At 47.7% G+C, this 102,710-nt stretch overlaps 2 protein-coding genes across 3 annotated transcripts; one reads left to right on the top strand and one right to left on the bottom strand.

Moving 5' to 3' along the window:
* Positions 1 to 5,991: 5,991 nt before the first annotated feature.
* On the top strand, positions 5,992 to 81,132 carry MCF2 (MCF.2 cell line derived transforming sequence). 2 transcript variants are annotated; one of them, XM_068151805.1, is made up of 30 exons: positions 5,992 to 6,148; positions 23,601 to 23,669; positions 24,245 to 24,359; positions 30,180 to 30,270; positions 39,102 to 39,221; positions 41,643 to 41,759; positions 43,487 to 43,636; positions 48,361 to 48,485; positions 48,944 to 49,058; positions 49,417 to 49,536; positions 50,696 to 50,887; positions 52,382 to 52,573; positions 52,724 to 52,895; positions 57,013 to 57,101; positions 58,682 to 58,770; positions 59,028 to 59,094; positions 60,872 to 60,987; positions 61,102 to 61,171; positions 61,538 to 61,630; positions 63,142 to 63,234; positions 64,225 to 64,350; positions 65,151 to 65,372; positions 68,302 to 68,394; positions 70,011 to 70,089; positions 70,627 to 70,690; positions 71,170 to 71,276; positions 71,357 to 71,469; positions 73,102 to 73,214; positions 74,723 to 74,823; positions 79,567 to 81,132. In XM_068151805.1, the coding sequence occupies exons 1-30, from the start codon at positions 6,022 to 6,024 to the stop codon at positions 79,605 to 79,607; spliced, it is 3,381 nt and encodes a 1,126-aa protein (XP_068007906.1). In that variant the 5' UTR covers positions 5,992 to 6,021; the 3' UTR covers positions 79,608 to 81,132. The 2 variants fall into 2 exon arrangements, with proteins under 2 accessions (XP_068007906.1, XP_068007907.1); XM_068151806.1 differs by lacking the exon at positions 74,723 to 74,823.
* Positions 81,133 to 83,708: 2,576 nt separating this feature from the next.
* Positions 83,709 to 102,504, bottom strand: F9 (coagulation factor IX). Its single transcript, XM_068151807.1, has 8 exons — positions 102,395 to 102,504; positions 99,302 to 99,465; positions 98,936 to 98,960; positions 96,807 to 96,920; positions 92,614 to 92,742; positions 90,328 to 90,566; positions 87,664 to 87,781; positions 83,709 to 84,449 (listed from the first exon to the last, which is right to left on the bottom strand). The coding sequence occupies exons 1-8, from the start codon at positions 102,459 to 102,461 to the stop codon at positions 83,902 to 83,904; spliced, it is 1,404 nt and encodes a 467-aa protein (XP_068007908.1). The 5' UTR covers positions 102,462 to 102,504; the 3' UTR covers positions 83,709 to 83,901.
* Positions 102,505 to 102,710: the final 206 nt, after the last annotated feature.

The following is a 102,710-nucleotide window of genomic DNA, read 5'->3' as shown; positions in this document are numbered from 1 at the left end:
TGGTCACACTGTTGCTGATCCAGGCCAGGATGTTGTTTGCTTTCTTGACCACCTGGGCACATACTGGCTCATGTTCAGCCAGATGTCAACCAACACCTCCAGGTCCTTTCCTGCCAGAACAACTTTCCAGCCACTCTGCCCTAAGCCTGTAGCTTTGCATGGGGTGGTTGTGACCCAAGTGCAGAACCCACTACTTGACTTTGGTACACCTCATATCAATGAGCAATTCCACGACACCTGCTTCGTGTAGCTGGCCTGGGTGCTCTGAATCTATTTTCATCCAAAATAATCTCAAATTAATAACATTAGTCCTGTAAATTAAGTGAATAAATTAACTTAATAGAAGAGTTGAACTCGGAGCTTTGGCTGACACTTAGGAAGTGAGTCAAACAAAAACAAGGCAGAACTGGGTTAAAAATGCAGGTCCACGTGCCTGACTTCTAAATGTGCATGGAGAGTGTGTTTTGAATGCTGTGTATTGGTTCTCCGTGTGGTGGCTACCTGCAGTTAAGGAACGTTTGTCAGTTCAAAGTCCAGCTAAGCACCCCAATGAGGATTTCTCTGTGGTTTGTGAAGTGCCTGGAACTGGTGAAATTGAGGCCAGATATTTGCATTGATGAAGTTCTGGGGAAGCAAGACTCACCAGGTTTACATAACACCCAAGAGGGAAAAAAAAATATCTATAGAGTTATTTTTTGTTTTAGGACGTGGGTCTAATTCAAAGCAAAATGTCTGTAATGAGAAACTGGCAGTTTGAACAATTCTGTTTTGGCTGCTTTGGATGCTTCAGCTCCCATCAGCCACTGGAGGACAGATGGCTGTGCTATTTAAAACAAACTATAACCTTTAAGAAGCAGCTTGTACTACTGGAAACCAGAGACACGCATTGAGAATCTTAATAGCCCAAGTGAGTGACAGCGAAGATCATCTGAGGAGCTGGAAAGGGTTTTACTCCAAGCTGCCTGCCTGGGCTGATGGGACAAATGTAGTAAATGTAAGCAATGAGAGATGGCAACAGGGCACTGGCTGTTTCTGAAATCATAGAATGGTGGGGGCTAGAAGGGACCTCCAGAGATCATCTAGTTCAGGTTCCACAGGATCACATCCAGGCAGGTCTGGAATCTCTCCAGAGGAGGAGGCTCCAGCGCCTCTCTGGGCAGACTGTTCCAGCACCCTCACAACAAAGCAGTTTCTCTTTAAGTGAAACTTCCTGCATTCTACATTTGCACCTGTTGCTCCTTGTCCTATCAGTTGGTACCACTGAAAAGAGCCCAGCCCCATCCTCTTGATGATCTTCACCCTTCAGCTGTTGATCAGCAGTGATAAGATCCTCTCTCAGTCCTCTCTGCCTCTTCTAAGAGAGAAGCTGAAGTCCCCTCAGCATCTTCATAGCCTTCGATTGGACTCTCCCCAAGAGTTCTTTGTCTTTCTTGAACTGGGGAGCCCAGAACTGGACATCGTACTCCAGGTGTGGCCTCACCAGGGCAGAGTAGAGGAGGAAAAGAACCTCTCTCAATCTACTGGCCACTCTCTTCTTAATGCACTCCAGAATGCTGTTTGTCTTGGCTGCAAGGGCACATTTCTGGCTCATGGGAAACTTGTCCACCAGCACTCCCAGGTCCTTCTCCACAGAGATTCTTTCCAGCAGGTCACCCCTCACCTGTATTGGTGCAGGAGGTTGCTCATCCCCAGGTGCAGGACTCTGCACTTGCTCTTGTTGAACTTTGTGAGGTTCACCTCTGTCCAAATTAGCATTTAAAACACTCTTGCAGTCTTTCATGGTAGGAAGGAGAAGCAATGTCACTTTGTAAGGTGGTTTTTATCAAGGAATTCCTTTAAATGCCAGGCTGCTGAGGTGTGTGTGGCTCTTGGGTTGTGGAGGGGCCACAACATCTCCATCCCTGCTCCTCATCCCTGCTCCCATGCAGCTCTTGCAGAAGGTGTGTCTGCAGTGTTCTCACTGCTGCCATCAGGGGTGGCTGTGTCAATGTTCCCAGGTCTGGGGATAACCTGCTGAGCTGGAAAACAGGTTGTGGCCTGGAGACAGGGTGTGTATGCACCTGTGTGCGTGTTCCCATCCCAGCCTGGACTTGGAACAATGAATGAGGCCGCTCTGACTGAAAAAGTGAGAGTGGGAAAGTGAAGTGGAGTCCTTTCTCACTGTTGACATAGCAGGTGTCATAAAGTCCTGGTTAAACTGGTGCAGGCTTCAGTGGGGCCAGGATTTCTGCCAGGCTGTGGAGGTTCTGCTCCTCCTGGACCAGCTTGGAAAGATCCTGCACTGGATGGTACACCAGGGATTAGGGTGCTGCTTCCTGGTGCACATGAAATCCTCCTAAACACCCTGGTTATGAAAACCAACCAGAGCTTAGCTACTCTCCCCCACAATACTTCAATGTCACTGTGCTTATGCCAGATGTGAGCAGCTCCCTTCAACATCAGTTTGACTCCAAACTACCTTTAGCCAGCTCTATTTTTCCAGTTCTCAGCACCAGCCTTAAAAAGTAAAATCAAACCTCTCTTGTCCTGCTTTGCTCATTGGAGTTTTGTCATGAAAGGCCAAGTGGCTGCTCCCCATTGCAGCTGGGGCTCAGGGACTGAGTAAGGGGCACAGAGAAGATGTGCAGGTGAGGAGAGGAACAGCAGAGAAGGCTGATAGGGTGAAGGTGAAGGGGTGGTCCGGTATTGGAACAGGCTGCCCAGGGAGGATCCCTGGAGGTGTAAAAAAAATGTGTAGACATAGTGTGGTGGATTGAAATGCCCTCCCCCCCCCCCCCCCCTTAAACTACCACACATGGTAATTCTGGATGTAGTTCAACGGCCATCATGGTCTTAGGTTAATGGTTGAACTCAATGATTTTGGAGGTCTTTTCCAACTGAAACAATTCTATGATTCTGTTGTGGCATGGGGCAGAGGTGTTTGCTGCAGCCTTCCATGTGGTGTAGCAGGAAAAATGGGATTTGGGCAAACCAGGGAAAAGCACTGCGACAACTAAGCTCTGGAGTGATGAGAGCGGGGCTGTGTCTCGGAAAAATCATCTGGCACCCGTGGGACCACGTGTGAAAGCTGGGACAGCAGGCTGGATTGAGGCTGACAAGCTAAATTACCTCAGTTAACCCAAAAACCTTTTCCCCAGCAACTGTCAGAGGAAGGGTATTTTTGAAGGAGAGACTAGGAGATGTGATGGTCTGAGCTGATGGTGATGGATGGGCATTTATCCAGGCACTTTCAGAAGCCTCTAACTGAGAGATATCTCCTGCAATGCAGTGGGGCTGGAGCAGCCACAGCCATGCTCACTGCTCAGCCCTTGTGCTCTGAAGTATTGAAGCAGCAGCTTTGTGAGGATGCAGAAATGAAACCTGTGCTTTCTCCAAATTGTGTGTGCTGGGGAAAATAGCTGATAAAATCATTCAGATCAGTCTCAAAAGGTGATTGCATCATTGTGAGGCCCCAGGTGCCTGTGCTTGCCTAAAATGAAGCATTCTTGTTTGACTAAACAGGTAAAAATAGCTGTCCAAAAATGATTTCCAAAACCCAAATAATGGCACTGCTCCCTACAAAACCTTCTAACCTTCGTCTGGAAAGCAAAACCCAACAAACCAAACAAACAACCCACCCCCCAAAACAATAAAAATAAGAGAAAGAGGAAAAAATGCAAAGGAAAGCAAGAAAAAAAAAAGGAAACATGAAAATAAAAATTAAGAAATAAAGAGAAATGAAAAGGGAAAGAAAAAAGGAAAAGGAAAAGAAAAAAGAAAAGGAAAAAGGAAAAATAAGGGAAAAAAGGAAAAGGAAAAAAGGAAAAGGAAAAAAGGAAAAGGAAGAAAGGAAAAGGAAATGGAAAAGGAAAAGGAAAAAAGGAAAATGAGAAAAGGAAAAGGAAAAAAGGAAAAGGAAAAAAGGAAAAGGAAAAAAGGAAAAGGAAAAAGGAAAAAAGGAAAAGGAAAAGAGGAAAAGGAAAAGGAAAAAAGGAAAAGGAAAAAAGGAAAAGGAAAAGGGAGTTTCAAATTTTACTTGAGGAATTTTTTTCCACCCTGGAATTAATGAAATTAGTAGTAATTCTTAATTAGGAGTAATTCATCTTCTCCCTAAGATTTAAAGACAAGGAATTGCACCCCCACAGACATGCTGAGTAGCTTCTGCTGGTGGAAAATAGCAGCTGGAGAGTGCCTCTGCTGAGTGCGTTGCTGGAAGAGCTGGGCATTTACCATGGAATGCCCAAAACCAGGGACTGTACACAGCCAGGTTTCCAAAGCAAGAATCTTTGCGGCCATACAGGCTCATAAGGGAATGTTGGTAAGGAAAAGCCATGACCAATTATCCCTCAGCCTGAGCAAACACAGCTTTTCCATGCTGGGAGCCGGCAGGTGTTGTCCTGTGCCAGCCGAACTGGCTGGAGGAGGTGCAGCGTTGGGATGTGCAGGATTCCTGCCGGCATCTGCCGCCGTGGTCCAGCCTGCCTAGGGCAGCACCTGGAGGTGTTCAAGAGGGCATTGGACGTGGCGCATGGTGCCATGGTTTAGTAGACATGAGGTGTTGGGTGACAGGTTGGACTTGATGATCTTTGAGGTTTTTTCCAGCCTTATTGATTCTGTGATTCTTGGCAAATGTGAGGCAAAGCACAGCCCTCCTACTGGCTAGCCCGACTTTTCCCAAACCTAGTGTCTGCAGGGGGTATGGCTTGCTCAGGTGTGGTGAACCCAGTTACAGCAGGAGAATCCAAAAGAGACTTCCAGCACTTGGATGGGCTTCATTTCTGCAGCAGCTGTTGGAATTCAAGGAAAATAGCATTCCTGTGATAAGAGTGGAAAAGGAATGTGGCGTGGCTGTCCCTCTGTGGGTGTAGCCTTGCAGGTGGCAATTTTCTAACCACATTTTATTGCTTTGCACCTGAGCTGGGTTTTGTGATGAGTAACTGCACATGTCACACAAAGAGATGCTTTATGATCAGGCAGAAAATTGACTTTGCAGAAAACTGACTCTTCAAACGGTTAAATCAGGGAGGATCTGTTGTGGTATGGACAAGGAGCACTCATGGAATGAGTAGCTTTTCCTGGAAAAATTCTGTTTCAGTGTAAGGAGAGACATGGTCCACCCAAAGCTGGTGTTTTTCATGCTGCCATTGCTAGACCTTGGGTCCTAAATTAATAGCTCTTACTGCTGAAGTGTTGGAAAAAGGCTGCTTATTATAGTAAGGAGCATAATTAAAAGGTTGTTTTGGAAAAACAGGAACATCCACTCCTCTGTGCTGCCTTCCTGGGCAGCTCAGGCTGCTGATGAGAATGAGCTGGCATCGTTTGAACCTCTGCAGCGGGGAACCGAGGCTGGAGATGTGCTTAGAGCTCTGGCCAGCTTTGGCTGTAAGATGGCTTGATGTAGCTTTCACACTACTCAAGGAATTTGCTGGAATGCTGCTTGCAGACCATAAAAACACTTTTTTTGTTTTCTTCCCTTCTTCTCAGAGAAGTGCTCTAGGCACTGAGGTGGGGAGCCACAGGGTGGTGTGCTGGGGGACACTGGAGTAGCAGAAGGTTGAAAACTGAATACATATAAAAGATTAAAAAGGAAAAACAGGGGAGAGGAAAAGAAACCCTGAAAACCTAGGTGAAAATAAACCCCAACAAACAAAACCAGGAAAAAAAAAGGAAAAGAAAAGGGAAGGGGGGAGAAAGGAAAAAAGGACACAGAGAGGAAAACAGGGAAAAAAAAAAAAAAAGGAAAAAAGGCAAAACCAGGGAAAAAAAGGAGAGAGAGAGGAGGAAAAAAAAAGAAATTAAAAGCAAGGAAGAAAAAAGGGGGGGGGGGCGAAGGGGGGGAAGGGAAAAGAGCTGCAAAAAGAGCAAAGGGCGGCGGGGGCAGGGGCGCGGTGGCGGCGGGGCGGTGCGGGCAGCAGGGCGGAGCGGTCGGGGGGCGGTCGGAGGCTGTGGCGGGGCCTCCCCCGCGTTCCCCGGCCCCGCCTGGGCGGCCGCGCGGGCCCGGGGCGGCGTTGGGCTGCCGGCGGCGGAGCGCTGCCGCGGGGCATGGCCCTGGCCCCGGCCCCCGCTCCGGCCCCGGCCGGGCCGCCGCCGGGGGGCACGTCGGCGGGGGAGATGGAGAGCTACTACTGTCTGCTGCGCGCCGCCGCGTTGCTGGAGGCCGCCGCCGCCGGTGAGTCCCGGGGCTGCCGGGCCCCCGCGGGGCCGGGAGGGGGTCACAGGTGTCCGGGGGTACCCCGCGGGCCGATAGGGCTGTCCCCGAACATCCCTGGCGCTGGGGGAAAGGCGCCTGGCTCCCGGCTCTGCTGAGAGCGGGGCGGGGGAGCTCTCGGAGCCCCGCTCGGCAGCCGCTGTCACTCGGGCAGGGGGGCAGACGGGGGCTCAGGGTGCAGAGGCAGGGCGGGCAGGGGTCGTGGCGCTCCGGTGCGGCTGCCTGGGGAGCTCCTGGGGGATTTCGTGGCACCAGGGCTTGCGGGGACTTCGGGCGTCACTGGTTTTGTGGACTGCAGAATCGCAGGATCGCTTCGGGTGGGAAGAACCTTTCGGATCATCGGTTAGAACAGGCTCAGGGGTTAGGGTGGGTTAGAGCTGTTTCACACTGTGCTTCCAACGTGTCCTCAGTGCAGCGTGTGGCTCCAAATGCGTTTGGAAGAAAGGCACCTGTTTGGTGAGCAGAAAGGTGCCTGCCAGTTCCAGTCCCCTTCTCAGACTCCTCGTAGCCAAAACTAAAGAAGTCTTCCCTGAGAAGCTGCCTCCTAGCCTGATGGCTATGATGTGCCCTTTCCCAGTTTCCAAAGTGGAACAGCAGTAGACGTGTCAAGCATGTGTCTCTGCCAGACCCCTCCTCACCTATTCTCTTCTTTCATTCTTGGTCTTCAAACATCGTCCAGCCTCAGGCTGTGCTGGGGAGGGCCGGGAGTTATGCTGGTGTTGCTGTGGTCCTGTGGCTGCACACCCTTAATGCGAGACGCAAATGCAATCTGATCCCCTGCCCTCAGCCTGTGAGCTGCTCTTGTGCCTCGGCTATGTTCCCTCTGATGGACAATGATCTGCTCATAAACCGTGTGGAGCCCTGATGCTTTTATACTTTTGTTTACATGTGGTCAGAAGAGGGCTTCTTTGCAGAGAGATCCTTGATAATGCAGGACAGGTAGTGGCATCTTGGGTGACTCCAGCCTCACTAGTGGATTCCTACCTTGTCAGGAGGCAAAGGCACTCATCCTTCCTTATTTGCTCACAGCTGGCAGAGAGCTTGGAGCCGTGCCAGGCACAGAAAATACATAAAAAAAGCTTCCAGTCTAATTCCAGCTTCCTTGGCCTCTTTGCAAAGCCCAGTTTGGGGCACAGGAGGAATTTACTGGGGAGTAAGTCATAAGTGAGGACTTTACCAGTGTGTCACCTGCCTTTGGGAGCTTCTTGTGTGCGTGCTCTCCTAGGATGGTGCCCACCACAGCACCTTCCGCTCTGCTGCAGGCTGTCCTGCCCACTGGACCTGTGCTTGCCTCTTTGCCTGCACCCTGACAGTGGGGTGGGAAGATGCAGACAGAGTGATGGTGGTCAGTTAGCAAAGGATGTTACTCAAATGGATGGACTAAAAAGAAGTCAGATACTCCATATAGAATCATAGAATTGTTTTGATAGGAAAAGACTTCTAAGATCATCAAATCCAACCATTGACTCAACACCACCAAGGCCTTTAAACCATGTCCCAAAGTGCTATGTCCACATATTTTGGAGCACCTCCAGGGATGGTGACTCCACTTCCCTGGGCAGCCTGTTCCAATTCCTGAGCACTCTTTCAGTGAAGACATTTTCCTTGTCTCCAACCTAAATTTGCCCTGGTGCAATTTCAGGCCATTTCCTCTCGTTCTACCACTTGCTACGAAGGAGAAGAGACTGACCTCTACCTGGCTTAAGTTTTCAGGTGGTTGTAGAGAGCCCTGAGGTCTCCCCTCAGGCTCTTTTTACTGGTGTCAGCAGTGAAACACCCACGCTGCTTGAACAGGAGCTAGGTGGCACAGGGATGGGGAATGTCTTCTGTGAGCAGCATTAATGGAAGCTGGGTGAAAAGGGGCAGCTGACTTCTCGTGAGCATGAGCCCTGTCTTCTAACCAGCCAAGAGGCAGATGACCTTTGCATAATGCTCATATGAAATCAAAATATCTCCACAAAGGCAGGCTTGTGTGGTTATAGCTGCAGGATCTGGACACGTGATGTGGCATTTACATAGATTCTTAAAATGTGATCCTGAAAAAGATAAGATTAAAAATAAAGCAGAAGTGGTGTGGGTTTCCTCCCCCCCCCCCCCCCCCCCCCTTGCTGATTTCTGAGCATTCATCCTTCTCTGAAGCCAGATTTTAATCATCTCCCTTCGCACTTCAGTACTGGGAACTTGTTGGGCATTTCTAGCGGAAGGTGTCTGGCTTACAATGAGATGTGAGCCTGTAAATCCCAAGCCTTTTACAGCCATTCTCATCTCTAAAATGATTTGGGCTCCCATGGATTGCTGCAGGAGTACAGGGCCAGCAGCCTCTGAAAGCTCTGACCCACTGTCAGTTGGACCCCTTTGGGTGGACCACAGGGAAGTAGTAGTTTGGTAGCAGCCAGTAGTATGTGGGATGTGCTTCCTCTCCCTGCATCACGTTTGCTACAACTGCTGTTTAATGGTTTATCATTCATTTACCAGGACAAAAGTGAAGTGACAGCAGGGCTGTGTGGGAGGAAAGCAACTGAGGTGTAAAATATGGTGAGGGAAAGAATGAGCCTTTCCAGAGTGCCATTTTTGCCACCAAACTCAAGGATGCTTGGGGACATGGAGTGTCTCCTGCGTGCCTGGAGATGAAGAGTCCAGAGCTTGGATGTTGCTGCTGGGTACACTTGTGGTGGGAGCCTTGTGTTAAAGTTGGTTTGGGCAGGTAGGTCTTGCAAGGAAACCCCAGAGCCACAAGCTGGGCAAGCACCCTCAGCCTCGTCCTGCAAACAGGCGGCTTCACGCTGACTGCCATGTGTCACCATGGTGGTGGTCATTTCACACATGCAGCAAGCACAGCTCAGGCCCTCAACTTCCTCCACTGCCAAAGCCTCAATCATTTCATCTGCCAGCTTCCCTAATGCAGTAAAATAGAAGGCTATTGCCAGATGAGGGGCAGAGGAGCAGGAGTGTGAGGAGCTGTGGTGGAAGTGGCTGGGTGTGCCTGCCCTTGTTTTCCTCCCAGGCGATGCTAGCCTGGGTTTGGCAGTGAGTCTGAGTCAGGAGTTCCTCAGGGGACCTGCAATTACCCATCTGCTGCTCTGTGGGTGTCTGTCCCACTGGGTGGTGTGAGGCAGACAGTGAGCACCAGTGATATCCACCCCTCCTTGCCTTCCATGCTACTGCCTTTCTCTTGAAGCAGGAAAGTGGTTAGCTGGAAGTGAAGATGTGCTTTGGCTTGGGAGAGGAATGCCAGGGTTGAGCATTTCCATTTTCAATTCAGGAAAAGTTTGGGTTAGTTTTTTTCACTTAGCAGCAGAGTTTCCAGGGGATGCCATTGTGGGAACCTGGCTGTACAAGTTAGTTTCCTGGCTATGAAAGCAAAGAAAGTGTTCCAGTGACGTCAGTGAACTCAGTCCCAGGTTCCTAGGCAGGTGATGGAGCTCAAGGATTTGCTGCCCCTATGTCTCCCAGGAGTTACTTTGTGCACAAAGCTGGAATTTGGCTCGGAAAAAAACCCAAGGCTTGCATGTTGTTGGATGATGGTGGGGAAAGTTGGTGATGTTTGTATGTCTTTGTTTGGCTTTGGATGTCTTTTGTGCTGAGTGGGCTCTGGACTGGAGGCTGGTTATGTTGGCTGGGCAGGTGTGTGCTGGTGGCAGATGCTAAATACACCCTCTCCTGCACAGCTGGGAAACGTGCATGGTGCGGGTGTGCAAACAGCTGTAAACTCTTTCCTCAGCTTCCCCTAAGGGAAGAGTGACTGAAATTGGGAACATGAGAGAAAGTGAGAAATACATTGAAGCTCCTAAGTATTAGAAATGCAAGCTTCTCGACTCCCACACCACGCTCGAATCCACCCGGGGTGGGTGTTGAGAAACTTTTGTTAACGTTTCTTGCAGTAGATGGAAAGTCGTGTATAGCTGAGCTGGCTTTCATCTTCCCAATTCTTGCTTAGTTTTGGGGTGGTATGAGAAAATAGTTTGTCTGATTGGGCATGAAAACATCAGAACATCCATTGTTTTGTTCTCTCATATTAGCAGATTAGCCACAGGAGTAACAGGGGATAACACATAACCCTCGTAGCTAGTTAACTTAATTTTGCTTTGCTTTTTCTGGCTAAAGCTTCCACAGTTTGCCAGCTGTTAAAGCTAGATTGGAAGAGATTACTCCCCCCAAATCCTCCATGATCCTCACATTCCCCCTGGATCTTTTAACCTCCCCAGGGCATCCTTCTCCTTGCTGTCATCACTACTCAGCCCTGACTCCTGGGAATCACAGCATTGTTAGGGTTGGAAGGGATCTCAAGGATCCTCTAGTTCCAACACCTCTGCTGTGGGCAGGGACACCTCACACTAGAGCAGGTTGCTCAGAGCCACATCCAGCCTGGCCTTGAGAACCCCCAGGGATGAGGCTTCCACCACCTCGCTGGGCAGCCTGTTCTAGTGTCTCCCCACCCTCATGGTGAAGAACTTCTTCCTAACATCCAATCTGAATCTACCAATTTCTAGCTTTTTTCCATTCCCCCTAGTCCTATTGCTACCTGAGACCATAAGAAGTCCCTCCACAGCTTTCTTGTAGCCCCATTCAGATACTGGAAGGCCACAATAAGGTCTCCATGGAGCCTTCTCTCCAGACTGAAAAACCCCAACTCCCTCAGTCTGTCCTCATAGCAGAGCAGCTCCAGCCCTCTGCTCATCCTCGTGGCCCTTCTCTGGACACCTTCCAGCACCTCCAGATCCCTCCTGTACTAGGGGCTCCAAAACTGGACACAGTATTCCAGGTGGAGTCTCACCAGAGCAGAGTAGAGGGGGAGAATCACCTGCTTTGACCTGCTGGCTCTGCTTCTCTTGATGCAGCCCAGGATGTGATTGGCTTTCTGGGCTGCAAGTGCGCACTGGAACTCTTCTGCTCACTTCAGCTCCCCACACTGTATCAGAGGATGACTTCCCTATGAATATGGGAGGAATGGCTGCACCTTGTCTGGGATCCTTCCCTGGCTGCACCTGGTCCTGCCAGCAGCGATGGCCCTTGGTCAGCAGGAATGAGGTTTTGCTGGTTCTGTGTGCTGGAGAGTGCCCATGGCGGTGCTGGTGCCCCGGGTGCTCCTGCTCTTTCCCAGCCAGTGCTTCCTTGCCAGCGGGAGGCTCCTGCTCTAGGGCTCAGAAGCTCAGCCACGGGGCCTGATCCAGCATGGCTCTGTGTACACCTGGACCCAGTGCCATCTGATCCCTCTTTAGCTGCCCCAACCAGCTCCTGTGTAAGGTGATGATTCAGCTGGTCCTGTGAGGAAGTCATTGTGCCCCTGTACTCAGCACTGGTTAGGCCACACCTTGAGTACTGTGTCCAGTTCTGGGCCCCTCAATTTAAGAAGGACATTGAGACCCTTGAATGTGTTCAGAGAAGGGCAACAAGGCTGGGGAGAGGCCTCAAGCACAAGCCCTGTGAGGAGAGGCTGAGGGAGCTGGGGTTGTTCAGCCTGGAGAAGAGGAGGCTCAGGGGAGACCTTATTGCTCTCTACAACTACCTGAAGGGAGGTTGTAGCCAGGTGGGGGTTGGTCTCTTCTCCCAGGCAACCAGCACCAGAACAAGAGGACACAGTCTCAAGCTGTGCCAGGGGAAATTTAGGCTGGAGGTGAGGAGAAAGTTCTTCCCAGAGAGAGTTGTTAGGCATTGGAATGTGCTGCCCAGGGAGGTGATGGAGCCATCATCCCTGGAGGGGTTCAAGAGGGGACTGGATGTGGCACTTGGTGCCATGGTTTAGTAGTCATGAGGTGTTGGGTGACAGGTTGGACTTGATGATCTTTGAGGTCTTTTCCAACCTTGTTGATTCTGTGGTTCTATGACATTACCCTGTGGGACAGGCACGCTGCCTCGATGGTGGTCCACACACCTGCACTGTGCTGAGTTAACATTTTCTCCCTATTGCTTTTCTTTTTTTTCTTCAAATCCACGTGGTTTTCCCTTGCATTTGTGCTCCTATCCTCAGTGTACATAAATCTAAGCCTCTTGAAAAGGTCATTCTAGTTTTTTCAGAAGCTTCACCTCTTTTGTTGCTGTATGGTTTCTTAACCAAGCACACTTCCACGCTTCTGTGGTGGAGATGCCTGCCTGTGCTGAAAGCATCAACTGCAGATAAGCCCTGGAAGGCCTCAGTGGAGAAGCAGAGCCTCTAGGTCAGAAGGAAGGACCATCTGGTGCCATATCCTGCCTCCTACGCTGTGCCGGAGCTGGTGCTTGGGAGGAAGTAAGAGAAAGAGCTTGCAAACAGAGTGAGCCTTTCCTTAAAATATCCTTCCCAGTCTGACAAAGGGTAATTAAAGCAGTTGTCAAACCAGGCATGGTGACCAACCCATCGTGCCTTGTGATGGACTAACCCTCCTGAGGCTTTTCACAACCCTTTTGGATTCCTTGAGTGGTTTTGCTGTTTCCTTGTCTGATGTGACTGCTTTGATTTCCTGTCTGTGGCATGAGGTGGTGCTCCTGGTCAAGTTTAAACCATGATTTTCACTGGGGCATGCTCACACCTGGGCATATACTGTGGCAGCTCAGGAACAGGGTCTGTATTTGTGCCCATGTGCCCATGGAGGGTGGTGGCTGCAGCAGGGAGCCAGTGCTGGCAGCTGACCTGAGCAGGGAATGGCTTTCCAGGGGCTGGGTCCCTTTGAAGTGGTGGTGTGGTGGCTGCTGCTGCTCCTTTGTCCTGTGTGGCTCCGAAGGAGGTGCTTCACTGCTCACCTGCCTCCAAAGGGAGCTCTCTAAGGGCCAGCCATGCCTGGCTGCCAGCATCACTGTGCTCCTGGCAGCTCCAGGGATGGCCCCACTGCCACCTGTAGCCTGGGAACCAGAGTGTGTTGGCAGCACCAGAACTACCAGCTCCCTCTAAATACACCCTGTCTGTCCACAGCACCCACCATGCTCCTGGGGTGCAGCTCTTCCCACAGCTCTGCCATCCTTTGTCCCTTCTGTTGTGCTGATACTCTTTCCAGGAGGGGTTTGAGGTGGCATCTCAGCTGCCCACTAGGAGTGGGTTTTGCAAACACCTCTGCCAAGCTGATGGTGTCCTGAAAGATTCTCTTGTGGCAGGTGGAGGTTTGACATCAGGCTGTTGACAGAACTGGCCGAGGAACCCCAAAAAGTCAACCACATCCTGGGCTGCATCAAAAGATGAATGGTCAGCAGGTCAAGGGAGGTGATTCTGCTCTTTTGAGACCCCCACCTGGAGTACCACATCCAGCCCTGGATCCCCTAACACAAGAAGGACTTGGATCTGTTTGAAAGTGTCCAGAGGAGGTTACAAAGATGATAAAAGGGCTGGAGCACCTCTTCTACAAGGATAGGATGAGGGAGCTGGGTCTGTTCAGCTTGAAGAAGAGAAGGCTTCAGGGAGACCTTATAGCAGCCCTCCAGTACCTGAAGGGTCCTCCTGGGGAGGGACTGTTTGTAAGGGTCTGTGGTGATAGGACAGAGAGCAGTGGTTTTAAACTAGAGCAGGGTAGATTTAGGAAAAAGGTCTTTATTATGAGGATGGTGAGACACTGGAATGGGTTGCCCAGAGAAGTTGTGGACTTCTCATCCCTGGAAGTGTCTAAGGCCAGGCTGAATGAGGCTTTGAGCACCCTGGTCTAGTGTGAGGTGTCCCTGCCCGTGGCAGGGGGATTGGAACTAGATGATTTTTTCAAGGTCCCTTCCAACCCAAGGCATTCTATGATCTTCCTCGGGACCAATCCACCATGTTTCCCACAAAATGAGGCATTTCTACACCTGAACTCGTGGCTGATCTTTCTCTCCAGATGAAAACCTGCCTTCAGCTGGCTGTAGTGACAAACCAAGTGCTGCAAGCTGAGCCCAGGGCTCAGGGGATGCAGATGCTCCTGTGCAGCCCGGGCACAATGAGGTGTGAGCTGTCCCCGTGGGCATGGAGCGGACAAAGGAGCTTGCAGCAGTCAAGGGTGTTGTTGAAGCTTTCTGCCATAAATATTTGATGGGTCTTTTGTGTCTCTGGCTTGGCACAGGGGATGGCTGCACCGCCTGGAATTACAAGCTGGTGAATGTGCCAGGTTTTAGTGCAGCTGCAGAAATTGTTGCTGTTACGCCTGAGGTGGCTAAAGGTTGGTTCTACTCCATGTAACTGCCCTGGACAGCAACAGGACCTCGTCTTTGCCACAGGTACCTCCACATACAGGGGTGCTTGTGTGTCAGGGATGGATACATGAGCAGCTGAACATGGTTTTGGTGCATACAAGGATGTGTGCAGCTCAGAGCTGCTGTTAGAAGTGGCTGATGACCACACATACCTCTTCTGCAGTGTACCTGAGATCACTTGCAAATGCAGAAGAGGATCACAGCTGTTTTTACACTTCACACCATCAAGTTATCTAAGTTTCTTCAGCAAGTGGAACTTCTTGGGCATGGAGAGGAGGTTGGTTTGATGCAGCGTATGCTTTACTGCAGAGTGTTCCTCCTATGGGGAAAAGGTCCCCACAGGTCTAAACTTGTTCCCAAGCTGTTACCTCAGCTATACAGGTTTAATTGCAGCATAAGGCTGTTAATCCTCAAGTCTTCTGCAGCTCTGAATGACTGGTGGAACTGAGTAGGAATGGCTCTTATTGGCAGGCTCCTTTGCTGGTTTGCCCTGTGAATCTTGAGAAGTCCCTGCTGTGGGGTCTGCATGCTGCTGTGAGCCAGTGTGCTGCAAACTCACTTGCAGGGAAAAAAGATCTCTTGGCCTCAGGGAGGAAGCCACCAAGTCCTAGCTGGTGTACTTTAGGGCTGATCCTGAGATCTTGTGGGGTGTGGAGACCTTTTCTTAGCCAGGGTTAGTTGAGCCTTTTGATGCCAGCTCTTGCACAACATGTACAAATGTGGACATCTCCATCAGCTTGATGAATGAGGGCTGCAGGGATCTTTTCTGCCCTTGTCACCAGACATGCTGGTGGTCCTTTGCTAACATTGTGCCCTGCTGGCACTTGTGCCTATTGCCATTTGCAAATAAGGAACTGGAGCCGTGGGAAGCACAATTTGCTCCTGGCTACTGAAGAGTTTAATCTTAAAGCCAGGAAGCAGCCTCAGGACCTTGGCTGTTGGTTCTCTGCTCAGACCAGGTCCTGTAAATAATGCTTTGGTGAATACAACAGGTCTTGTTGAAGAGCACAATGTCCTATTCTCAGCTACATGTTCTTTGATGATCATGCAATTTGGCATGGTGCCTTCATCAGCATTGTGCCTTTGGTCAGCCACCAGCCCCTCCTGGCTCTGGTTCCCATGAGCACTGTGCAAACACTTGCTCTGTGTGTACACAGCATTGTATCCTGCTCCTGGGCAGGTGTGGAACAGGATAGAGGTGGATCCAGTGAGGAAATGTCCTCAGATTGCACCAAGGGCATGGTTGGGTTGGATCTTAGAAGAAGCTTCTTCCCTGAAAGGATTCTCAAACAGTGCAACAGGCTGCCTATCCCAGGAGGTGTTTAGAAGAGACAGAGATGTTGGGCTGAGGGATGTGTTTTGGAACCAGCCTTGCTACAGTTAGTGAATGGTTGGACCTGATGACCTTACAGGTCTGTTCCAACCAAAACCATTCTGTGATTCTATGTGGAAATTAGGATCCTGCTCCAGGTATGAGCTTGTTGGTGAAGCCACCACATGGAGACTATGCAGCTGGAGCATGATCCCTGGAAGATACTGTGTGAAGTGGTGTATGGGCAGTAACAGCAGCTGCCTGTGTGCCTCCCTGCTCCTGCCCTGCTCCTTCTCTGCCAGGGACTGGCAGGCTTCGTGCAGACCTCATGCAAGCCTGCCCTTCACAGGAGGGCAGTTCTCCAGACAGTGTAAAGTGGCATATTTTTCTTTAATAACTATTTCTGTCTTGCTTTCTGGACTTGGTGTGCTGATAGGGAGAATGGTGAGGGCACACCTGGAGTATTTAACAAGGCCAAGCACTGGGTCCTGTGCTTGGGTCGCAACCACTCCATGCAAAGCTACAGCCTTAGGGCAGAGTGGCTGGAAAGTTGTTCTGGCAGAAAAAGACCTGGGGGTGTTGGTTGACAGCTGGCTGAACATGAGCCAGTGTGTGCCTAGGAGGCCAAAAAGGCCAACAACATCCTGGTCTGATTCAGCAACAGTGTGACCAGCAGGATCAGGAAGTGGTTGTTCCCCTGTGCTTAGCACTGGGGAACACACCTTGAGCACTGGGGTCAGTTTTGGGCTCCGCCACTCCAAGGAGGGCATTTTGGTGCTAGAGCATGTCTAGAGAGGGGAAAAGAAGCTGGTGAAGGGTCTGGAGAGCAAGGCTGATGAGGAATAGCTGGTTAGTCTGGAGAAAAGGAGGCTGAGAGGAGATGTCATTGCTCTCTACAACTCCCTGAAAGGAGGTTGGAGTGTGGTGGGTGTTGGTCTCTTCTCCCTAGTAACAAGTGATAGGACAAGAGAAGTTGCACCAGGGCAAGCTGCTCTAGGTGACCCTGCTTTATCAGGGTGGTTGGACTAGATGATCTTCAGAGGTCCCTTCCAGCCTTCACTGTTGAGTGATTCTCATTGTGTATTTGGGTTAAATCCAAAGTCTTTTAAAGTTGCTTAGTGAGAAAGTAGTGAGGCTCAGGCACTTGCTGATTGGGATCACACTGGGGTGAGGAGGACTCAGCTTTCCTGCAGCAAGCTGGGGCCCTGCCCACTGCTGTGGGATGGATTTCTGCTATTCTTTGTGGAGGAGCTCTTGGACTTTTGCAGATAATTAAATGTCAAGTGAAGCTGTTCTTAGCCAGTGAATGCCCTGAGCTATGGGCTTCAGGGTCCCTCCTTTAGAGTGTTTTGAGTGGGTGTAGCAATCTGGACTGAGTTGAGGGGACATATTGAAGCATGCTACATTGGTCTTTCTCCTCAGATACAGCATTGTGCTTCTGTTGTTTGCCCCAGTGAGTTTTTGATTTTGCAAAGTGGAGCAGCTTCAGGAGGAGAAGCCGAGCCGGCCACTCTCTGCTTTGGGCTGGGTTTGTGCTTGGGGCGTTCTGCTCTAAGGGATTTCTGTTCCCACTCCTATGCAGAGCTGATGAGACAGGATGTTTTAAACCTCATGCCCAGCCTAACTTGTGCTCCATCAGCTGTTCTGGGAGGCTTATACTAACACTGGCCTTGGACAGGGTGCTCTTGGCAGCTGGAAGAAACGCTCTTTACTGAAACTCCCTGAGCATCAGACCTTCCTGCAAACGCTGTTGGTTGGTGTAGGTCTGTGTTATGGGTGCTGTTAACCTCACAGAACCTTCCTGGGACAGGTGGACCTTCCTGGGACAGGTGGACCTTCCTGGGACAGGTGGACCTTCCTGGGACAGGTGGACCTTCCTGTGGTGGGGCAGCCTGAGACAGATAGTGGCTGATGACCATGGTTAGCCCAGAAACTCAGCAAGAGGAGTGGAAATAGGTTGTAAATGTGCTGATTTGCAGGGTGCCTTGACACCAAAAAAAATGCTGCTTTGCTGGGTGTAGATGTTCAAATGGACAAGCAACAGAGAACATGAAGATCACAGAGAAGCTCAATGTATTTACCCTTTTCGTCTGATTTCACTTCAGTTTTGTTTCCTAGAGTACAGCAGCAACCCTTATGTGAAAAGCTGTTCTTCATTCATGACAAAGCCATCTCCAACTGGGTTTGATAGCTGCAAACAGTATTTGGTCAGTGCTGTCAAGTGTAAGGCACTATTACATCTGCTTGGCAGATGTGTCACACAGCTGCTGTCTGACAGGCCTGCAAAGTTTGGAAGAGGAAAGAAAACAATAGTTGCCAAAGAGCAAAGCTCCTCAGAGTTTAACTGAGTTTTACGAGAAGAGTTTGGACTCAGACTGTTAGCTGTCCCCTCTCTGAATGTCACCACAGACATGGAAGTCCCACTGTGCTTGAGTCATTCTTACAACTGCAGTCCATGCCTTGGCCTTGAGATATGTTCCTATGGAGAGGACCCAGCAACGTGTTCTGGGCTGTGCAAACCAAATGATGGGCACAGAGCAGAGTCCGTGGGGCTCCCTGCTGAGCCACATCAGTTTTTCTCAGCAGGGCAGAAAGCTTTGTCTTTTCCATGCTTAGCTTCATGTATCCTCTAAAACTGTGTCATGGCAACAATCTCCTCTGTGGAGGAGTCTCTGAATGTGCTAATTGCAGCAGCGTTTTATAAATACTCAGTTTGGAGCCCCTATGAAAAACGTCACTATGCTATTGTGACAACTGATCATCCAGATGCTGCTTGTTTCCAGTAACACCCCGAAGCCTGAGGTCATACCAAGTCTGTGGGGATGGCAGAGTGCTTTGTCAAGTGCTCAGGGAGGCAGTAACACGGGGTTGGGGGCTCATGCTTGACTGTTGTAGCAGCACAGTTCTGTTCTCTAGTGATCACAAAGCTTCTTTTTTCATATGAGAAACAATTAGGCTTGAATGAAACCATGATTTCCTCCACCTTGTGCAAAAGGAGACACAAGCTGGCTGTGCTGTTCATAGCCAGTGCTGGGCAGTACCCCCAGGGTCTTTTCTGTCCTGTTCCAAGAGTGCCCTGCAAATAAGAAATCCCCAGCTTGCTAGTGAGCATCAACTGGAGCTTTGTTTGAGTGGCGGATGTCATTGGTACCCCACTGCTTTCTCTGCTCTTTTTCCAGAGGTTAGTGTTTGAGGACAGAGGTCATGCTTCAGTCCAGGATTCATAGCAGCATCCAACTGATGCGCCTCAGGCACAACAACATGCTGGGGAGTTTGGTGCCAGCACTTCATTTTCCTTAGCATTTGCTCAGGAGGTTTTTGTTCAGCGGCCAAGGCAGAGCGAGTGATGAGTTGGCCAAGGAGCAGCTCTAATGAGACCACAATCAGCCTGTTGTTGTGCCTTGGCCTTACCAAAAGGTAGCTATCCTGCTCCTCCTTCACTTGTTGGGTTCTCCTAGCCAAGATGGAGAGGGTTTGTAAGGGAAATGTTACAGAATCATAGAATTACTGAGGATGGAAAAGACCTCTGAGATCATCAAGTCCAGCCTATGACCTAACATCAGCCAAACCCTGCCACCAGGTGCCACATCCAATCTTTTCTTACAGACCCAGTGACAGCAACCCCACCACCTCCCTGGGCAGTCCATTCCAGGGCCTAATCAGCCTTTCTGTGAGGAAGTGCTTCCTAATATCCAACCTAAACCTCCCCTGGTGCAGCTTCATGCCGTGCCCTCTTGTCCTGTCGCAAGTTGCCTTGGAAAAGAGCCTGACCCCCACCTGATTACAGCTTCCTTTTAAATAGTCATATAGAGTGATAAGGTCCCTTCTAAGTCTCCTCTTCTCCAGGCTGAACACCCTGAGCTCTCTCAGCCTTTCCTCATATGATTTTCCCTCCAGCCCCATCACCAGTCTCAGTCCTCCAGCCTTTGTTGCCTGGAGTAAAGTACTCCTGCTTAGTTATTTTGGGTGCTCAGCTTAGGACTGCTCAGAAGGGTGCTTAGTGCCCTCTTCCCCTGGGAAATGAAAATCTCAAGTCATAAGGATGCTGTAGGAATCTGGGTCTCCATATCTGTGCCAAAGTCAAGGAAGAAGCTTTCAGTGCAATAAAATGTTGAGGAGCAAGGTCCTTGCTGGAAACTGTGACTCCTGAGCATGGTGGCACCCCCTGTCCTATGGTGCTTTGCACCTCAAACCCAAAAATTCCAGGTCCCCTTGGCAGCATGGCCCTGGTGGTAGTTGCCCTGCTGATGGGCTATGTGGGATGCTCTTGGTCTGCACCTGTGTTTGCAGAAGGCACAGCACAGCCTGTCCTACCACATATCCCCCCTTCCCCCCCCCTCCCCCCCCCAAGCACAAGCTGGATTAAAACATCAGTTTTGCCATTTAATAGAATAGAGTAGAATTAACCAGGTTGGAAGAGACCTTTGAGATCATCGAGTCCAACTTAGCATCCAACACCATCTAATCAACTAAACCATGACACCAAGCACCCCATCCAGTCTCTTCCTAAACACCTCCAGTGATGGTGACTCCACCACCTCCCTGGGCAGTACATTCTAATCTCTCTTTCTGTGAAGAACTTCTTTCTAGCATCCATCCTAAACCTCCCCTGGCACAGCTTGAGACTGTGTCCTCTTGTTCTGGTGCTGGTTGCCTAGGAGAAGAGACCAACCCCCGCCTGGCTACAACCTCCCTTCAGGTAGTTGTAGAGAGCAAGAAGGTCTCCCCTGAGCCTCCTCTTCTCCAGGATAAGCAACCCCAGCTCCCTCAGCCTCTCCTCACAGGGCTGTGCTCCAGACCCCTCCCCAGCTTTGTTGCCCTTCTCTGGACACCTTCCAGCGTCTCAACATCTTTCCTAAACTGAGGAGTCCAGAACTGGACACAGGAATCAAGGTGTGGCCTAACCAGTGCTGAGCACAGGGCACATTGACTTCCCTGCTCCTTCTGGCCACACTATTCCTGATGCAGGCCAGGATGTCATTGGCCTTCTTGGCCTCCTGGGCACACTGCTGGCTCATGTTCAGCTGCTGTCATCCAGTCCCCCCAGGTCCATTTCTGCCTGGCCACTCTCCAGCCTCTCTGTCCCCAGCCTGCAGCTCTGCATGGGGTTGTTGTGGCCAATGTGTAGAACCTGGCACTTGGATGTGTTAAATTGCATGCCCTTGGACTCTGTCCATCTGTCCAGCCTGTCAAGGTCCCTCTGCAGTGCTCTCCTACTCTCTAACTGATCATCTCCTGCCCCCAGCTTGGTGTTATCTGCAAATTTACTGATGATGGACTCAATGCCCTCATCCAGATCATCAAAAAAGATATTGAACAGGATGTGGCCCAGCACTGATCCCTGGGGGACACCACTAGTGCCTAGCTGGCTGTGGCACCATTCACCACCACTCTCTGGGCTCAGCCTCCAGCCAGTTCCTAACCCAGCTCAGAGTGCTGCTGTCCAAGCCAGGGGCTGGCAGCTTGGCCAGGAGTTTGCTGTGGGGGGCGGTGTCAAAGGCCTTGCTGAAGTCCAGGCAGACTGCATCCACAGCCTGCCCCACATCCACCAGGCAGTCACCTGATCATAGAAGGAGATCAGGTTGGTCAGGCAGGACCTGCCCTTCCTAAATCCATGCTGGCTGGGCCTGATCCCTTGGCCATCCTGTAAGTGCTGTGTGATTTCTATGGTGATCCCTGGAGTCATGGACCCCAAAACTCAAGGGAGATGTGAGAGAAGAAGCACCAGACTCTGGGGTTAAAACGTGCCCTTGGGAGATGATGTTTCATTTCTGGAAAGCAGGGGCTGAAAATATCTGTGGAAAAATGCTGCTTTTTTTCCCAACTGTGACTGTCTCCAACTTAGTTTAAGGCTGCAAGTTGTTTGTTTGTTCTCAGTGAGAAAATGCCTTGTGAAACTTTAATTCCTTCTTCTTTTTTACTGTGCAAAGGTTAACCTACTTTCCCCACCAGGTTTCCTTCATGTGGGCTTGTGTTTTCCAAGACCCTCACGTTTAGTATCATCTACTTTAGGTGTTGGAGATCATTAAATGTGGGTTTTATCAGTCTAAAATATTGACCTGGGGGGGGAAAAATCAACTACTAGAGAAGAACTCTACTGCCACTGCTTGTCCTCAGCTTAGGTGAAGTAGTTGAATGAGAGAAAAATATTTGAAGTATCTTGCAAGACAAACTTTATTTCTTACCATGACCAATTCTGACACTTGTTAAAATGAAGAATGTTTCTGTAGATGCCAGTGGGACTGAGGCTTGGTCCTTAACAAACAGAAATAACATTTTTATCTACAAGAGGACAAACCAGAAATGTGTACATGGAAGGGCAGAGAGCTGCCCCTGGTTGTGGGGGGGGGGGGAAGACAGCAGGAGGCAGAGTTGCCCCAGCTCGTGCAGCTCTGCTCCATGGTGTGTTGCAGCTCCCTGCAGCTGGCTGAAGGCTTGAGAAATGCTTCAGTAAAGTAGAAATGACCAGAAAGCTTTTGGAAAAAAGAGAAATAGAATCAATATTGATTATGTTGGAGTGTGCTGAAGTGTGCAGGCTTAAAACAGCGAAAAGATTACTCCCTGGGACCGACTCTGTAAAATAATCAGTGGTTAAAATTTGATTATCAGACAGAACAAGGACTTTAATCTGGATAGATGTGCTTTGAAACATTTATTTGCAGGAACATGAATGTTTCATTTTTAAGCTATTGTTTTATTTACAGGTAATCCAGAAAAAAAAATCTCTACCAGTTAGAGGCATCTCTTGTGTTCAGTCAGTCTGGGTTTTTTTCCCCCCTCTTTCCTTCTCCCAGGGAAAGGTGAAAATTACATATGTTGATCTGATCTGCTTCACTGCCACTGAAATGGTCAGTATGCTAAATATGGTTTTGAAACAGCCTCTCCCATTATTTAATTAAAAAGAAATCTAATAACTGGACCTAAGAACAACAGCTTTTCCAGTTCCAGTGTGGCCCCATGCCAGAGGAAAACATGATTTCAGAAGCTTATTTGCTCAAAATTAAAGACTGTAACAGTCTGAAAACCCAACCCAGCAGTGGTTGCTGCTGTTTCCAGTGGAAACCTCAGCCCAGTACTCTGCCAAGCCTAGGAAGCATGGGAGAAATTTGCAAAATAAGGGAGTAAAATTCCAAAACACAAAAATTAACATTGGAGATGTCCTGGTGAGAGGAGAGCACTCCAGCTCCCAGCAGTGTTCCCTTAGCACATTGGATAGAATACATTTCACAGAATCAACAAGGTTGGAAAAGACCTCAGAGATCATCAAGTCCAACCTGTCACCCAAGACCTCATGACTACTAGACCATGGCACCAAGTGCTATGTCCAATCCCCTTTAGAACACCTCCAGGGATGATGACTCCACCACCTCCCTGGGCAGCACATTCCAATGGCTAACAACTCTCTCTGGGAAGAACTTTCTCCTCACCTCCAGCCTAAACTTCCCCTGGTGCAGCTTGAGACTGTGTCCTCTTGTTCTGGTGCTGGTTGCCTGGGAGAAGAGACCAACCCCCATTTGCTGCTGACCTGTGGCATTTGTCCTCTTGGATCCATTTAAAACATCAGTTTCTAGAAGAATTGTCATCCTTTTGTTAGGAACTTTCATGTATAATTTGTCACTGAATCACAGAATGGATTGGGTTGGAAGGGACCTTTAAAGGTCATCTAGTCCAACCCCCTGCAGAGAGCAGGGACGTCTTCAACTAGAGCAAGTTGCTTAGAGCCCCATCCAACCTGACCTGAAATGTTTCCAGGGATGGGGCATCTACCACCAAACTGGAGAACCTATTCTTGTTTTTTGCTACCCTCAGTTTGTATCTGAGCTTGCTTGTTTGGGAAGTTTAGGGAAGCTGGGTTCAAGTCCTGCCTTGGGGTTCACACATCGATACACATGTTTGCTTTAGCCTTTTGTTGCCTTTTGACTGCTGCTTTTGCTGCCTTTTGACTGCTGCTTTTGCCTTTTTTTTCCCCCTCCTTAGAAACCACAATACCCATCTGTGCAAAGGACATCAGTGATGATTTGATGAAAGGGTTTGCTTTTCTTTCTGGTGAGTACAATGAACTTCTCCAGAGTCTCACTCTCTGTGCGGTGATTAAATACTCCAGACGAACTCCTGAGCTGCTTGGCTAAATGACGCTCCAGGTGGGATGTTATCCATCAGGTAGTCTCTAGTGCCACTAGGAATGTTGCCAATAAAGCATCAAGGCAGTTTGAAAGAAACATCCTAGGTTTCTGTCTCAAGCCATGCTTTAAAATATTCTTACCTTCAAACGCTCCATGCATTAACAAGTATTGTGCTTTGAAATGCATTTCTGTAGGTTCCAGAGCAGCCTGCTGATTTGTCCTAGTATTTCTGGCTTCTTTTGCTGTCCCATGCAAGATACACTCAGTAACTAAAGGAAGTACCTGATGCCTGATACATTTGTTTCTACCACCACCACTATGTGCCTGTGCTGTGCTTGAAATCAGAGGCAGGATTTGGCCCTGTTTTGCTCTTTTGGTGGTGTAAAAAGCCCTCTATAGCCATGGCAGGGTGTATACTGACCTGACTGGTGGACCTGGGCTTTGCTGCTGGCCCTCCTTGAAAGCATAGCCAGGGAAGCATCCTTGTCTTTATTGCAGGTGGCCGAGGAAAAGACAAGGCTTGGATTATCACCCTCCCCGACAACGCTCGCTTCAACGAGGTGCCTGAGGAGATCGTATCTAAAGTCTTAACGTACCTAACGTCAGTCCCCAGGTATGTGGCTCCCTTCTAGCTCTTGCCTGTGATGAGCAGAGGTGTTGGTCCTGCCTGGGTCAGGCAGGGGATCTTTAGGGTAATGCAGTGAGTGGGGGTGAGGGTCATCTTCAGTGCTCAGAGCAGGTAAGAGGGAGAAGATGAATGATGCATGCCATTACAGTGTCCAGGCGTGGTGCTTAATTTACTGGTAGCAGCAGAGGAAAAAGTGGACCTCATCTTTATGACTTGTCAGCCTGCCTGTATCATAAATTTAGTTTATTAAGTTTCTAATTAACAGCAAGCTTTCCATAAGCTTTGACATGTGTCACCACTTAAATACACCATGCCACTGCAGAGTAATGTTTTGACATGGACAAATAGAGAGTCATTAGCCTGGAAAAAGAGAAATGGAACCAGAGGAAGAGGCTAATTACAGGAACAAAGGTTTGGGGTCCCTATTACTGGTGATAGCTCAGCAGCATCCATTACCCACCTGCGTCTTGGGATTAAGCAGCTGCCAGTCTGCTTGGGCCACATACTGGGCTGGATGTTTAGATTAATGCCCCCCCTCCCTCTTGCTGCTGAGCCTGGTGATTCAGTTGCCTGGAATGCTTAATTTCCTTGAATAATGCCTGTTTTGGCAAATTTCTTTCTTTTTGTCAGCCTGCAGGGAGAGCAGGTCGACAGCAGCTAGATGGAAACTAGATGGGAGCTTTTCATCAGTGGCTGCCTTGTACCAGGTGTTTAGCCACCTCTGCAGGATTAAAAAAAAGCTTCTAGTTCCTCTGTCCTTTCCTCTGGGAGTCTGAGTTTTCTTGGGCTCCTGGCACACAAGACAGGAATGTGCCGTGGTGTGCGCTTGCCAGCATTGTTTTTCCTTCATGCTGTGCAGGCAGCCCATGTCTGTGCATTTGCACTTCCCAGCTCTGCCTGGTTTCTCCAGGGCTTCTTGTTCCATATGACTGTAAACACCCTGGTATTAGCATGATGAGCAGTCTTGCTGTCCCTGTAATGGGTCAAACTCAATCAAGAAGCTAATGAGAGCTGCAAGCTTGCTGGTGATTCAAATATATTCAGCATGTTATTAGTAAAGCCACTCTAATCATGGCTCTCTGCTCCTCCTACCACCATAACAACCTGCCTCAGTGGTTGACCATCTTAAAAGCATGTGCTTTGTAATGCTTCAGAGTCTAAAAGGTCATGGTGTCAGGGAGCAAGGAGAGGCATCACATAGATGAAAGTGGAAGGCATGTGTCAGCTCTGGTACCCCTGAGTACACATCCCGCTGGCATCACATCATGGGATCAGAGCTCAGGCTTTGGACCAGCAAGTCTTTAAAAGAGGTAAATAATAGAATCAATAAGGTTGGAAAAGACTTTAAAGATCATCAAGTCCAACCTGTCACCCAAGACCTTGTGACTACTAGACCATGGCACCAAGTGCCACGTCCAATCCCCTCTTGAACACCTCCAGGGATGGTGACTCCACCACCTCCCTGGGCAGCACATTCCAATGGCTAACAACTCTCTCAGTGAAGAACTTTCTCCTCATCTCGAGTCTAAACTTCCCCTGGCACAGCTTGTGACTGTGACCTGAGGGTCAGAGTTAGCTGCGGATGCACCATCATTTCCCTGTAATGGTTGGACCTGATGATCTTGAAGGTCTTTTGCAACCATAGTGATTCTGTGTGATTCTATCATGTACTCATGGATGGGTATGGGCATATCAAACCCATCCACACAGTCCCTTTCCTACACAACCAGTAGCAAGGACTGGATATTGTCCTCCTGATACCAGTCTGAGGAAACCTCATGGGATGTCAGGTTTGTAGTATTTTGAGAAGCTGAATTTCATGAAGCGTTTTTCTCCCTGAAGGAGTTGTTAGATAAAGGAGAGAGATGCTGTAAGTTACTCTTCACTCCAGAAAGTGAATACAGAATTTCAGTAGAAGCTTTAAGAATAAATAAACACATAAAAAAAAAAAGTCAGTTGAAGTCAGTTCTGGAATGTGTAAGATTGTTATTACAAAACCTGTCCTAATTACAATTAAAGTAAAAGAAAACTGAAAAACTCCTGTTGCATCCAGCATTGGTGCAGCAGCACCTTGAGCACTGGGTGCTGTTCTGGGCCCCAAAATTTAACAAGGATGTGAAGGTCCTCGGATGCAGCCAGAGGAAAGCAACAAACCTGGTGACAGGGCTGGAAGAAATGTCCTGCAAGGAGTGGCTGAGGACTTTGGGCTTGTCTAGTTTGGAGGAAGGAGGCTGAGGGGTGACCTGGTTGCTCTCTGAAGCTTCCTGAGGAGGGGACATGGAGAAGGAGTGTAGTGGTTTGAGCCTTAACTGGGAGTTAAAAGCCCAAATGGGGAAAAGGCTGACAATCTCTTCCCCACTCCCCCCCCCACCTCCTCCTTCCAAACAGAGAGGGGAAAAAAAGAGGGGTAAGGAGCAAATCCACTAAACAACGATCTGGAGTTGGCTTGGAAGTAGAGAGGCAAAGAATTTTTCTTTAAACTATATATATATGACAATAACAGGAAAAGTTCACAAGGGCAAGGAACAAAAGTGGATGGGAGGGGGGCAGAAAAGAATAATACAAAACCAGTCTTTCTCTGAGGAGGCATGGAGGCAGCAGGGAAAAGGATCAGGTCCGGCCACATGGCTGAGGAGCAGGAGGGCCGCTGCAGTAGCTCTCATCCAGCAGAGGCAGGAGCCAAAAGGAGATCCAACAGCTATGATGTCCTGCTTTTTATACCCTGGCTGGGCAGGGAGGGGGGAGTGGAACAGACTCAGCTTTCCCAGAGGGAAACGCCCTGCAGGGAGGGTAAAGTACCCACAAGCCCTCCACCCTGCTTTGGTTTTTTGTTTTCAGAAAAGGGCATTAACCCACCACAAGGAGGTGCTGAGCTCTTCTCCCAGGGATCCAGTGATAGGATGTGTGGGAATGGTGCAAAACTCTGCCAGGGAGGTTTAAACTGGGCAGTAGGGAACATTTCTTTACCAAGAGGGTGATCAGACACTAGAACAGGCTTCCAAGAGAGGAGACCAACTTTTCAGTGTTTGGACAATATCTGCATGGTTCGCTTAGATGGTGAAGTACAAAATAATTTAGAGCATTGGCTGGTAGCACAGAGGAATGGCACACCAAAGGGTGCTGTTTGCTATAAATACCTCTGGATTTAGATATTAGGCTGTGAGTCCTGATGGCTGCTCTGATCCCACCAGCCAGGAGGAGTCTCTCAGGCCTGTGATAAATCTTGCAATGACAGACTCCAGGATCCAGTTTCAAGTCCTCCTGCAAAACATCCCAACTCTTTATTTTTAGTCATGTGTGTCTTGCCACACACACAAAATTAAGGGTAAGGGGGGAAAAAAAGGTGACAAGAAGCTGTGACCTGGAGAGGAATAATCCTTGATCTGGTTATCTGTCTCCATCTTTCTGCTGCTGTATGCAGATGAACTCACTCTTTGCAGCCTTAGTGAGGAAATATTGATTTATTTTTATTGTCAGTCTAAAAGGTACATCACAGGACTGGAAATCTGATAAGCTTGCAAGGCCTGGCTTGCAAATAGTCACAGATTTGCTCCACTAGCCCCAGAATAAATTAAACATTTCCCACAGTAGGTTTCAAAGCTTTTGGACAACTGGGAACTTAGTTCATCGTGTCTGTAGGGGAGCTGACAAAAGTCACTCAGGATTCTCAGAGGCTGCTCTTTGAACATAACCTTGTCCTGAGTAAATGGCACACTTTGGTGTGCTTTTATTAACTGTCAAAGCACTGCAGCCTGGCTGCCTTCTCTAAATGATTTACATTCTGGGGGTTTGCTTCAGCTTTGATTGTGATGACAGCAGTACTGTGTAAACACTATATTCTTAATTGCTATTATTTTGTTCTTCAGTTGCAGCCTGTTGGGAAGTACTGTGGGGAGCTGAGGAATTGTTTCTGCTGGGACAGAGACCTACCTTTTAAAGTTTTAGGGTGTACTGAAAAGCCAAAGGGTTCTACCTCAAACAAAAGGATGCTTTTGACTTCTTCCTACCTGCCCAGGTCATTTAAGTCATGGTGGGGGTAAACAGAAACCTGTAGAATCATCTCATGTGGCCAAAATGATTTTAGCTTTTGGCTGACAAGTCATGCCTGATCCAGTTCACAAGGTGTAACCTTCATTACATGCAGAAGTTCTGTGTACAATCCATGTGTGAAGCAGAATCACAGAATGGTAGGGGTTGGAAGGGACTTCTGGAGATCACTGAGTCCAACCCCCCCCTGTTAAGGCAAGCTCACCTACAGACTGTCACACAGGAAAATTGAGCTGTTCATGTTCTCGCCTCTTCTCTGCCGCAGCCCAGTGGCAATGTATAAATTCACATGAAACCTGTGCTCTTTGGCTGTGGCCTTAGAGATCCCTAAGATACATTTGTTGATCCCTAAGATACATTTCTTGATCCTTAAGATAGATTTGTCAATCCCTGAGATATGTTTGTAGGACAGTTTGGGAGCTGGGTGCTCTGCTTTTGTTTTTTATCTTTCTCAGCACAACTTCTAATTCTTTTGAAATGTATTTGTCAAAGTTCTGGCTCTCAGAGATTGGTGCAGCAAGATGGGCATTGAATGAAAGCTCCCTTGCTGGCTTTGAGTCTCTTTTTCTTCTGTAGTGAAGTTGCCAGGTGTTGTCTGCCATGTGATACTTCTGAGTAATCTACCATTGTGTTTTCACTTGCCAAAACACAAGAATTAGTGAAGATGGAGCCTGTGGGAGGCTGCCCAGTGCAGATATCTGACCCAGCCCTGGGGAGCCAGCACGTGTACTGGGAGCCTCTCTGCAGCACCGAGACACCCAGCTAGGGTGGCATGGGATGTGGCTATCCTGTTTCAGCATCCACAGAATAAATATTGTAAATATTACCTAAGTAGCCTGTAAATACACTGAGATCAGAGGGCTTGGTTACAGCCTGGCTTACCATTACCTGTGTGCAAACACGATTCCAGTTTGTAATTCAGACTGGCCTGGAGTGTGTCTTGTCAGGACTGGAGCTGGGCTGAGCTGGCCTGGGAAGGTGATACTTGAATTGCAGATTGGGCATCTCCAGTACTGCTGGCCTGCTTGGTGAGATTGGGGATTTCAAAGCAACTGCAAGGATTTTGGTGTCAGAAGGGATGTCAGGAAGCCTGTGCTTGCCAAACGTGTTGGGAAGTGCCTCCTAGCAACTGCTGCCTCTCCATCAGAGCCTCAGTCGGTGCCAGGAAAGCCCCAACACCCTGTTTTAGCACCAGCTCCCCCCGCCAAGCTGGCATCACCCCTCTTGGCTTGGTGTCACCCCTCTAGCCTTGTGCCAAAACAAGCCAAGAATCATCTCTTGGCTGCTGTAACTTGGGCAAGCAGGTAGCAAGCTCCTTCAGAGGGAAGAGCTCAGTGGTGAGGGCAGGGATGTGCATTTTGGGGCAGCGGGTGGTGGAGGCTGCTGGCCACCTCTGAGCTGCTCAGCAGGAGCACAGCTGCCTCTGACCTCTACCAAGTCCTGCTCAAGAGCAGTTTCAAGGGCCATCTGTTTTCTCCATCAATCTGTTATCTCCACCACCCACACAATTCCAAGGTGATGCTTAAGCCTGGGCTAGCCAATAGGTCAGCTTCCTAAATTTCTTGCCAGAGTCTGCTCAGGGAAATCTTTTCAAATGAAATTTTGGCTGCCATGGAAATGTCAAAATGTGATTTGTATTCTGTGTTCTCTGGGTTTGGTTGGTGTTTTGGGTGTTTTTTTTTGGGGGGGTGAGGGGTGGAATACACTCACATTCTCCCAAAATGTTATCTGGTTATTGGTTATTTTATTATCTCCTAGTCAACAGGAGTCTGACACCAAATTTATCCTAATCCTGGATAGAAGATTGGACACATGGACATCAGTCAAAATGACTCTCCAAAAAATAGCAGTAAGTCCTCCTTAATGTTAATTTCTTTTACTGTACTAAGTCACTGTGCTCATTATGCATCACTTTCAGAATAACCCCAGAGAACCAGGAGCAATGGTCCTTGTGCTGTCTCTGTAGGTAGTGTTTTGTTTTATGGCCCTATAATTAATTCAGACACAGCTCTGTGCCCCATTTGAGTGCATAAATGAGCAGCTTGAGTACTGGCTGATTCATTTGCTTGGTTTTGTATTTTTTCCATAGTGGTTCAAATGTGTTTTGTGCCACGTTGTGTGCTTTTGATGAGTGGAGGATTTGGCTTCGTTCATGCTCTTTCTAGACACATCACTAATGAGACTATATTTTATCCAGTTGTCAGTGACTGAAAGTGTTGGGGTCTTAAAGCAAGCTTCATGAGCATTTGTATTTGGGCATGGGTAGAAAATGTGTTTTAAATGTGTATGTGTGCATTTGTTTATTTGAAAGATCTATTACATCTGTTTATCTGCTGCACAATGAGGGTGGTGAGACCACTGGCACAGGATTCTCAGAGAGGTGGTAAATGCCCCATCCCTGGAACCATTCCAGGTCAGGTTAAACTGAGCTCTGAGCAACCTGCTCTAGTTGAAGATGTTCCTTACCGCTGCAGGGGGGTTGAACTGGATGACCTTTAAAGGTCCCTTTCTACCCAAAGCATTCTCTGGTTCTACGATCATAACCTGTCTGACCATATCTCAAAGTTAGCGTTTTGCAGCTCAGCAATTCATTATGTCTTAGGGTATCAGAGCTTGGTGTTACAGATATAGAAGAGTCATGCTATAAGCTGCATGGGCAGGTATAAATTCATTGATAAATGCTTTCCCAACCAGACCATGCCATGGAGGTAAGTTAACAAAAAGATTCTGGGTGTAGTACTATTGCTGTTGTTTCTGCTTATGATCATTGAAGAGTTAAAGGCATTGAACCATCTGATAGAGAATTAATTGAACAGTATGTACTGAGAAAGAAACCTCTTACCCAAGCCTGGTTAGATGTGGTAAAATTAGATCTTACACTCTTTTAGTGAAGAGTGAATAGTGGTGCAGCTGAACTTGGCATCAAAAATGCCTGGCTTTGATGGCTTTTTGCTGACAGGAAGGGTTACCCTTTTGCAGTGTGCGTAAGAAACTCCTGGCAGTATTTTGGGTTCTGATTTTCCTGAATGTTACAAACTGAATTTCCAAGTATGGTTCCCAAAAAGAAGCAGCAATGTCTAAAAAGTGGTTCTTTAAAGTTATCAAAATTCAGTTCTGCTGCCAGCCTGTGAACAGGTGCTAGGGCTGAGAGCAGCCTTTAAGGATGGTGGTGTTGCTTTGCATGGTTTGGAAGTTTCACATGTGAAAGAATCCTGTCCTGATTTGTAGCTTTGACAGCAGGGTCGTTAATTTTGTGTTCAATAAGTGGATTTAATCATTTTGTGACCTTTGAACATACACTCTCCTTGTGTACCTGCATGGGCTGTGTTTCCATGCAGAGAAGAGACTTTGCCTGTAGTGCTGTCCATGTAGGTAATGTGGAAGTGCTCTGTGCAGAGAGAAACGAAAAGCTGGACACCTTTTGTCCACTAAACCAGAAGAACTGGGAATGTTGCCTTAAAAACAGGGGCTGCCTTTGTTTCCAGGAGGTGTTTGAGTGGACCTGCCTTTGTGCAGCCAACACAAAAAAAGAATTAGATCTCAATTTCTTTCCAGTCATAAACCACAACCCATACTGCAGTAAAAGATTTCTTTCCCCTAGATCTTTCTATCATTTTGGAATATAGAAGTGCAAATAAGCTGAATTTGAAATAGGCAGGATGCCCTATTTTTTTTTCAGCGTGTGTGTGATTGCAGCTCTGCGCTTGTGCATCTGATCTGGAAAAAAAAAAATGTGTACCAGGCTGTACAGATTTTAATTTAACTCTTTCTGTATGTTTCTAATTGCTTGGCCAAGCCCTGCTCACGCTGGCACCACTTGCTTTGGCAGGCAGGGCCCTGCTGCCAGGGGCCAAGCCTCAGGTTTGGTCAGGAGCATCTTTCCTTAGCCCCCCTCCTCGAAATCAGAAACATTTTTAAAGCAACCCGTCGGGATTTATCGCGGCGGGAGGCAGCGAAGGGTGAAAGCTGTGAGCTTGAGAGCCTCACTCCTCGAAGGAAAAGAAGCTGGCCCCGTCTGCAGGCTGATTTTTGGCATTCCACCTTAAAACCAGCCCGGCGCAGGGCAGCAGCCGGGAGCGGGAGCCGGGTGCCGGGAGCCCTGCTCGCCCCTGTCCGCCCCTGCGTGCCCCCGCGGCGGTTCGCATCCCGCCTCCCACCCGCGGCGGCGGCCCCGGTCCGGTGGCGTTGGCGGGGCGATGGCGGAGGCGAGCCCGCGGCGGGGCGGGCGGCGGGCCGGCGGCACTGCGGTAAGGCTGCAGCGAGCGGCGCCGGGCGGCGCGGAGGCCAGAGAGGCCCTTTTGGAGCGGGGAGGGGATGGAGGAAGCGGGGACAGTGGCCGGAGCAGCTTTAATGGAGCAGCGCCGGGGGCGGGGGTGTGTACGCGTGTATTTTTGGTGCGGCATCTTCCGTAGCCAGGCTCTCCTTGCACCGCTGCCCTGCAGAGCCGCTTCCAGCGCATCCCTGGAATGCCGCGGGAAAGGCTTCAATTGCTGGCGTGCTGGCAGGGAAAGCCTCTGCGGAGAGGGGCCCTGGCTGGACCTGGTGCACCCAGGGGTGCTGGCAACATCGTTGGGGGGTTAATGAAGAAAGGGAGCAGAGCGCTGTGGAGTTTGTCCGTGGCTCTGAGGGAAGTTAAGGCTCCAGTTAGCGGTACCCGGCATTTTATTGTGTGACTTTGCCTTTAAGGGACACCAGAAAGTCATTCCCTTCAGCACCTGTGTAAGGAGACCGCTGGCCTCAGCCTCCCTTGCCCACAGACGAGCTCACTGCCAGATACAACTTTTTCCTTACGTTTATTGATTTCTAACCTCAGGATTGTCCCAGGGAACTTCAGGGAAGAACATTTGCCGAAAACTGAATTTCTAAAATTGTTGAAAATCACATTAAATGCATCAGGATGAGCTATTTTCACTAAGGAGGTAATAGCAGTGATGCTTCCAGTGCGTGCCCTTTCTTGTGCTTGAGTCGCCTGGTTCATCTCTATGGATGCTAGGAAAAATGTCTTTACAGAAGCAGGCTGCCTAGGGAGGTGGTGGAGTCACCAGAGCAGAAGGCATTCAAGAAATGTGTGGACATGGCACTTTGGGACATGGTTTAATAGCCATGGTGGTGTTAGGTTGATGATTTGACTCAATGATCTTAGAGGTCTTTTCCAAGTGAAACAATTATGATTATATCAGGCCTCCCTACATGGTTATAGCTGAGTGTGCATTGAAACAAGTTGCCCGGCTGGGGCCTTAAGGTTTACACCTTTATGTCCTCAAGGGGAGGGGTGCACTCAGCATGGTCTTTGGCCAAGGAGACAGCTTTGAAATGTTGCCAAATGCCTGATTTAGTGGAATCTTCCTGGCAGTTCTCTGTCTTTCCTGGTGTGCTGCAGAGGAATAGCAGAGCGCAAAGGCTTTGGAGGGGTTCTTTAAAGTGCTTTGTTACATAACCCCAAGTTTATCAAATGCACAAGATTCTCTGTGGTGTTACACATAACAATAAGAAACATAAGGCAAAATGAAGGACACTTTTGTATTTGCTTTCTTGAGCATATTGTGTGGGTGGGTTTTTTTTCCCCAGCAGTATCACTGGAGTTCAGTTTGTAGGTAACTTATCTGTGCTTCAGTCCTGCAAAGAACTAAAGAACTGGAGTTGTAGCAGTGATCAGGAAAGATATAGTCACCTCAGGAATGTTATCTCCATGGAATTCTTGGTCTTTGTATTTTATTTTGTCTTTTTTTAATTATTATTTCATCCTTCCTTTTAAGTCTTGTAAGAGGGCACATGGTTTGATTTTGTGCCTGTTTTTCTGCCAGCTTAATTTTTAGCCTTTTTTCCCCCCTTGCTTTTGCATGCTTGAAGTACATTAGGCATCATTTGCAAAGCTGCATTTCTTGTTTTGTATCTCCTCACAAGTGCTGACCTTGATCCTATATGTGTGAGATCAGCTGAAAAATCCCCAAATGCTTTCTAAACTGAATGGAAATCAAATCACCTGCCCTGGAAACACAGCTACTGCTGACGTGAAACATATCAAGGAGCTAAAGGGATAGAATAGAATAGAATAGAATAGAATAGAATAGAATAGAATAGAATAGAATAGAATAGAATAGACCAGACCATAGAGTTCAGTGTGTGCAGAGCATAAAGTTGTGTCAGAGTTTGCCCCTGTTGTGGATGTGGCAGAAGGATGTGAATGCCAGGTGTTGGTCTTCTGTATGTTGTGTGGAACATGTTGGCATCCTGCATTCACAAACCCAAAGCACAAGGCACAAATGTGTCCCAAGGCACATTTGCTCTCAGAGAGGCATTTCACACCTTTGTGTTACTGAGGTGTAGTTTTGGCAGGCAGCTTTGCTTGCCTCCTGATTGCTGGTTCATCATCTGAGAACTGTGGGCTTCCTGCCTGAGGGATCATAGGAGAAGACATTTAAAGTCTGCGTGTTCCCATGGAGTGATACAGTTTGGAGACCCAGGCCCTTCCTCCGCAGAGTCAGCTCTGTGCACAAAGGGCGAATGTTGCAAAGGACTTGAAGGAGTAGGAGAGGGCAAAGCAGACTCATCTCTGCTTGAAGTGCTGAACAGAGCTAAAATGGGCAGGGGATGGAGGGGGATAATGAGATAAGACCATGGAGCATGCATCTGTGACAGGTTGTTCTTCCCAAATATAACCTTGATGTATTTTTCAGGAGGTCAGGGTCATGGTAGAGCCTAAAATTCAGACAGCTGATCACACTGTTGTGAGCTGGAAACTGATTTTCCCCAAATCTGTGGGAATTCACCACTGGATTCACCTACAATGAACTCATAACCATGCAGAAGGACTGTTGGCCTCACAGTCACACTTGACAATGGTCAAGTCAGTTTGAGCCATTAAGACCAGGGGTGCAGGGCCTGTCTCAGAGCAAAAGTATCCTATCCATTGAGGTTTGCAGCTCTTGGTGGCTCCTTGATGATATCTTTGAAAGTTTTTTGTAGAGGTGCTCCTGTTGTCCTATCTGCAGAGAAATGTCCATTGAGAAATTCCCAGGATGAGGCAAACATGGATATAATGGTGGGTATGAGGGAATGACACATGATGGACTCACAGCTCAGCAGGAATGGGCACAGCATTGCTGTGAACGCAGACTGTCAGGTCTCTTCCTGGCATGTCTTAGTGCCATGGATGTACTGGAGCATGAAGAGTGTCAAGGACTAGCCAGACCAGCCAGTAGGCCTGAAAAGAACAATAGCAGCATTTACTGGGTCCAGGAGAGAGCCAATGTGGTGAGGTGGAGGAGGCAGCCAACTTCTCTGGGATGCACTGGAGAATGAGCATTGAGCTTGCCAGAGGCTTTCCAGTGAGATATTAATGCTGTAAATGTTCAGTCATTCAAAATATCTACAAGCCTGTGCCAGTTCTGGTTGTGCTTTCCTCAATGAAGCTTTTCAACATCCCAGGCAGAGGCTCTCCTCAAAGTGAGGAACCACTCCCAACTCCTTGGAGCTACCCAGTAGCTGGTGAATGGTTTACTTTGTAGTAATATGGGAAACTCAAGTTAAAAATCCTGAGTTGAGCAGGGTCTCTGAGATGGCTTTGACTTCAGAGCTGCTTCTAATAGCAGGGTTGTTAGAGGGCCTGCCTTATGTTGCCTTGCAGGAGAGCTGATCTTTTTGTAGATTTAATTAGACAGTCATTGAATCAGGGAGCTGAGCCTGGATGTCCTGCAGCCTCTCACCCACACTCTCCTGAGGAAGACCTGTATCAGAGCATTGAAGGTCAGGTGACTCCATGGTCAGGTTCAGACCTTTGGCCTATCTGCAGGTTTGCTGGGATTGGAAGGTGGTTCCTTGTGTGCCCCTTGTGTGCAGCTCCTTCAGAGACCTTGTGTGCTAAGCAGGTGCTGTGTGACAGAGGTGCAGCACCCAGGGCCTGGAGCCAGCATCAACGCCTCCAGTATTCCATGGTTTGCTTTTGTTCCTAATGCCAGTTCTTTGTTCCTGGCACCATTCTTGTTGACTTTCAAAGGCTATGATTTTGGAACTTCATTCACATGAATTTCTGGATTATTTTTTTCCCCCTTCTCCTACTTAAAGTAACAGCAGATCAATATATTGAATTTAGGTGGCTTTTTTTTTCTTTGAGCCTTAAAGCCAGTGTTCATTTCTGAGTGGCATTGTGGGCAATGGGAGCTACAACCTGACCTTTCCTACACAAGAAAACATAACAAATGGGTCACAATGCAGTTCATGGATGTCAGATCTCAGCTGCAAATCAAGGCTTTGTTGAACAACACTAATGCCTGTTTACAGGAGCAGTCTTTATTTTGAAGGCATAGATTAAGTACCCTGCAGTGCAAAGCACCTAAACATGTTCATTACTTGATGTAGCTGCTACTATCATGTTTCATGGAGGAAGGTAATGTAAGGAGGAATATATGGAGAGAAGTGATGTGCCCTGGCAGGACCTGAGAGTAAATCATGTCTTAATTAACTGTTAGTTATTAGTTCTGGGCTCCCCAGTTCAGGAAGGACAAGGAGCTACTGGAGAGAGTCCAGCAGAGAGCCACTGAGATGCTGAGGGCACTAGAACATCTGCTGTATGAGGAAAGGATGAGAGACATGGGTCTTTTTAGCCTGGAGAAGAGGAGACTGAGAGGGATCTCATCAATGCTGATCAATAAAGGGCCAGTGTCAGAAGGATGTGGCTGTTGACTTGCTGGAATGAGTCCAGAGAAGGGCAACGAAGTTGGTGAGGGGTTTGGAACACAAGCCGTATGAGGAAAGACTGAGGGAGCTGGGGTTGCTCAGCCTGGAGAAGAGGAGACTCAGGGGTGACCTTATTCCTCTCTACAACTACCTGAAGGGAGGTTGTAGACAGGCGGATGTTGGTCTCTTCTCCCAGGCAGCCAGCACCAGAACAAGAGGACACAGTCTCAGGCTGCACCAGGGGAGGTTTAGGTTGGATGTTAGGAGGAAGTTCTATACAGAGAGAGTGATTGCCCATTGGAATGGGCTGCCTGGGGAGGTGGTGGAGTCACCATCGTTGGAGGTGTTCAGGAGGAGGCTTGGTAGGGTGCTTGGTGCCATGGGTTAGTTGTTTAGGTGGGTTGGATTGGTTGATGGGTTGGACGTGATGATCTTGAAGGTCTCTTCCAACCTGGTGTATTCTATATAAATTCTATGTAAATTCTCAGTGGTGTCCAGTGTCAGGACAAGGGGCAATGGACACAAAGTGGACCACAGAGGGTTCCATGTAAACATAAGGAAACAATTCTTCACTTTGAGAGTGCCATAACAGTAGACCAGGCTGCCCAGAGAGGTTGTGGAGTCTCCATAGCTGGAGGCATTCCAAACCCACCTGCATGTCTTCCTTTGTGATTTACACTGGGTAATCCTGCCCTAGGAGGGGCGGTGGACTAGAATAACCTTCAGAGGCTCCTTCCAAGCCCTGTCACCTCGTGGTTCTGTGTATCTCAGTTCTTTGCATCATGCATTTATCCATCATTTAGTGATGTGACTCCCACTTTCTCAAAAAGCCTTTTTCATTTTCAAGCACCCTTGTCACAGCTCTATTTAAAGATGCACCTGCCAACCATATGCTTGAAAAGAGGCTCCAGCAGCGTAGACAGGAAATTCCAAATCCTTACCACAAATTAAATGTTGCCTTGTAATTACCAGGGAGCAGAAGAGTATGCTTGACGCAGTTATGGGGTGATTAGCGAGTTTGGCAATCAATTTTGCCTCCTCAATCTGTCATTGCTCTCGCTGTCCCAGCCTTTTCTTCCCTGCTAAGTTGTAATTTCACTCCCCAAGTTACAATGCTGAGCACAAGATGTAGTATTAAAGTTTAGAATTAGTGGCTCTCCAAGATGCACAGCTGGACTCCTGCCTGCTCCAAAGGGAAGAGGGACTGGACAACCCTCCTGCAGTTACATCACATGTCTCTAAACCACTTACAGTGTTTTCCTCCTGAAAATAAGAAAGGGCTATCAGAGGCAGTCAGGGATAAAAAAAAAAGAGGCTAAGGTCTGAATGATTTCCCCTCTTGGCCCAGGTGGCCAAGAAGGCCAATGGCATCCTGGCCTGTATCAGAAATAGTGTGACCAGCAGGAGCAGGGAAGTCATTGTGCCCTGTGCTCAGCACAGGTTAGGCCACACCTTGAGTACTATGTCCAGTTCTGGGCCACTCAATTTAAGAAGGACATTGAGACTCTTGAATGTGTCCAGAGAAGGGCAACAAGGCTAGGAAGAGGTGTGGAGCACAGCCCTGTGAGGAGAGGCTGAGGGAGCTGGGGTTGTTTAGCCTGGAGAAGAGGAAGCTCAGGGGAGACCTTCTTGCTCTCTACAACTACCTGAAGGGAGGTTGTAGCCAGGTGGGGATTGGTCTCTTCTCCCAGGCAACCAGCACCAGAACAAGAGGACACAGTCTCAAGCTGTGCCAGGGGGGGTTTAGGCTGGAGGTGAGAAGAAAGTTTTTCCCAGAGAGAGTTGTTAGCCATTGGAACATGCTGCCCAGGGAGGTGGTGGAATCCCCATCCATGAAGGTGTTCAAAAAGGATTGGACGTGGCACTTGAGGCCGTGGTTTAGTAGTCATGAGGTGTTTGGTGTTAGTAATGGATTGGACTTGATGGTCTCTGAGGTTTTTTCCAACCTGGTTGATTCTATGGTTCTATATCCCCAGGTTGAATGCTGTCTCTGTTTCCTTGCAGGCATCTTTCCCAGGGAACCTGCACTTGGTGATGGTTCTCCGTCCCACGGGGTTTTTCCAGCGCACCTTCACTGACATTGGATTTCGGTTCAGTCAGGAGGATTTTCTGCTCAAGTTACCGGTATGAGCCTGCAGAGATGTTTTGTCTGTGCATGACTGGAGGCTGCCTCTGCAGCATGGGTGAGGGAATGACAGTTTCTCACTCTGCAGGCACCTACACGAAGAGCTACCTGAGTGTCTCTGCCATATTTCCAGCAAACCTCTCTCCACCCAATCTCTCCTGCAGCATTTTCCAACACAGTTTGTGCACGGTTTGCTCCTCACAGATCACATCCATGCCAGTGGGTGGTGATTTTCTCTTCTGCATGCTTCTGTGGAGGATAAAACCATGCTTAGAAATGGGTTTAATATCTGCAAAGTTAAGAGATGTGTCTAGTGAAGCTTTTGCTATGAATTCCACTCATCATCACCATTTTCATCCTGGTGTAATCTCCATACCAGTGTCATGTTGGTAGTTGTTCCTGTTGTACTCAGCCCTGGTGAGACCCCACCTGGAGTACTGTGTCCAGTTCTGGAGCCCCTATTACAAGAGGGATGTGGAAGTGCTGGAACGTGTCCAGAGAAGGGCCACAGGGATGATCAGAGGGCTGGAGCACCTCTCCTATGAGGACAGACTGAAAGAGTTGGGGCTGTTCAGTCTGCAGAAGAGAAGGCTCAGAGGTGACCTAATTGTGGCCTTCCAGTATCTGAAGGGGGCCTACAGGAAGGCTGGGGAGGGACTTCTCAGGATCTCAGGTAGTGATAGGACTAGGGGGAATGGAATGAAGCTGGAGGTGGGGAGATTCAGGCTAGATGTGAGGAGGAGGTTCTTCCCCATGAGAGTGGTGAAGCCCTGGAATGTGTTGTCCAGGGAGGTGGTCAAGGCCCCGTCCCTGGGGGTGTTTAAGAGCAGGCTGGATGAGGCTCTGTCCAGCCTGATCTCGTGTGGGGTGTCCCTGCCCATGGCAGGGGGGTTGGAACTAAATGATCCTTGTGGTCCCTTCCAACCCTGAATGAAACTATGAAACAGCAGCTGAAATGGTTTCATGCTCTCCAGTTCAAGCTTCCAAGACCTTTAAAGCCACCTTGATTATGGGACATAATGAGAATATTTAAAAGGAAGAAAGAAACACCCCATGCTTCTGGAATGTGAAGGTGACACAGTTACAAAAGCAGAAGACAAACCAATGCCTTCCTTTAGGAAATAATTTGATTTTCATAAACTTTGTGTTTTTCACTCTCAAATGATTGTCAGTGGCACAGTTTTGCAAATTCCTGGCTTTTTGCAGGGCAAATCAAAATGCAGAAAAACTCATGGGGCTATATTTGTGTAAAATTGGCCATTGCAACTTTTGAAGATGTACATATATATTTTTTTTTCCCCAGATTGCTGGTCATCCCTTGCAGAAACCTGCATTACTTTTGCTTTCAGCCCTGTTCTGCAGTCAGGTACTGCAGCATCTCACTGTGCTTTGCATTTAAGGAGAGAAAAAGCACCTGGGAGATCAATCTTGGCTTACAAAACCAGATAAAGACAGCAAATTAAAGCCATATTAAGCCAGAAGTGTGAGAAGAAAATCATGCTGTCAAACAATATTTAGAGCAAACCTATTTTTTAGGTACATAAAATATTAGCAGGCTTGAGGCAAGCAGGTTGAGGGAGGTTCTCCTCCTCCCCTGCTCTGCCCTGGTGAGGCTGTATCTGGTTACTGTGTCCACTTCTGGGTGCCCCAGTTCAAGAAGCACAGGGACTTGCTGAAGAGGGTACAGCAAAGGGCTACAAAGATGCTGAGGAGACTGGAACATCTCTCTTATGAAGAAAGACTGAGAGAATTGGGGCTTTTTAATCTGGAAAAGAACAGACTTGGGGGGCAATCTCAGATGTGCCAGAGGAGGTTTAGGCTGGATGTTAGGAACAAGTTCTCCACAGAAAGAGAGATTGGCCGTTGGAATGTGCTGCCCAGGGAGGTGGTGGAGTCACCATCCCTGGAGGTGTTTAAGAAGAGACTGGATGAGGCACTTGGTGCCATGGTTTAGTTGATTAGATGATGTTGGGTGATAGGTTGGACTTGATGATCTCGAAGGTCTTTTCCAACCTGGTTAATTCTATTGTAAATGCTGATCAACACTTAAAGGGTGATTGCCAGGAGGATGTCACCAGGCTTTGTTCAATGGTGTCCAGTGGCAGGACAAGGGGTAAAGGACACAAAGGCGTAAAGAACACAAGAAGTTCCAATTAAACATGAGGAAGAACTTCTTTAAGGGTGGTGGAGCACTGGAACAGGCTGCCCAGCGAGGTGGCAGAGTCTCCATCTCTGGAATCATTCAAAACCTGCCTGAACATGTTCCTGTCTGACCTTCTTTAGGTGAACCTAAAGGCAAGGGTGTTGGACTCGATCTCTGAAGTTCCCTTCCAGTCCCTGCCAGTCTGTGATTCTGTGGTATGTGTGTGACTTGGGTAGAAGTGATGATCAGCCCTTTGATGGTGTTGCCTTGTTTGCAGGTTGTTATGCTGAGCTCAGTTAGTGACCTGCTGACATACATTGATGAGCACCAATTAACCCCGGAGTTTGGAGGCACCCTGGAGTACTGCCACAGCGAGTGGGTCATCTTCAGGACTGTAAGTACTGGGGCTGAGCACTGGGCTCTGGGGTGTTTGGGGTTGATTGAGGGAGGCTTTTCTAAAAGTAAGGCACTGGGTGGCTGGAAGGAAGCCCTGATGTCAGCTACATTTCCTCAATCAAATCTGCTAAGGAATCTAGTGGCATTAGATTTGTCAGGGAGCTGGGTGATTAATCCCATCAGGCTGCTTTGGAAACTGCTGCTGGAAGATCTATTTTCTTAAGCCTTTATTGAAATTCCCTTAAAGGTAGAGACAAAGTAGGCTTTTTTTTTGTTTGTTTGGTTTGGGTTTTTTTTAGATTAATGGTTGTTTTATCTCATTAATATCACAAATGTGTTTGTGAATCAGGACAATGAGACTGCTCTTTGCAGACTGACTGAATGCAGACAAGAATCAGGCAGTTAGTTCCCTGAGCTGTGCCTTGCCTTGTGTTTCTGTGCAAACTTTTAGTTTCCAGGGGGACTTCCACCAGACTGATGACAGGTTGGGTTCTCAGTTACCTTTCCAACAAATCTAATTAGAAATGTACCAGGCACCCCTGTGCCCCTTGCCCTGCAACATTATCCACACCAGCAGATGCGGAGTTCAGTATAAAGACAAAAGCACAAGACTGGAACGCCTCAAGCTGTTGCTTGTGCCATTGACTGTGTGCCAGTTTGCACTCATGCACTGCCAAATTAACAAATGCTCTCAATTTTTTGGCTCCTGGTTTTGTTCTTTTGCATGATGTGTTAAAAGTGCTAATGGCATAGCTTTCACACTTGGAGACAAAGATGACAAAATGAGTGACACAAAATGCGAATCTCAGAAGAGCAGAGCTTCTGGATCAAACCTGCATGTGGTAGATCTGTCCATATCAAAAAAATCTCTCAAAATTCCTTTGTTGGGTACTTATAAAACATTTCCTGAAAATTCCATTGAATATTCCATGGGAAAAAAAAAAACCAACAAAAAGAAAATATAAATGTGAGGGGGCTGGGAGCAGGGCTGGGAGAGCCTCACCTCCCCCCGTGGTGTGAGAGACATCTGGTGTCCCAGGCTCCCACTGGCTGGCTGGGATGTGCTGGGGAGGTTTCAAGAGCATTCGTTTCCATCCCACTCTCTCCAGTTTGTCTCTGGCAGGCTGCTTAGCTCCCTCCGTTGCTCTCTTGCTGAAGCTGTGGATGAGGTGGCTGTGCTGCCACATTGCCTTGTAACCCATCATTTAGGCTTGCAAAGCTGGAAATGTCCATCACCTAGAAGCCAAATACATCTCCAAAGCCCTGCTGTCTGGAGGTGGTTCCCAGTGTGGGTTAACCAGAGGAGAAAAATAGAAGAGGAATTAGAGGAATTTGTGAGGTGGATCCTATAGTGGCGTCTATTACAGATCTACAAGATGAATCCTGTAGTGGCTTCTGCTGTAGATGTCCAAGATGTGGTAGGAAAAAAAATCTCAGAGTGAATAAGAACAGGCGGCAGAAAGCAAAGCATGCCCAATACTATCCTTATTTCAGTCCCTCTTAGGGATTCAGCCTGCATTAAAGTCCACCTGGCTGCGTGTTGGCGGTCACTAGCTAATGTCCTGCAGCACATCAGCTCTGTCTGCAGTGGACATCCCACCCAGCTCTCTCAAAGCAAGCTGCCAGGCTGCCCTGCAGATCTCATCCTTGGCTCTTCACCTACTCTTAATGAGCTGTAGGAACACACTGCATCCCAAGCTGATTGCAATTATCCTCTCCCACCAGGCAATAGAGAGTTTTGCACTCACAGTGAAGGAAATTGCACAGATGTTGCAGTCCTTTGGCATGGAGCTGGCAGAGACTGAGCTTCCAGAGGACATGTACTCAATCGAGCGCATCCTGGCCCTGCGCACCGAGAAGTACTACCAGCTCAAGGTAGGGCTCGTCAGCAACTCCAATGCCTGCTTCCAGCCCCTCCTCACACAGCAGGATGGGGTTTCTAGAGTCTGCCTGTTTGTTTGGTGCCCACTCCTCCTTCCCTCCCATGCATGTGTATGTGCTGACAGCCAAAATAGAGCACAACGTGACTGTTCTTGTGTTACCCTTACGTTTGCCATCCACTTGAGCAAATTACCCTGCCAGCAGCCAGCAAGCTGTCTCAGCTGCCACCTTCTTGCTGGCTGAAGAAGCTGGTGTCTGCAGTATCTTCTTCCTGTAGACTTTGCATGCCTGGGTGGTAGGATTCATCACCTGGGTGTTTGTGTCCCCCTGTGGAATTCCCTGCACTTCACCCCAGTGGCTGGAGGAAAATGCACCAAAGATCATTAGCAGGTCTGGAGGGATGCTTGTTCCCAGGTCCCCTCCACATGATGCAGCTGCAATGGGGGGGCTTAACGGAGTGGTGCTGCAGGACACCCAAGATGAAGGTTTTGTGCAAGTGCATTGTATGGAGCATTCATGATCATAGAATCACAGAATGCTAGGGGTTGGATGGGATCTCTGGGGATCACCTAGTCCAACCCCCCCTGCTAAAGCTGGGTCACCTAGAGCAGGTGGCATAGGTGGCTTTTGAAAGTCTCCAGAGGAGACTCCACAACCTCTATGGGCAGCCTGCTCCAGAGCCTTAGCACTTGAAAGTAAAGAAGTTTCTCCTTAAGTTCAAGTAAAACCTCTTGTGTTCTAGTTTGTACCCATTGCCCCTTGTCCTATTGCTGGCCACCAGTGATGTGATGGGACCAGATGTGCTCCCTGCCTTTCTGTAAGGTTTTGTGTGCCCTCTGAAACAACAGTTGTCTAATATTTTAAGACCTTTTTCCTGACTGTATGTGATGGCAAATGGTATTATTGTGGGAGTTAGTGGAAGCTTTAGTGCAGCCAGCTGCTGCTGCACCAAACTGTTGTCTTTGCTGATCCTGCATCTTTCTGAGGACAGTCCAGGTCTGTCCCCAAACCCTCACTTGAGAAACATTTCCTGTGTTAATAGCAGTGCTGAGTGGCTGAAGGGTGAGCTCTTTTGCTTTATGACTGGGCTAATTTACATAAGGCAAAGAAGTGCAACTATGTTCATTTATAATCATTTGTCATGTGACAGTGAGTTCCCAGAAGGCTGCCTGTAAGAAATATGCAAATTGAGATCCAAAGTGTGCTGTGTGTAGGCATAAATGCATGTGCCTATGTATAGAAAGTGTTACAGATCCTGCCAATAGTCCTTTATTCCTTCTTTGGCAATGAAGAGCTCTGTAGTACAAAGTAGCAGCTGCATGTATTGCAGTGTGGCTTATGGACTGGAACCTCAGGCTTAGGACATGGGTCACAACAACCCCATGAACACTTCAGGCTTGGGGCAGAGTAGCTGGAAAGCTGCCCAGCAAAAAAGGAACAGGGGGTGTTGGTTGACAGCTGGATGAACATGAGCCAGCAGTGTGCTCAGGTGGCCAAGAAGGGTTAACAGCATCCTGGTCTGGATCAAGGAATAGCGTGGCTAGTAGGACCAGGGAAATGGTTGTGCTCCTGTGCTCAGCACTGGTGAAGCTGCACCTCAAAAAAATGGGTTTAGTCTTGGGGCCCTCACTCCAAGAAGGACATTGAGGTTTTCTGTAGGTGTGTCCTCCATGCAGCACAGGGCAAAGAAGCTGGTGAAGGGTTTGTGAGGTGTGGCTGAGGGAACAGGGCTTGTTTAGCCTGGAAAAAAAGGAGGCTGAGCTCTCTACAGCTTCCTGAAACCAGGTGGGTGTTGGTTTCTTCTCCTTAGTTACAAGTGATAAGATGAGAGGAAATGGCCTCAAGTTGCACCAGGGGAGGCTTAGGTTAGATATGAGGAAAAGAATTCTTTACAGAAAGGGTTCTTGAGAACTGGAACAGGATGCCCACAGTAGTAGTGGAGGCACAATCCCTGACAGTAGCTAAAGGATGTGTAGCTGTGGGTGCTGAGGGACACGTTTTGCTGGCTTAACAGTTGAGCTGGATGGTCTTAAAGGTCTCTTCCAACCTAACTGATTCTGTGATGGTATGGGCAAAGTGTAGGGGGCAAATATTGGCTACAGAGTGTAGCCCTGTGTGTGAAGCAGTCAGTAGTACACAGGCTGTGGAGAAGTAAAACACACCATGTGTTTTCATTTGCATATAAAGCACAGCAGCACTGGGTGCAGGCATCTGTTGCTTTTAATGCCTCGTCTATCAATTTCAAGTATCCAAACCACTCTCTGGCTTGTAACTGAAATGAAGTCTGTTGGCTTTTTTCTTTTGTTCCTTCTAAGACCATGAAAGAGGAAAGCAGATGAGAAAGTGTGCACAGATTGTGATGACAGGAAGACATGGGAGCCTTGTCTCTCTCCTGACAACCCCAAGATTGGTACAGCTGATTCCTGCATTCAGATAATGAGTCTATCAGAATAATTTATGGAGCTGTGATACTGAACAGAAGAAACTGGTTGCAAATATAACGCAAAACTCACAGAAACTAATTAAAGAGAGTAACCAAGAAATTAACCTCTTTGGTGTACTGAATGGGGGAAGAAAAGAAAAGTTAACACCTGTATGGCAGTCAGGCTTCTCTGCTGTACATATAATGGAAGGCTTTGAATGCAGATGAGAACATGGGGCTCTGGAGAGTGGGCTCCTCAATACAAGAAGGCCATTGAGGTGCTTGACTGTGTCCAGAGAAGGGCAACAAAGCTGGTGAAGGGTCTGGAGAACAGGTCCTGTGTGGAGCAGCTGAGGAAGCTGGGGTTGTTTTTTCTAGAGAAAAGGAGGCTGAGGAGAGACCTTGTTACTACTCACTGAGAGGAGGTCAGAGCCAGGTAGAGGTTGGTCTCTTCTCTGTAGTAACAAGTGATAGGACAAAAAGAAATGGCTTCAAGTTGCACCAGGAGAGGTTAAGTTTGGATACTAAGAAAAACATCTTTGCTGCAAGAGTGGTCAGGCATTGGAACAGGCTGCCCAGAGGGGTGGTGGAGTCATCATCCCATGGAGGTGTTAGAAAATGTGTAGACATGGCACTTTGGGATGTGGTTTGGTGGGCATGGTGGTGTTAGGTCAGTCATAGAATCATAGAATCCACAAAGTTGGGAAAGACCTCAGAGATCATCAAGTCCAACTTGTCACCTAACACCTCATGATAACTAAACCATGGCACCAAGTGCCACGTCCAATCCCCTCTTGAACACCTTCAGGGATGGTGACTCCACCACCTCCCTGGGCAGCACATTCCAATGGCTAACAACTCTCTCTGGGAAGAGCTTTCTCCTCACCTCCAGCCTAAACTTCCCCTGGTGCAGCTTGAGAGTGTGTCCTCTTGTTCTGGTGCTGCTTGCCTGGGGGAAGAGACCAACCCTCACCTGGCTACAACCTCCCTTCAGATAGTTGCGGAGAGCAAGAAGGTCTCCCCTGAGCTTCCTCTTCTCCAGGGTAAACACCCCCAGCTCCCTCAGCCTCTGCGTGCAGGGCTTGAGCTCCAGACCTCTCCCCAGCCTCATTGCCCTTCTCTGGACATGATCTAAGTGTCTCAATGTCCTTCTTAAATTGAGGGGCCCAGAACTGGACAAAGGACTCATTGGACTTGATGATCTTGGAGATCTTTTCCAACTTCTGTGATTCTGTGTAGGAGGATGAAATAACAGTCACCTGCAGTCTAAAGCATGCTGTATAATTCCTCTTCACTTTTGAGTCTGCCAAGTATCAAAAGGAGATGGAGTTTTTGCCTTGCCCTCCTCTTCTGTGATGTTTTAATGATGGGGATGCAAAGTGGTAGTGGAGACTTTGTGTGTGGGAGAGGAGAAGTTCCCATGGCTGTGTCCTTCTGCTCTGGGGCTGCTGCCCTGAAGATGCTCTTCTGTTTAGGTTGCTGTGAGCTGTCTGTGGCAGGCAGCATTTAAGCAGGTCTGTACTTTCTGAATCTTCTCCCTGAAGTGGTTTTGTCATTGTTTCTCTTATGATAGAAATCTGACCATCTCCTGGGATGGGCTCTTACTCTTCCAGAACTGGATCTCCAATGGAGCTGTGCACAGATGTCTTCTTCCAGCTCAGTTCATCAGCCACTACTTCCTTCTCACCTGTGTTTGCTCTCTTTTTTCCCCTGAAAACAATTGATTAATCCACTTGTTTGCTTTGGGGCTGAGCCCAAGCAGCAGAGAGCACCTCAGCTGACACTAATGAACACACCCAGGGTTTCAATTTTCTCTAAGTGGAGCTTACAGCAGAAGTGCTGACTTGCCTTGATACCTAGAGGCTCTCCTAAGTGGTGCCACATGCTTTCAGCTCCAGCTTTGTCCCATTATGGGATGCTCCTCCTGAGATGACCTTGGTGGGCAAGCACAGCCTCCAAGCTACAGAAATACTTGCTTGAAGACAGCAATGTAGATAGAGATCTAATACAAACCCACTTACTCACCAAGAGTAGTGCTGTCCTCCTGCCTCTTGGATCATTTAGTGGTCTGATGTTTTCGTGTGTGCCTGGAGACCTGTTCATGGGTCAGCCTTCTGCAGCTCCAAAGGCTAATCCTAAGTTAAGGGGGCTAGAACATCTCCTTGGAATCCTTTGGTCTGATGGATCCTGGCTCTTCATTTCATACAGGCAAACTAAGGCAAGAAAAGCACCAAATGAGTTATCCTTACCTCATAAAAAGTAGCCTGAATCAGAAGTATTTTTTTGCATTATACAGGAGGAAATTACAGCAGTTACAAAAGAAGGGAAGTTGCTTTTGAGCAGTTTTGAAGAGCCTGACCTGGGGGAATGCAGTCAGGACCAAGAGCACGAGAGGCCTGGGGACTGGGAGACTGTGAATCGGTGAGTGTGCTGTGCTTCTACTTTGCTTGATTTTTGGGTGGGAACACCCAAGTTACTTAAGTGTAGATGAGATGGGTTATCCAGGCTACTATCAAACAGGTAAAGACAAGAGGAATTTAGCTCCAGACCCATCAGATTGCTTCTCTCAATGTTGAGCTGCTCCATTTTTTTCACTTCACTGATATCATGAAGCTGTGGAGCAGATGCAGGGCTCTCCCATGCCAGGCTCCAAGGGAATGGGAGATGGCAATAAATGCTTCTCTAAGGTGCTGTCATCTGCAGTGGTGATGTCATTAAAATTCTCTCTGAGGTCTTCACAAGTCGTACATACACATCTGTTGTCTTCTCCTGAGAGCCTGGGTTCAGAAGACCTGGATAAGCAGTGCCTAGGGCTTATCTATCTCTGCTTACCCTCTCTTTGCAAATTGTTCCAATCCTGTCCTTTTTGTGTGCTCAAGGTTACTTGGTCAGCTGCATGAGATGGAGACTGCTTTTGATGGCTTCTGGGAAAAACATCAGTTAAAAATGGAGCAATATTTGCAACTGTGGAAGTTTGAGCAAAGTTTTCAAGAGGTATGATCAGATGGACTTCCATGGGCAGAAGGAAGAACTGAAGATTAAAAGGAAGAGGGGAGAGAAGTTTTTATGGTTTTTCCTTTGAGAATGTTTAATTTATGCTGCTGTTCCTTCACCCTGGCAGGTCCAGCTAGCTTGGGGAGACCGCTGTGCCTCCTCCTTACAGAGCTAATTTAGGTATCGTTGCCCTGCAGTCAGACAGATTTTGCTGACAGAAGCATCTTTGAATTTAGTTCTTGGACCCTAGTTTTATGATTTGATTTAGCAGCCTTAGAATGTGATTAATTTTGGTCTGAGAATGATTTTCTGCCTGTGCTTTCTAGCCTCTTGCAGCAGTCTTCCTCTCTGTGTCTAGGTCAAGAATGCCATTGAATTTTTAATGAGTCAGCAAGCGGAGCTGCCTGACACTGGTGACAGTGTTCCCCAAGTGAAACAGAGGCTGAAGGACTTGGCTCATTTTGATGGTATGGCTCAGGTGAGATAATCTTTCACAGGAAGAGGCACTAATGAAACACAAGAGGCACGTTCCGCATTTGTGGTAGGAGATGTTTTCTGCGGCGTCCTGGTTCTGGTGCAATTTGTTGGTAAATGGCTGCACAAAAGGATTGATTTCGTGTCTTTGCTCTGCACAGCAACACTCTCATCACTCTGAAAGCCAGGAACAGGGTATTTAATTATCATAGTTAAAATAAATTGCTGAGCCACCATGAAAATCCGGAACAGATAAATGTCTGAACATAGGGGAGGCGTGGGAGTTAATGAGCTGGAAGAAGAATTATTTATATGTTAAGTGCTTTAGCAGTGCTAATAGGCAGAGACTTGTTACCAGGCACATGGAGAAGCAAAAGTTGCTATCTTGGTGTGTCTGTGGTTTGAACGTAGCATATGGATGAAGACTAAGAGATGTAGGGGAGAGAAGAGTGAAGAGAGATGATTCATGGGAGCCCAACTGATTACATGACTTCTCTAAAGAGAAGTGCTTGGCAAGCAGGCCAGGGTTAGCAGAGAAATCCTGAGGGATCTGGATGTAACCCTCAGCAGCTTCTTTGAAAATCAGAGCCCTAGGGGGAAAGTCTAAAGCTTTTTGACTATGTGGAAGGAGGAAGAACAAAAGACCAGGCAGGCAGGGTGCTGCAGGGACATAGTCCCAACAGAAAGGCAATCCTGGAGGAGAGTGTAACCATTACACTGACCAAGATGTGCAGACAAGATAGAGTGCTCTCTGCATCAGGCTTTGCTGCAAAGGCTCTGGTTTGCTTTAACTGCTCAAATTGCCTTTTGTGCTGATGAGCTTGGTGTGCCTAAACTGGACACCAGCTGCACTTCTGGGTTTTTCTTCAGTGCAGTTCCTGGAGACAGCAGCAATATGTTGCCAGCAGCCATTCACAGCATCTCTACTTTGGTGCCATACTGTTTTCTTCCACATCCCCTTTTTGGATAGCAAAAGCTGTTTTTTCCCAGATGATGAGTGCCATTTTGTCCTGTGTAAAGCCACCCATTCTGGCTGCTCCTAGTGGCAATCATCCCCGTGTGTACCAGAACTCTGGGAAGAGAAGGAAGTGCGTGCTGTTACAGGTAGATGTTTTGGCACTATTTCAGTCGGTGTGCAATCCACTCTCTTGCTTTCACTGAAGGATCTGATAGGAAAGGCTCAGGTGGTGATACTGCACGGACACCAGCTAGCAGCAAATCATCACTACGCACTCAACTTGATCTGCCAGCAATGCAACGAGCTGCGGCACCACTCCGATCTCTTGTCTGACGAGATCAAAAGGAAGCAGATGCGGCTGCAGAAGACCTTGGATCTTCATACCCGCCTTCAGCAGGTAGAGTTCAGAGACACAATGCCTTGAGACGTAGATAATTAGCTTCTCCATGGTGTTAGCTTTTCCACTGCTTGGCTGGAAGCATCTGTAATTTGTAGCTTGGCTTCAGCAGTTCACGGTAGGGAAGTATTCCCCAGAGGCCGGAGGTGCGAGTGCTTCAGCCCTCAGTCAGCTGGTTAAGTTAGCAAGCAGATATCTGCTGGTGCTCTGAATAGTCAGCAGAAAGAGGTGGTCATCTCCAGAGGGCAATTCAGAACACCGAGGTCCAGCTGCTGCTGTTGCTTGTGCTTTCCTGCTGCATGAATTGACTTTGGAAGTTTTCATACCCAGTGCAACTGAGGCAAAGCTTTCAGATAAACTCCAGCCCTTCTTTGTCAGCGATTTATTAAGAGTGAACATAGCTGACTGTAGAATAAGGTGACAGATTGGTGCAGCTGCTGTGTGCTAGCGTGGAAGTGGAGTCATGTGGCTCCAACACTCTTTGATATCTTAATCAGCATCAAAAATTCATTTAGGGAAGTTTACACTAATTATGCCAGAAGGCACATGACTGTAAGATGCTTGAGGCCGTTAAGAAAAGCAGTAAAGTTTGAACCTTTTCCATTTCACCGTTTTGGGGAGTGGGGAATTTGAGTTTTCTCTCTATGTGCTCACACTTCAGTGTTGCACTCATCTGTGGGGATGGGTGATTCCCCAACGGCCTCTCCACTACAGGGCAGTGTCCTCTCCTGGGCTGCTTTCAGTCCTGTTTGCTGCTGGTGGTCTAGCCCATGGCCTCTGCAGGTGCACACCACGGTCCTGCTCTCTACACTCTCCCTTGCTGTTCACAGCACTAGAAGTCATTCTTGGCTGCAGCATCTTCACATGCCTGTGCACACCATGGTTGTGTGAGTGCCAGCTGAACCCCAGCCTGGCTTCACCTATTACCTGTGCATGCATCTGGGTTGGGGCAATCCCAAGCACTGATATAGGCTGGGCAGGGACTGGCTTGAGAGCAGCCCTGAAGAAAAGGATTTGGGGGTGCTGGTGGATGAGAATCTCAACATGAGCCACCGGTGTGCACCTGCATCTCAGAAAGCCAATCACATCCTGGGCTGCATCCAGAGAAGCATAGCCAGTAGGAAACCTGCCTGTCTCATCACGAACTCTGTAGTGCCCCCTTCAGCTTTCTGAGGTGGATAAACAAAGATCTGCTTATCATTTGCTTCAACTATGCCCTGAGTAGTGCTTCTGTGCCAATTAAACTACCAGTTTTATCCAGCTACAAGTGGGAGCACAGCTTGGCTGGGTGTGTTGAGGACTGCAGTCACCCTCCAGAAAAAATGTGGCCTTTCTACTTTCTAATCAAAGGAATAGCTGCTGAGATCTTCAGGAGTACTAATTAGCTTCATGTTGAAAATAGAGATCTCATCAATGATACTCCATGTGGGAATCTCAATTTAGTGGAGGTGCTGCTGGTGGTCTCACCCTGTGTTTGTCCTGTGCTGGTACCAGGCTCTGCAGTGTTGTGATGAAGGTGCCTACCTGCTCGCCAACCAGCAGATGGACAAGTGCCAGTCTAAAGAAGGTGCTCAGAAAGCTCTCCAGGACATAGAAAGGTTTCTTGAAAGCTCTTCAGCCTACTTAAACTATGATCCCCAAGCCCTACACTACGATTTTGAGTCAGTCTTAACATCTGAATTGAAGGTAAGCAACCTGTCCAGTTCCTAGTTACACAAGTAGAAAGCAAGATGGGCTAGTGCTGTGGTGTTGTGGGCTTTAAAGTCCTCTGTTTTGGGTCAAAGTGCCAAATCGTGGTAGTGGTTTGTTGACAGGAGTCTTTTTCACTCTCTGCAGTGCCAGATACAGTCAGTGCAGGTCAAGCTTGAAAACGTCCGAAGCATGTTTGAGAACCGTCAGTCTTGCTTCAAGAAGCTGCTGGATAAACACGTGAGGCCTGTCCAGTTAGTAGCCCCTCGGCCAGAAAATCCACCCAGGTCAAAATCTCCATTATTCTCTCCTAAACATGGTAAATTATTTTTAAGTTTATGGTATTTTTCAGATGATAATTTTGCTTTGAGGCAGGAAGAGTGAGGGTAAAGGTGACTCTGAGAAAGATGAGCCAGCTGTCTGCCCAGGTGGCCAAGATGGCCACCAGCATTCTGGCCTGGATCCAGCAATAATGTGGCCAGCAGGATCAGGGCAGTGATTGTCTCCCTGTACTCAGCACTGGTGAGGTCACTCCTTGAGTACTGGGTTCACTACAAGGACATTGAGGTGCTGGAGTGCATCCAGAGAGGGACAATGAAGCTGATGAAGGTTCTGGAGAGCAGGGCTGGTGAAGAGCAGCTGAGGGAACTGAAGTTGTTTAGTGTGGAGGAGGCTGAGGGGAGACTTACAACTCCTTGAAAGGAAATGGGAGAGAGGTGGGTGTTGATCTCTTCTCCCTAGTAACAAGTGATGCAACGACAGGAAATGGCCTTAAATTGCACCAAGAGAGGTTTAGGTTGGTTACTGGGAAAAATGTCTTTCCTGAAAGAGTGGTCAGGCACTGGAACAGGCTACCCAGGGAAATTCTGGATGCCTTCTCCATGGAGATGTTTCAAAACCAGGTTGGATGAGGCCTTAAGTAACCTGGGCTAGTGGAAGCTTTCCCTGCCCATGGCCAGGGGTTTGGAACCAGGTGATATTTAATGTCCTTTCCAACCCAAACCATTCTATGATTCTATTTTTGGTTCTTCTCAGTGCAAAAAAGAGAGCTGTAAACAGCACACACTTCCAGTTCTTCTTTACTAACATCTTGCTGGGCTGAAAACTGGTGAATTAGTAGGACAGGGGAAAAGGGGAAGGCTTATAAATTTATTAGCATACTCTTCTCTGTGGCTGTCTTGAACTGGAAGTGGCATAAAGTTAGACTGATGTTTGCAAAGGAGCTTGGAGAAAGCAGAGCTAAAAAATCTCATGAACAGAAATGAGCTGGGTGCTTAACTCTCTTTGATTCCTTGAGGATATTTTCCTTAAATCCCAATTGTGGAATAATTGCTGTCCATAAAGTACAAATTCTGGTTGAGCTGAGGTCTCTGAGTCTCCTGCCCTGATTTGGGTAATGGGATGTTGCACAATATTAGCTTTCAATAATAACATTAAACCTTTCATCCTTGGCAGCCCTGTATGTGTCTGACTTTAAAAGCATTCCAAAGTAATATCCATGATTGTTAAGCCAGAGACATGGTAAGTTACGTGGGAATATTCAATTCTGCACAAAGCAGTTACTTCATGTTCAAACACAATTAGTTTATTTCTTTAATGATGAATTAGTGAATATTGGTTGCACTGAACTGCAGCAGGGTCATACAAATGGTAGCAAGGGGCTCCAACTTGGGGAGTGACTAATGTCAATAGCCAGGCTTCTGGAGGGATGGGAATGAAGCTAGATGCAGTGAGGGGGACTTAAGTTACTCAACATGCAAGCCTGTGCAGCAAATAAATCCCAGATTTCCTCTTCCCAAGCTGATGCCACCTTCACTGGGCCACACTGCCCCTTGAGCCCCTTCCCTCTCTCAGGCAAGCATCTCTAAGGCTCTAAACCAGAGCATTGCCCATTTTACCTGATGTCACTTCTCCAGCTTTCTACAAACAGGAAAGTGTTAAGCAGAAATTATTGGCTTAAAGAGTAGGGGTAAATGTGTGGCTACCTTTGTGGGATGTTATGAAACCATCATCAATCAGCTGGACTTGTTTCATGCCTTTATGGGGATGCACGGTTTGCCAGCAAAGGCGCTCAGCCACCTGCAAACACAGGTATCATCCATTAATCCTCTTCCTGCAAGACAAGATCAAGTGTGTTGAAATGAGCAAGCTGGGAAAGACAAAAGGCTCCTCTTTGGATAGATCATGCCAAGAGGGCTTTTTAATAAGGCTTCTGTTTGATACAAAACATCAAACTGCTGCAGGCCTGCTGGCATGATGTGCAGTGTCAAAGACACATGCTGGGCTCTGCTGGGAGCACTTTGAGATAGATGAGTTTCATGGCATGGATTGAAACCAAACCACCTCTGAGCACATCACTTTGGTCCTCTCTTTCTTTTCTTTCTTTCTTTCTTTTTTTCTCCCTTTTCTTTTTCTGTCTGTGGACAGATGCTTCCTCTTTCATCTTTGCTCTGGGTTTGAAGCCTGTCTGATAAATGTGATTCCAATTTTCAAACCACTTTTGGGGGGGGGGTAAAAAAACCCAGTAAACCTGTCCTGTCCCAAGCAATAAAACCTAGAGTCACGTGCAGAAGTGTTAGGACAGGCTTTGGTGGAGTCTAAGGACTGGAGTAAAGTCCTTCTTGAAACAGAACACTGACCTGCAGCTGGTGAACATCTCCTGTGCACCTTCCTATTAGTGTTCCCTTCCTCGCAGTGGGTCTTCCAGTAGGACCACTGCCAAGTCCTCACTTCTTTTTGGATCTTACTGTCCATGGTGGGTCATACCCCATGCACACCTCTGATCTGCTCTCCAACATCCAGAGCTCTCTCTTGTTTGATGTGCTCACACATGGAGGTCTAAGGTCTCACCAGTGTGATGATACCTAACAACTTTTTTCTACAGAAGTCCCATTAGAAGATGGAGTGCTTGCTCTCCACCTGGATTCACATTCCTCTACATCCCTTTTTCTCCCTATATCTTCTGACCTTCTGCTTCACAAAAGGTGGCTCTTTGGTGTCAGCACTGTTGAAACAGTGAATCTAGACACAGCTGCTGTTGCATTCACATATACTGGGATACCTTCTTCCACCCTACTGGGAACTGCTGCTGTATGGTTTGTGTTTATTATTAATATTTATTATCAACAATATAATAATATTATTAATCATATTAATATGATTAATATTTGCTAGCCTCTTTTTTCTGTTTGTAAGTTAAGTGCATATTGCACACCAGAGTGTGTTTATTTTTCATGGTCTCAGAATTTGGTGTACCCTTTGGACCTGCAGCCTTGCATGTGGAGACACCACTGAGGCTGGAGCCAGAGTGATGCTGGTTATCACCATTAATAGAAATAGAAAGTAGAAATAGAATTAACCACGTTGGAAGAGACCTTTGAGATCATTGTGTCCAACCCATCATCCAACACCATCTAATCAACTAAACCATGGCACCAAACACCCCAACAAGTCTCTTCCTAAACACCTCCAGTGATGGTGACTCCACCACCTCCCTGGGCAGCACATTCCAATGGCCAATCTCTCTTTCTGTGAAGAATTTCTTCCTAACATCCAGCCTAAACCTCCCCTGGCACAGCTTGAGACTGTGTCCTCTTGTTCTGGTGCTGGTTGCCTAGGAGAAGAGACCAACCCCCACCTGGCTACAACCTCCCCTCAGGGAGTTGTAGACAGCAAGAAGGTCTCCCCTGAGCCTCCTCTTCTCCAGGCTAAGCAACCCCAGCTCCCTTCAGCCTCTCCTCACAGGGCTTGTACTGTGGGGGTGGGGGGGGCTTGTGGGTAAGAGACTCTTTTGGTGACGAATTGCCAGATTGACTATTCTGGAGCGAGAAACATTTGGAAGATGCTCTATAAGTCATTGGGGAGGGCAACTTTTTCATTTACCTCTGTAACCTGAAGGACTACAGCTGGTAGTTATTTACTGACATCAGAATAATTCTCTGAGCAACCTGATCTAGTGTGAAGTGTCTCTGCCCGTGGCATTGGGGTTGGCACTAAATGATCCTTGAAGTGCCTTCCAACCCAGAAATTCTACAATTCTATGATTCCAGGGTGGAGAAACAATATCTTGGCCTGCATTCACAAAAGGGCTTTCTGACAGCATCCCAGTAGGTGAAGTTCCTGTTGGTAGTTTGACTGAATTTTATGTTTTCTGTCATTTGCCCAGGCTCCTCAGGCTTTGTTAGATGTCAGCTGCAGGCTTCACTTAATTCACATCTTAGCTTTTTCTGCTTCTTTTTCATATTATGGCCTTTCTGTGCTGTTTGGGGTTAGGATTGTTGCTGGAGATACATGCTTTTTTAGTAGTGTGAGCTAACTAATTACTCACTTGTAGAATGCAGCCCTTTTTCCTTTGTGACTTCTCAGTTTCTCTCTCAGTCACCTCCTTCACTGTAGATGCACATTATGTGTTTTTGTTTGGTTTTTTCCCACCCAAGGTATGGATTTTAATTCCAGTTTGAAATTTTCATTTGACCTCTCTCTCCCTGGGAAGAAGACATCAAGAAAAACTCCAAGTGCTCGCAAGGTAAATATTATTCTTGAAATCTGAATGAGTTTTACATGCTGAAAAACATTTAAAAATTGATAGCACTTTGACTTAGGGTTGGAAGATGATCTCTATTTTTTTTTTCCTTTGAATGAAACCCAAACTCCAGTCTTTCATGTCTGTATGGTTTAGTTGGATTAGAATAGAACAGAGCAGAATAGAACAGAACAGGTTGGAAGAGACCTTCAAGATCATCGCGTCCAACCTATCATCCAACGCCACCTAATCAACTAAACCATGGCACCAAGGACCACGTCAAGTCTCCTCCTAAACACCTCCAATGATGGCAACTCCACCACCTCCCCAGGCAGCACATTCCAATGGGCAATCACTCTATGAAGAATTTCTTCCTAACATCCAGCCTAAACCTCCCCTGGCACAGCTTGAGACTGTGGCCTCTTGTTCTGGTGCTGGGTGCCTGGGAGAAGAGACCAGCCCCCGCCTGGCTACAATCTCCCTTCAGGTAGTTGTAGACAGCAATAAGGTCACCCCTGAGCCTCCTCTTCCCCAGGCTAAGCAACCCCAGCTGCCTCAGCCTCTCCTCATAGGGCTTGTGTTCAAAACCCCTCACCAACTTTGTTGCCCTTCTCTGGACACGTTCCAGCAACTCAACATCTTTCCTAAACTGAGGGACCCAGACCTGGACACAGGACTCAAGGTGTGGCCTAACCAGTGCAGTGTACAGGGGCAGAATGACCTCCCTGCTCCTGCTGGCCACACTGTTCCTGATGCAGGCCAGGATGCCATTGGCCCTCTTGGCCACCTGGGCACACTGCAGGCTCATTTTCAGCCTACCATCAACCAGTACCCCCCAGGTCCCTCTCTACCTGGCTGCTCTCCAGCCACTCTGTCCCCAGCCTGTAGCACTGCATGGGATTGCTGTGGCCAATGTGCAGAACCCAGCACTTGGATGTGTTAAATCTCGTACCGTTGGATTCTGCCCATTTGTCCAGCCTGTCAAGGTGCCTCTGCAGAGCTCTTCTACCCTCTAACAGATTAACAACTGCCCCAGTTTGGTGTCAGCCCCAGAGATTTTATTGGTTTTCCAAGTCACAGATATTGATTTTCTGCGTGTCATTCTCTGAACTGTGTTCTTGGTGTAACAATGAGGAAAACTCCTCACTGTCCCTGGAGGTGTTCTTGAGGGGATTGGATATGGCACTTGGTGCTGTGGTTTAGTAGTCATGAGGTCTTGGTTGAACAGTTGGTGAAAGGTTGGACTTGATGATCTTTCAGGTCTTTTCCAACCTTATTGATTCTGTGATACTATGAGCATTTGCTTACCCTTTGCACTCTGTGCCTTTCTGAAGTCTTGTTTGACAAAGGATTCCTTAGAAGGAAGTGTATTTCCTCCTTCCCCAAGGAGCTCCCGTGCTGACATCAGGGACTGCTTAATGGCACATGGTTTAGTGAGCGTGGTGGTATTGAGTTCATGGTTGGACTTTGTGATCTTAGAAGTCTTTTCCAACCTTAATGGTTCTATGATTCTATGTGGGTTCATCCTACCTCTGCAGTGACCTCCCTGCAGCTCTTCCCTGTGCTTCCCATTTCTCTTCCAGATTGAAGTGATGCATGACTATCAGGAAAAACGGAATTCCTTGCAGTATTTTATTTCTGACAGTGATGACAACTTAGACATCCTAAAAGGGTGAGCTTCTTTTACATCACTTTAGAATGATTCTGGCCAGTCCTTGCCCCAGCCATGTGTTCCTCCAGCCTGACCTGGGTGTGGTGCACTTGTTGAGGTCAGGCTGCACTCTTGTGCTTTAACCTCATGAGGTTTGGGAGGTCAGGCTGTGTTTTGGGCTTGTTGAGGTGCACTGATTGCCTGTGGGTTTTACAGACATAGAATTAATCTACTTTCTTTCCCCCCCCCCCCCCCCCCCCCCCCCCCCTGTGTTTCAGCCATGTCATAAATGAACTGATAGAAACTGAGAGAGTGTACGTAGAGGAACTCTTCACTGTGTTGACGGTGAGTGACTTCTTTGGATTGCTCATTACTGTTCCCCAGTCACTTGTACCAAAGGGCACCTGCCACTCTGTCAAACTAAGCAAAAATGTGATGAGGCAGGCTTCTACCAAAATGCCAGATCCAAAACTAGTCACAATTGTCAAGTTTTCTCCCTAGCTTCTCTTTGTTGGTGGCATCTGTGGGAACAGTTGGTGTCAAGATGAGCTTTTTGTCTCAAATGAGGGAAGAAACCTTCTGTTTGTACACAAAAGCCCTGGTAATTAGTTTTATCAGTGCCTGGAAGAATGTACAAAAAGCTGTTGTTTTTCAACTGTTCCATAATTTCTTTTGGAGATGAAAAAAAGCCTGTGCTTCATCCTCTAGAGAATTCTGTCTCAGTGCTCTGAAGTTCATGGACACATAAGGCATGTTTCTGTAGAAACCAAGTTGTAATTTCTCAAACTGCCATTGTAGGACACTTCTGCTTTGTTCCAAAATAACTCTTGCTGACGGCCAGTACGAGGTGGCTGTTAAATAGCTCTTCCCCTCTTGCATTTGTGTCACCCAAGAGCAAGCTGGAGATAGATCTGTGGGGCTGCAGGTAGTTACATGCAATTACCCTGCGCTGATTGGGGTTTTTTTGTGAAACCACACTCTCTAAGGTGAAGCAGTTGGCAGGTATGTGGATTTATTACTGTGCATATTAGGTCTAGAGAGAGCAGATGTGGACAGAGACTGAAGTTTTCTGAAAACAGCATTTCCTTTAAAGAAAAAAAAAAGGAAGGCTTCTTGCAGTGGTTAAATATAAATGACTAATTTTCCAGATACTTATCTTCTGCTGCATCATTAATCAACGATGAAATGTCTGCTTAGTATCAGGAATACTGATTCCAGCCATAACAAGTGTGAGAGATTAATTTGGGAAGCCAAAGGAGATGTGCTGCACATACTGAAGACGTTTTTGCAACCACTTTGGCTGCTCATGTTAAAAGGACCTCAGTTCTGTGTGACACTTGGTGACTAGCATGGATAGCTTAAGCTGTGGCTACTGGCCACATCTGTGTCTTCTGGTTATGACATCTGTGCATGCCTCCTCCCAGCCCTTCAGAGGGGATGTTTACTACATCTGGTGAATGTTCTTTTGTTGCTGCAGTGCTGTGATTTTACTGAAGGCAGTTGTAAATTGTCTCCCTAGTTCCACCTACCACTTCATAGTGCAGTGGTGTCCCTTCCAGCTCCTCCCTATGATTTCAGGAGGCAGGTGAACCCACAAAGAACAGAAATCCTGAAGCATCAAGGAGAGTGAGACCCTGGTGCTCAGTGGGTCTTGTACAAGAGCAAAAGATTTTGGTATTTGATCTCAAGCTGTCTCTTGCTTTGCAACAAGTCACCTGCTGCACTGGTTCTTGTGAGGTTGTGTATAACTGCATACCCCATACAAACATGATGTCACTCCTCTGCCCCACAGTCAGAGCAACAGACGTGCTCAACCCAGACAAGATTCCTCCAAGACCTCTCCTGTAGTTCAACCACAGCAGGGAGAAAGTGGTGGTGATTTGCCCTGGGAAAATGGGGTGCATCTCCACAGTGTGTCCAGCCCTATGAGACCCTTTCCAAGCCACAACCCCACATGCTCAGGGACTGAAGGACAAGGCTTTAAGAGACAAAAATAAGGGAATGAAAGGGATGTTGCAGATTGTATTGAAAGTCTGTTCACGTCCCCTTTTCATCTGCCTTCAAGGCGATGCCAAGCCAGGTTCCTACCAACTGAGTGATGAGCCCTTTTTGCATCCCACAGGGATACAGAGCTGAGATGGATAATCCTGCCATGCTCATCCTCATGCCTCCTGTGCTGAGGAACAGGAAGGATGTCCTCTTTGGAAACATGCCTGAGATTTACGACTTCCACAACAAGTATGGTGCTGACTCTGTTCACCTTTCTATCAGACTGCCAGCCTGTGGCAACTATCCAGCCAAGCCATACCTCGCTGACTGCTGCCTTTTTGTCTCTCCTCCTTTCTCTTGCAGAATTTTCCTGCACAGTTTGGAAAGCTGCCTGGGAGCACCCGAGAGAGTGGGATGCTGTTTCCTAGACAGGGTGGGTGACTCATTTTCTCTTCCAAAGCAGACTGGAAGGCCAATGTTTCTCCTGGTTTGTCGCACTCAGCGAGGTCTCAGTTGTGTCAGCTGAGCAAGACACTTCTGATCCCCAACAGCAACAGGGGCGTGGGTGGATGGCCAGCAGCAGATGGGGCAGAGCAGCAGTCGTGACTACACTGTGGTCTGCTGTGATTTCCCAGCAGTGCTGTTGGGTTTTTTTGTTATCCCAAACGCTGTGACATGTAGATACTCAGATTGGCAGCAGAGATAACAGCAGAGTGGCAGTTTGAGCGTGTACCTCAGCTGGCTGCCCGGCAGGGCTTGTGTGCCTGTGTGTGACTTGCCTTTGGGGCTTCCCTTGCAGCGAGAGGATTTCCAGATGTACGAGAAGTACTGCCAGAACAAGCCCCGCTCTGAGTCCCTGTGGAGGCAGTGCTCTGAGAGCACCTTCTTCCAGGTGAGCTGGCTGTTCCTACCAAGGCAGGCTTCACCCTGGGACGCTCACTTGTCCTAAACACCCTCCTCAACACCCCATGACTTTGCAGTGTGGTTCTATTTGCTATTCCATGGAAGCCTCACAAAATCAGCAGAGTTTCTTGTACATGAGGAGTTGAAGGCAGGTCTGTTCATTATATCATTCTACAGGTAGGATTTCTACAACAACCCCATGCAGTGCTACAAGGTGGGGACAGAGTGGCCAGAGGGTGGCCAGGCAGAAAGGGACCTGGAGGTACTGGTTGATAGTAGGCTGAAAATGAGCCAGCAGTGTGCCCAGGTGGCCAAGAAGGCCAATGGCATCCTGGCCTGGATCAGCAATAGTGTGGCCAGCAGGAGCAGGGAGGTCATTCTGCCCTGTACTCAGCACTGGTTAGGCCACACCTTGAGTTCTGTGTCCAGTTTTGGGTCCCTCAGTTTAGGAAAGATGTTGAGTTGCTGGAAGGTGTCCAGAGAAGGACAACAAAGCTGGGGAGGGGTTTGGAGCACAGCCCTGTGAGGAGAGGCTGAGGGAGCTGGGGTTGCTTAGCCTGGGGAAGAGGAGGCTCAGGGGAGACCTTATTGCTGTCTACAACTACCTGAATGGAGGTTGTAGCCAGGCGGGGGCTGGTCTCTTCTCCCAGGCAACCAGCACCAGAACAAGAGGACACAGTCTCAAGCTGTGCCAGGGTAGGTTTAGGCTGGATGTTAGGAAGAAATTCTTCACAGAAGGAGTAATTTGCCATGGGAATGTGCTGCCCAGGGAAGTGGTAGAGTCACCATCACTGGAAATGTTTAGGAAGAGCCTGGATGAGACAGTTAGTGCCATTGTTTAATTGATTAGATGGTGTTGGGTGATAGGTTGGACTTGATGATCTTGAAGGTCTTTTCCAACCTGGTTAATTCTGTATTCTGTAAATTACAGGCACTATATGACATTTCTACATGAAATCTTCAAATGTCATCAAGTCGTTCTAGTTGTGGTGTTGGAACTACTGCTTATAGTTGGTGCAGAACTTAATCTGCTGGGATAGGTCCAGAGGGGACCACAAAGATGATCAGAGGGCTGGAGCCCCTCCCCTGTGGGGACAGGCTGAGAGAGTTTGGGCTGTTCAGCCTGGAGAAGAGAAGGCTGTGGGGAGATCTTACACTTTCTAGTACCTGAATGAGGCCTACAAGAATGTTGGGGAGTGACTTGTACTGGGCTTGTAGTGACAGGATGAGAGAGAATGGATTTAAGCTGGAAGAGGGGAGATTTAGGCTGGATATTAGGAAGAAATTCTTTACAGTGAGGGTGGTGAGACACTGGAACAGGTTGCCCAGGGATGTAGTGGATGTCCTCTCCCTGGAGGTTATTCAAGACCTTGAGCAACCTGCTCTTGTGGGAGATGTCCCTGCCCATGGCAGGGGGAGGTTGGAACTAGATGATCATTCAGGTCCCTTCCAACCCAACCCATTCTATCATTCTATGATAATCTGAATTGTGTCTTGCAGGAATGCCAAAGAAAATTAGAGCACAAACTGGGGCTGGATTCCTATTTGCTCAAACCAGTGCAGCGCCTGACAAAATACCAGTTACTTCTGAAGGTACCTCATATTCTGCTCTGAAGGGACATCAGGAGACAGATTTGTTTTCCAGTTTGTTTTCTTTTTCAATTAAAGACTGCCTGTAAGTGAGCACTGAGATTTGGATTACGTAGTGCTTATCTTGGCCCTCCATAGCGACTTGCAATGAAGATAAAAATTCACATGCCTGAAAGAGGAACAAGTGCTTTTAACAAGCCCATTTTTAAGGGCAGAATGACTTTGGATCCCTCCAGAGATGCAAAATGACTGAAGCACTGCTGGGAAAACTGAACCAGAGCTGAGCATAAAAGTATGATGAATGAAATATATTATATTGATGCATCTCTTCTTCTCCTCAGGTTGTTATAGTGCCTATAATCTTTAATACATTTATTCTTGTGTCCCGTGCCTAAGGCAGGGTTGTGCTATTATTCCCACTCTGTAAAGGGGAAATAGCAGTGTGGTAGTGGCTTCTGAACCCCACCTTTTAGGCTCTTGAATGAGACATGAGTACACGTGAAGCTGTCAGTGGGCACAGGAGATGTGAAATGGAAGTAATTTCATATCGGTGATCTAATTCCCTAACCTGTCTTCCACTTACTGACTCGAAGGCTCTGGGTTTTATAAATTCCAGTCTGAAGACACTCATCTGCTGCAATCTCATTTGAAGGCATATATGACATGTTGGCAGCTAATGGAAAACCTGATCCTTGTTTCCCATCTCTTACAAAGCAGGAACACACAACACAAAGAGCTCAGACGAGTGTGATACCAATCTATAACCTGACACTGTCCTGAAGGAACCCCAGGGAAAATGGGCCATGGTTCAGTGATAGGTTCCACACCTTATACTGACTGTGGTTTAGAGTGAGGCTTTTGGTTTTTTTTCCAGTGACATCTGAGAAAAGAAAGTCAGGCAGTGCAGGTTGCTTTTGGGCTTTGGAAACTTTGGAGATGGAAAAACCTGCTTTGTTGAAGTGTGAACATGTGCTCTCCCATTTCTATTTTCAGGAGCTGCTAAAGTACAGCACGAGCTGTGATGGAGTTCAGGAACTTCAAGAAGCTCTGGTTGCAATGCTGGATTTGCTGAAGTCAGTCAATGACTCCATGCATCAGATTTCAATAACAGGATATGATGTGAGTAGATTTGGGTAATGAGAGCCCTTGCAGGGGGCCAGGTGATGCACTGGGAAATGAGAGTGTCCCAGAATGTATGAGCTGACAAAGGTGGTAGAACAGCTAGGCACAGGTGACAGCCTCCCATCAGATTTCAAGATATTGGAAACTCTCTGCATCCAGAGGACATACCCAAAGCCTCATGGTGCCCATACTTGCCACCTTGTGGTACTTGAGAGTATTTTTCCAGCATGAACCTAAGCTCTCTCATGGCTCACCTTACACTTCACATAAGGTTGTCTTCATAACGTTTCTCATGCAGCATTTAACTAAGTGCTCTCTGAGGCTGATTTTGATCCTTGCATGCTGAAGTGGTTGTCTTTTTCCTAGGGCTTCAGGGAGGGTTGAAGGGATTGCTTTCTAAGCTGCTGGTCCCAGTCCTGGCCTCCTTGAGAAGTTCATCCTCTGAGACCTCAGTTCAGGTTCAGATCTCATCTGCCCTTTCTCACTGAAGTAGCCAGGACCCTTTACCTGGACTTTTGTAGGAGCTTGAGAGTTTTTCTCTCTTTCTATTCTTCCAGTTGCTGACTTGTATCACTTCACATAGATTTGCTACAGCCCTGTGTCTGAGACCTCTGCTACCCTCCTAGCACCATGCCAGCACTACAAAACAAATCATCTAATCCTTCCAGGAAGAACTATTCTTAGAATGACGTGCCTTGGAACAGAGCTGGTCCCATTGCCTGTCATTGTTTGGACAGTTTAATTGTGTCCTTTTCTGTCCTTTTTTTGTTTTGTTTCATTTGTCCTACTCTCACCAGGGTGACCTAAGTGAACTGGGGAAGGTGTTGATGCAAGGATCTTTCAGTGTTTGGACAGGGCACCGAAAAGGTCCAACAAAGATGAAGGATCTTGCCAGGTTCAAGCCAATGCAGAGGCATCTGTTCCTGTATGAGAAAGCCTTGGTCTTCTGCAAGAAGAGAGAGGAGCATGGAGATGGATATGACAAAACCTCATCCTACAGTTTTAAGCATTTTTTGAAAGTAAGGACATTTTAGTTGGGGCCATTGCCATGTGTATTGTAAACCAATAACACAGAGAGTATTTTTCCTCCCAACACGGGGTTGTTTTCTGCTCTCAAGGCCTGAAATGACTCATATGAAAGTGCCATGCCTGTGAAATGCTGTTGGTTGTGATAAGCTGTGAGGACCCCCCAGATGAAGCAGCAGCTGAGAGAGCCCACAGAGTCACACATGCGAGGGCATCTACCCGGGAAATGGAGCTATGGGCAAGTCCCCAGGATGGGAACATGTCTTCCTCCCTTCCCTAGTCTGCTTTCTAGGAGTGGGGATGAGGACATGTAACTGGGGAGGTCTTTTGCATCTCCCCCAGCCCACATGGGAGAGCGAGGACCCTCTTCACACTACTGCTCCTCAGAGAGGCCCCTTGGGCTGGGCTGCTCCTGAACCCTATATCCCAGCCAGGAGGATACAGAGATGACTTTTCTTCCTTTCTCACTGCCTCTCTTCTTTGGCAGGCCCTAACTGCAGCTAAAGGTACAATTACCAGATGAAGAGAGTAGCCAGTGGCAAAATGTGAAGGACATAAACAACTGTCCCAAGCCTATAAATGCTAACTGTTATCAATAAAAACCCCAAGCTGTTCCTCTGAAAGAGACCTTTGGCATGTGATGAGCACTTCTAACATCAGCATTTTGTCTCATTACTCTGCCTTGATAAAGAAAAAAACCTCAATATGAGTGTATCTTAGAGTAGAGAAAATAAAAGGGGGCACTGCAGGTCCCTGATCTCAGCAGGATCTGGGGAGGAAGATGCCACGAGTAACTGGAAAGCCATGCAACAGCAGATAAGTCTGTTCAGCTTCAGTGCACATTACAACCTGTGTATTAAAAGCAAATCCCAGGCCATATGTTTAGGTACTTCAATGTTTTTCCCAGACAGCATCATTTTCTTCCTGAGAGCTTGTTTTCCCTCTTGTACTTGCTTTGCCATACGTGCTTTTGAAAGAACTGGAGGGGTGGTGTGGGGAAAGCTTTCTCAGAGGGAAAAGTCCTGCACTCAGGAGTCCTGGCAACACAGCCAAGGTTGTTTTTTTTCCCTCTTGCCTCAAGGGGGCTTGTTTTCCAGTTGTTTGTCTTGCCACACTGAGAGGCTGGGGTTAGAGAATCCATGGATGCTGCAGGATTGCATCTGCACACGTCTGTTTGCAGAATTACTGTCCTGAGGGTAAAATCCTGTTTCTGGAGCTTGACATTTGTTTGATTCATGGGAGCATCAGGGTATTATTTTTCTTTCCAAGAGTATTTTCTGGGGATTCAGAATTAAAGCAAGCTGCTGGGTAGAAGCTGTGTAGCTGGACATCTGTAAAACAAACAGCAGAACCCCTCAGGAGAGTATTTTACATGCTGGAGAAAATATCCAGCAGTTAATGCCTCTTCAGCTGCGATTCAGTAACTTAGAAGAGGTTCAAAACTCACTGCAATGCCAAGGAAATCAGTGTGCCTCATACCACGATGGAAGGCAGTGCAGATGACTTGAACATCCCTCCTGTGAAGAAAGACTGAGAGACCTGGGGCTGTTTGGTCTTGAGAAGAGAAAACTGAAAGGTGATCTGATCAGTGTCTATACATATCTGAGGGGTAGGTGTCCAGATGAAGGTACCAGGCTCTTTTTGGTGATGCTCAGTGATAGGACAAGGAACAACAGGTACAAGCTAGAACAGAGAAGGTTCTTTGTGGTGAGGGTGATGGAGCACTGGGACAGGCTGCCCAAAGAGGTTGTGGAGTCTCCTTCTCTGGAGGCTTTCATACCTGGATACATTCCTGTGTGGCCTGCCATAGGTGATCCTGCTCTGGCAGGGAGGGTTTGACTCAGTGGTCTCTGGTAGGTCCCTTCCAACCCCTAACACTCTGTGATGCTGTTATTCTGTGAATGCCATCCCAGAGCTCCCCACTGCCCCACCTTGGTCTGCATTGCCAAGAGCCAACAGCTGAGGGACCATAAATCCTGGTCAGGGAAGGAAACAGAATTTCAAAATCCACTACCAGGAATGAACAGAGCTGGCACTTCCTTTCACATCCTTGTAGCAGATCATCCATAATTTCTGGTATCTTGATACCTGGGCAGTTTTGTAGGAGCTTCTTGGTTGGACTTGATGATCTTAAAAGTCTTTTCCAACCAAAACCATTCTGTGATTCTGTATAATCTGCCATGCCAGAGGAGATGCACAGAACTGGAAACTGCAGAATAGTTCAAGAGATACTCATGTGTTGTAGTTTATACCCCTTGCCCCTGGCCCTATCACTGGGCACCACTGAAAAGAGCCCAGCCTCATCCATATGACCTCTACTCATTGGCTATTGACCAGCATTCAGAACATCCCCTCTCAATCTGCTCTTCTCCAAGGTAAACAGCCCAGTGCTCTCAGCCTCTCCTCATAGGAGAGATGCTTCAGTTCCCTCAGCATCCTTGTGGCCTTTCATTGGAATTTGTCCAGCAGTTCCCTGTTTCTCTTGACCTGGGGAAGCCCAGACCTAGACAGAGTGCTGCAGATGTGGCCTCATTAGAGCAGAGTAGGATAGTATGGCAGAAATAATTTGTGGAGAAAAATAGCACACTGTGCATGCATAAAGCTTCTTAAGCCTCATCAGAGAAATTTCATACTGAAAGAGTTATGAGATGACTTCTCAGTTAGTTCCACTGATTCCCAAATGATTGTCCCCTGAAGTCCATTGATTGGTTTCAGAAAGCTTTTGCAAATACAGCAAGCTGGTGGAAAGTCAGAGGGATAAGTCAGCTAATGGCTTTTAGTTGCTGCTGAAATGAAAGTTGATGAAATGTGTGAAACTGGGTAAAACTAGGCTTGCTTAACATGCTGCAAAATGTCTGGATTCATAGGGGAGAGGGAAAGGTTTGTAGTGTGTTTAATCTTTTGGTGCTTCTGGATCTGCAGATGAATGCAGTTGGAATAACTGAGAATGTGAAAGGAGACCACCGGAAATTTGAGATCTGGTACAGTGGGCGAGAAGAGGTCTATGTGGTACAGGTGTGTAGCCTCAAGGCTCTGGGTATTTGCACATCCTCACAACACCCTTAAGGAAACTTCTCCCATTGCTCTCTATGGGATTATCACATTTAACTTGCAGTTCTCCTTCCTCTTTGTCCACGTCAGTGTTCATCACAGACTTGTTCCAGCAGCTGATCCTTGTTGCCCAGTAAAAACCATCTTAAAGGGAGGCAGAATTGCGTCTTGGAAATAGAGCCTTTATTCCAGATGACCTCTCAAACAGACCAGTAGTTTAACTGGGCTTAAGAGTCTTATGTTATTGAGCTGGAAAATGAGCCTCATGCTTTAATGGAGCAGGCCACAGGCACCTCTGCAGCTTGATGTCAGAACTGCTCCCAGGGCAAATGATCAGCCTCCAGTAGCCTTTCACAGAATTGTTTTGGTTGAAAAAGCCCTTTAAGATCATTGAGTCCAACCATTCTCTAACTCTACCAAGCCTGGTGCTAGGCCATGGCCCTCAGCACTGTATTTCTGTCTCCTTTAAACGCCTCCAATGATATGGGCTCAACCACATTTCTGGAGAGGCTGTGCCAGCCTTTGGCAACCTTCTCAGTGAAAAAGTTTCTTCTCATAGCCAACCTAAACTTCCCCTGGTGCAGCTTGACATTTTCCCTTGTTCTATCACTTGTTACTGGGAAAAAGAGATTGACCTTCACCTCACTCCAAACTCCTTTCAGGGACTTGTAGAGAACAATGAGGTCTCCTCTCATTTATATTGCTGGCTGAGTTTTCTTTGGGTTTTGGGTGGTTTTTTTTTGGTTAGTCTTGAACCCAGCTTTTATTCTCCATGTTACAACATGGTAGCCAACTCAGAGTCATGAAGCTGATGTCTGTAGCCAAGTTCACATAGAGTGAGACACTTGAATGTGTCCAGAGAAGGGCAACATAGCTGGTGAAGGGCCTGGTGAGGAGCAGCTGAGGGAACTGGGGTTGTTCAGCCTGGAGAAGAGGAGGCTCAGGGGAGACCTTCTTGCTCTCTACAACTACCTTAAAGGAGGTTGTAGGCGGATGGGAGTTGGTCTCTTCTCCCGGCAAGCAGCACCAGAACAAGAGGACAGAGTCTCAAGCTGTGCCAGGGGAAACTTAGGCTGGAGGTGAGGAGAAAGTTCTTCCCAGAAAGAGTAATTTGCCATTGGAATGTGCTGCCCAGGGAGGTGGTGGAGTCACCATCCCTGGAGGTGTTCAAGAGGGGATTGGATGTGGCACTTGGTGCCATGGTTTAGTAGTCATGAGGTGTTGGGTGACAGGTTGGACTTGATGATCTCTGAGGTCTTTTCCAACCTTATTGATTCTGATTCAAAAGACAAATTTGGCCCTTTAGGTATTTTGTGAAGGGGGTCAGTATCCTGCACATTTGTGCTTTTGCCTGCACTCCCTGTGTTGTAGTGGTGGCTCCACAGTTTCCAGTGGCTTTTGCCTGGGTGTTCTGGGGATCATCAATTTGAAAAGGTCACGAATGTTTAAAATGTAGTGGGGGCTTTGGGTAAAAGGGTGTTTCAGATAATTGCAGCATGCTAAAGTAAGATTTTATTCATACAGTGTAATGGAAGATTCTTAATTCAAAATTCAGACACTTTTTTTCCCCCTTCTTCCAGGCTCAAACAGTAGATCTGAAGATGGCATGGCTGAATGAAATAAGAAAAATTCTGTTCAAGCAGCAGGAGCTCATAAAAGGTACATTTGGACCGATTTCTCTGTGGCATTCACTCTGCAGCAGAACCTTTCCTATTTTCACATTGCTAATCTCCAAATCCACTAATTCTCAGCAGAGAATTGATTTTCAGAAGCCGCCTGGTAGCAACATACTGGAGAGAGGTCTTAAATTGCAGGGAAATAACAGAACTTGGAGCAGCAAAGGCCAGGTGCAGATGTGAAAATGAATTACAGAAGTACCTTTTTGTTGTCATTATCTTGGGGATTATTTCACATTCATTATCAGGGGCTTAATTCAACCAGATACATAACAGATGTGTAGTTTAAAGCATATTAGAGTCTACAGTGGCACGCTCACTATTGGATTTGTGCTACCAGGCCACCTTCATCATAACTAAGTCTGTATTTTGCCAAGAGTCTCTAGGTCTGTTTTTCTCTAAACAGAAAGCATGAGGGTTGTACAAAAGATCTAACTTTTAAGGTAATGCTTCAAGCCTGACAATTACCAACTAAAAAAACGGGATTTGTTTTTTCTTCTGGTGTTTGTCCTCCCCACAGTGGAGAAGCAGCAGCCCAGCTTGTGCGTGGACCAGCTCCCCCTCTCATCCCAGCTGAGTGATGGGTGAGTCTCAGGAGCTGGACTGGGGGCTCTCTCTGCTACCCCCCAGTCATTAGGCACCCAAGTGCTTTCTGGCCATCTCCTGGCTCCGTGCTATGTTCCCCCACCCCATTTTTGTCTGAGACCTTTGGGCAGGACAGGAGGGATGTGCTGCTGCTCATCCTTTGGTGGCACTGGTCTGGGGACACGAGCTGTCAGGGGCACCCTTGAGTGCTCCCCTGGCGGCTCAGCTTGAGCTGCAGCTCCTCTGCAAGTGGAGCCAAAGATCAAAGCTGGTGTTGAAATTCAGGGAAAGATGCTGCAGCAATTTTATTTTCCCCTCCCAAAAAACTAAATCCAAGCCCTGAAGTCTTTAACCCTTATAGAAGCACATATTAAAAAGTACCATTATTATTTCTGGCCTTGCTTTACAACCCCCCTGGAATTCATGTTTATTCCTAAAGTAAAATTGAGACTGATTTCCTTTTTGTTCCACCATTCAGAAAGCAGCAGAGAGCCTCCATCAGCTCAGAGGAGAATGACTCGGAGCGCACCAGCCCGGTGATGCTGGACAGTGGGCTCGTGTCACCCCAGAACAAGCCCCACAGAAGTATGAATCCTTCCCCTTCCTTCAGGGCACACTATGGGTTGCTGGGGTACCCCCAACCTGAGCTTCATGCTGTCTTGCAGGCTGGCCAGGAATGTCACAGTCCCTGGAAATCTGCGAGGGGCTGGAGGAGTGGTCAGGTAACCAGTACCTCTCCAACTGCTCGGACACCGAGGAGGAGGATGGGAACCAGCTGGTTAGTACAGCACCCAAAGCTCTGGGTGCTGCTCTTCTCCATCATCTTAAGATTGGTTTTGGTGGTTGTTTTTTGGTTGGGTTGTTGTTTTTTTTGCTTCACTGGATAATGGATGTATCTTGTCCATGTGAATAGTGCCACATCCAGCTGGAGGCCAGTTGCTAGTGATGTCCCCCGGGGATCAGTTCTGAGCCCCATCCTGTTCAATATCTTTATTGATGATCTGGATGAGGGGATTGAGTCAGTCATCAGTAAATTTGCTGATGACACCAAGTTGGGAGCAGGTGTTGATCTGTTAGAGGGTTGAAGGGCTCTCCAGAGGGACCTCAACAGGCTGGACAGATGGGCAGAGTCCAACATGATGGCATTCAACAAATCCAAGTGCTGGGTGCTGCACTTTGGCCACAACAACCCCATGCAGTGCTACAGGCTGGGGACAGAGTGGCTGGAGAGCAGCCAGGGAGAAAGGGACCTGGGGGTGCTGATTGACAGCTGGCTGAACATGAGCTAGCTGTGTGCCCAGGTGGCCAAGAAGGCCAATGGCATCCTGGTATGCATAAAGAATAGTGTGGCCAGCAGGAGCAGGGAGGTCATTCTGCCCCTGTACTCAACACTGGTTAGGGTACACCTTGATTCCTGTGTCCAGTTCTGGGCCCCTCAATATAAGAAGGATATTGAGACACTTTAATGTGTCCAGAGAAGGGCAAAGAGGCTGGGGGGAGGCCTTGAGCACAAGCCCTATGAGGAGAGGCTGAGGGAGCTGGGAATGTTTAGCCTGGAGAAGAGGAGGCTCAGGGGAGACCTTATTGCTCTCTACAACTACAGGTTGGACTGGATGATCTCTGAGGTCTTTTCCAACGTTACTGATTGTATGGTTCTATGTCTCTCAGGTTTTCCATATCTCAGTTTGGGCACTGAGGAGTGTGGTAGTTTTAGGCTGTGCCTTTAAATTTTTTCACACAGATCTTGAGCAGGAAAGTAGTAAAATGTAAATAAATCACTATTGGGTGTGAAAAAAGGAAAACAAAGATAATGCTAAATAATCCCATTGGAGAGATAAGGAACTTAAGCTAGTTGTACCGAAACAATCTCTTCCTGCTTCTTTGCTCTAGAGAGATACTAACTCTCTTCTGCTTGACCTTGGCTGCATTGTTTTGGTGTTAACATTCCTCTGCTCCTTTCTCCCTTCTTTTGCACAGGAGGGTAGGGGGGCAGAAAAGGAGAAGCTAGTAGCTTCCCCTGGTCTTTGACCACAGGGGATCTTGTGCTGTTTGTTAGCTGTAAATCCCTGTCAGTATTGTCAGTGCTGTATATTTTGTACATATTTGTTGCATTCTATTGTAGACTGTAGTTTTGCTTGTAAATGGAGCTTTCATTTGCTTCCAGCTGGGCTGGGCTGGCAAAGTTAATGTTAATGTTGGGGGAGGGGAAATTTTAACCCACCACAGGGAGACATCTCAAGCCTCAGTTTCTTTGAAATGACTTTAATTAAGGTAGCTGACAGGGCTCTGTCACGTTTCCTGTGGCAGTCAGAAACAACAGCTCTGTGTTATGAATATGTGATATGAAATGCAGCTAAGTAAGATGATTTCTTTCCCTCTCTTCCCCCCCCCCCCCCGCTTCTTATCACAGTCTCCAGGAAAATACAAAGCCCTTGCAGACTGCAAGAGGAGAGGATCAGAGGACCTGCTGGTGAAAAACGGGGATGAAATTCAACTTTTGCATGAAGATGGTGAGGGACAGTGGTAGGTATTTTAGGATTACTTTTTGCCTTATCTCTAAGAGCCTGCAGAGCAGTCCTGTGCAACCTTGCTTGCTTGGTGATACGCTCATTGTGACTTCTGATGAAGTTTTAGACTATTCCAGAAAGCTGGAGAATTTATCCCCTTGGCAAGACACGCTGGCTTGGCCTGGAAAAACACATCAGGACTTCCCTTGCCATGGGAGTCTGGGCAAGCTGTGCTTTACCAACATCTTCACAGTCCCCCTTGCCACAGTCTTCCCATGTCAGATGATGCTTCAAGTGAGAGCTTTTTGCCCACCCCTGCTCAGCTGTTGGCTTTGTTACTCTGGGCTTACTAATAGCAATACTGAGTCACTGCAAGACATTTTCCGCCCTCAAGCAGCTGTGTGAGAGATACCTGGTTAATGGCTGTGGACCATCTCATCTTTCTGTTGTATTTAAAGCTGTGGCTTGCAGCACTAGACTTCAAAGCTGGTTCTTTCCATATGGTTGGGAGCATTGCCTGAAAAAAATCACTATACTCAGCCTCCTACCTGTGGAGCCATTAGTCTCCTTGTCCCAGAGGGCAGCATGCCCTCTTCTGATTTTTTTCAGCAATGTGGCTGAGCTTTCTTGACTGTCTTTTCTGTCCAGGATAATTTCTGACTAGCTCTCCTCAGGCAGCTCAGAATCTCAGCAGGAGAGAGTGCAGCTCACTAATGCCTTGTTCAGAGTGTGGGAGGGGTGATTTTAGCAGGAGCCTGAGTCAGAGTTGTGCAGGCACTAGCCCATAAATGCACAGACACAAGTGTCCCATGGAGGATTCCTGGCTGACTCTACAGCCCTTGCCCTTTAAAGAGAAAATAGGCTAGTGTAGCATAGACTAGGCTATAATATTTCAGTTGGAAAGGACAATGATGGTCTAGTCCAACTGCATTTTGCAAATAGCCAAAGCAAGATGTACATCAACAGCAACAATCTGAGTTCTGCTGGATGCTTACCTCCTCTCCTGGTGGTTTTGGCCAATGGCAGGCAAAGATTTCTCACACCAAAGATATTTGTTAGCCCAAATTTCACCCTGTGAATGAGCATTTTCTGAGCAGGAGTATTTCCAGCTGCCTAAATCTTGGCTGAAATTTACTTATAGTACCTTGCCTAAATTAATCCTATCAATCTAGCTCAATAGCAGAAAAGTGAGGAAAGTAATGGCTCTTGGCTCCATCAGTATTCAGTGAAGGAAATCTAGCATCTCTGGAGCTCTCAGGCAAGGTAATATATGCTCTGGAGAGTACTGTTCCTCTCCACTGACTGAAGAGGGGCCTAAGGCAACTGCATTCCCCCTGCAGACTTTTTAATCAGGTTCCTAAATATAGATGGGAAGAACACTTTAAATGCATGCCCAGCTCCTGTTAAAACTCTTCCCTGGTCTGCACAAACTCTTGGTTGCTCTGCCAGCTGCGTAGAACGTGCCCGCATCAAAGTGCTCCTGGGTTGGTTTGTTTCTTTTCCTAATGCTGTTGTCATTCAAAGGTTGGTGAAAAACCTAAACAGAAGAAAAGAAGGCTGGATCCCTGTCCACAGTCTGCAGATCGTAGTGGGTGACTGCAGATTTCGGAATGCCAAAGTTGCAGGTATCATATAGCACGCCTAGCAGAAATAGTTCATAACTCCAAGCAGGTCTTTTAAGCCATTTGCATTACACTTGATGCACCAAATCTTGCCTGCCTGTAGCCTCTCCAGGAAAAAAAAAATAAAAGAGAAAGCAGCTGCTCCAAAAAGCCTGCCAAAGTAGTCAATTAAGCTTGTTCTGCAGGTTAACCAGCAGAAGGTATTAACCTTAAGAGGTTTCTGCGACTTTAGGCACTAGTAAATTAAGCCCAAGCTTTTAATAGCATAGAGTTTTACATTTTAGGGGTTTGTTTGCAAGAGCACTGGGTGGGAGATTGAGGAGAAGAGATGGAGTCTGACCAGGGATTCCCATGACTGTTTTGCTGCTGTAGCTCAACCCCTGTGGGAACAGGAGGTACCCTAGGCAAAACCTCCTCCTGCTGCAAACGCCGCTGTGGGCTGACCCCCAGCACCCTCAAGGTGATGCTTCATCTCTGCAGCCTCCCCCTTGCCCTCATTGCTGCCTGCTTGTTAAGCCATCAGTAGAATAAAGTTTAGCAACAGGTTAGCAAGTTTCAGCAGAAGTCTTCTGGTCTCCAAAAGAATTCTTCTCATTTTCTAGCTGTGAATGTAGGTAGAAACAGACAGGGTAAGCATAACAGATGACACAAGAAAATGCCTTAAGAGCAGCCTGTCATCCTTGCCATGTACACAGCATCACTGCTCCATGTATTGCCTCATCACCATGCTGTCCACTGGAAATGGGGAGACCAGGGTTTGTGATGGGAACCAGGAAACCCACCTGGATTTAACTCATAATAAAATAAATAAAGTAAAATGAAAAGGAAGAGAAAGTGAAGGAAAAGAAAGAAAGTGAAGGAAAAGAAAGAAAGTGAAGGAAAAGAAAATAGAATCCATCAGTTATGGCCATGGGAAACAAATTTTGCAAGTAGATCTTTTCTTAAATACTTTTTGGGGGGGGTTGGGTTTTTTTTTTTGATCAAAATCCAGTATTTTGCTAAACAGGAAGAAGGAAGCCTTCTGAAAAGCTGAAAATTCCAGTTAGGTCTTGATGGTTTTGCAGTATATTTCAGCAAAATCCTTCCCAAAGAGGAAGGTGGCTTTTGATCTCCTTTGCTGCAGGGCAGTCAAATTTCACAGACTGGAGGTGAAATAAGGGACAGCTTCTAGTGAGCTGGCAGAGCACAGCTGAGAGGATTCCCTTTGGTGTGAGGCCACCCTGGAGCACTACAGATTATTTTTTTGAGGAGTCTGGTTGTCACATCTCACAAGGTCCTGGACCACAACCTGTGCAGGAGGTTTATCCAGCCATAAATGCATCCTGTAACTAGGGTGTTGGCAAACTTGGAGCACCAGTTTGCTTTGTCAGTGGGCATAACCCCCATAGCCTGAAGATTCACAGCTCCAGGCTGGTTCACAGAGCTGCTGATTACAAACTAAGGAACATTTCACAAGATGAAAAACAGAAAGATCCTCCTCCAAGTCTCAAACCGCTGCCCAGATGCTTCTGAGTCGTGTTGCCAGGGTCTAGTCACAGCACTGAGCTCTGTTTCCCCTAAGGTTACCTCTGTTCTCTGTTGCTGTGGCTGATGATGTTTTACAGTCTCTAGGCACGGTTCTAATTTTACATGCACTCCAGGCAATGTTGTAGGATGATGTAGGATGTTTTCCTGCTCTTTCCAAGAGCTATTCCTAGAGCTTTTCAGTGATGTGTCCTTGTAACCATAATGTACTTGCACTCTGAAAACTGATCTTCCAGCACACCTTTGCCTTCAGCAAGTCCATTTCCTCTGTGAACTAATCATTTTACAGCAGGGGTGACTTGATAGCACCAACTGCTCCGGGATGTGGGCTGGATTGGGCTCTGTTTTCTACTTCTTCAGAAGATGGAGCTCTTGCTCCAGTATAGCAGTGGGAGAACTGGGCAGCCAAGCTCACAGAGCAAAGCAGGGGCAAGAGCAAGCACTGTAACCCTCATGCACTGTTTGATGCTTGTGCTGAAATGCTCTTTGGCATGCAACCAGGCTAAACTTGACTAACATATTCTGGGGTCCCCAAGAGCTAGAGTGTGCTGGAGTCACGTCAGGGCTGGAACAGAGGCAGTCTTAGTCCTTTGCAAGGAGTAGTGTCTCCATTATTACTCATCTCCTGCTCTATCTCCAGTCAGAGAATTTCCTATCCGGAATTCTGGCATTTTTTTTCAGTGCCAAGCCTTTAGCTGACAGATTAAATGGTTCCCTTGCCTCAGTATTTTTTTGCTTAGATTTACACTGTGGCCATAAAGAAAGCCTCCCACCACAGGATGGCTGATACTTACTCCCTTAAAAGCTGTTCCTCTGTCCTCCTGCTAGTAATTCCAGTGCTGAGCCAGTACAGATCATAATGGAGTTATAGGGAACTTTTTGCTGCCCAACTGAAGGTATCAGATGTGTTTTCAGTCAGTGCCCCCCTCTTTGACCACTGTAGCTTTGCAGACCTGCTGTTCTCCTGAACCAGCCTGCCAAGGGGACAGCCCCACATGCAAAGCTGAGCTTGCAACACCTAAATGAATCTGCAGATGGTTTTTCTTCCTTCCCTCACATGGCTGCAGAGGTAGTTTTCTTTTCAGATGAGTGGTTACTATTGGCCATACCATGTAGCTGTTGATAAAACAAGTATTTTGGTCCAATCACCTTGTGCAGAGGTGTGGGGAAAGAAGCCTTATTAAACTTTTTGTGAATCTTGGCCTGGATATAAGCCCAGAAGGCCTTTTGGGAGGAAGATGGCTGGCTTGAGGTCATTTTGAAAACCATTTTTCCTTCAGGCCTGCCTCTAGCTGCAATTGTGGAGATTAGTCCTTGCTGCTTTCTTCTGAATAGATAATATCCATGGTGGATTTAGGTTTTTTTTAATATGTATCCCTTAGAAATAGCTTCATATTGCAGGTGATAACAGAGAGATCTCACAAATGGAAAAGGTTTGGAGAGAACTCTGCTCAGAAAAAGCAATAGGCAGAAAATAGCTACTCCTGAGATGTAGCCATGTGTTTAAGCTGCCTGGCTCGAGTGGCCAGGCATTGCCTGGTCAAACGACTTGACTTCTCTGTCATTACCAAGGAGAAGCAAGATTATGTCTTCATTGCCTTAGTGCAAGACACACATCTCCATGAAGGTGAGGGCTGCAGGGTTACAATCCCAACTCCTCTTCCACAGTTGAGCAGAAGGGAAAATAAAAACCATGTCTGCAAGCCCCTCTGGTTGCTACCATGCCAAAGACCATGATTTACAGCACTTGACAGCACCTGTGTCAGTGAAGGAAAAGGTGTCTGGCCTGTTGGCTGCCCTGCAGCACCCACTTCATGGCAGACAGAGAGTGGGGACGGCAGAAGTGAGGTCCTTGCCGTAACCCAAAGCAGATGTGTGACTCCTTTTCTCTCCAGTGACAGAGTGCTCGTGTCCCACAGCCTCCCCTCTCATCAAGGCTGAGCTTTGTCCCTGCTCTTCCTTTGGTCTCAGCAGCACTAAAGAGATGGCAAACACAAGGAAACGTTGTTTGCTCCCTTAATTTTCACATCAGGTCAAAGCCTTTTCAGCTTTTTGCACCTGACCTTTAAAAGCTGGGCAGAGAGAAGGGCAAAGTGTCCAGTTTCCATTCTCTGTGTGAAGGTTGCATGATGCTGATTAATTTTAGAAAGAACATGAAATGGAGGAGCCTGAACAACAGGAAAAAAAAGGATTCAAATGGAGGCAATGATAAATGCCTTCACTTGATAGCAAAGAAATATTGCTACAACTTCCAAGTTCTGTTAAACAGCTAAAAAAACTTACATGGCAAAATCTGCCTTGAGCCCAAAGGTGAGGAGAGTTCAGAGCAGGTGTGGAAGAATGCTCTGTCCTGGCACAAATACGTGCAGCCACTTGGGTTCAGTATGCCACAGGCTCCTATTTCACATACCAGACCTTATCCTAGTTCATTTTAACACCTCAATTGCCAAGTTGTCTCTTCCAAGCCTTAAGGGGATCCCCTGTCTGTGCTCCCCATGCAGCAAAGCAGATGAAAAGTTTCCCCCGCTGATAGTGCCCAAAAGACCAAGCTCTCCTGTCCCCTGGTCCTGCTGGCCAGGGCAGTGGGGATTGTCCTCTTGATTATGGTGAGCTTGAGACAACCCTTTCTGTGGCTTCTGAGGCCACGTGGTTTGAATCTGCCTGGTAAGAGTGTTGTGTGTGGCTGAGCTCTTGCAGCCTGGCATGAGCATGTTAGCTGAAATGTGCAAGTTTTGTCCACATTCTGTTCAGATGCCACTTGTAGTTCTGCAGCTGCAGCAAAGCTGTTTGCACTGTTACTTTAATGCACTTTAATGATTGCAGCCACAGGCTTTTGTATTTATTCAGGGTGCATTGGAGGTAATGCTGATTTCCTTTTGGCCTTTCAAACAAAGCAGGGTCTCCTTGTACAACCCACAATGCCAGCCAGCTTCACAATAGAGCTGTTTTGTAATGATGTAGCAAACCATTTTGAGCAAAATAAGGAGCCTAGGGAAGATACCAGCTGGCCCTGATGTGATAATCAATTGATAGGTGATGGAAACGGTGCTGCCTTAGACAAGGCTCTCTCTGAAGCTAATGGGAGTTCAGCTTTTAGGGAGAACCATGGGAGTGCACTTCTTTTCTTCTTTATGTTATACAAATGTTACATGATTACAGGGAACAATGTCTTTCTGGGAACAAGATGCTTTAATATTAACATCATTCTTCATTACTTTATAGATGCTGCCCTGTGTAACACGAGAAAGTTCAGTTCCCCTTGACTTAAGGGTGAACTGGTAGCATCCTATTTTCGATGCTCATTGGAAGCTTTCAACTAAGTGTTACAGAGAAATAGCACAATAGTTGGAGTTGTCCTGTACCTATTCATCACATTCACAGACCTCCACAGCTTCATCTGCACTGAACGGGACCGGGGTCCTGAGCAGCTTCTCATAGCCATAAAGGAAGCCATTCTCTGCTCTTTCTGTTGGTTTGGGGTTTTATTTGCTCTGGAAAAGTACAGTATTTTGTTATTATTTTTACCTGCTGTTTTTTCCATGACATCCATCACGTTTTCATCAGAGAAGTACACTACAGTTTCCTGAACACTTTGTTTAGATGCTTGAAATTTTCCTCTGCAGGTTGAAGGCTTTACCTACTTATTAGCTGACAGCTCTTGAAGTTGCAAATAAAAGAGCTGAGTTTTGGTAAACCAAAAAAAAAAACCAACCAACCAACCAAAAAAAACCCAACCAAAAAACCACAACCAAACCCCCAACACAAGCAACCGACACCCCAAACAACCAAAAACCAAACAAAGGAGCTGTATGTCCTGCTTGATTGATTTTTATGAATGGGTTTTTCTTAAGTATCTCCTTCAGCTATGTGAATGTAATGTTCTGTAAGAGCATCATCTGGCTGACTCACGTGTGACGATGCAATAACACTAAAGATCCTCTCTTTGCACTTCGGGTCTGACTCCAGCCCACTGTGGTCGGTGCCCGCTGGACTGCGGTGAGGCTTGGATCAGATCAAACTGACAACTCAGGGTTGTCACCAATCACTTAGGGGTCCCAAAGCGACCCAAAGCTGAAACCTGTATCTAGCAAGTGTTGAAGTTTACATTAAATGTATGTACTTTTTGGAACACGTGCCATAAATCCCAATGAAATGTCCATGTTTGCACTAAGGATGTTCTTGTGGCTTAGGACTGTACTTTTCAGCATCTTTAATAATGCATCTCTTGCATTTTTTTTGAGACAGAAGAAGAAGGGGACTATTGGAGACTCATTGTTTGATTTTTATGTTTCTCTGTCTAGTTTTGCTTTTGTAGCATGTAGGCACAGGTGGTTTGACTTTTAAGCAGATGTGTGCAAAGAGCACCTGACTGTGGTGAGAGCAGGGTTTGTTAGTATGCATGCGGTAGTGGAGTTGCTCCGTCCCATCACAGTGGAACCTTTTGTACCATGGACTAAAGGGGGACCTTCATTTGTGAAACACAGATTCTTAGACACAGTACCAAGCTGTTAAGTTAAAACATACTGGGGTGGGGTTGTGTTTTTTTTGGTGACTGTTTTTTGTCAGACTTGGTGCTGGCTGTGGTTGCCTGGGGGCTTCCCCACCACGCCGCTGGACGTTTCTCCAGTTCGAGTGGCCGGTATTGCAGATAACCCCTCAAAAACCTGACCAGCTGAGCAATGCTGCAAGATCCCAGCTACCTGGCAATCACAGCAGAGAGGTTTTTAAGTCACTGAAGGTTATTTCTGTCTACTTTTAAACTGGTCACAATGCACTTGCTGGGGGGGGGGGGGGGGAGGGGGATGGAAGGGGAGAATTAGGAGTCTCTTGAGTTACTGTTTATAAGTGGTAACGATTCTTGTGGGAAGGGTACGCCTTTTGAGGTACCAGCTGTATATACTTGTCTCAGCACACATTGCATATTACATGGGTTTAATCTTTCCTCTTGTTTTTGTTTGTTTGTTTGGTTTTTTTAAAAATAAACAATTGTTTTGTCTCCCATAGTTTTAAATCTAAGCTTTTGTTAACTTATGAGGTTGGTAAAGTCCTGCGAAGCTGAATGTACAGTCTGAGGTTTTTAAACGTGGGAAACTTTGCACACGACCTGGGGTGTTAACCTTCAGTATGCTGTTGAACTTAGGCTCTTCATGTACATGTATAAAGGGTTTTTCTCTGACTGCAAGTTTAAATGAACTATATTGTATATGTACCTGTAAAAAAAAAACCACAACCCCAAAACAAACCCAACCCAAGCCCTGTGTTAAATCTATATTTAAGAATTAAAAACTTGTTAAATAAATTCATACAGGAATCTGCAGTTCTGTCCAAAGGTACTTCTGCTGGCACTCTGGAGGACAAAGAGTTGTCATCCTCACACTGTTGGTTTTATTGAATTTCTTTGGAACAAATATGACCTTCTGACATGCATCATCATGATGATGATGATGCAGGTGATTTAAATAGCTTCTTGCTGGATGTGAAAGTGGGATAGGCACCTTAGCACTCATACTGGTGTCTGAAACAGCAGCTGTGGAGATCCTGTCCTGGCTCAGGGTGTCTCCATTGCTACCTTCTCTGCATCCCAGCACTGTGCTGCCAAGGAGGAACCTCTGGGTTGGGGCCCAGGGAGCATGCTCATGGGTGGATGCACAAGGGCTATGCAGGCTCTCCACAACACTTTTCCAGGTTGTGCGGGAGGAGAGGTGGGTTTGGGGACGCAGGTCACCAGGCAGGAGGGAGGAGATCCCTGGCACTGGCCAGGGCTTTGCCTCTGGGGACTGGTCCTGGACCTGTGTGTGGTGCGGGCAGCATGGCAAAGCCTCTGCAGGAGCTGCCCATGCCCAGCATCATGGGATGCAGCTCTCAAAGGGCACACCATTTCCCTGGGACCTTTCCTGGAGATTTGTGCCAAGAGCAGCCAGCACTGGCTGGTGAACTTCCTCTGCAACTATTCCCTTCCCTTGGAGCTGGGAACTGAAATAAGTCTCTGGAGGCAGCCTGGCAGAGGAGTTCTGCCCAGAATAGCTTCCCTTGGGATGTCACCTGCCCTTCCCTGTGCCTCAATGCCAGTAGTGCCTGGGTCATGCACCTCCCATCAAGGTTTCTACCACTGGCTCACGCCAGACACTACCTGTGTTCAGGGACATCCCACATGCTGATCTGGGGAGGGTGATGCTCTGTCTCCATCACCACCAGTAGCAGCCATGCCTGCAGTCTCTGACATGGTGAATATGGAGACCAGGACAGCTGATGAGCACTAAGCAGCTGTCTTGATAATCCTAACAAGGCTCCACAGAAAGCACAGAGCCTGCCCCTGAGGTTTTTTCAGATTTTAGGTCATTTATACAGCCAGTTTTACACTCAATTTTACACTGTCCTGAAGTAGGAGAAGCATTTCTTGCTGTCCATAGTATCATTAAGGCTGGAAAAGACCTCAGATCATCAAGTCCATCTGTCAACCCAACACCATCATACCCATTAAGCCGTATTCTGAGGAGCCATGTCTACATGCTTTTTGAACTCCTCCAGGGATGTTGACTCCACCACCTCCCCAGGCACCCTGTTCCAATACCTGACCACTCTTGCAGTGAAGAAATTTTTCCTAATATCCCACCTAAACCTCCCCTGGTGCAACTTGAGGCCATTTCCTCTTGTTCTACCACTTGTTACTAGGCAGAAGAGACCAACCCCCATCTCACTCCAACCTCCTTTAAGGTAGCTAGCAAGCAGGTCTCCCCTCAGCCTCAAATGGGAATCAATGAGCCATGATTAGGTGTAGGCTCTTCTCAGTTGCACCCTGTGATAGGACAAGGAGTACAAACTACAGCACAGGAGGTTCCACCTCAACATGAGGAGGAGCTTCTTCACTGTGAGGGTTACAGAGCACTGGAACAGGCTGCCCAGAGAGGTTGTGGAGTCTCCTTTTCTGAAGACTTTCAAGACCCATCTGGGTGCATTCCTGTGCAACCAGCACTAGGTCCTGTTCTGGCAGGGGGGTCGGACTCCATGATCTTTGGAGGGTCCTTCCAACTCCTAACATCCTGTGATCCTGTGATGATCCAGCTCAGCCTGTTTCACATGAAAACATCTAGCTTGAGAGTGCAGTGGGTGCAGTGTTTTGCCTGCTCACCTCCCTCCTGTGCTCTTGCTACAGAGATGTTGCTGGATACTGATTCCCAAAGCACCCAGTGCCTGCTGGGTTCCCCCCTTGCCCACGGTGCCATATGGCAGCTGTGGGCAATGCCCATGGCATTCTGGCCCTGGGACATGTGTGAGCCATGGCCCCCCCATCCACTGCAGCCTCTGGGTTAAAGATTTGGGGGCTGAGACAGTGTTGGTGTTTTGAGGAATGCAGACATGGGTAATTGTAAGGGCTTTTTTTATTTCCTTGTTGCCACATTTCCCCTGCATTCTCTCAACTTTTGCCTTCCACACACAGAAATTATTTCCTTTAGAAATGCTTATTGAAATGCAACTGTTTCTGGAAAACGAGTTGCTTGCTCTGGTATCTCTTGAGCTAATCAGTCCAGCCCCCGGCGCGCTGGCACCACCTGCGGCTTAGGTGAGCCTCGTCATCTCCTGTATCCATTTCAGGTACTTGGAGACCCTGGTGTAGACTCCATATTTACCTGGCTTGGCACATTCCTCGCCCCAGCTGGTGATCCCCGTGAGAAACCAGGTGCCCTCGATCTCGCTGGTGTATGGCCCTCCGCTGTCCCCCCCGCAGGTGTCTCTGCCCCCATCCACGAAGCCTGCACAGAACATGTTCTGCAGGATGGTGGTGGAGGAGCTCTTGAGGCAGGTGGGGCGGTCCACGTAGGGCACCTTGAGGACCTGGAGGATGGTGGCGGGGCGGCCGCGGAAGAGGGTGCTGCCCCAGCCGCTGACCGTGCCCGTGCCGTGCTTCAGCAGCGTGTTGGTGAACTCCCGGTTGCCGATGCAGATGGGAGTCACGTAGCTGTTGAATCTGAGCGGCCGGTCCAGCTCCAGCAGGGCGATGTCGTTGTGGTGCTTGTTGATCCTGGCATCGTACGTGGGGTGGGGAAGGACTTTTACCACCTTCCGCCACTGCTCCGTATTGTCCTCCTCGTTAGTGTTGTACTCGCCTGCAGAGACAAGCGTGGCGTGAGCTCCGTGGCCAGACCAGTGACCTAGACCTAATGGTGATACCCCAGCCAGAAGGCTGTAAAGAGACGAGACATGCACGCCCCAGCCCTTGGGCTGCTCCAAGCCTGGTGGCTAGAACGGCTGCTTGCTCCTTGTCAAAGGGCAGTGGAGGCTCCCCCACAGCAGCACCTCCCCTGTCCTTGCAGCCCACAGACCCTGGAACTCCAACTGTGACGCTGGTCACGTACTACCTGACCAAATGGCAAAGGTCCAGGTGCTTTGGCCAAGGTTAGTAGCAATGTTCTGGAGCTAGAATATTTTCAGTGGTGCCCAGAGGCAGGGCAAGGTGCAATGAGCACAAACTGGAACACAGATGTTCCACCTGAACACGAAACAAAACAACTTTTCCGTGAGGGTGCTGGAGCCCTGGAGCAGGCTGTCCAGAAAGGTTGTGGAGTTTCCATCTCTGGAGAGATTCCAAACATGTCAAGGTGTAGATCCTGTGCAACCTGCTCAAGGAGAACCTGCTTTAGCAGGGGAAAGTTGGACTAGGTGATCTCCAGGGCTCCATTTTGACATCCACCATTCTGTAACTCTGTGACTGTGGCTGGTTTGGGGATTTAGCACCCTCAGAGAGATGTAAGGGGATGTTGCCCATACATCAAAGAGAGGAAACCCTCTGGAATTCAAAAATATTTCTTTAGATTAAATCATGTATTAGTGAAAAGGCACCTGACCTTTGCTCTCCTAAAACCACACAGCAGAAGGGTGTGCAAGAGGCTACAAAATACCACCCACCCCCCACCCCCACCCCCCAGCCCCTCCCTAATGCTCACAGGTGCCCCTGGGTCCCTCCACCCACCCCAGGCTCAGCTGCTGGCAATTGCTGCGGGCAGCTCCAGGCTCTCGTAATTGAGTTCTGTTACCTCCCCTCCCGGCTTGTGTAACAGGTAGAGGGAAGGGAAAACCTTCTGTGGGCTTGGGTCAGTCAGTGGGTAGTGTCGGGTCTGTTTGCAGCCACGTCCCCTCTCCTGCCTCTGAACTGAAGGCTCCTGAGCAGGATGACTTTTCCCGCTCGCCTTCTTGCAACTCAAGAGGCACAGGGTGCGTTTAACCCCTCCTGCAGTATTTCTCCCTGCTTTGCTGTGATCTCCAGAGTACAGCATCTCTTCTAAACAATATCTGCAGCACTCCTGGCCCCAGCAGTGTCCTGTGTCTGCTGCGTCTGCCGGCGAGGAGCAGCACGGAGCCCAGCACAAGAGGTGAGGCAGCTTTCAGTGTTCACGCTAATGCTGTTGAAGGCAGCCTTGGTGGCTGGTGCTGCTGATGTGCTCTCTGAGGGGGGGGACGGGACGGGGAGGGGGGAGTGTGTTGCAGCAGTGTGAATGTCAGCTTCCTCCCAGGCTGTGTTTCCACAGTATAAATGCAAGACTGATATGGGGGAGACTTACAGAAGGCTTTCCTTGTGCTGTGGGGGCTCATTATTGCTGGGCACCAGAAAACATGCTTCTGAGATGAAAGTGGAGAGGCAAAGAAGGGGAGGGGAATGCTTCTTCTACCCCTGCTATTGATTTTTGGGCCTCCCAGGATGCTATATGCAAAGCTGAACGTCTAGCATGAATGGACGTGAAGGAGTCAGATACTGCCCATGCAGTGTACGTGGCGCAGGCACAAATTCAGTAGTCCCTGAAGCTCTGCAAAATCGTGTTTTGCTTCCTTGACTTCCTGCCTCTCCAAAATCCTGCCCTGGAAATCCAGCAGTGCTGCAGAGTGGGGTGAAGGGAGCTCAGGGGGACTTGGCTGGCAGCAGATCCTAAGCAGAGGGGGTGAGGGATATGTAGGAGAGCAGAAGAGGCAGCTTGCATGCAGATGCAGCAAACACAAAACCTCTGTCCAGGTGGAAATGTGTTTTTTTTCGGGGGGGGGGGGGGGGGGGGGAGCTGTTTCTTCACTGAGTATTTTGTACTTTCCCAGGTTAGCAGGTGTAAGGCTGAGCTTTGTGCTGAGCTTTTTGTTGGGCTTCCCAGCAAAACTGCCTGAAAGTGGATAGGAAAAAAGCTGTGTGCAAGCTGTGAGGCTCATCCTGCCAGCACCAAGCAGGTGGTGCCCAGTCCCGTGGCACTCAGTCTCCAGAGTCTGGCCAGGCATGCCCCAGGAGCTCAGCCATTTTAATGTGGAGGATAAAGATGCAGCTGTAGCCCTCTTGATGAGCTTGTTTCTGTGGATATAAACTCAGCTCTTTAAGGCTCATGTAGGATGTAGTTTTGGTCACTGACACATTTCATAGTGTTTAAGCAGAGAATATCATTCCTCCATGCCTCCTCTCTGCACTGCTTGTAGCAGTTACTGACCATGTAAGTGTCCCACTCCTACACCAGATAATCAAAAAATGGAGAAACAACTAATTTGGGGAAGCTGATTCTGCCCCAGCTGTGAAACCTGGCCTCACAGTTCTTGCCAAGGCCCCATGCTGAATTACCAGCAGGCTGCCTAGCAGACAGGTACCAAGAGCCAGGAGAAAACACCATTTGTCAAGCAGAGATACGTTTGTTTTGTAAAGCAGCAGCATCACTTGCTGGGCAGTTTGGCCACACTGCTCCTGCCCAACTCCCTGGAGACCCATCTGGGAGAGCACACTTCCCCTTGTGCCAGCCAGCTTCCTCTACTTCAATCCATAAATTCTATTTCCTTCTAAACAAGCTTGAAACAAAAGTAGTTGTCTTCTCCTTGCAAGGAGCTACTTGGGTTGCCTACAAATATCTGTTGTCTGAGAGTTGTGTGGAAACTTAGTGTGAGCACCAAGAAGATCAGAAATCCCTAGTGAGGTCCTGTGTGGCCAGTAGAGATAGAAATAACATCACACCAGCTCATGAAGCAGCATCTTAATTGATGCCAAATGTGCTTTTAAATGGCTGTGGATCCTACCTGGTCCCAGTGAGCTTGCCTGTGCTCTGTGTGGCTTTGGGACCAATATGCAATGTGGCTTTGGACCAAGGCCAGACCCAGCTCACTGCTTCTGCTGGAGGTGGTGGTATCTGGACAGAGTAGGCTGCCAAAAATGCTGCTGTCTGGGACCTTAACTGCCCCAAACCAACTTGTGCCATGTTGCTAGCCATGATGGTGGTGTGGGTCCATGGGGTCTGTGCCTGGCCAGTGCAAGCCCTGTCCCACATCCCTTTCCTGTGCTGTCCTGATGCCACCCAGGGTGCTCACCTGCCACGGCAGTGACATCGTCGCCTGGCTCCAGGCAGTGGGCTGCTGTCACTAACCATTTCTCGTTGATGATGGATGCACCACAGAAGCCCACACCATTGCTATTCACCAGATGAACCTGCAGGAACAGAAGGAAATCATGTCTGTGGGTCTGTAAATTGGTGAAGGAGGAGAGTGGGACAAGGGAGGTTTGTCTGGCTACAGGACAGGCTGGGATTAGGTTGTACATGCATAATGCTGCCAGAGATCATAGAATCATTTTATTTGGAAAAGACCTTTGTGATCAAGTCCAACCATTCTCTAACTCTGCTGAATCTGGTGCTAAACTGTGGCTCTCAGCACCACATCACCACATCTCTGTGTCTTTGAAACACCTCTAAGGATGGGGATTCAACTACCTTCCTGGAGACGGTTGCCTGGTGAGGTAAAGGTCTGCATGGGCAGAGCTAACTAGTCAGACTTGGTGGGCTTGTAGTGTGTGAATTTACTTACTTTAGAGCTACTGATTTCTCATATTTGACTTCTCCATTCCCCTCTTGGCTCTCTGTGAATGCATGATGGTTGCTGCCATCACCTATGATTTGTCCCACCAAAGGCTGTACCAGAATGCTTGGCATGGCTAGGGCAGTGGGATAGCTTCTTCCTTTCAGACACAGTACATGACCTACCAACAAACCAGCTGCTACTGCTTCTGGTGGCCACGTATATCCCCATCATCTTTCTGGGTTTTTAAACCCTAAAATGGAGGGCAGATGCCTGCCTCTGTTCTATCTTCATCCACCCTGCTCCTCCTTCACTCCTTCAGCAGAATTGGAGGATCAGCAGATTTGCCTGAATGGACATTTCTGTCCCTGTGTGGACAACTTCTTGTTGAGAACACCAGTGCTGGTCTCTGCCAGTGCTTGCAGCAGAAAAAGGTTTGCCATTCCCCAAAACTCATCTGAATTTATTATTCCTCACTCTCAGTCACTGAAATTTCTGGGGTCACTGAAGCCAGAGTAGATGACTTTGAAAAACATCCAGGGAAGGACCTAACTTCCCTTTGGACAACAAATTAAAGCTATTTGCAGAGTAGTGGGTTGGAGGAGGTTTTTTTGCAGCCCTTCTGCCCCCTTCACCTGTGTTGTCAGTTTTGGTGAGATGGAGATGACTGGGATGTTGTAAGTTGGATAAGGAAAGAGCAGCTGGATTTGGCAGGTGTCATACAAGGACAGATCTTTTGTTGATATGAATTACCATGGATTGTTTGAAAATGATGGAGTCAAAAATGAACTGTGCTGTGCCCTTGTGGCCAAGAGGGCCAATAGTATCCTGGGGTGCATCAAGAAAAGTGTGTCCAGCAGATCTAGAGAGTTTCTTTTCCCCCTCTACTCTGCCCTGGTGAGACCAAACCTGGACTATTGTGTCCAGTTTGGGGCTCCCCAGTTCAAGACAGACAGGGACCTGCTGGAGAGAATCCAACAGAGAGCTGGAAGGATGATTAGGGGACTTGAGCACATCCCCTGTGAAGAGAGACTGAGAAATCTGGGGCTGTTTGGTCTTGAGAAGAGATGACTGAGAGGGGATCTGAGGGGTGGGTGTCAAGTGGAGGGGGACAATCTCTTTTTGGCGGTGCACAGTTATAAGGCAAGGAACAATGGATACAAAATTGAGCATAGAAGGTTTCCTCTCAACATGAGGAGAAACTTCTTTACAGTTAGGATGATAGATCACTGGAACAGGCTGCCCAGGGGTGTTGTGGACTCTCCTTCTCTGGAGACTTTCAAAACCCACCTGAATGCATTCCTGTGTGGACTACCCTAAGTGATCCTGCTCTGGCAGGGTGGTTGGACTCAATGGTCTCTGGCAGTCCCTTCCATTCTGTGATTCTGTGCCTTGCAGAGCTCCCCTTCCTCAAGCTTCAGCTTCATCTTGCTAAATTCAAGGACTATTGAGGAATCTATTGCTGTAGCTCAAAACTAGATCCTTTGCGCTCCACCAGATAAAGGTGCCATGACTCTGACTTGTGACTTTTTTTGCCATTGTAGACTCCCAGCAAAGGCAAGTTTGGTTGCTGTGACATAAAATCATTCACAGAAAGAATCATAGATTTATAGAATTCTTAAGGTTAGAAGGGAACTCAAGGATCATCCAGTTCCAACCCCCCTGCCATGGGCAGGGATACCCCACACTAGAGCAGGATGCTCAGAGACACATCCAGCCTGGCCTTAAAAACCTCCAGGGATGAGGCTTCCATCACCTCCCTGGGCAGCCTTTTCCAGTGTCCACCCTCATAGGGAAGAACTTCTTCCTAACATCCAATCTGAATCTACACATTTCTATTTTTGTTCCATTGCCCCTCATTCTGTCATTACCTGACACCCTAAAAAGTCCCTCCCCAGCTTTCTTGTAGCCCCCTTCAGATACTGGAAGGTCACAATAAGGTCTTCTCAGAGCCTTCTCCAGACTGGACAACCCCAATTCTCTCTCTGTCCTCGTAGGAGAGGAGCTCCAACCCTTCGATCATCCTCATGGCCCTTCTTTGGACACATGCTGTGTTCCTGTTAGATTTGAGATCTGTCATGAAACTAACCTCACAGGTGGGTATGTAGAAGTAAGGTGATCCTGTGTTTAGGAGGAAATGGAGAGATAGAGTTACAGGAGACCTGCAGAAGCAGGCAGTACCTGCCAAGGCACCTCGCCTCTCATGCTGTCTGTTCCACCCACAATTCTTGTGCCTGTCTTCATGATTGGTATGATTTTTGTGGGGGCAGCAGTGCTGGTTTCTGTGATGTTGTCCAGCACCACATCTTCATCATCATTGTCGTCATCAAAGGTGATGGTCCAGTTCTCAAAGGTGTTTATGGCTCGGGTGAGCTTGCTCTTTGCCTCTGGAGCCGTGATCTTCCCACAGGGGTATGGTACTGGGGGAGAAACAGTCACAGTTATGACTGGCTGTGCATCACATTGAGGGCTACAGCAAGTGAAGGAGCAGGAAAGTAGGCAAATGCTGCCTCATCTCAGCACCCCATTTTGGGATGGGCATGGAAAATGCAAGGCTGTGACCTGCCTGCATGTCCTCTGTGCAAACACGCCTCTGCCTTTGAGCTGTGGTGCAGGTGACGTGTAACAACAGCAAAAGCATCAGCTGTTTCTGGGCCCTAGAAATGCCACCTGAACAGTTTCCTGAAGAGGGAAGCTGATGAAAGGGGGCACATGTTGGGTAGGAGGGTGCAGCTGTGCCTGTCCTCGGCAGGATGTTGAGGTGCATAGCTGGGAGGCTTGCTGTGGACCACAGCCAGGCACTTGGCTGACATTTCTACAGCCAGCAACACCAGCACAATAAAAGTCCTGCTGGGAGAGGGCAGGAAGTAATATCTGCCAATTGTACAGATAATCCTGCTTGGCTCCAAGGTGAGGAAGGCATTAATAAACTCTTTCCAGAGTTGTAGATTTTCCTCTGTTAATGAAGATCTCATCTGTAGGCTCATTTCAGACGAGCTCTTCCCATTTCTCTCCTACGCAGCGTGTGCCCAATTCCTGCTGGTAGTGGCAGCCAAAACAGTAAATAGCATCAGGCATTGTCTTTCATCTGAAAAGCTTTTGACAGCACTGTGCAAACAAACATTAGTGTAAAGTCAGATGTAAGTGTGGCCTACTGAGATTATCTATTTTGTTTTAAACTGTCTGCTTTAGGAATAGGACTTAAATAAGTCTGGAGTGATGGCAAGTGCTACCCACAAGGTTAGGCTAGGGAGGAAATGAAGGTGTCAGAGCTAACAAAAGCTGAGGTTTTGAAGGAAGGGCAATTACCCAACCAGAAAGATGATCTTACTGCTAACAACAAAACTTTCTGGTCCAGTGAAACTGATACAGCAAGTTGAGCAACACAGGCCTGAGCTCTTAATGATCCAGAAGGACTCCCAGCCTAAGATAGTTCCTACACTGGTTGCTGAAAGTCAGCACTTTCAGGAGCTCAAAGTGTGTAGCTGGCTGTAGCTATCTGAAACTAACTCACCTGTGCAAGTGCCTGCATCCTACCTTAGGTGTGCAAATTTGTCATTCTTAGGTGGTAGAAATATGACAGCATCAAATGTTAAATTGACCTTGGATGACAAAATATTTCTCTCCTCAATCATCTGTTTCCTGCACCAGGTGTGCTTCTGGGATGTTCATGCCCAGTTAACTTGTTGTGTTGCAGAGGGTTGGGCTTGAATGTCAGTGAAGTTAGAGACATGATATAATATCCTGGGTGGGGGGGAAAGTTGGGGAATAGAACAACAACCAGCTTTTCTTTAGCCCCTCAGGAAGTTGCAACCTCCAGCAATGCATTTCCTCTGCACCCCACAATATACCACAGCTAAAGCACAGAGTCCAGTTCCTGTTGAGGATCTTTGTGTGTAGATATATGCAGTCGGGAGGGCAGCTCAGGTAATGATAGAACACTGGGTGGTGGTCAGCCATGAGACAGACAATCAGGAGGAATTACAGTAAGACTGTCTTTTTTTCTGAAAAAGCTGACAGCATTTTGAATGTAGGATCTGTAGCTCCTGCTGGAATAACATGGGAGTGAGCTCTGGCTGGCGGGACACCAGTGTGTGTGCTGGTGTAGCTGAACACATTCCTGCCTTCAGTGCTGATCTATATCTAGAAGTATGGCTGCAAGTGGGACAGGCACCTGTGTGAGTAGCCATCAGAAATGAGCATTTCAATTGTGCACAATTTTTGGACAACCACCTTCCTTTTCCACCCCTCTAAGGCTAAAAGAAGGAAGCAATTTAAGCACCCTTTAAGCCTGACCCCACACCTGCTGTTGGGAAAGTTCAGTGTCAGGCTCTTTGCGTTTGCTGAGCAGGAAAACGAGGGCTGGCTTCCAACAGGATATTGCATTTCTAGCAGATTTGTGTACCTAAAGTTAGAAGTTCTTGGAAACTTTCCCCCAAATCTATTACAACCACTTTAAAAGTTAACCTGCAGGTTCACAGGACTTTCCATCTTCATGAAGTTTATAGCCATCAGCACAGGAACACACAACTTTCTGCGCTGGGTCATGCCTGCAGAAGTGCTTGCAGCCTCCATTTTTAACAGCACAAGTGAAGTCTGAAAGAGATGAAAATGAAACTGTGAAAGCTTTTTTTATTTTGAAGTTTCCCCAGCACTGGACACTTTGAAGATTCAGCTGGAGAGGGTGCTGGGCCACCTTCTCTAGACCATGCCAAAGAAAGGTTGGGCCAGGTGACACTTGAGGTGTCTTCCAACCTGTTGTTCTATGACCCTGTGAAATACAACTGGTATTGTATTTTTCTGGGGTGTATTAGAAGGGCTGTGGTTAGTAGGTTGAGAGAGGTTCTCCTCCCCCTTTACTCCACCCTAGTGAGGATGTATCTGGAGTATTGTGTCCAGTTCTGGGTGCCTCAGTTCAAGAAGAACCACAGGGAACTGCTTGAAAGAGTCCAGAACAGAGCCACAAAAATTATTAAGGGAGTGGAATATCTTCCTTTTGAGAAGACACTGAAGGAGCTGGGGCTCTTTAGTTTGGAGAAAAGGAGACTAAGAGGTGACCTCATTAATGTTTATAACTATGTAAAGGGTGAGTGCCCAGAGGATGGAGCCAGGCTCTGCTGGGTGATGCCCAATGACAGCACAAGGGGCAGAGGGTGGAAGTTGAGGCATGGGAAGTTCCATGTGAACATGAGGAATTTTTTTTTCACTGTGAGGTTGACAGAACACTGGCACAGGCTGCCCAGGAGGGTTGTGGAGTCTCGCTCTCTGGAGATATTCAAAACCCACCTGGATGTGTTCCTGTGTGATCTGGTATAGGTGACCCTGCTCTGGCAGGGGGGTTGGACTGGATGAGCTTTCGAGGTCTCTTCCAGCCACTAACATTGTGTGATTCTGTGGTCAGAGATTTGATGGGACTTGGGCCTTTAGTCTCAGTCTATAACCCCCTCTGGTTGTCCCAGACTGTGGAAAATGAATCCGTGTTTGCAATGGAAGTGTCTTCCTTCCAAATTGCATCTCTGCTTGTACTGAAGGAGGACTGGGTACCTCTTTGAGAAGGCAGGTTGAACAGTGGCCCTGTGAGAGGTTTTGCTGAGCCTTGGCATTGCCTCCTGCCTCCAGCAGCTGCCTGCTGTCTGAAATTTGGCAGCCTGACGACAAAGGCCTCCTGTAAATATTTGGTTACAAGCCACGTGGTTTCCCCACAGCTGCTTTGCTTTTCTCCCCTACTTTGCTTACAGCCATCCGGAGCGGATGCTAACGGAGAACACCGTGTGTCAGATGGGAGCAAGCCCTCAACCTTTGTCCTGGGATTATTCCTGGGCTCCAAATTTAAAACCTAGAGCAGATCCATGTGCTATTCCTGACATCCCAACCAACCCCTGCAGCCTGGCGTGGAGGGCTGGAGAGCTGCCAAACAGAAAGGGACCTGGGGGTGCTGATTGACAGCTGGCTGAACATGAACCAGCAGTGTGCCCAGGTGGCCAAGAAGGCCAATGGCATCCTGGTATGCATAAAGAATAGTGTGGCCAGCAGGAGAAGGGAAGTCATTGTGCCCCTGTACTCAGCACTGGTTAAGCCACACCTTGAGTCCTGTGTCCAGTTCTGGGCCCCTCAATTTAAGAAGGACATTGCAAGTCTTGAACATGTCTAGAGAAGGGCAACAAGGCTGGGGAGAGGCCTCAAGCACAAACCCTACAAGGAGAAGCTGAGGGAGCTGGGATCGTTTAGCCTGGTGAAGGGGTGGCTTGGGGGAGACCTTATTGCTGTCTACAACTACCCGAAGGATGGCTGTAGCCAGGAGGGGTTGGTCTCTTCTCCCAGGCAACCAGCATCAGAACAAGAGGACACAGTCTGTAGCTGCACCAGGGGAAGTTTAGGCTGGAGGTGAGGAGAAAGTTCTACACTGAGAGAGTTGTTAGCCTTTGGAATGTGCTGCCCAGGGAGATGGTGGAGTCCCCATCCCTGGAGGTGTTCGAGAGGGGATTGGACGTGGCACTGGGTGCTATGGTTTAGTCATGAGGTCTGTGGTGACAGGTTGGACTTGATGATCTTTGAGATCTCTTCCAACCTTGGTGATTCTGTGGAAGATGCATTCCAGCATGGCCTTTGATGCCATGGCTCCCACCCTGAGGCATGGCGAGCTGCCCAGTACTTGCGTGTGTCTTCTCATGCTCCTCTCTGGTGGGAACACCACCTCTTGGTGGTGGGGAAACCACAGACACCTTTTTAATTCTCAGTGAGTTTTGAAATAGCTTTTGCAGCAGATGAACTCCTACTTCCTCAAGGACACCTCCCTTCCTGTAGCCATTTTAATGCCATCATTTACTATTTTTGCAGAGCTCTCTTTTTTTTTTTTTCCACTCCTTCCTTCTAGCTCTATTTTTTCCTCCTGTCTCCCTTCCACCAGAAATCTGCAATGAGACTATTTAAATCTGATGCAGCTTTGAAATGCTCTTTTCAGCGTACGCTCCTCTCTTGCCAGAGCAGAAGCACAACTAGAAAGAGAATCCTTTATGAGTGCAGCGAGTCTGGCACATTATGCGAGTCGCACAGCCCCTGATTATATTATAAATATAAGAGCTGAGTATCCTTCTTGCTTAAATTATCAGCTGCTTGGCTTCCATAAACTCCTCAACACATCAGGAAAATATTTGCCTTTTGTTTTCCTTCAGAGCCAAGGTTGCTGGTGGTAATTATAATTCTGAGTTCAGCTGAGTGCCAGAGGTTGTGACGATCCTGCCCTGCTCAGCACCTGCTGCCCAGCCTGGTGTGAGAAATGGAGAGGAGGAGTAAGCATGGTGGGGTCTGATTGGGACTGGTGGAAACCTGTTGCTTTCAGTGATGAGCATGTCATCCCTGATTGATGAGTAGCCCCAGCAAGGCTTGTGCTGGGGAGATAAAGGAAGGTCTCTGTGTCAACATTTGTGCTGGCAGCCATAGTGTGCTGAACAAAAGACCTTGAGCCTGGGTCTCTGTTGAACCCTGCACAAGGTACTTGGCAAAGCTGGAGCTGGGGCTCTGCCAGTGACAGGAGAGGGAAGAGACATCCGCTCCTGTTATCCCCAAGCATGTCCCTTTGTAATGCCATTGGTGGCAGGCTGAACTTGCACATGTATCACAGTATAACCTAGGTTGGAAAGGACCTCGAGGATCATCGAGTCCAACCTATCAACACAGACCCCATGACTAGACCATGGCACCAAGTGCCATGTCCAATCTCCTCGTGAACGCCTCCAGGGACGATGACTCAACCACCTCCCTGGGCAGCCCGTTCCAATGCCGAATGACTCGCTCGGTGAAGAACTTTCTCCTCACCTCAAGTCTAAACCTCCCCTGGCGCAGCTTGAGACTGTGTCCCCTTGTTCTGGTGCTGGTTGCCTGGGAGAAGAGGCCAACCCCTTCCTGGCTACAACCACCTTTCAGGTAGTTGTAGAGGGCAATGAGGTCACCCCTGAGCCTCCTCTTCTCCAGGTTAAACAATCCCAGCTCCCTCACATGCATGCAGTGCCTGACAGCAAGGCAAAAATGCGTCCAAGACAGCCTTCTAGTTGTGTGAAACTCTGTGCCCGCTTTGATCCAATGGGTCAAAAAATCCCAATACTCCAGAACATAGAATCTGCTGGTGGGAAAAGACATTGAGACCGTCAAGTCTAACCATAACCTAACATCTCCCTGTACACAACTCTTAGACCATGTCCCTAAGCACTTCATCCAGATGTGTTTTAAACACCTCCTGAGGCAATGACTCCACCACCTCCCTGGGCAGTCTGTCCCAATACCCAGTAACTCTTTTGGTGAAGAAATTTTTCCTAATGTCCAAGCTACACCTCCCTAGGTGGAACTTAAGTCCATTTCCTCTTGTCCTATCACTTGTTAACTGGGAGAAGAGGCCAAGCCCCACCTTGCTACAACCTCCTTTCAGGTATTTTTAGAGAACAAAGCATTCTCCCTTAAAGCTTTTCTTCTCTAGGCTGAGCAACCTCAGCTCTTTGAGCAGCTCCTCATAAGACTTGTGTTCAAGACCAGCCTCATTGTGTTCTCACCAGCCCCATTGTGTTTTTCTGAACATGCTTCAACATCTCAACATCCTTGTAGAGAGGAGCCCAATGGGATTTCAACTAGAGCAGAAGAGCCACACACAGTGAGCCCCCAGTACCTACCTATCTCACAGTTTCTGCCTTCATACCCAGCTGGGCACCAGCACACATAGGAACTGACTCCATCCTTGCAAATGGCTCCATTTTTGCATGGATTGGAGTCACATTGGTCTCCATCTTGGAAAGAAGACAGGAGAATTAGCAAACATGAGAGTCCACCATGGCTAATGCTGATCAAGCACTGGAGCCTTGCTCTGTGCAAGCTTCCTGTTAAAGATGAGCAAGAGACTGAACACACCTTCCTTTTTTGTGGTGGAAAGTAAGTCAGATCCTGGCACCCAAGCGCGCCACGTAGAACCTCATCACTGAGGTAATGTCAGCAGCAGTGTTTCATCCACAGCCCTAATTCAGTTCCCTGTCCTGTGGGGGTTAATTCTGCTCATTTCAGCAGAACTCCTCTTAAGACCTCATGTCTTGGCACAGTTAGACAAAGTTAGAAGGTTTGCTTCCTCTAGAGTGGTTAGGGTTTGCTTATCTGAATTATTTTAACACTACTGCCTTTGTTTTCTGAAAGGTTAAGCACTGTCTGCTTGGGTGTGAAGACTTCTCTGTGTATTAGAATGGAGAACCTTGGTCATTGCTCTTTCTAAGTCTTGTGCTGCTTCCAACTGGTCTGGATTTTTCTTTTTCACATTAGGGCTTTTCTTTTCACAGCTGCCTACATCTGGGAAGCTAAAGCCTTAATAAAAATACCCAGGGTTGCAAAATTAGTGATCCGAGCTTTGGAAGAGGAAGTTGGTGATGCTAAATTCCAGGGCAGCGTGCTTTGAAATGGTAATGGTAAGACGTGGAGGAAGGAAAACCTCTTGGTGCCTTTGTGTCATCTCAGTGAATGTGGCTCTCAGGAATGGACTCCAATGCAAAAGGCAGATTGCAAGCAAGGACAAAATGGATTTGTTTGGTCTAAGGCAGGGTTTTGCCCATCAGGTATGGATGGTGGTTGTTGTTGCTGCCTGGTTGAGACAATGGGGGCTTGGCACCACTTGGGTGCTGTGCAAGGGGTCAGCTCCCCTGGTGTGTGTGTGTGTGTGGGGAAGAGTAACCGGTAAGCTGAGCAGTAAACCAGGCACTTTGGAATCCAGACAGAGGAGTATATAACATTCATTATTTTTGAAGAGCTAATTGGTCACAGTATCAAGGGAAAAAACCCTACAAACAACAACAAAACAACATTAAGTTTCATCTGTCAGTATTTCAAGGGATAGTCCTGCAATGCAAATGCAACTCTTTATTTTATTTTATAGTCTGGATTGCATAATCTGAATTATTTAAGGCTTTTTAGTGTGATGTTCTGGGCACTTTGCCAGTCTACAAAGCAGTTCATTTATTGAAATGTCCTTAAAATTAGTTTAAGATAGTTTTAAGTGAACATTGAAATCTTTTTGGTAAGGGACTGAGGAGCTATTGGGGATGGAAAGTGAAAGGCGGGGGGGAAATAGGTGGTGGTGGTGGGGAAATGGTGAAGACATGAGTTTGGGGCAACTGATCTGAATGGCAAATAGCTGTTTGCTCTGATCATGTTGAGGCTCCACTTTAATATGGCATTTCCAGGGATCCCTACTGCACCTGCAATAGGCCATGCCTCATCTGGAGACCTCTGCTTGGTTAAGAGAGCCTGTGCTGTTTGCTGAGGGGGTGTTGATTATTGCTGTCCTGTTTTGCACCATACCATGGCTGAAACTAGAAGCCCAGATCGTGACCTGGGAGCAGCAGTGGATCCACTGTTGTGTCTGTGAGCTGATTTTGTTCTGTGAGATTTTAAAGTCTGCCCCAAAAAAACACTTCTCTTGGACAAAGAAAACGTTAAGTGATTACTGGGGTGGATTTTGTTTTGCTGTTGTTTTGTTTTGTGCTTTTTTTTTGGGGTGGTTTTGTTTGTTTGTTTCTTTTGTTTCGTGTTTGTTTGTTTGGGTTTTTTGTTTTGGTGTTGGGTTTTTTTTCCCTTGCAATTTGCAGACGAGTCAGGCCCAGGCTGGTTGGCTGCAGGATGTAGGGTGACTAGCTAGGTTCTGAGTAGCTCTATCATGACACAGTTTCTGACTGCTAGAATACATTTGCTTCAATGAATGTCCTCTACCTGAGCACGGAGAGATGAATATTATGCATTTGAACATGAAGAAAGCAGCTCTTACCAACATATGTATTCCAAAACGCCATCTGCAAAGGGAAAGAAAAAAAGAACAAGAAAAAAAGTTTCCTTTGATTTCCAATTCCTGGGCACTGCCTGACTGAAGTAGTACAGGGACAGCTCCAGAGCTAAAGCAAAAAGCTTGCAGGATAAACAACCATCTCCATAACTCCAGTGGTGACCAACACACCTTAATGCAGTTCCCCTGCCCAGCTGATGGATCACAAACGAGAATAAAACCTGCACTTGACCCTGCAGGCTTTCCCTTTGCTGTCCACTCCTTCCTCCTCTGCACCTCCTCACCCAGAAGGCTTGTAGAGGTGCATGCTGAGGGGAGCAATGTGTTCCCATGGTGAGCAGCGATACTCACTGTTTTCTCTGTGTTTTCAAACACTTCTCGGGCTTCTTCAAAGCTGCATTTCTCTTCTATGCATTCTCTCTCGAGGTTCCCAGGGATAACCTCTTCCAGTCTGTTTGAATTGGCTCGCCTTAGCCTCTGCAGCACCGAGTTTGCCTCTTTGTTCCCGATGAAGACTGCAATTTGGAAAGGAACAGGGGCTAGAGAGGAGCAACCACCACTGTGTGATGCAGCTGGGGTGGGCTGTTAGGGTTCTGTTCTGCCAGAAAGCAAGCCCTTTTCATGCCTTCACTGCTCCCTTGCCCCAGGGCTGGGGACATTTCAGGGGTGTTATCATCTGCTTGAAATGTTACCATCTACTGGAGATTTCTTTGACATGTAACTTCAGTGTAATCCAGAGGACCAAATCTGGAGAACTATGGGTCAATGCAGTTGATAGAAGAGACTGATGGGGAGAGGGTGATCAGGAGTGTCTATGTTTGGTGCTTAAAACACCTTATAGCAGACAGTGTATCTCCTGCTATAGGTGCACAAGAACAAGAGGCTTTTTCATGCTGCTGCTTGGTGAGGTGATGTTTAGACAGACACTGTCCTGCTTTAACTGCCTCTGCAGTTTTGGCTGTGAAAGGCCATCTGCCTCTGCAAGCAGCTGCAGCCCTTGGAAACCACAGGCCATTTGCTTCTCTCTCTGCTCCTCATCCTTGCCCATGCACCTGGGTCCCACCATTTCCTGCTGGCAGGAGGGGTGATGTGAGCCCTCCTCACTGCCTGGGCTAGGTCAGTGAGGTGATGTGCATCCACCTTCAACTCACCAGACAAGATTCTGGGTAGAAACCACCAGCAGAGAGCTTCTGGCACTGCAGGGACTCCCAGTTTAGGCAGGATGTCCATGGTAGCCACCATGCTTCCCATAGTGGCTGCTTACTGAAGAGCACAAGGACATGCAATCTGATCATAGTGCTACCATGAACGTTCTCCCAGCAGGGTCACACATGCCCTTGGCAGGGTCAGCAGCAGCTTCCTGGTAGCAGCTGCAAAGCAGCATTTGCTCCTGACCCGCCTCTTGGAGCCCCACAGGTCCGGTGGGCACTCTTCCCACTGCTCCAAAAGACTTTATTCACCCAGAGCACCGTCCTGCTTTGCCTCTCCAGGCTCTCCTCTCCCTCCATCCTCCCTTAGTGTTTGCAGCCATGTCCCTTTTTGTCACCAGATGGCACAGTCTAGCAGCTCTTCTTGGAACTGCTGGTGGCCACCCTTGACAAAGGCTCCGTGCTGGATGAAGGAGAGCATGGGCTGAGGCAGAGAGGAGAGTGAGGGGAAGTATATGCTACTTGTTCTTTTTCGTGGCCACCTTCTGCTCTTGATTCAGTGGATCCCAGCCTCTCCAGATCTGCAGAGCATCTACTCTGTTGAACTCTCATGAGTCCCAGGTGGCTTGCTCTCTCTTATGCCATGCCACTGCTGATGTTACCAGCCCCTTCACCTAAGGATCTGTCTGCAAGAGACTGAAGTAATTGGTTTTGCAATGATTTTAACCATGGTACAGCAAGGTGGCAGCTCTGCCTTCTTCATGCTTTTGGGATTTTGGTTATAAACAAAAAGGAGTGCATGAAAATCCTGACAATCTTGTTATTTGGCAGTAGATATTGACAGGTGAAGCACTGACCTCTGATAAAAAAAACCAGGCTTGTTTGAAACCCCTGCAGCCCTTGTGAGGTGGCCAGCTTCCTTCCAGTTGCAGTGGTTTGTGTGTGGGACAGTAACACAACCCCCCCAAGCAAATGTTGCTGAAAGAGACTTTTCCCTTCTCCCCATGGAATGAGCTACAGCCTCCAGCTTGTCCCCAAACTGGGCAAAAAAGGCTCAGGGTGGGAGCAATGGAGCAGCCTTCCTTGGTTTTGTAATGCTTTTGGCTTTGCTTATGCTCAGTGCCTGGGGAGCCCAGTATGGGTGCAGCCACACAACGCCCTGTGCAAAGGGAGGCACAGGGTTAGATTCTCTCCTTCACCTCTTCCCAGTGGGATGTGCCAGGCATCTGCCTTAATTAACCCACTTAATGGAGAAAACTCTTTTTAATGAATGCAGCTTTGCCACCCTCAGATCCCTCTAGGCTTTCTCAGTTGCTTGCTGATCCCACATGCTGCTTTACAAGCAACACTTGATTTGAACTGAAGGTTGCAGTTTCCATGGGGGGTGCATGCATGGTACTCACCCTGGCTGAAAACCATGCTCACACCAAGAATACACTCACACATGACTTAACCTCTGAGGGTGAGGTGGGTCTCCTGGCCAAGGGCCTATGAGAAGGGACCCATCCTGCCATCTGAGCATAGTATTTTCTAGGAGCTATACCTGGTACAAGTATGAGGTTCATTGCCAAGCACACATTTTGGAAAGAGGCCCTTTTTAAAACCTGTGACTTAAAATGTTTTACTAGAAGAAGAAAGAGCAGCCTTGTACCAAGCAAGTACTCACACTGGATGTGAACCAGCCTCTGCTGGAACTGTTGCTGCTACAGATAAATCAAGCAACAGCCTGCATTACTATGTGTGATTGCCCACATCCATCAACTACTCTATCCTGTCTACAATTTTGGCTGCATCTTACAGTCTTTGTTAGGCTCACACTGAGTTTGGCTTTAAACAGTTCTTGCAGTGGCAAACCCAATAACTGTTTTCTGGATGCGAGCAGTTGTTTGTGCTCCAGGACAAAGCAATAGCACACGCAGAGGTGAGGATGTTACTCCACCAGGCACGTTCTCCCCACTCTGTGTGTGGAAGCATAAGCTCTAAAATGGCTGCAGCAAGCTCTGAGAGCTTAAAAACTGCAAAAAATTAAGAAAAACTCAGTCTTAACATTAAGCCTATGATGTACTTTGAGTAAAACCAGCATTCAAATTGTTATTTCCTCCCCAAGAATAGAACCAAAGCTTTAAGGGGGCAACCTATGAAACACAGCAATCCCTCTGAGCTCTCATCTCTCAGGAGAATGCACAAGCTGTCCCAGCATGAAGTGACAGACTGTTCCTTCACCTGTGGCAGTAATGCCCCCATTCCCAACCAGCACCCAAAAGTGAAGGACTTGCTAGGCTTGAAGTGAACCCACCTGTATTTTCGGTACCAAGACAAGCTCCCAGCAGACAAATGGAGACTATGAGGTGAATATTTGCCATCTTCTTCCCACTGCCCAAACCTCTCACTAGCAAATTGTTCAGGTGGTGGAGCTCAGTCAATAGTTCCAAAGTGCAAGTGCTTGTTTACTTACTCTGAGTTTACCCTTTAATTTAAGTTCCCCAGATGTGCCATTGCTGAAGCTTGAAATGGCAGCATGGGTGCTATGAGACGGGGCATGTCCATGCACAAGGAACCTGCTAGGCAGCTGCAGTTCTTGGGCTCGTCTCCTGCTCTGTAGGATATTACTG

This window comes from Melanerpes formicivorus, unplaced genomic scaffold (genome assembly GCF_026170545.1).
Source record: "Melanerpes formicivorus ecotype bairdi unplaced genomic scaffold, bMelFor1.0.p_v2 SCAF_22, whole genome shotgun sequence".
In the NCBI taxonomy this organism is placed as follows: domain Eukaryota; kingdom Metazoa; phylum Chordata; class Aves; order Piciformes; family Picidae; genus Melanerpes; species Melanerpes formicivorus.
This window is presented reverse-complemented; position numbering and strand designations above follow the sequence as displayed.

Coding starts and splice junctions, on each gene's coding strand:
- MCF2 (XM_068151805.1), top strand. CDS start 6,022: ATGGCCCTGGCCCCGGCCCCCGCTCCGGCCCCGGCCGGGCCGCCGCCG. Junction 49,059..49,416: donor TTGAGCAAAGTTTTCAAGAG/GTATGATCAGAT, acceptor CTCTGTGTCTAG/GTCAAGAATGCCATTGAATT. Junction 64,351..65,150: donor TTTCAATAACAGGATATGAT/GTGAGTAGATTT, acceptor TACTCTCACCAG/GGTGACCTAAGTGAACTGGG.
- F9 (XM_068151807.1), bottom strand. CDS start 102,461: ATGGCAAATATTCACCTCATAGTCTCCATTTGTCTGCTGGGAGCTTGT. Junction 92,743..96,806: donor AGGCAGAAACTGTGAGATAG/GTAGGTACTGGG, acceptor CATCTCTTTCAG/ACTTCACTTGTGCTGTTAAA. Junction 87,782..90,327: donor GAGGCGAGGTGCCTTGGCAG/GTACTGCCTGCT, acceptor CTGTTCCTGCAG/GTTCATCTGGTGAATAGCAA.